Source organism: Vanacampus margaritifer, chromosome 4 (assembly GCF_051991255.1).
Source record: "Vanacampus margaritifer isolate UIUO_Vmar chromosome 4, RoL_Vmar_1.0, whole genome shotgun sequence".
Lineage (NCBI taxonomy): Eukaryota > Metazoa > Chordata > Actinopteri > Syngnathiformes > Syngnathidae > Vanacampus > Vanacampus margaritifer.
In genome coordinates, this window is record NC_135435.1 from 10,462,300 (window position 1) to 10,606,478 (window position 144,179).

The 144,179-nt window shown below is 38.4% G+C and overlaps 4 protein-coding genes across 8 annotated transcripts; 2 read left to right on the forward strand and 2 right to left on the reverse strand.

Annotated features, from left to right (window-relative positions):
- Positions 1-3,625: 3,625 nt before the first annotated feature.
- Positions 3,626-43,439, reverse strand: ddb1 (damage-specific DNA binding protein 1). Its single transcript, XM_077563971.1, has 27 exons — positions 43,255-43,439; positions 42,432-42,580; positions 41,337-41,453; positions 40,369-40,590; positions 38,739-38,853; positions 37,541-37,638; positions 36,255-36,413; positions 34,215-34,298; positions 33,936-34,052; positions 31,338-31,440; positions 28,327-28,402; positions 28,134-28,242; positions 26,654-26,832; positions 25,378-25,541; positions 24,345-24,452; positions 23,057-23,264; positions 22,864-22,959; positions 22,390-22,501; positions 18,483-18,606; positions 14,048-14,212; positions 13,485-13,579; positions 11,828-11,998; positions 9,458-9,567; positions 8,743-8,912; positions 6,252-6,354; positions 5,908-6,031; positions 3,626-4,212 (listed from the first exon to the last, which is right to left on the reverse strand). The coding sequence occupies exons 1-27, from the start codon at positions 43,313-43,315 to the stop codon at positions 4,129-4,131; spliced, it is 3,423 nt and encodes a 1,140-aa protein (XP_077420097.1). The 5' UTR covers positions 43,316-43,439; the 3' UTR covers positions 3,626-4,128.
- A 56-nt stretch (positions 43,440-43,495) lies between these two features.
- cfap70 (cilia and flagella associated protein 70) lies at positions 43,496-64,074 on the forward strand. Of its 3 annotated transcripts, XM_077564219.1 has the most exons (28): positions 43,496-43,599; positions 43,971-44,022; positions 44,653-44,741; positions 45,003-45,189; positions 45,263-45,358; positions 45,621-45,706; positions 47,803-47,994; positions 48,293-48,475; positions 49,681-49,775; positions 50,155-50,245; positions 50,621-50,758; positions 51,315-51,527; positions 51,958-52,029; positions 52,111-52,202; positions 54,710-54,770; positions 56,717-56,899; positions 57,018-57,149; positions 57,236-57,364; positions 57,528-57,661; positions 58,934-59,049; positions 59,114-59,320; positions 61,200-61,306; positions 61,518-61,655; positions 61,788-61,949; positions 62,073-62,162; positions 63,350-63,451; positions 63,602-63,649; positions 63,761-64,074. In XM_077564219.1, the coding sequence occupies exons 3-28, from the start codon at positions 44,667-44,669 to the stop codon at positions 63,857-63,859; spliced, it is 3,228 nt and encodes a 1,075-aa protein (XP_077420345.1). In that variant the 5' UTR covers positions 43,496-43,599; positions 43,971-44,022; positions 44,653-44,666; the 3' UTR covers positions 63,860-64,074. The 3 variants fall into 3 exon arrangements, with proteins under 3 accessions (XP_077420345.1, XP_077420346.1, XP_077420347.1); XM_077564220.1 differs by lacking the exon at positions 43,971-44,022 and having other exon boundaries at positions 43,576-43,599; XM_077564221.1 differs by lacking the exon at positions 43,496-43,599 and having other exon boundaries at positions 43,818-44,022; positions 61,518-61,646.
- Positions 64,075-64,309: 235 nt separating this feature from the next.
- On the reverse strand, positions 64,310-69,804 carry LOC144050701 (transmembrane protein 138-like). 2 transcript variants are annotated; one of them, XM_077564222.1, is made up of 5 exons: positions 69,523-69,804; positions 68,254-68,719; positions 67,970-68,141; positions 67,343-67,418; positions 64,310-66,462 (listed from the first exon to the last, which is right to left on the reverse strand). In XM_077564222.1, exons 3-5 carry the CDS (start codon positions 68,093-68,095, stop codon positions 66,350-66,352), a joined length of 315 nt encoding a protein of 104 aa, XP_077420348.1. In that variant the 5' UTR covers positions 68,096-68,141; positions 68,254-68,719; positions 69,523-69,804; the 3' UTR covers positions 64,310-66,349. The 2 variants fall into 2 exon arrangements, with proteins under 2 accessions (XP_077420348.1, XP_077420349.1); XM_077564223.1 differs by lacking the exon at positions 64,310-66,462 and adding an exon at positions 66,521-67,128.
- Positions 69,805-71,105: 1,301 nt separating this feature from the next.
- On the forward strand, positions 71,106-88,700 carry LOC144050885 (CD151 antigen-like). 2 transcript variants are annotated; one of them, XM_077564548.1, is made up of 8 exons: positions 71,106-71,287; positions 73,325-73,409; positions 74,898-75,089; positions 80,615-80,689; positions 84,803-84,907; positions 87,098-87,256; positions 87,361-87,447; positions 87,527-88,700. In XM_077564548.1, exons 2-8 carry the CDS (start codon positions 73,326-73,328, stop codon positions 87,584-87,586), a joined length of 762 nt encoding a protein of 253 aa, XP_077420674.1. In that variant the 5' UTR covers positions 71,106-71,287; position 73,325; the 3' UTR covers positions 87,587-88,700. The 2 variants fall into 2 exon arrangements, with proteins under 2 accessions (XP_077420674.1, XP_077420675.1); XM_077564549.1 differs by lacking the exon at positions 71,106-71,287 and adding an exon at positions 72,717-72,791.
- The last annotated feature ends 55,479 nt before the right edge of the window (positions 88,701-144,179 follow it).

Below are 144,179 nucleotides of genomic sequence, written 5' to 3' on the forward strand. Positions count from 1 at the left end.
TACTGCATCTTAATCCAAAAACAACAGAAAATTGGTCTTTGCTTCTTTAATCCCGTTTTTTTCATTATTATTTTTTTTATAGTTCATGTGTGTATGTGTGCTAAGATGTATTCGCCTCTGGCCTAAAGTCAGCTGGGAATGCCTCCAGCTCGTCGTGACCCTGAACGGGATGTTGTACAAAATGGATGGACAATAGTATGTTACACATTGATACTGCGCGTTAAGTCAAGCTCTTACCAAAAATTGCTGTAAACCAAAAACAGAGGTTTCCCCATTTAAGGGCAAAGATGCACATGCCTTTTATAAGGCAAAAATTTGGTACAGTAACTTACACTTCAAATTTTAGCCACCCACTTCACCAGAAAATATTTTGCCCCCCCTCCCACCTTTGCATATTAAATTGTTGTAAATAACCTCTGCAGAAGAATCAATACCCTTTGACAATGAGAGTGCCACTGCCCCCTACCATAGTGGCTGTGCAATTACACTTAATACTAATATGGAAAAGACAAACAAAAAACACGCATCCCTTGAGAGCAATCAAAATTTGACTAATATCTGAAGGTCAAGTGGTCGTCAGTGCTCCCTCAAGTGGGCAAAAATTAGCAACAACAGTTCATTTTCGTGAAAAACTGCAAATTGTGTTCTGCCCTCAGGGGCCAGATTGGACCATCTGAAGGGCCGGTTGTGGCCCGCAGGCCGTACGTTTGACACCTCTACAAGGTCATGAATCATAATCAAGTTTGATTGGAATTCCGCCTTTTGCGTGATCCTTACTGCTCCCCGAAAAGTTAAGTATGAGTAATAGAAAAAGTAGATTTGAATCAAGTGAAGATTTGTTTTCAAAGTTTTAGCTGTCTAATAAAGAGCACATATTTCAAAACGTTCTAACCCTATTTTCTTTTAATTTTTCATTTAATAAAAAGGACTCCGAATTTGTTTAGACGTTTCTTCTTTTTTTGGCAAATACAGTACATGCTTTTCATTGAAAAATGGTGACTGACAGTGAGCCTCAGTATATATACTGCAAGGTCACTCATGAAACACAAAAGGGGGGGAAAAAACGTACTGCAATGTATCAAACAAATTTTCTGGGGCCAAAATGAAGTGCTGAATTATTTGAAGACCATTAAAAGTAGACCAGCAAAAACATTCCAACCAAGGTAGTGTCAGTGGGACAATCTTGTAGATGTATTTGTTCAATTTCAAACAGACATTACTGAGGCCTTGCTAGCTCCAAAGCAATTCCATTTTTGTTGTCCTCTTTTCTTAGCTCAACATTCTTGATTTCAGATTTCTTTTTTTATGCAAGTTGTCTGTTAACCGAGGTCAACTCGCTTTACTGGTAGCTCTTTTCCTGAGACTGCACATTGTCACAGACATTCTCATTAATTTGTATTGGAATTATTTGAATTTGCTCATTTCACACTTTGAAGTCAGCCGACACGGTAACTTCAGCATATTTCATCCTTGGAGGAAGTCGAGCAAATCCATTCATTGCGAGCTTGGGTGAAAAGTTGAACAATCTGTAGACGCGAGTCAGAGCTTGAAAACGTTTGAGGAGAGTTAAACATGATAAAACGGAGGCAATAAATGTCCTGCGCTTTTATATATTTTAGACACCTGTGGCTCATAAATGAACAGTTTTAACAACTAGTCTTCAATTATGCAGTTCTATATATATATCTATATATATATATATATATATATATATATATCTATATATATATATCTATATATATATATATATATATATATATATATATATATATATATATATATATATATATATATATATATATATATATATATATATATATATATATATATATATATATATATATATATATATATATATATATATATATATATATATATATATAGAGAGAGAGAGAGAGAGAGAGGCAGCACGGTGGCTGACTGGTTAGCACGGCCGCCTCCCAGTGCAGAGGACGTGAGATCGAGTCCGGGCTTCGGCCTTCCTGGGTGGAGTTTGCATGTTCTCCCTGTGCTTGCGTGGGTTTTCACTGGGTACTCCGGTTTCCTCCCACATTCCAAAGCCATGCATGGCAGGTTAATTGAACACTCCAAATTGTCCATAGGTGTGATTGCGAGTATGGTTGTTCGTCTCTGTGTGCCCTGCGATTGGCTGGCAACCAGTTCAGGGTGTACCCCGCCTACTGCCCGAAGCCAGCTGGGATAGGCTCCAGCACCCCCCCGCGACCCTTGTGAGGAAAAGCGGTCAAGAAAATGGATGGATGGATATATATATATATCAACTCATCTCATTTGCTGTCAGTTACAACTCCACCTGTAAATCTTTGCCCTATTTTTATAGACACGTGATGAGTGAGGTCTGTGGCTTTACACAAGTTTATTTTTTTTTAAATTCCCAGCAGACTTTTCGCTGCGAGGAGAGACGAGGATTCAAAAAGTGTGAACAGGAAATTGGTTGAAGACCCACCAGAGCAAAACAAAGGCATACCATTCCGAGGACAAAAATAGATCAGAACTGGCAGGCAACTTCGACTCTCACTAGCTGCATTTACCAATCATGTTGAAATGCGGCAGAGAAAAATAATGATGCAAGATTATTTTTAGCTTTGGTATCTGCCGATATACACAAATTCAAGAGAAATTAATAAGGAAATACAACCTTTTGCACTATTTATAGATGGCTGGTAATTTTCCTCATTGATCATTTAAATTAACTACATTTAGAAAAGGCAGTGGATATACCAGCACTGAAAAAGGTTACAAATGATTTTACTAATGGAAAAATATGTGGAAAGAAATTTTATACACTATTTCATGTGTATGTTGATTCAAGTAAAAGAAAATCCAATGACAAATAAAATTCACTTTAAAGTGGAAGCCAACATCAAATTTCTTGACAATGTGTTATATGTGACCTCACTAGTCTAAACATGACATTCTGATTAATATTACATCCGTTTTTATCGATCTGAGGGGGCGGCCATTTTGCCACTTGCTGTCAACTAAAGATGGCATCAATGTTGCTCAGGCAATGACCAATCACAGCTCACCTGTCTTCTGAAGCTGAGCTGTGATTGGTTGTTACCGGAGCAACATTGATGACATCTTCAGTCGACATAAAGTGTCAAAATGTGAAGATGACATGCTCAGGTCTCTGGCAACAACCAATCACAGCTCAGCTTCAGAAAACAGAGGAGCTGTGATTGATTGTTGCCTGAGCAAAATTTGTCATCTTCAGTTGACAGAAAGTGGCAAAATGGCCACCCGCTGAGATGGATAAAAACGGATGGATTTTGCTTCATAACTAATATTCCACTAACACAATATTAACCAGAATACCATATTTAGACCAGTGGGGCAGCATAGAACATATTGGGAGTGTTGACTTCCCCTTTAATAACGAATTCAGCCTGGATTCATTATAAACAAAGGCTGAAAAACAATTGAGAGCACCTTGTTAAACAAAGTCAGAAATTACTTACGAAAAGTATGTATTTGGGTGATAAATTCAAATAGTTGAGCTAAATTTCAAACTTTTAGGGGGAAAAAAGAGGAAAATATTGTTTTGGTTACTATTACAAAAAAAAGAATTACTAAAAACAGCAAAGACTCCCGGACACACAGAGGGAACAGTACTAAAGCAAATGTTTATTAGAACAAAGAAAACATCACAAAGACAAAATATCTATAAATCTATTATTTTCTTCTGTTTGTTGTTCAGACTTTAATAATCCCAGATGTGAAAAGCGGTTACATTTCAACGTTGGCATGGAAAGGACTTGCTAACCTGCTTGTGACAAATGTGCTAAAAATAACTTTTTGGTAAGGAAAATGAGTTTGTTTTCCCTATTTCAGTCACACTTTATTCCACACTGACGCAGCTGCACACGTTCAGACCAATACATCATTTTGGTCTTTCTTTCTTTCTTTCTTCACTGGATGCAATGCTTGGCCAGGAGATTATTTTCTAATGAAGAGTTCAACGCAGGTGCACCTTCAAGGACTCGCGCCCTGACAAACATGCACACATTGCTTATTTATAATTATTTACAATTCTGCAAGGACCAAACATCTTTTCCAATTCATTTCTCCAGTGGGGCATCTTTCTGTGTGTCCACCGGGCGTGAAATGCTAGTGGATCCTTGTCAGCTCCTCGACAATCTTAATGACCTCGTCCACAGTGGCTTCACGCTTCATGCCGCTGCCGTCATCGATCTGGAATTGAATCACATCAAACAGCCGGCCGTCATACGTGAGACGAAGCTCGCCAATGCTGGTTATGGCATGAACAAACAAGCGCGCAAAGGGCCAAAGACAGCTTCGCTTCATTGATTTGAGATACAGAACTTGATCCTTTATTGCTTTCAAAATGATATGAAATTCATTGGACAATTTCTCACTTTGGCGGAAGCTGTTTTCCATTCAAACTTCACCACTAGGTGAGGACAAAATATATGGATATATGCGAAATGACTTTTTTTTCCTTCCCTTTTCAATCTGCCCAAAGCAGAGCCGCAACCGATACACATAAGGCCAACCGGGCAGCGGCACACGCTATCCTACTATCTGCTCAGTGACATTCATATTTGAAATGTTACAGGACAAGAAGTAGAAATCTCAAATGCATGTAAATGTTGAAGGATGCCATCACTGAGCACAAAATGCCAAGGAAAGATATTGGGGGTGGGGTAGTTACTATGCAGGTTAACATATCATAGCCTATACACAAAATGGACAGCATGAAGGAGAAAAACCACAGCGGACACAGGAATAATTTGAATTTGACAAAAGCAATAATAAATAATTTAATGAAAATTAACCAATTTAAAGTGGAAGTCAACCGTAAACATATATATACACAATACAATAATATGTTATATGTGACCTCACTAGTCTAAACATGACATTCTGATTAATATTATATTTGTGGAATATGAGTTAATCAGAAAAATCCAGCCGTTTTTATCCATTTTGGAGTGTGGCCATTTTGCCACTTGCTGTCGACTAAAGATGACATCACAGTTGCTCAGGCAACGACCACTCACAGCTAACCTGTTTTCTGAAGCTGAGCTGTGATTGTTTTTTACCTGAGACCTGAGCAACTGTGATGCAATTTCCACTGGACAGCTATTGGCAAAATGGCCGCCTTCTGATATTGATAAAAACAGCTGGATTTTGCTGTTTAACTCATATTCCAATATTAACCAGAATACCACATTTAGACTAATGGGGCTGCATAGAACATATTATTGTCCCAATTTTTTTTTTTTGGGGGGGGGGGGGGGGGGGTTATAATATATATATATATATATATATATATATATCACAAAGCCACTTTCAACCTTTGTTTTTAATCATTAACCAATAATTGTGAAAAAGTAGATTTACAGTTCTAATAAATCAATCCAATTTCATTTGTCTTGTGTGTTAATAAAAGACGTTGCACATGAGCATTTATTGCTATTCAGAATGAAAATGAGAGAGAATGGGTATTTCATTTCTTAATTTACTACATCCTCAATGTCTTCCTCAGTAAGATAGATCATGATTACCTCCTAATCGATTATCCCTTGATTGCTATGTCATCATCATATGATTATAGTTGGCAAAGCAGTGCAATCATTTACACGTAAATTCCCACCCCTATTGGATACAATGCAATATCACATCTCCCCCTCAGGCATGAGCAGTACAATGGTGACTTGACAGCAGTCTGATTGGACATTTAGGATGACAACTGCTTCAACATCACTGCCCCATTATTGCTTTCAATATTTTACGACCGATTCGGGGCGGGGGGAAGCATTCACAAGATGATATCTGTCCTTTCCAAAAGATACTTCAGATGAATATTTGGGTGAGTTGGTGTCCGAATGAATGTCTCCTGAAGATGGAGGCGATTTTGCCTACCTGGAGTGTACTGACGACCTCCTGCATCTTAGCTCGGCCCAGATCCAGGAAACTCTCAATCAGATCGCCGTCGATAAATCCTGTGGCCTGGTCTGTCTTTCGCTCGGTGTGGAAGGACCTCCAGGTGCGAAAGCGTCAAGGGCAATCAATACAAGGCAGCTTCCCTGCCTGAAGAATGGACCTTCCGGTATAAATAAAGCTCGTCTCACCTCAGGTTGACTAAAATCATCCTAATATGTGACAAATAGTACAGTAGATTGATAGTTTTCCAGGAAAGTGGTCACTGGATGATAACTACCATTCTAATCAACTACAATGAATCCCCCGCACAAAAGAAAGGATATAAGCTGTGTTCAATTTTGCCCACACTCTTGATGACTTTGTTGAGGCGGTTCTGAAGGTCCAGGAGCAGGCTGTGCCATCCCTCGGAAAGGGAGGTCACCAGTCCTAATGCACAAATTCAAATTCATGTGTCAGTGAAGCTATCACTTGGCCAAAGTATCAAACAATAAAAAAAACTTTTCATCCAGGGAGAGAAAAACCTTGTCACGCACGGCTGGTCGTGTAATAGAACTCACAACACTTCATATGATAAATAAATTAGAGGATCATTAGATGGACGGCGTTTTTCATAATGCAACTTTCATGCTTGTATGCCAGAACTACTTTGTGTTGAGTGAAAAGTAACATTATTTCATCACATTGAATAATTCATTGTGATTCCCTGTTAAATTTTTACAGTTGCAAGGCTTTGAGAGCGTGTACTCTTTCTGTGCAGTGGAAAATACACAAACTCACTAACATCTGCATTATTCGGATACATGGGGGACCATAATCGGCATTGAAACATATACAGCTACTTAAAAATAACAACAGTGGGGCTGAGTTGGGATATAATCCTCCCGACTGTTTGTGACGCCTCATATCACATATACTGTTCACACTTGTCATATGTTCATCTTTAGAACTGCACATCATACCTTAAGTTGGACAAAGCGACACAGGGCTGCTTTTTCTAGAAGCTTCTTTGCAGTCATATTTGCAACCTGCTTGTATAATAATAATATTCTCGGTTTGTACACGCACGTCCATTGTGAGATTCTGCACACTGACATTCCAATTTAAGCAATCATTCTCCATCCATTTCAGATACTGAAATTTGTTTGTGTCCAAATAAAAGAGATAAACAAATAAGTGATGTTCATGTGCATTTAATTTTTGTAATATTTTAACTAGGGTTGTCAAAATTAGTGCGTTAATCTTGAGTTAATTTAAAGTTACTTAATCGCCACAAATTCTTTTAACATGCGATAAATGACTTGAATTCCAGTTGGAATGCAGCAGACACGTCCATGTCATAATTTACAGGTAACCAATTTAATAATACATACATTTGTGTAGACTGGGGACAAGTTGTATTTTACAATTTTAAAAATGCTAAATTTCACACATTTTGCACTGAGCTGTCACCAATGTCTTACAAATGCATTTATGCCATCTAGTGGCAGAAAAATTACCTCAACACAAATCAATATCACACTCTTTTTCATACAAGGGTATGAAAACTTAGGAAAAAAATATTTTATTGTACATTTTATTGCAAATTTTGAACAGATATAAAATTTGCGATTGGTCGTGATTTAACTATTGAAGTCATGTGATTAATTATGATTAAAAAATTTAATTGTCCGACACCCCAAACTTTAACCCTAAAAAGACAAATGTATCATATTTATAAGACGTTTTGAGTCCTCTATTTCATGAGTATAATATTTTTTCCCCATTAAAACCCTGACGTATATGATGTAACACATGCATTGCATGGATAATCCATTAGAGGGCAGTATCATCCGGCTTTTCCAGCGACCTTGCAAGATCGGCCCAATTGAGAAAGGAGTGACACCTATACATATTAATAGTGGGAATTGTTGTTTCAGATTTTTGGAAATACTAATATGGTTGATATGTCTGTTTATTATTATATTTTTGACAGTTAGAAATGTACAATTTTAAAGCATTGCATCAAATATGACACAATGGAAGTTGATTTAAAAAATATATATACTGTATATATAAAAGTTTGTTCAAAAGGACCAATAATTTTTATATTTGTTTTTACAAAGAATCAGAATATTCTCTCATATATTTTATGGTTCAGGCTTTATGGAGTTAATTAATTGTGTTACTGTTCTATTCAATTCGTTTTATATGGAATTAAGACTAGAACATCATCTTTGCTCTCAAGATAGTAGTCCATCAGTAACGGTCAAAAGAATCCTAGCGGCTCAGCTAAGTGTGACATGAAACGACACTTTTTTGTTCAATCTTGTCTAGATCATGATATCTTCAAGTAAACAATGAAAGTTTACTTCAGTTTACGTGTACTTGTTGCCCTTCGCCCCTTCCGAGGAGCATCAGATACATCACAGTCTCAGCAGTTTCCAGCGCCGATAAGGCTAACAGGGTGATTTTTCTTTTGAACACGTAATGGCAGCATTTTTACTCAAGTGTACAGAGATGGTTCTCATTTCCGGTTAAAGCGTCCTCAGAGACGCAAGGTGAGGAGGAGAAACAAGCTGGTGAAAGGTTCATCTTACATCTGCTAGCCAGCACTCCAGGGGGCTCCTTAACTACATTTACATTTTCAAAGATTTAATTGTCTTTGTTTAGAGGTTCTTTGAGACATTGTGATGAAGATGATAAATGAGACCTTGCACATTATAATACTGTAGGGCATGCTTTGCAACATGGCCGCCATTATTCCTTTGGCTGCAGAATAAGTCAACACAAACAAACAATGACAAGTTGAATTGACATTTGTGTGGCTGTGCCTACCGATCATGCCATTGACTGTGCCAAAAAGAACAGACCCTTGGGTGGGCGTGGAACTTTCCCCCAAGTTCTGCAGCACCAGTGAGCCGTGGCAGAAGACGTTAACAAATTCTCCAAGGTGGAAGAGCCCCACTTCCTGCAGGTGCTGACGCTCCTCGTCTGTGGTCGCCGCACTGGCACAAAGAATAGGTTGTCATAATCTCAGGCGGTGCAGGGCAGACACGTTTAAAACGGGGCGACGGGAAAATGTGAATTCCAATGAAGGATATAGAAAGAGACATCAAAAGCAATAGCGGATATTGTGTTGAGGTGTGTCGAGGTGATTGATTAATCTGAAGGAAAACATGAGGACCAGAGATATGAGAGGCTTTTGTAAAGGTCACAAAATAGCAGAGGAAATGGATAACCAGGTGAGAAGTAGTAGAAAGAGCTTCAGCAAGCGATATGTGATACAAAAATAAAGGTCAATAAGATTGAGTGCCCAACCTGATGTATTGAGCAGATAACAAGCGGCGGCACAAGTCCGATCATTCGTGTAACGTTAAATATGTGACAAATCAATCTTCTCACATGGATTGCTCAACAAAAATCATAGCTACACTGCCATGGAAATATAAAGAAAAATCTTCTGATAAAGAACTAGTACAGTATTATATTTAATTCAAACTGCTGTAAAAAAAATAGTAGACTGATTATTCTTCGTCATTCAGCTTCTCACCTGTCCTTCTGGCAAACAAACAGATTGAAGGCGTTCTCAGCTCCAAGGAAGTTGTCATCGTCCAGGATTTCCACTGCACTCATCCAGTTGGGATTGAAGTCCCGAGCAATCTATGAAAAATGAGGCACCTGTCTAATCATGAAACATTTAGCAATGTGCTCATGCAAAACTCAAGATTACAAAGACAGGATGTTTCAAGCACAAGGCAAATACACTACCATACCTTTTTAAATACGTTTGAAGACAATGCAAGTGGGAAAAGCCCAAACATCTGTCATACCAAGCTGGACAACAATATCTAATGGCTCATGAAGAAGGTACATGCATTTATGTTGTAATAATTTCTTACATGTTCCTTTCCTCATATGTATAGTATATCATTTAGGGGTGTCAGCATTAGTACATTCATTTTGAGTTAATTTAAAGTTCCTTTAATGACACAAATTTTTTTTAACGTGTGATTAATGACCGCCTCTGACCCTGTACTGAGGGATTTCTAGTCGTAACGCAGCAGACAGGTCCACGTCATAATTTAGCAGTAATAAATTTAATAATAATGCATATATTTGTGGAGACTGGGAACAAGTTCTATTTTACAATTTTAAAAATGTGCAGAATTTCACAAGTTACTTAAAGATTAGATAGCTCTTCAGTTGAAAAGAAAAACGCACTGAGCTGTCTCCAACGTCTTACAAATGCAATTATGCCATCAAGTGGCAGAAAAATGACCTCAACACAAATCTATGTCACTCATTTTTTTACAGTACATCTTTTTAATTTTAACTCAATTTTATTATGAAATTCCTGTATCAATGACTAAAAGATGCCATATTTCTATTAGTTAAACAGTTTTTTCCGACTTTTATGTTAACAAGAGAATGAAAACGTATTTATATTTATACTATATTTTATTGTACATTTAGAACAGATATAAAATTTGTGAATAATCTAAAATAATCTAAACTATTGAAGTCATGCGATTAATTATGATTTCAAAATGTTAATTGCCTGACACCCCTAACATCGTTGCTGTCAGGCGGAATCCTTGCATGTTCAGAATTTCTATTTTTCAGGTAATACTAATAAAATAAAATAAAAATTAAAAATGCATTTAAAAAAAAATCACTAATGAATTTATTATGCTAGGCAATCCCCCAGCATTTTATTAGCTCGGCAGCCACCACACTTTCCTTGTTCCCCCACCAGGCAAGTAGGGCCCGATTTCCACCAACTAGTTCAGTTTATTCCTCAAACGTGTACATTTTATCGCCAATTGTAAATAGTCCTAACCTATCTGAATGGCATCATTCAGTTTTTTAATAGCCCTTTATTGAGGAGCTGTTTTCAGTGGTGCGCTCGCTTTTTATCCGTGTTACTGTGAGCACACTGCCTCATACCATGTAGAGGTTATTTTCTTTGTCTAATTAAATCGGCAAATTGCAAATCTTGCTGGGTATGATATGCTACGCCATTTACATTGCTGACAAACATATTGCCATCCCATCTATGCATTCTATAAAAGAAACATCAGCAAGCCCGTTGAGGATTTACAGGGTCTGAAATGTAGTGTACCATGCCAAAGTGAACAGAAGCGCTAATTTCCAATTTGAGTCTTGAGCAACAAATGTTAGGGAAAACTCTTCCTTAGAGACTGAGCAGCTGTCACCCAATTTAAGACATAAAGTAGCATGATGGCCAACGTTGTCTGAGTAGAGACAAACTGTTTTCAGCCACATGTGCTGTGTGGGGTCATTAGCATATACAAAGTATTAGTGCTGCATTCTCAATAGTTACAATTGTTAGTTTTTCTCCAATATGCAAATGTGAAAATAGTTTCACATTTATTTGTTTTGAAAGAAAACAACTTTAAAAAAAACAGGTGTATAATTCTGCACACAAATGATAAAAGGAGCTAAAATTACTAACTAGTATTAAATGTGTCTTACTTCAGTACGCAAGATTAGATCTTATCCAAGTATTAAGGTTTCAGAAGCATAACAACCACAAATCCATCACTTGGAGGAAATTAGGTACATGTTTAATGTATTACATTTTAAATGATGGTTTCTATTTGCATTTTACATACTACTCTGAGCTTAGCCCTTCAGTGTGTTCCATGTGTGGCTCATTGTGAATTCTCTTAATCTTTCCATCTCAAATCGATTTGAGTTTGTGTTGCTTGCCAAAAGGCTGGGAGGCATGCGTGTACTCTGGAAATGTGTGTGCTGGGGAAAAAAAACAAAAAAACAATTTACACTGGCCAAATTAGCAAGCAAAAACAAATCTACCCCCACCCCCCTTCCAAAAAGAGAAGGGAAAAAAATGACTCAGATAAATACAGCATTTTAAAAGTTCATGGTGCTGTAGTACCTCCTCAAAGTTGCCCTCCATGGCCTTGTATGCCAGCAATAAGACCGACCTCATCAGGTCTCCCACTAAGATAAAATCTCCTTTGGTCTTCAGGTAGAGGGCCATGATGTTGTTGTAGTGGTTGCACTCGGTCCGAAGCTCTTTCTCGGCCGTCCACTCATATAGACGCACCTGAAAAGAACACCCCGGGTAAGTAATTGTATGTTCGTTTATGAGCGAGCTCAAATCATTTAGCTGTGCTGGTGTTTAATGTAGTGGCTGAAATTGCAAGGAGAGCAGGCTATTATTTTGGATAAGGAATACCTTAGTGAGCATGAGTAAATTGCTGATTTTACTGATACAGGAATACATATTAAATAGGGATTGCTAATCACTTTCAACATTTCACGTTATTTTGAGGGTGATTACTATACAAGTCCACATGCAGTGGTATTGAGAATGCCATCCTGTAATCAAAGCTAAATAAATATCGGGCTGGATGGATCCACAAATCAATCTGTGAAGGAATCATAGTTAGGTATGACATACTATATGTTCTATGAATTGACTCATATGCATATTTTAGTTTAGTACCTTATGTGGGGGAGTGCAAAGTGAGTTATGTTGAAACTATTTGTTCAGTAGGCAGTTGTACAAAATGAGGCCTTCAGAGTTCCAAAAATTGGCAAACCAGGACTCTTTTTGATTTTTCTGATTTGAAAATGAGGCTCAGTTTAAGGCTTCAATCCTTTCAGTCTATCTATAGCTCAGCATGAATGACTGTGGCATTACAGGGTAGTAGTGTGGGAGTGGTTTCTTTCACACTGTCAGTGGTTCCACAGAACAATCAATACCAGGTAAATCTATTTGGAACTCAAGACTTCCCAATAGCTGAGCAGGCACTTGAGCCAACCCACCCTTCTAGCTGACATGCACTCGCACCAATCAGAGTCTTGTGGCTGCAGGATTTAGGTTTGAAGGACTCAGGACATACGGAACGGGCTTTGGGAGGAATTTCATTACTAGTGAATTGGAGCCGGAAACATGATCACTTTTAACTACAAACTACATTTATGAAATAATTTTAGCCTTAACATTTGTGCAATGTAATGGCGATCTTGATAAGCCTAAAGTCGTTAGCTTTGGGCTAATGTTGGACTCATCTGCTAGTTTCCACTTTCCAGTGCTCATGAGTAAGCACAACGTAACTGAAGGCACCAACAGAAAAATGTCATGTCTCTGTCCTGTTTATTAGTACCTCTTGCCAGATTCAAGTCATTTCTGTGACCGCTGTGAGATTTTTCTTTCATTTACAGAGAGATATTAACAGTTTTGTCCGTGTGTGTATATTTCACTTAAAATTAAGATGGTATGAAGTATTTTAAAGGGCCAGCAAACAACTATTTCTTTGGGTATGCATGAAGCTGAGAAAATTGGGGGTTGTGTTAACAACACTGTGGTTTGTTTGCTGAACTTCTCAAAAAGCAAATGAGGGAAAAAAAGAGAAGCGTTTTTAAAACTACATTGCAGTTTCTTATTCCCCAAGACTGCCAACAAGTCAGTCCATGGTCAAATTTGTGCCAAGAATTTTCAAGCAACAGACAAAACCCATTTTTCTGCAACAAAACAACAAATAAATATCCAAATGTTGTGTCTGAAATACCGAAGCATTGATTACCGTGCTATTGATACTGGCCAAGAGTTTGCCATTGAACTCAACCATCGAGTAGACAGCTCCTTTCACCTCCTTTTCTGCTATCGTTTGTAGCTTTCCTAAAGGGAAAAGAGTATGCAAACGTTTAAAGTGTTGTTGTTCATTTTCACCCTAGTCAAGATCTTAATGAGGCACAGCTCAACTGCGTGAACAGTGACACAGATGTGGTAAAAAAAAGAAATCAAGAAATCAATGAGTTGTGCAGCGGGGATACAAGTGCGCAAAACAGGCAATCCACCTTTGAAAGGACGTGGCAAGAAAGGAAATGAGGGGAAGCTCTAGGGGTTAGGGACACGTCTGATAAGAAGTGATAAGCAATGATTAAGTGAAAAGCGGAACAAGAGCAATGTAGGACAAAGCGTCCCTGAATGAAAAAAACTGACAAAAGTGGATAAGAAGAAAATGAAACCAGCTGTAGTATGACACAAGCAAAGAAAAATGAGATAGATGAGCAGACAAACAGCATATAGTTGAGAAAAACATTTAGTTTAGTTTGCTTGTGCTTGGAAAAGAAAGACTTTACTGACCGTCAGTGTAGTGGAAGACAATTATACGTCCCTGCTTGGGCTCAGCCTCCTCTGGGTAGACCATGGCAGTGCCAACAATGAAGTAGACTGATGGGTCTTTTCCCAGTCGGCAGGACACCATGCTGAGGGCATATTCGCTTGGAAGGAACTGATGGGCATGGAGCACTGATAGAAATGCACCATAAAATTAGTTTACAACAGCATAACCATGAAGTCTTTCACATGTGTATGTGGGGTTTTTGCAGCAAAGTGCATCGTGAATGTTGTACGATTCGATTCCAACATGTTTAGCACCCAAAAGGTTTGCTCCAAAGTGTGTCACTTGAGCTCCTGTTACTGAGCTGATTAGTTTAAAAGGACTGGGATTATGAGCACTACCCATCGGCATGGTCAAGGATTTGTCCAATTTTTGAAAAAAAATAAAAATCCAGTGCCACTGGCTTTGTAGAAATTTTATGCAAATGCATTCAGCAGTTGATAGTGAAGTATATATGTGACACCACTAAAAGTTTCATGCCACTGACATAAAACCCACAAGTAACATCCAGTGTAGAATACTACAGAAAAGTGAAAGCAACTTTGGGCATTTATGCCATCTGGAGGTTTGCTAAATATTTGTTACAAATACTTACATCGGCGTATTTCCACTTTGGTGTGTTCAAGCATGTCAAAAAGTACAAAATTATATCGTGGAAGCAGGTTTATTTCCCCATTGGGTGCCAGAAGCAGAACAAGAATTATATATCCAATAAAACATATTTGACATGACCAATATCAATAATGCAGCAGCTGAGGAATTTGGCCATTCTAAGACGTGTATGTTTAAGTGAGTGGCCAATTTTAGCAGCTCTTCAAAATGACTGTATTGAATGTGATGACGCAATCATAATTGTAAATGAGTACTCAATAAGCATGCACCTGCATTTCTTTTCACATCTGTCAATTTTTGCCAACAGTGCAAATAGCCAGTACTATAGGGCTATGCCACTGACTGATGAAAATGGATTTAAAAAAAAAATAGGCTTGAACAATGCAATTTCCAATCACAAAGGCTGCAATTTGGGAAGAAACTATAGGGTCTCAAGTAGATAAATTGCCTTTCATATTAATTCATGATTTATTTACCTTTATTTTAGCATAAATATGACCTATAAGACCAAAACATTTACGTTTAATACACCTGATACTGTTTATTGTAATACAGATTAATTTGTCCTACAAAAATACTTGGGAAGACGACCTTAACTATTTGACTGCCAGACAAAAAGCGGAGAAAAAGAGCTTTTTGTGAAACGATATTATTTCATGCACTCTAGTGAATTGTACACTTCTTTTTGTCCATGAATGATGCCACAAACACCTAAATAATGCTTTACTTCTGTAAAACACTATCACCAACAATGAAAAAGTGTTTTTAGATTGCAAAATACGTTTATTTCCATTCAACAGTGTAACAATTTGACAAAACAATTTCGCAAATTATTTACAAATGTGTGCAACTGTGGTACAATTTACAATTATGTGGATGTTTCAAATACAGTTTTTCTTTTTGTAACACTCCCCTGCGTGAAAGGAGAGGGAGCAGGATTTGCACAACAGATACGTTTCACTTCGATTGTCCCTTTCGCAGGCAGACGTTACACTTTCTTGACGGCCTTTTTTTCCCGGGAAATAGCAAGTAGCAGACTGTACCCACTCCTCTGATGAATATGCATTTGGACTCGGGGTACTCTTCGTCGTCCGATTGAACGTCCGCCTGTGCAGAAGTGCTCGGTTGTGCTCCGCGTTTTCCGGTGTTAGCATCGCTAGCCGGTGAACCTTTATGACGTCATAGCCGCCGCGTCAACGCTTCCAACTTCGGCGTCAACCTCGGAGTCACCATCATCATCATCATCGATGATGATCATCGTCGTCATCAATGTGCTCTTTAGCGTTGGTCGATGCCTTTCGTCTTTGAAAAAAATTCCCAAGTGTGAGCTGCTTGCAACCGGTCGCCATTGTTCGCTTCTTCAGCCATCTAGCTCCGCCTCACGTCTTCTACTGCCGCGTCAACGCTTCCAACCTCGGAGTCACCATCATCATCCTCGATGATGATCATCGTCGTCATCAATGTGCTCTTTAACGTTGGTCGATGCTTTTCGTCTTTGAAAAAAACTGCTCGAGCGTGAGCTGCTTGCAACCGGTCGCCATTTTCGCTTCCCATCCCCAGCCATTGTCCCCTCTAGCTCCGCCTCACGTCTTCTACTGACGCCTACCCAATCTTGTCAAAAGAGTCATTGCTGCCATCTAGGGGCCAAAAATAGTCATTAGGCTAACTAGATCTGTTTGAAACTTTCACCACAGCTGGCCAAGGCTTTCCTCCACCCGTTTCAAAAAATAAAATAAAAAAATTGGATGAAGTCTTTTAACTCTTTGACTGCCAAAAACGTTAAATGACATTTAGTAAAAACCTACGGAGGGCCGCCAAGGACGTTAAAAGACGTTCTCCAATTTTTTTATTTTTTTATTTTTGAAACGGTTGGAGGAAAGCCTTGGCCAGCTGTGGTGAAAGTTTCAAGCAGATCTAGTTAGCCTAATGACTATTTTTGGCCCCTAGATGGCAGCAATGACTCTCTTTTGACAAGATTGGGTAGGCGTCAGTAGAAGACGTGAGGCGGAGCAAGAGGGGACAATGGCTGGGGAAGGGAAGAGAACATGGCGACCGGTTGCAAGCAGCTCACACTTGGGAATTTTTTTCAAAGACGGAAGGCATCGACCAATGCTAAAGAGCACATTGATGACGACGATGATCATTATCGATGATGATGATGGTGACTCCGAGGTTGACTCTGAGGTTGGAAGCACTGACGCGGCGGCTATGACGACGTCATAAAGGTTCACGGGCTAGCGATGCTAACACCGGAAAACGCGGCGCACAACCGAGCACGCTCAGGCGGACGTTCAATCGGAAGACGAAGAGTACCCCGAGTCCAATGCATATTCATCGGAGGAGTGGGTACAGTCTGCTACTTGCTATTCCCCGGAAAAAAAGGCCGTCAAGAAAGTGTAACGTCTGCACGCGAAACGGACAATCGAAGTGAAACGTATCTGTTGTGCAAATCCTGCTCCCTCTCCTTGCACGCAGGGCAGTGTTACAAAAAGAAAAACTGTATTTGAAACATCCACATAATTGTAAATAGTACCACAGTTGCACACATTTGTAAATAGTTTGCGAAATTGTTTTGTCAAATTGTTACACTGTTGAATGGAAATAAACGTATTTTGCAATCCAAAAACACTTTTTCATTGTTGGTGGTGGTGTATTACAGAAGTAAAGCACTATTTAGGTGTTTGTGGCATCATTCATGGACAAAAAGAAGTGTACAATTCACTAGAGTGCATGAAATAACATCGTTTCACAAAAAGCTTTTTTTCCGCTTTTTGTTTCAAAACAGAGCATTTCGGTGAAACTAACCATTTTCTATTGTTGATTACTGAAGAACGGAATAAGGTAGAAACAAACTGAGATGTTCAATCTTTCATTTGGTAGTATGTGTGTTTCCATAGTCCAAACACAACATTTTCTGTGGACCTTGAAAGATCAGTCAATATGCTTAAATCGGCTGGCACTGGCGACATCCCGTTTCTGAAAACGTCTGGCAGTCAAAGAGTTAACGTCATTGGCGGCCCTCCGTAGGTTTTTACTTGACGTCTTTTAACGTCCATGGCAGTCAAAGAGTTAAAAAAGATATTAAACCGCAATACAGTATTGAGGGGGAAAAAAAAAACAAAAATCGCAAATACCGGTAGTTTATTTTTCTAAATCGTTCAGCCCTAATTGGATATTTAAGAGATGATAAAATGAGCAAACAATGATGAATTGGATTCACATTTGGACACAACCAGATAACCCGGTCTTTTATTTACCATTATTTACATATTGTGTTCTAATTTATGCAGGCTTGTGAGTCCTGGGTCTTTGAAAGCTAGGCAGAGTGCATGGAAATCTGCATTACAAAACAAAACAGGGCGAACGCTATAGTATTTAATTGGGTTCACATTGGACATAGCGAAGTTCAATCAGATGAAGCCAAAATGCTCAAATATCCAATTGTGCTGTGCCCACACTAGCGCCGAGTTATAATGCTACACTGGTTGTGTGTTTAATATATACTGTAATAAATCACATGCAGGTTAGGGAGAGAGTCAATCTTGAAGCGAGTAAATGCAAATTTGTTGATGCACCTGTTTTAATATGTATGAGCAAATAATAGATGATGAATGAGTGTCAAGTCAAGGATGAGGAAAATACATCGCGGACTGACCTGATAAACCTCATTATTATTGTTATCGTTATTCTCTCGGCACAGCGCATTATTTCACCCTCAGAAGCGAGGCACCATATGACGGTGCCAACGCTGAGATCAAAAAAGGATTGTACATCTGGCTGTCTCACCTTCAAAGGTGTGCTGATCCACGACAAGCAGACTGTGAACTTCTACCTCGTCGCCAAAAGATGTCTCATGGGGAGAAGTGCTGCTGGGGAAGAGCTTACTGGAGCTCACGCTGCTGGAGAGGGCCTGCAAGTATGTAGATTGATGAGATAGGACAGCTAGTGAAATTAATACAAAGAGAATTATAATAAGGTCTACACAGCAATTCACATCTCTGTCGGCAAGCGCTCCATAGGAGAGTTGGCACCATCTGCGGAACCAGATGCGCAGCATTCAAATCAGCTAAACCTCTTTGTGGTCAGCGGGCAAAAGGCTTTGGGAACGATTTGCCTCTATGTTGTGCACCCTGGTAGGAAATGCAAATTTATATAAAGCAGACATGTCCCACTTGGTTGGCTGTGATTATTGACAGGAAAAACACAACACCCTGTCACAGTAAATAGCACTGAAAGGATTGTGGAGTCGTTCAACATTTGCACAGTTCTTTCAAAAGCCATGATTTCACAAATGTAATTTTTAAACTTGTGTTCAGAAGTTTACACACACTGATCATAGGCCTGAGTGTGAATCATTTGGAGCAAATTCCTTTTTAATTATATTTGTTAACCATTCTTCTTTTTTCATTATACGGACTGTAAACTCACCTAAAACCGACCCTTTTGCTAGAATAAAAACATTAAAAAAGGAACAGATTAAGGTGTTAATCTACTGATTAGAAGACGTTTCACTCATAAATGGTCAAATAAGGCTATTTTAAAGATATTTTGGGCCACATTTTTTGCAGAGAGCAGCTTTAACATCAGCTCAAATATTTGTAAGCAAATGTTAGCATTTGGATGTACCACCATTTTGTCACGGTCTGAAAGATACAGCTCACCATTATTGGTACCCATGAAGGGTACATAATGCGGTATATCTTTAAAAACAAAAAAATACAAATTAAACCATTTCATTTTTATGGAGAACTTGTGTTTTGTCGGAAAAAACAAATGATTAAAACAATTTAAAACAATAAACAATGGGCGGAAATAATAGAAAACTTCAAATGTGCTCTGCCACTGGTATCGGCACCCTTTTCTGTAAATCAGTACGGAAACACTATTGTGACCCACCTTTGGTAAATCACAAATGAGAATTCCCTGTTTTGAATAGTCTGTGCCCAATTGACATGAATTAACCAATGAATTATGACTGATGTCTTAAAAGGCCACTTTTATCCTCTTTTCCTTTGTCACAATCATGTAAACACAAGAGCTGTCTGAGGACATCAGAAGTGCGATAATTCGCAAACACAAGACCTCCAAAGAGTATAGAGACATCTCCAAAGACTTTGGCAGCCCTGTTTCAGCAGTGCATAATGTTATTAAAGAAGTTTGACGAGCACGGAACTATCAAGAATCTCCATGGACGTGGAGGGGTTGAGAGAAATTGATGACAGAAGTGTTCGACGGTTGGTGCGAATGGTGGAAAAAACACCACGTTAAACATCCAAAGACCTGAAAGCCAAACTGGAACCGATCATGGTTTCAAGAAGTAGCATACGCCGCACACTGAACCAAAAACAGGGCTTCATGGGTGAAGACATAAAAAAAAAAGAATGGCTCACCTTTGCCAAGAAGTACCTGGACAAAGCACAATTCTTTTGGGAAAATGTTCTCTGGACGGATGAAACAAAAATAGAGCTTTTTGGCAATGCACGCCAACAGTTTGTTTACAGACAAGACAATGAAGCTTCCAAGGAAAAGAACACCCTCCCTACAGTTAAGCATAATTATGTGGGGCTGCTTTGCTACATCTGGTACTTGAGGCCTTAATCATATCACAGGAATCATGAAATTAGAGAAATTAAATAAGAGAAAAAAGAGGGCATAGGTGTCAAACTCCGGTCTTCGAGGGCCACAGTCCTGCAGGTTTTGGAGGTTTCCCTCTTCCAACACAAGCTGATTCCAATCTGCAGGATCATGATCAGGCTTATGCAGAGCTTGCTGATCATATATCAGCGGTGTTGGAGAATGGAAACATCCAAAACCTGCAGGACTGCGGCCTTCCAGGACCGGAGTTTGACACCTATGTTTTAGGGGTACATGTCCTACCAAGTGTTAGACAACTTGGTTTGAGTCAAAGGGCATGGGTCCTCCAGCAAGACAAAGACTCAAAGCACACATGCAAAAGCACAAAGGAATGGTTAAAAAGGGGGGAAAAAATACTGTTTTAAAACGGCCAGCAATGACTCCTGATCTAAATCCGCAAATCTTTGATATGAGCTGAAATGTGCCATTGCGAAAAGAAACCTGCAAACATTTAAGAGCTTGAACAACCTGCAAAGAAAATACCAGCAGAGAAGTGCAAGAAGCTTAGGGATGGCTACAAGAAACGTTTGGAAGCTGTCATCACCGCCAAAGGGTGTGCAACCAAATATCAAAGACGGGTGCCATTATTGTTGCACATGCAGTGTTTTCCATTTCTTCTTTGGAATTACATTATGTAAGTTGAAAAACAATTTCCTCTGTTGAATTACTGTGGAAATCCAATTAAAAGGTCCTGATGATATCAATTTGGTACATTTCCATTTATTTCTGAAGATATTGTAGAGCTCATGCAAAAAATGAAGGGGTGCCAATAACAGTGAGCAGGACTGTATCACCCACAGATGAAATTGGTAATCATGTTCAGGAAAAAATTAAGACACCAATTCGCAAGCCTACCATAAACTGGAAACTGCTGGAAATGTGTTACTCTTGACAATGAAGTAACTTTTACATCACCATGAACTGAGAGCATGCTGGCCAAGAAGCAAGGCCCTACTTCGAAATTGACACCTTCAAGATGGACTAAACCTTTATGGTCAGAAAAGGCCAATGTGGTATTTGTCAACACTGGCAATTAAGTATTCTTGAAGGAGTCGAGTCAAGGTAAGGCTTTCTTAAGCACGCTGTACCAGCTGTCAATCACTGTGGTAAGCATCAGGCACTGGAGAAATAATGGAGGCCTACCGACTGGAAGAGGTCAAACTTACACAAAGGAATACTGTATGTAATCAAATATTGGGGAGATGTGTTCTAACCTACTCGCAAATAAACTACAACTGTACATGACAACAGGTGTGTCATGTAATTTACTTCGAGCTGTATTAAAATACATTGAAGTGGTCTTTCATTTAAATTCCAATTAGCTACGTTGTTGATGTGCCACTGAAACAGGCATAATATAATTGAATTTTGTTTTTGAATTATTTTATATACAGTATTATTAATTCTATCAATGTTTAAGTCGAGAAAAAAAAAGTGTTACAGCAAGCACTTAAAGCACAGTGCTGGAAAAGATTGGAGAACGCGACAACACGCCTGAAAATAATTGAATGGCCATAATTGCATACGTCAAAGCCACAGCTCAGTTGCCAGCTCAAGGGCCTGAAAAGATTTAATTAACAATACAATGCTATTTAAATTTTGATAATTTTACATGAAGGTAAAATGTGTTTATTTTGCCCTTAACTGGGCTTTTGATTTTCGAAACTGGGACATAAAGGAGGGAATAGATCAAAAGCTTGGAACTGCTCTGCTACATAATAACTTTCCCATCCTTTGAAATCCTAGTTACAATTCATAACAGCAACATCTAATGTAAGAATAAGTAATAATTAGTCAGAACTACAAGTGTTAAATTTCCCATTCCAACTGACTGACTGATTTATGGGCCTTATTCATAACTAACTTAACTCTAAATGGCAAATATTTAAAAATATATATATTTTGAGATTGTTTGAGAACATAGTTCCAGCTAATGTGTTCAGTTAACCCTAACAAGTTCTCAGTCTCATGTTATACAGTAAATACTGCTCATGGGCAGCATGGATGTGCAGTAGGCCCCTGGGTGCTTATTATCCTAGCACAACGAAAGTTGCAGTACCTGGGTGCTTGCGCTGGGTCGTACAGCAGAGGTGGTACCGCTCACATCCTGAATCTCCACCCGGCTGGATAGAACCCCGAAACACTGTGAAACCTCCTGGTAACAGATCCGCCTGGGGTGTGAAGAAAAGAAGAAAGAGGTGAGAGCGCACACACACACACGCACGCACACAGCAATGGGAGGAAGCCTGTAAACAAGGTGGGAGGGTGTGTGGGAATTGCAAAATAGTAACAAAAATCAGGCAGTCACAACAGAAGCAAGCACTCATGCTCTTGAATTTAATGATTGTCAACATAGAATAACAATTCAATGAGTCATTTCTGTCAACAAAATCAACAAAAGAGTGAAGGAAAGGTACTGTAGCAAATGTGCAACGATGGAGAAAAATAACAGGACAAAAAAAAGTTGATGGCAAAATGAACCAAACGGACAAAAAAAAAAGTTCATTTAATTAAATCTGAGACAAAGACTGACCTGGGCGATTCGTAGAGAGGAACAGTGCGGATGTGAAGTTTCTGAATCTCGTCAATGGTACCAATGGTCAGAGTGCTGTTGTTAGCCAGAGCCAAACTGTAACAAGGGGCAGATTTGGATGAAGATTTTTTCGTAAAAATCCAAAGGACATTTTCAGACTAATAAAGTATCTGCAGTTCTATGAAATGCTGACCTGTCAGGATAGCCTTCAGAGTTGAGTGGGCACATATAGTTGACCTCCTTGAGGTTGACGTTAGAAAAGACCAGCTTGTGGTTGGAAGAATAAATGACAGTGGGCCGGTCAGAACAGGCGAAGACATTGGAGGTGGACAGAGATCGGAAGGTCCTCAGCACCGTGGGCTGCGTGCCCAGGGTGACCTTCTTGCGCTCACTCAGGGCACCTACAGTCAAACAAATACAGTCAAGTCCCCAAGTTACCGTTAGTTTGAAAAGTTGAGTTTAGTTCAAGGAAAACATTGAAACACTTGCAGTAAATGCTGTCACTAGTTTTGTGTGAAGAGATGTTTCCAGTTATTGTATAAACATGCAAGCTACAGTACAGTACAGTTCACAGGGCTTGAGACAAGGCGAGTAAGAATCTCATCTGATCGTTTTTGAGCCAGAGCATACGTTTTAATGCTCCTTCCAACACAAGGACTGTATTAGATATTGTGTTTAAAAGTTGCTCTTTTTCACGCTTCCATTGTTTCCGCATAATGCATATGCAAATCGCTTTGGATCAATGCGCATGGACCTCGGACGAGCATATGGCTCCATTCATGCTGCATTTCAGGATTCACGTCTGTGGTGGCGTGCTCATTGATAAGCCACTTGGTGACTCTGTGATAAAGATGGCTCAAAACTATGCTGTGAACTATTCAACAACCATAGCTATTTGTTTTCACTTCCACGATGCCAGCATTAGGATTATTCATTCAGATGAGCGCAGACCAATGCACATGTATGGAACACATGCTGACCCAAAACACTGTATAATAGGAACCGTATGCGTATTTGTAGTTCAATGCTGACCATGGATGTGCGATGCGGAATGTATCAATAGGCCTTTATACAATATTGGTGGTGATAGATGGAGAGACCTACGTCTCCACAAAAAAAAAAGAAAAAAAAAAAGAGTGTGAGATTGTCTAATGCCTGCAATTAAAGGAATGGAAGATTGTCCAGTATCCTGATACTTATGCAGAATCAAGTGTGTGTTTCCGTATTGATATTGATAATGAAAAATGCTCTGAAAGGTAACAATAGTATTCTTATGTACACATGTAGAAAATATTACGGTATTTGGTTAATGAAAGCACAGTAGTAGAAGTAGTACATTTACCCCCCAAGATATATAAATAAATAAAAAATCCAGATTATTTCTTGATTTATAAAACTGTGTCTACTGGCTGCATCACTTCATGCTAAATTGACTTTCAAATAGGTTTTGGTCTGCTGCCTATTTACTAAAAAGGACATACCCGTCTGCAGATCCAGGCCAAAGTAGAAGAGCGCGCCGTCTCCGAGGGCACACAGTAGGTAGTAGCTGCCTTCAAAAGTGGTCATTAGGATGGAGCGAGGGATGATCTCTAAGGATGATCACAACAAAATGAATTCATGTTATAAGAAGAAATGGGTTCATAGATCAACTCCACGGTGAAATGGTGGCAAAATTGAGACTCGAAAATCTATGACAGTTATCAGCCAGGAGGCAAACATACGCTTAAAGAAACAAAATGTTTAACTAACAAAATTAACATGAAAACTCAGGGGAAATAACATTAGACTGCTTCTGGGAAGCCCACAAATAATTAGAAAACAGAACAATCTTTTATCTGGTTTGAGCAATGATTTTAATTGCACAGCTATTAACACACTCATTGAAAATATTGTGTGTTGCTTTGTATTTACGAGATATTTATCATGGTTGGAACATTAATTGGAAAGAAGAATCTTGTTCACAATAAGGGGATTCAGTCTCCACAGTGTGCTGACTTTTTCCACAAGTTTAACCAAATGAGCCATCTCGGTTAAAACGTGACAATGTTAATTATCCCTCAAATCCTTAAATGATGCACTAAATGTAGAATTGCTGGTATAACCGTTGGGCATCTAGGGAGAAAATCACTGCACCCTCCAGTGGTTCATAAATGTGGATTGCAGGGTATTATTCTTTGACTTGTACTTGAATTTTTATGTCCAAAGAAGGTCCATCACATAAAATGCCAAATGAGGTGCCAAACTGCTCTTGGCCTATATTCAGTGTGCTGTTTGTCACAAAGCAATTTCCCTCGCCTCTGTGATTTTACTTATGTGAAGGTTTTAGGGACGTTTTTGTCTTGCCTTTGAGAGTGCATGAGCTGTAAGAAATTTTCACTTTAGTGGATTTGTAAAGTCTATTAAGGCATTATACTACTTTGACTGGGCGATGCAAATAAACTTCACTTGGCACCCTAAAAGTATACAGGACTCTCCGAGAAGCAAGAAACAACCATCCTCCCCTTTTCCCCTCACCTCCACCCAGCATTTCCTTGTGAAGGGCAGTAAAGCAGGGCAGTTTCAGCACACGAGCGGAGATGTCAGTCCACAGTCCCACAGCGCAGAGCGGTGATTCACCACCACCTTCCCCAAGTGGGGTGATGTCAAGGCAAGCCACCTCATGTTCCATATCTGTGTTGCTGAAGAAGAAACAAAGGTTGACCCCAGTACGGTGAATGGTGTCGATGTGGATAGAGCATAGCAAACTTGTGGTATTCAAAGTGACTCATTGCAGACTGGCAAATACAACTGTCAAAGAACACCCAAGAAGCGCACCTGAGCACCCATAAAAAAACCCAATCCTTATTACAGTTTCATTAATACAATGTTAATATGAAATTATCTTGCATATACAGTAGGGGTGTCAGGCGATTAATTTTTTTTAACCGTAATTAATCCCATGACTTCAATAGTTAACTCACAATTAATAGTACATTTTATATCTGTTCTAAATGTACAATAAAATGTACACTAAAATATGTTTTCACACTCTTAACATAAAAGTGGAAAAAATGTTAAAACTAATAGAATTATGGCTGCATCTTTAAGTCATTGATACAGTAATTTCATAATTCATAAAATTGGGTTAAAATTAAAAAGATGTACTGTAAAAAAAAAAAAAGGTGTGACATTGATTTATGTTGAGGTCATTTTTCTGCAACTAGATGGCATAAATACATTTGTAAGACGGTGACTGCTCAATGCATTTTTCTTTTCATATTAAGAGCTATTTAATCTTTAACATGAAGTAACTTGTGAAAGTCTGCACATTTTTAAAATTGTAAAATACAACTTGAACCCACAAATATATGCATTATTATTAAATGTATTACTGCAAAATTTTGACGCGCAGACTGGAATTCCCCCAGTACAGCCTAGGTTTTACCAGTAAGGGGCAGTCATTAACCGCGTGTAAAAAAAAAAAAAAAAAAGGTGCTAAAGGAACTTTAAATCAACTCAAAATAAACTCACAAATTTTGACAACCCTAATAAACAATATCACAAAATTTAAGATATTTAATTCAATACATTATTATTAATTGGATGTGTTAACTATCAAGGTGTCAAGCAAACCATTGTTAAGTAAAAGCTGCTGTAACGTGTAACGTCACTCAACATGTCATTTACACGATTCCAAATTTTGACCCATCTCTTGTGACGCTACCATCACACTTACAGACATATACTAAGTGACATTGGTAGGCATACAATTTAATTTCTAATTATGTACCAGTATATCAAATTGTCCTACCTAATCTGTTTGAGCTCTCCGGCCAGGATCTGGAGATAGTAAAGGGCACGGCCTACAGCAAGCACCACCTGAGTGTGGTTGCAAGCAGCCACACTGATGTTCCTGCCCTGTGGCTCCTTCCATTCGCTCACTAATGCTTTGCTGTCCTGAAGCACCAAGCGAACAGAGCCGGACGTGATCTGAAAGTACACAAGGTTTTCCCTTTTAAATATTATTCTACACAGCACCTCTGGCAAATGACACAAGGGGTTTAGGGTGAGCGAACATGAAGACACTTCAAAAGAAAACTTCATTGTTTACATTTGGTTGTATGCTATGATTGCTCCTGCCTGGAAAGATTTTTTTCCTAATTACTTCTTCCATAATCTCATAATTTTTGCTTAAAACAGCAAAGATAAAATGTGATACTTTTTCCTATCCCTTAGACCAACTTTTTAAAAATGCTCACAAGTAATTTTCTGCAAGAAACAGCAAGTCTCAAAGTCTTTGTACTGATATCAAAGTCAAGACTTTGTCTCTAAGGGCTCTAAGCATCATCTGCTCAATCTTATCTGGTCTGCCAACAAAACTGAGTAGCACTTCAAAGTATTCGTATTCGGTAGCCACACTTTTGAAAATGTATTTTTCCAGGATATTTCATTCAGCTTTGATGATTATAGTTGACATAGCTAAAAAAATAAATCCGTCCTAGAATATTAAAATTTAATTAGATGCACTATATTTATGTAAGGTTGATTTTACCCTTACATTTTTTTTTTACAAGATAACACCAGACTAGCACTGTCTGCATAGATTTCGGGTGAGTGACAAAATTGTTAGTACCTCTCTGTTAAAGAAATTAATAATAATAAAAAAATATATATTATAGTATTATATCTTTTTGAGACAATTACTGCAATCAAACCATTTTTGTAACTTTCAACAAGACTTCTGCACTTCTCATCAAGTACTTCAGCACACCTTTGATGAGGAAACTGCTCCAGTTGTCTCAGGTTTGAATTGCGCTTTCTCCAAACAGCATGTTTCAGCTCCATTCTTGCGTGTTTTTAGCGGTGTTTTGATTTGTGTTTACCCTTTAAATAATGGCCCATTTCTACCACTACAACATTTACAACGCAATTGGCGTGTTGCTAAACATCCATTGCAATTATCTACCTGCACTTATTGCTCATGATCAACCTGTTGGAGGGATGTGACCTATGATTTTTTTTTGTCAATATCCGTGACTATCAGTGTTACAGGCGTCACAAATTAGCGTTCAGATTTCCATGATAAAATATGGACAAGCCACAATATTATAGAAAAAGCAATTTCTTTAACTTTAAATGTACAAAATTAGACATTTCTGCATCAGCAAACTGTGGGAAAGAAGGCTTTAATATCAAACAAGTGCCAATTTTAGCCAAATGGGGCACAATCTAGTGCAATGGGCAGATGTCTGTTACACGCACCAAATGTGTGAGCGTGTGTGGATACCAACCTGAATGAGCTGCTGGTGTGCTACGTTGCCACAGTAAAACGTCTGCTGATTGTCTACAAAGCCTGGAAGTTCTGTCTCCTCAACCTCCTCGCCACTCAGCATCAGTACGCTAAGAGAACACACACAATTATGGTCAGAAAAGGAATTCAATTGACACCATATGCCACTGACATGCTCCATTGCAATGGCTCACCGCGTTTGACCCACAAAAGACAGCACCAGCATGTCATCTGTCTCTCTTCCTGCCTCTGATCGGAGCGGCCACAAACCTGGAAGGCAATTAAAAAGAAAATTACTAGCACAATCAATTTACTAATGACAGAAATACAACAAGTGTACCAAGAATTTTCTGATTTATCCAAGGTTCACATTTTAAGACAAACATTGCAAATCCCTCTCAGAGTTCCATTGATTCGTTAAGTGGATAACTGTCTAATCTTGAGGCCGGAGGCAGCAGTGAAGACTTTTAGGGCAAAAAGGATCAATAAACATCTGAAACCTTACAAGTGCAAAGAGACCTTATGTGGCTCATTTAAGTTACAGCAATGACCTGACAAAGAACCTACAGTAATTCCCTGCGACTAACATAAATCTGCAATCATTAACACATGACAGGCAAATTGGCACTTGGCATGTAAGCAATTATAATACGTAATGTGCTGTACTAGAAAAGACAACAGCAACAGCACAACAGAAGGCCAAGTGCTTTTGACAGGGAAAACTGATTATATTATAGAGCTGTGAAAGACCCCATACATCAAATGGGAATAGCCATCATCCAATAGAGGAGGTGGTGCAGCTTTCCTGTCATCCATCTCCGGACAACCTCCAGTAACCATTTGAACACTTTCGACATAGCCAGTTAATAGTAGGCATACAAGATATTGGTCCACTGTCGAAAAAGCAGCAAAAGCAAACATTGTGCAAAAGGGAGATCTGAAAGACGGGCTCAAATAAATGATAATAAATAGCATCCTCCAAGCTTAAAATAAATAACTGGAAAGTATTACATTATTATTGGTTCAAGCACAGTGGTTCAATGTTGAGTTAATTCCTAGTAGCATACTGTACATAGGTCTTGATTCCTGGTGATGAAACAATGACAGACGTCGCCTTGAGGCGGGGGATGAGTTAGATTCTACCAACCAATCATGATAACTTTTTGCTTGCTTGTTGATTATTTCATTATATATATCGCTACCTCAGTCTGAAAATGGCTTCAAGCATGTATTAAAATGATGCAGCCACCACTACCGAGCTGGTTTAAAAAAACAAACAAACGGTGCTTCCAAGTCGAAACAGTCACCCCACTCTGACTGCTTCCCCTCTGCTCGGGAATTACTGGGAGAATATTAGGTGCGTGCAAAGTATTGCACCTGAACACTGACCTTCCATGGCTCGTCTAAATCAATAATCCTCGCTTCAATGGCGGTAACTTAAGGTGGACAAGAAGTATCTGCATGGAACACGTCAAGCAAGAAGAAATAATACTGTAGGAATATTGTAGATGGAGTAGCCATGCTAACAGTTAAGCTAAGGTACCTTGCGATCAATATAAATACGATAAAACAGAATATACTCATTAAACACAAAGCAGTGAAACAACTGAAAAAGCTAGACAGTTTGGGGGGGACCAGCCCAGATGTGCAACAATTTCAACCAGGAATGGACCAGCTGTACATGAGTTCTCCAAAACTTCCCGATGACACCTAGTTACAATGTATAAAGTGGTAAATTTAAAACTTGTCATTTGGAACTTGCGGAGGGGAATGATGCATCCTAAACCATTGAAACACTATAAAATAACACTATCCCACAAATGCATGCTCTTCCATCTTATTCAGTATTCAGTATCTTAAGATTATGTTTTTTATTTTTATCTTTATAATAATCATAGTAGTGTTAATTTCGTCAACGAAAACCAAACAAAAATAATTTGGTCAACACACATTTTTCACCGGACTAAAACTAAACTAAAACCCACATTAATAAACAATAAGTGGGACTAAATCAAAATCAGTATGCATTTTAATGAAGACGAGACGAAAATGTAGGCCTACCGGGGTAAAATGATTGTACTGACTAAACTAGACAAACGTTGACAGTTTTTGTTGGCTAAAACTAGATGAATAAAATTGTTTTCTTGGACTAAGATAAAGACTAAAATGCTAGATTTATAGTCGACTAAAAATAGACTAAATAAAAACGGGATGAGGTTGACTATGATAAAAACTAACAAGTCTGATTGAAATTGGACTAAAACTGGGACAAAATTTAAAAATGGCCGATAAAATTAGCACTAGCTCATAGTCATACATGACATCATCACAATAACCAAAGAAAAGCATGCTTATTAGGTCATGTAGAGTAAAATATGTTGATTGATTCAGTTTACTGTCTGTATTGTAAATTAATTAATGAGACGCTCTCTCTAAATTGTGGGCCGGTCTCTTGGTGCGAAAAAATTAATTAAAAATAATAATAGCACCGCATTGACCTCAAAAGATGCCGGTCAAGCGGGAATCTATCTGTCCGATGGCCAGTCCAGCCCAGGGACTTACTTTTGTTAGCCAGGAGTAGTCCTTAAGTTCCACAGTATATAAATATACTGATTAGCAAATAATTATAGCAGCTATATTGTTTGTTTTCGCACCATTGAGTGCCAAGTTTTAATTTTGAGTTTTGCTCTCAAAGTTACATTATATCCGGGTTTTTTTTTTATTACCAATGTATTGTCATTAATGGACTATATAACCCACTCAGAAATACTTAAACATAATTTGTACACACGTGTATATCGCAATATTTTTTGTTATCATTAAGGTGAAGGGATTCAACTGATACCGCCAAGCCCTACCATGAGAACAGGAGGTAGTCCCACAGGCGGGTAAAGATGTCTATCAGTCCAAGCTGATAAAGGATTTTAAATTAGAGGCTAAATGTCAATACCTTATTAGTCGCCCAATTCCTTTCTAGCACTCACCAGGAAATTAACAAAGCAGCAGTGTTAAAGCTTTCAGTTATACAATTGAAATGTTTTCAAATGGCAATTTTTCTAGGCATTTTGATGATACAAAGCCAAGATCAATGTCAACAGAGTCATCTGTAACACTCAGATACAGTGGCTCTCTCCTGTCAAGTAATTGCAAGATTACGTCCTCAATAAACTCAAGGCTTGAGGTGGAGGTGATAAAACACACAAACCTTTGATTCCTGGCAGGTCAATGCTGGCATGCTCATGAATTCCAATGCCGTTGCGGATGATCCGAAGAGAGCCTTCCTTGAATGCTCCTGAACATGTAACTAGCTGAAGGCAGCAAATTAAAACATACAATAAACATGATCTTAGATATGAAGAGCAATGAGATGCTACAAGCATTAGGAAAACAGAAACACAGGAATACAAGTTGGTACCACTTTTTATAAGCTGTGTACTTGCCTCTTATGCCACTGTAGCAAAATTTCTCTTTCCACACAAATTACAACTGATCCAAGACTCTGATGTAATTATTATTATTATTATTTTTAAACTCCCTTTCTCTTTCCATTTGCATTGGAGCATCAGAAGTTGAACATCCTAGTAAGATATAACCAAAACCCATCAATTTCACCCCAAGTGGAAATAAGAAATTTCATCCTACAACCCATCACACAGCTATAGGCATTTTCTTCGTCGTGTAGTCATCATGTTTTTTTTTTTTGTACCTTCAAACACAAATTTATTGTTTTTTTAATATCACAGCTTCGTGCATTTATGGCAGGGCGCTTTCAGCATATAAATGAAGTGCAGTGGAAATTCAATGGAATGTGCAGCCACAAATTATATATCGATTGCACTTATTATTACAGTAGCTCAGGTGACTATCAAAATACTCAATAGCAAACAATAACTAAACACACCAAAGCCATCGTCCTCAGCGTCAGAAGAGAAAACACCCCGAGAACTTCTTTTCAACACCCTTTCTCAGTCTCGGTGCTGTCAGTGTCACTTGGGTCACGAGGCAAATTTGCCAATGATCAGGCAGTAGTTCAGCCATCGAAACCCACTGATAATAATGGATAGTTTATTCAAATGATCAGCTTGTCAGTAAGCTTTGCAGAAGCCTGGTAACGATCATTTGAATCAAGTGTGTTGGAGGAGGGAAACATCCAAAAGAAGCAGGATAGGGGCCCTTAAGGATAATTGTTGGTGACCTCTGCCATAAAACCTAGGACATTAGTCCTTTTTACTCTGCATTTCCTTGCATCTGGCTGATTTCAGCGCAGTGTGATGGCAGGTACTGGCCTATACCAGAGCAGTTTTGTCTGTTAAAAACAGCATTGCTTCAATGCAAATTAAATGCATGGACATTAACTTAGCGTTAAGGGCCATGTCGTGTCTATTCACCTAATCATATCAATGAACTATGACTAGTCTGTTGTTTATTTGGTCGTGTGACACATCTTTTGATATGCTGTACTGTACTCATGATTTTGGTACAACATACAGTTGTTGTTTTTTTTTGTCAAGACTTCTTCTATGGCATCCAATCGTAACAGGTGGAAAGCGCACCAACATGAAAGTGACCAGCTGCAAACTATTATCACCGTTCCAAGCAACTGTAACTCAAATTTAGATCAAATTGATAACATTGCAAACATTTTCAGGCTTTGTTATATTCATTTGCAAGTATTTTGTACTGTAGTGAGCATTTTTAGGCCACAAAAAAAGTATAAAACAGTAATTTTGTACTGTATTAATTGGATGTTTTTATACCACAAAAAAATGTGTTTTAATTTAACGGCTATCAGCTTGACCTACACATGGCCTATAATTCCATTAAATTGAGGTTCCACTATATATTAGGGCCTCTCACAATTGTTTCTTGAACATATCACATGTCATGAAATACATAATGGTCTGCATGTTTGGACAGAAAAAGCTAGAATCAGAACTAGGTGCCACCGATCCATTTAATGTTACAATATAGAAATTTAAATCATATCTATAAAGGCTGGGATGAGAGCAGCATGTTAGTGTGAACTGATGTAAACAGATATGTATGTTAACAAGTGACAATAGGTAACAAAAATGCAGGCCTTGTCATATTAAAATGAAATTTTTGGGGGGATTTTGATGTATTTTATATGTGTATTTTCATGTAGCTTTAGTTAAACATACATCAGCACTCAAAAAGTCAGCTGCTACGGTGCTTTTGGGATCTTGTTTGTTCTCAGAAGATGAATCAAGCTCTAGTACCTTGTGGAAAAGTTTCGACATCATACACTGCAGAGAGTAACTAGAGACTTTGAAGAGCTGTCGCCTTGAATACACATCCAGGAGGATGCCCCAAAACAAGGATTGCATTCTATTACCAGTGTTGTGTGAACTACGGCTATGTTTGTGGACAGTTTTTGTACTGTGATGACATTCCAAATGTGCAATGACAAATGAGTCTGGAATTGAGCTGAAAACAAGGACAGGTCTTACGATGTTGTTACAATTAGCACATACTACAGAATGCAGTACTAATTGCATGCTTACAAAACACAACGGGACCTTGGTTCACACTGTACACTGTAGGTGTAACAACCTATGACATTTTTTGACTTTTTTCCCCCCCTTAATCACAACCAGACCACCCCCAGCCCTCTCCCCATTCACAAGCCAAACGGTCCTCCAGACAACACCCTACTTGAGCACCGTTTTCAGATATTTGTGAGGGGTGGAGCAAGAGACTGATTTCCTGTCGAGTTACACTTTAAGCTATTATTTTAGAAATGTGACGATTTATAGTTTTTCAATAAAAGAAGAGTATTCACCTGGCCTTGGCCTTGCCTCTCCAGGTCCACCACACACATATCCACGATAGGCCCCAGATTAGTGAACGTCTCCATGACAGCCACATATGAGCCCTGGTCATTGCTGTCCACATTGAGCTGTTGATGAAAATTTGCAAGCACAAACAGAATGAAATGGAATATGAGGGGACTTAGACACATTTGCCATTTTAGAGGTGTGACAGTATTATTTGTTCATTATTTTTGGGTTAATATATAACTGATAAGTGTTAATTGGAAAAGAGGTAACCGGTTACATACCTTTACCAGCTGGGAGTCACCCAGTCTGGATCCCACAAAGACCACACCGTTATCCAAGTAGGTCAAACATTCAGCAATGGATGTCTGTAAGTGCACAGAAACACAATATCTCAATGTCTATGTGTATAGGAAATACCAATACAATTAAGACGTAAATTTTAGAACAGTCAGTACAAATCTAGCAGATGTATTTACTTGTCAGTTAACCAAATTAGGGGATTAATAAAATAATTAACATAAACTTAATGGTTTAAAGTGAAGTCATAAAGTATACACATTTGACGAGGAAAGTGCTTGAAATTGAGTTGTTTAAGTGCAGAAATGGCCATAGACTCTGAATCGAGTGAGTTATTTTTCTTATACAGCAAGGCAGAGATGGTGCTGCGCTGCCTGTTGGCTGAGCAGACTGGTCCCAACAATAAAGCCAACAATTTAAAAAGCAATCTGTCTCTAGCTCAGCAGTAGTACTCCCCTTGATGGCTTCCAGCTCCAGCACCACTCAGAGGACTTGCAAAACTGCATTTACTACTCTTTGGCATATCATGAGAGAAAGGCGTTGCAAGCTAGATCTGTCTGCCTTTTCACATGAGATTTGGCTTGAAGCGTTGGTATTGACGTGCAGCCATTGTCTAAATCACTTTAAAATTGATAAGTGACACCAGGCAAGCAGCAAAGAGAGAATGATTTGTCACATCCTCTGTATAAGTGTGGAAAGATCCATTAGGTCCTGTCAAGGCTATAAAACACTAAAAACGCTATAGTAGCCCCTGAGAGGAAAGAGAAGCTGGAGAAAAACCAACAAGCCCGAGAAATAGTTGCCATGTAACTTAAAAGGGATGGGAGAAATTCCAAAGAGACAGGTTAGCTAACAGAAATTCTGTGAACCAGCGCTATATCATGGTTTACCTTTTGCGGCCTTCACTATATTGGAATTTTTTTTACATTGTATTTGTACAGCATGCCAGATATTAGGTCTACTACAAGACATTCAGCTTAATAGAAAAACAGCAAGAGGAAGAGGTAGTACAAATTGGATGTATGATATTTTGTATTAGAAGATGGAATTAAGGTGGTGTTGGTTGGTTGAATGTTCAGGTATTTAAATTAGGGGTGTCAAAATTACCGTAGTGTGTTAATTTTGAGTTAATTTAAAGTTCCCTTTAATGCCACAATTTTTTTTAATGTGCGATTAATAACTGCCCCTTACTTGGAAAGCCTGTACTGGGGGAATTCAAGTCGCAACACAGCACACACGTCCACGTCAAAATTGAACAGTAATAAATTTAATAATGCATGTATTTGTGGAGACTGGGGTCAAGCTGTATTTTACAATTTTAAAATTGGGCAGAATTTCACAAGTTACTTCCTGTTAAAGATTAGATAGCTCTTGATATGAAAGGAAAAATGCACTGATCTTTCACCAATGTCTTACAAATGCAATTGTGCCATCTAGTGGCAGAAAAATTACCTCAACACAAATCAATATCAAGCTTGTTTTTTACAGCACAGTAATTGTTTTTAATTTTAACTAAATGTTTTATTAATTATGGAATTACTGCATTAATGATTAAACGATGCAGCCATATTTGTATTAGTTTAACATTTTTTCCACTTTTTATTTTATTAAGAGAACTGAGAAAAAATATTGTATATTTAGAAGAGATATAAAATTTGAGATTAATAGTGAGTTAAAGTCAGGAGATTAATTAAGTTTTAAAATTGTAATCGCCTGACACCCCTAATTTAAAATACCAGTATATAATGTTTCATTCTCTTTTATTTTTATGTGTCAGTTTTAAAGTTAACTATAACTGGGATTGACAAATAAACAGGTTGAAGTAAAAAAAAGCTTAGCCACATATTTGGAAAACTATGTGAGCGAGAGTCTTCTTATTTTTGCTTGCTCAAAGTGAAGTTATTTGATAGTCTCCCATTTCTTGGCAGTAAGCATTACAACAGCTGCTAAAGGATACTTTAAAAAGTGTGTTTTAGCAACTTTTAATAAACAGGTGCTCACTATAACGTAATAAAATAGAGCACCTCTCCTAACAACTCCACGTGCAAGTCTTTGAGGGCAACTGTTCCATCCATTAGCTCCTCTTTCTCCAGCAGCAACATGAAAAGGCGCCCTTCCATGTCTCCCAACAGGTAGCGTGATCCATTAGGGTCCACTCGGTTGTGGCAGACAATAGTGCTTTGCTGCAGTCAAACACAAAGATGTTATGTCAATAAAGCTACAGGCAAGGTTGATCTAGTAAAATACTGTAATAGAAAGGTTGAACTTGTGTAAGATCTTAAATCATGTGGACCACAATGTATTGGTAAGAGCAAAAAATGTAATCCAGTGGGAAACGAGGAATCAAATCAAACCTTCTGGCTGACAAATAAATGAATACATCCAAAATACTGTATACATAGTGCATCTTCCGCCAGAAGACCTGCACAGCAACTGTTCTAGTGGCCCTCTACCACATATTTTCTAAATGTAATAAAATGTAACCCCAGGTACTGAAGTGAAATTTTATGGCCAATATTAAACATATGAGGAAAAAAGAATGTGTTGTTCTAGGCACATGAAGTAGGGTTTGCGTAAAACTTTTGCCTGCCTCTGGTATGATGAAGACACAGACACAAGATTTTTAAAGCAAGTTATGGTAACATAATATCAATTAGCACAACATTTGCTTGTCAGTGAAATGCTATGCATCAACTAATAGCATCTACTCTGCATGCTTAAATTCTAAAAAATAATTATTCCACTGGCGTTGCAAGTGCCCCTGACTTTCATGACATTTTATTAGAATCAAATTATTTTTGTGACCACTGTGGGTTTTTCTTATATTAACAATTTTATCCATAGGTGTATTTACTTTTTGTTAAGTGTTACTGAAGATTTTATGATGCCTCTAAAGGTGTCTAACCAATTCTGACCCCCCAAAAAAGCTTTTTATAGTTAAATGGATTAATAAGATAGTTAAATTGATTAATAAGATGACAAAAATTTTGTTATTTTCATATGGATCTTAAATAAATACTCACCAAGATAGAAAAACATTTCACAATTCATTACAACCTCGTGTGACAAATTTTACATTGGTTCGTTAGGCATCAACCTCCAATGTTTGTTAGATTTACAAATGTGGTAAAACATATGAAGTTAAAATATTTATAGTGGTAGAAGGGTTGACCATCTTGTTGCTTTCCTCCAAACAGCTATACCATCTATCAGTGATCATGCCATATTAATTATATTTCCAAGATACACAGTAAATACCATTTACATAAAACACAATCATATCAGTTCATTTGACTGTTTATATAATTACCTTGATAGTGGGCGGTGCAATGGCCAAATATTTGTCACCATTGTGGTATGAAATTGACTCCTGTCCTATGATTATAGCACCACCAAAAGGCTCTGGCACTAAAATGCAAGCACAGCAAAGTTATACAGTGTAAGTAGCCAACCACACACACTCTTGGAGTCTTTTTTTTTTTAAAGACTGGTTTGTAAAATTTTCAAATATGATAACTAAGTGAGAGTCCATTGATTGATTGATTGATTGATTGATTATTTGGTGATAACAGAGAAACACAATCAAATTTCCAATCACTCAGTCAGGATAAAAAAAACCTGAATCTTATTTGAATTTATCTATTTTAGGCCTTTTCACACTGCACATAGCATCATCAACCAACCCATTCATTGTGTACGTGCGGCCGTCGCACAACAGCCTCAGCAGGTACGCACATTTTATTTTTATTCAGCGGCCGCATGCTGTTACAGCATCTCGGTTCACCCGATACGAAAGATGGTGGCGGAATGATTTCAAAGTGAAAATAGCAAGTGATTTTAGCGGAATTTTACAGTTAACTCAGCAACGACATAAAATTACCATGATGTGGTAAAAATGGACAACAATGGAGGGACAGCTTCTATTCTCTGGCAGTACAAAAGTGGTTGAAAGGTGGGATTATAGCATTTTTAACAAATATAGAAATTTCTAATTAAAATAAAATAGAGCATAACCAAACACGCTTTATTGGCATCATTTGTCCTCCTTCTCTTTATTACAAAGCCAGGCTTTGTGATGCTAATTGAAAAATATATACCGTCATTACTTGAGAATAATACATAATTTTTTGCTAAAAATTATATAGATATTCATAATAGGTACAACTCACGGAAATTTCTCACATTGTACAGATGTTTCCCACGACCTAGGTATTGTTTAAAAGATGTATGTTTATTCCAATGTGATATTTAATGCCTAATGTTACAAATGGTATATATAATAACATCCCTATTGAATATAATATCAGCGTTGCTGTCCTGTAGCCTACTTTATGTCCAAACCAGCAGGAAAAAGCACCTGGCTACTTCCTGTTCGTTCGCCTAGCATCCACCAAATAAGGGTATGCTTGTATTCTATTGCCGTCATCCCTGCGCCTTACCCAGTGAAAAACACGTGCAGCATGAAAATACCTTTTTGGTCAGTGTGATAATAAAAATGCTTCATGAACCTGGTATGACCATAGACGCTTCAGCCTCAACATTCTCCTGTTTCCAGGGGCCCTTATTGAACTCTTTTTCCCTCAGAGAGACCTCATAGGTCTTGACGTGGCGCCCCTGGGGGTCCTACAGTACATCACAGGTCAACAGAAGACAGATGTTAAGACACACCTTCACACTACTTAACGGTGATTCAAATTATACACTTTAACTTAGATTAAGACTTTAGCAACTGCTAAAGAAAGAACATCATTTGGTCAACTAACACTGTCATTATTATTTTCTTATTAGATCCATAATCTTTCAGTAAAAGTTAAATTACAATTATTACAAATTCTGCAAAAAAAATTACACATAACATTGACAGATTTTAATTCTGTTTAGGAGATTTTAAATCAAAACGGCATATTCCGTACTGTATTGACCTTTTGCACGTGACGTCACAGCCCTTATGGGATCGCCCCCTACGGGACACTGGACAGCAAAAGAGCCACCTGCCTGTATTGTAACCATTGAATCTTATACAGCGTCAAGTCCTTTATCTAATCGATTATCTTATAAAATGGTCATATCTTGCTGTGCGGTCGGTTGTACAAACAGACAAAAGAGTAAACCAAATCTTGCTTTTTATCGCATACCTACTAATGAAGACGAATGACGTCGATGGATAGCAGCAATCAACAGAAGGGACTGGCAGCCCACAAAGTATTTATGGATTTGCACCGATCATTTTTTGCAAGGTGAGTAGATAAATGTTCATACGTTTTATTGGTATACGTACACTCTAACAAAGATTGTAACAGAGGTGTCGAATTGCGTGTTTCAATTCACATTAACGAGCCAGATGGTTAGCGTCCACTCCAACTGCACGAACACACAGCTTAGTTTTATGCACCCTCTTCAAAACTATTAAGTGCATTTGACTGTTTAATAATGGGGGATTTCCTCTTTGTGCTTGGAGTTTTTCACTCTGGAGCCGGAGTCATATTCATGAAATTACTGCATAGCTTGCCACTACGATAGTCATTTGTTCCATGCTAGTAAACATAACATCATCACAACGTTTCAATATAGAATGGACCATGTAAAAATAAGTCAGTTAGCAGGATAAACAAGTTTTACTTTTGCATTACGGGGTATATTGTCCCCCGGTGTGAGCGTAGCATCTCGTCCAAGAGACTCAGCCAGCGACAAGCTTAAAAATCAGCCCCAGTGTAAGGAGAAGAGACGGCATTGACTACATAATGATATAGGTTGTGTGCTGTGAATTCCGACAAAGTCTAACTTTAACTTAACTTTTAAAATTAACTTAACGATTAACTTGGCAAAAACAGCAGGCAACAGAAGGTAAGGGCTGTTTTCAAACTAGCGGTCTCCAACTTAAGTAAACATCGCGCTCTATGAGTCCCGACTAAATGTGCAACTTCGACTGACAGGCGAACTTCGGTTGAAGTAGTAGATTCCATAGCTCTATGGGCAATAATAACTTTTAATTTGTAAAATAGCAGTCGCTAAGTCGCTCCGGGTCACGTCCCCTTCCATTCAACAATCATTTCCTTCCGCCGTCCGTCATAGGGCAGTCACGTGATCACATGACGTTGGTGCAAATGGTCAATACCAACATCCCTCTGCAAAGCATACCTGATAGATGAGGCACACAGTTGGAGCCTGGCAGCCATACAGGAAGTGAACATCAATAACTTGCAGCTCCTCCAGTCTAATGTTAAAGGCCTTGAGTTCACGATTGTCTCGATCCAAAGGGATCACCTTAAACAACCCATCATACAGCCGCAGGCCAATCATACGGCATTCTGGATCAACAATTCCAATGATGCCAGTCTCTGAGGGCCGCCCAATGCGATCCTGGAAACAAAAAAGTCAATTTGCAGGAGTTTATGTGAGCAGTATAAAACCACATTTGAAGTATCACAAGAAGAATTCAAAAATAATTTTACAAGGTGACACAATTAGCTATGCAGCTCAGTATCTCTCAAGCCCCACAGTTGGAATTGCACCAACATATGGAGGAAAATTATTAATAAAATTGTACAACTGCAACATTGAACCACGGTAATGTCACAAAAGATGTCATCATATCACCAAAAAAAAATCTCAGGTCATTGGAACAAAAGTTAACTCTTGGCTGGTATTTGGTGTTTTCATTTGCGTCCTTAATTGACAATTAAATATAATTTCGAGGTGGCGTCATGTTGATGTTGCAAGCCGACAGTTGTATAAGGACGAATCAAGCTGGCTGCCTTAAACTGCGAGCTGTGTGCCAGATACGATGACGTCATCAACATGCGCTACCGGGGTAAGACGGTAGTCAAAATCTCTACCTTTGGCAAAATGTATACTTTATATTGAATATACTGTTTGTCTATCAGCCCTACTGATTAGTATTTTCTAAATTTTAGTTTTCAAAAAAAATCGCAATAATCAATTTATAGATTCGTATCGGGATTAATTGGTATCGAATCGTGACCTATGAATCGTGATACGGATTGAATCGCCAGGTACGAGGCAATTCACACCCCTAGTCAGAGTACATGTTATCCATGTGATTAAATCAAGACAACCTTTTTTTATTATTATCATTGATTACCCACCTGGACGTTCCCATGGGCACGAGTGATGATGTCAATACTTTCACCATTCTGTTTGTATTCAAGGATGCAGGCGTTGTACTTCGATGTGAGAATAAATAGCAGATCCTTGTTCTCACCCTACAGAAAATAAGAAGGTGATGAACCAATAACTACTCTGGGACTTTTCAAGTAAAGGTGAAAACAAGGGTTAATTACTTTAAACTGTTCTAAAATAGAAAAACATGCCCTTCAACTGTTGGTCCTTTCATTTCCTCCACTGCTTTGCTTGTTAAACATGTTCAAAAATACACTATATGCATAAATGTTACGCATGACATCGTAACAACAGAAATGTTTAGTGTCCACTGTGTGGGAATACTTGACTGCCAAGTAGGGATGCACTTAATGCTATTTTCAACAGATACCGATAAACCAATAATTTAAAAAGTGCCGATGTCAATAACTGATAAGTAAGCCGATAATTGTTTGCAAAATTAACTTGAATACAAATATCTTTTCGAGTCTTACTTTAAGTCTAATATGGTGAATACATTTAAACATTGTTAAGCATCATGATGCTGAATTTTATTGATATCTCTGCTTCAAAGACAACCAGTAAACTCATTGTGAGTTTGCCAAAACAAACCATGGATGGATGGAAAACAGTCATGTTTTAAAAATGCAACAAAAAACTGTGAGGGTAACATTTTGGAGAGACACTGTAAAGAAAGCCCACACTGGTGACTGTCTTGTATGTCACCATAAAGCATCTTCTGTGCACACGAGGTCGCGTGCATTATGGCATCACAAATATGCAACACTACCATAGGAGAGGGGAGGGTTTGAGGAGTTGGGCACAACTTGAGACACAACAATAACAGATGGACCAACGTGGCATGTATATTATTATCTGCGGATTTCTTTATTATTTGGTTTATCTGTATGATGTCAAATTGGTCAAATCTGGTAACTATTGGCTGATTCCATAATGGTCGATAATTATCGCCCACTGATATTATTGTGCATTCTTACTAGCTACTACCAAGTAAGGTATATTTTGACAATGAAACAAAATTACTGCAGTGCACAGAAAAAATAGTTTCAATAAAACTGCACCTTAGGCCTAAAGAGCTCCATAACAGCAATCTTGCCATACATGCCCACTTCCTTGACGGGTCTGAGTCCTTCAGCTGTGACAACATAGATCTCCAACCTTGTGTTTTTTGCTATTAGCAAATTGAGGTCCTCTGCGGAGGTGAAGTGGCCTGCAAAATCATCAAGATATAACATCCGGTTTCCACTCTTGTTTATGTTTGTATCAGCAAGAGACCACCAACCAGACAAAGCTAAATATAAAACAAGTGATTGCCAAAAATGTGATGCTTGACCTTTTGGGGCAGCTATTAGATCGAACATGATTCAAAAGTTGGCTCTACAAAATTACTGCTAGTCTAACTGGTATGTTCGATATTGGCAGACCATGCAATCAAATAAGATGACAAATTCCAGAATAAATCTAACTATACTTACAAACGCAGCCCTTAACGTACTGTTGTAAACTTCACTATGAAGTTGAAGATTTCACATTCACTCACATCTCATATTTTATTGACCTAATAAGTAGCTGTGGTGCGATATATTGACGGCTAAGTTTATGAACTTGATGATCTAGTGAGGATTATTTACTTCTAAGTAGGTTGACGCTAAAATACAAACGCCCCAATTAACATCTTCCCCCCGATCGCATGTGAGCTACAGTAAAAAGGCAAAAACATTGCACGTTGAGTGAGAAACAAGACAGTTGGCAGGTAAACAGATCTTAGCCAAAGCAAAGCAAAGCTATCGGCTACAAGAGGCCCGTGTTTTTGGACGTGCAGCGCGGGAGTTCAGCTAGCATGCAAACATGATGCTCCGACAAACAGCAACACGGGACATTTACCTGTGATGCAGGCGTTGACCGCCGTGGGCTTTTGAGCTGTAACCACGTAGTTGTAGGACATCTTGACAATAGTAGCAGATAAACACCAAAATCGTGTTATATCGCTCACGCAAGTGACAAAATCATTGAACTACAACTCCCGGAAGTAGTTAGTCACTAGAGCCCTGGCCATGAGCATTGTGAGCTAACAGCAACTAAAGCCTAGAGCGCCCTCTTTGTCAAGGAAGCGTCATGTAAGAGATGAGGAACCCCTGCAAAAAGAATGTAGGGCTGTATCAAAGAAATGCATAACCTTTTTCTTTTTAGTGCCTGAGCAGCGACCGCTGAATCTATACTTTAACTAAGGTAAAGGAATTGAATTAGCGCTAGATGTTTTTGTTCTTATTTTTCACAAGTCAATCTGGTAGGGTGATTTGGAAAAATATTGTTCGTGAATTAAAAAAAAAGACATGAAGAATGGCAAACATTTATTAAATATTCAAAACTGCCACGATAATGTTTTCTCACTTTACGGCATGTATGTTACGTCACGTCATTTGTTTTGTGTGTGGGGGTGAGGGTGGGTTACTATCGGGAGAGGCGTCAGCGGTAGAAAGCGAACAAGATTGTGGAAAGGAAACACTTGAAATGTCTTTTTAAGGCCGCCACGCAGCCCATAGATGGAAGACACAAACATATATTTATTTTTTTTCATCTATTTGCTGGTTTCTTTTCAGTTCTTGTTTTCAGGGCATTCCAAGTGAACAAGAACGTCAGTTACATTTGACGGTATGTGAAATGCATTTGGTGTGTGATGGTATTCGTGAATAGTGAATCGTGACTGCTTTTAAACGCTTGGCAGAGATACGCAGTGGAAAACAAGAGTGTTTTTATGATAACCAACTCATGGAAAATACTTTATCTCAACACAAGCAAGCTGCAACTTTGTACGCGAATCGTGTTGTCAGTCTGAGCTTGACTGAAAACACTTGTTGCTAAGGGCAACGGCCTAGGGAACGTCTACAAAACGCAGAAACGAAAACATTGGTTGGTGGCAACTGGCAAAGAACAAACAATAACTGTTAGTATCTACGAATATTATTATAAATATTATTACAAGGACATGTCAACATAACATATTAATAATAATGATGATGATGATAATACTACTACTACTAATAATAATAATAATTATTAAGAAGAAACAACATAAACAGTCAAGTCTATATCACTCGCTGTTAATTTTTCTATGTCTGATCTCTAATTGAAGCATTATTTTGGACAGCAAACAGGTGACATCACATTTAAATTAATGACTGATACTTATATCTTAAAAGTTTCATTGAACAGTCAAATAAGTTACACTAAATAACACTGACGGTCACTGGTGACACTAATTTCTATTACTTTCATTCCCAGATTATTTGCCTTGAATGATGGAGTCTTCTGATGAGAGGTCAGAAAATAATTTTGACATCAAAATAACTATTACTCGTGCAACTAACATGGTGAGTAAAGACAGCTTCAGGTTGTATTCCTTAGCTGAGAAGCCATTATGTATCAAATTATCCATTTATTTTTATTACTGTATTAATATTGTTGTTGTTGTTTTAGATTTTTTTTTAAATCAGTTTTACTAACAGACTACTATAGTGTTATGCTTAGTGTCAACACCCTGTTATTGTTTACATTTTTGACAACAATATTAATTCTGTCTTACTGACTTGGCATTTCAGTCCCTAATTTTAAGTGTGCTTTTTTTCTGTAAGCATGGAAAAAAGACAGGAAATGTTCAAAGTTTTCTTCGGATGGAGATCAATAGTACGATGTTGGCAGAGTCTGAAAAGCGTACGGTTGATCCCGCAGCCCCATACATTGAGTATGACTTCACCCACAGTTTCCCTTGCTGCAATGAAGTTTTGTCTCTCAGTGACATACCTCATAAACCAGTCGTAGGTACTGTAAGTTGTGTGAGTAGCGTAGCCCTTAAGTCATATTCCGTTAATGTGAATGATTTTGCTGTTGTCAGTGACGTTGATAGAGGTTGTTCCTGAGAAGAAAAAAGTGGAGGCAAAATCAATAGTGCTGGGCCAGGCAGTGATTGACCTGCTACCTTTGCTGCAAGGTAAATGTGTTGCAATCCACTTTTAAATTAAAGATTTAAAGTGATGCTTTTTTGTTTTATTGATTTATGAACTAGATAACAATCAACCAAAGAATATTGGTGTGACATTTTGACCTGTTAATTCGAATGTTGAAGCACTGTATAACCTTCTGAGCTACGTAAATAAAAGATGGTCTACCATCATGAAATACAAACATTACTTGAGAGTCTCCTGATGCCTGGGGAACCCAAGACTGTGTTTTAAAAAAAATATTGTCGACAGGTCAATGCAGCTTCTCATCCACAGTGGCACTGCATCCAACAAGCCCTTCTCCAGAAAAGGGAGCCATCTCACCCCTCATTAGCAAGGTCAGTTATCTTTGCTAAGAACTGCACTGAATCATTCTGAATGGTGTTTCATTCATTTTGACACTCTTGTTCAGCTAATGTTACCAACATAGTGAAACAGATCTAAGTATAATGGAATACAAATTGTTTTTATTGATTGATCCATCCATTCTCTTGCACCGCTTATACAGTACTCACTTGGGTTGCGGGTATTGCTACAGCATATAGTTGAATTTGGGCAAGAGGCGGGGGGCGGGCTACACCTGGAACGTTGCCAGCCAATAGTGGCAATTGATCATTTTGCCTGAAACAATTTGGTACACAAATGCTGCGTTGAGTTCTATTAAATGCACAGAGTACTTTTGATAAGCGACGCATACTTGATAGTGTCATATTAAAGTGCTGCCTGTATGAGTAAAAATAATTTTATTTATGGGCGCTTACCTTTTTTCCACACGCTTGGCTTCACTCTTGCTTGCCGAGTTACAGCGCCATTTCCTGCTATAATTCTTGCAACATGCAAACTCCACCCAGGAAGGCCGAAGCCCGGACTCGATCTGCTGTGCTAACCAGTCAGCCACCGCGCCGCCTAATTCAATTTAATCATTGGAAAATTACACGAGTGTACATAAATTTAAAGTTTCCGCAACTGTGTTATAATTAAATTGTAGTCAAATATTATGGTTATTCTATTTCAATTATTTGTAGCATATTAGAGCAATAATGACAAAATGAGTGTTGTGTGAGTTGATAATTACATTGTTTTTGTTTAAAAATAGTCTTCTCAAATGACAAAATTAATTATTGATGAAAAATTGGTGATAATTTCTTGGGGGAAAAAACTTGTACACTCTAAGTAAATGGCTCGGTGGTGGAGTGGTGGTTCAGGTTGTGGGTTCACGCCTCATCCCATATGTCTGTACTGCCAAAGACAAGGAGACAGGGTTAAATGTGCTATACAAGTGAAAGGCCCTTTACAATTTTCTTACATTATTAGTAGAACAAGATATGAATGTAAAGAGAGTAAAATTTAATAGATAATTGGAAGTAAATCTTACTTGAGTAATTATTTTTAACGGGCAGTGTGGAAAATTTAGAGCTATCTAGTGGTGAATTAATAATTAAGTCATTTAAAAAAACGATCAATTTCAATATTATGCAAAAAAATAAATGTTCTATCATATCAATGTAATTAAAAAAATATATATAATCGTAATCATGTTACATAGGCCGTGCCCAGCCTTACAGGAGGCTGACATGTTTTGTCGCCATCTTTCTACTACAGATACCCAAAGGAAAATAATTTCGTGAACGAAGCAATTGGTGGCAGGCTGGCGAAGTGCGGTCTCTCTGAGGCACTGTAGTGTACGTGATTCCAAATCATTGCACTCTATTAGTTCGCCACTAGATGGCACTAAAACATACACAGTGTCACTTCAATGGAATTGAATGGACTGCTATGATAAACTAATCATCTATCCATCCATTAGCTGAACCACAGGCATGCTGGAGACTGTCCCAACTGTTTTCAGGCAGTAGCACAACTAAAATTTACTTAAGAACTTCTTGTAAGATGTAATCAGAATTTCTAAGTGAAAGAACTGTACTATAGGATTTTTCAAGTAACAATCACTCTATTTTGTTTTTTCAGTGCAACATTGATTTCAGTTATTATTTCCTGGCAGTAACAGATGGTTGACTTAGATTGCCTATTCCCCAAATGGGGGTGAGTGAAGAAATGCTTTTGTTGTAATTAGACATAAGCCAATACTGTATTCAGGCACAGCGTTTGCTTTGTATTACACATCGAGGTGCCTTCTGTTGCATATCATAAGAAGAAGTTTGCGAAATTACTTCCTTAAATTAATCAACTTTAATTTTGTCAATATCTTACTACCCTACAGCCTGTTTGGAATCTATGGGATTCGGTAAAACACAGATTACTGCAAGGAATACATCACATTATGTTTGTTTAAGTTAATTTCTATCATTACTTTTAGATATGGACTAAAGATAAAATGCTGACCTTAGGGTTTAGGAATGAAATCACCTTTATTTATTCTTTTACAATCTAGTGGTGTTTTCAGACAATAATATAGAACATTTAACCCATGCAGCACCCGATTTTGGACGTATGTGTCAGTGCATCAGCTCCATTGCTGACCGAAGAACAACTTGCAACTTCCAACCTGATGAAGGTATCTTTGGAGACAGCCTACTCGCTCCCTGATACATTTAATCAGAGTTCGGGGCCATCAGCTCCTCCATACATATGCACTGCTGCAATGGAGGTCCCATGTACCGCGGAGGTGAGTTCCACTCTTTGCTTTTTATATAACCTCTTGCACTACAGAATAGCCTGTTATAAACTAGAAGTTGTTCCTTGGCTCATGCATTACCTTTATACAAAGTTTTGTGAAGTTATTAAGTAAACAATTTAACGGAATAGCAATAGAACCATTTTCCTGCACTTTGTTCTTGGCGGCAGAAACAATCCGAATGTTGCATGATCGTAGTGTTCTTGTCATATGAAAAACAGGCATCAATTCATCATACAATTTCCAAATGTGGCCACATTAAAGGTTCCATTGCTCCTCTGACTCCCAGAAAGACCAGCTATTATTGTTTAGTGAAGGACAGCTAAAGGCAGGGGGGCACAGAGAAGACAACGGCCGACAGAGGAAGAGGCCGCATCATGCCCCCCTGGCTCCGGGAAACCACTTCTTGCCAGGAGCGTTTTTCCACACTCAACCCATTGATCAGGAAGATGGCGAGCTTACTGGTTTAGAGGTACTTATACCTACAAATTCAACCAAGTTGCATTGTGGATAGTACTAGTCACTAGAGGATATGCAAGTAATCGTTACTGCTAAGAATGGCCAAAAAATGAAACCACACACTCGGTTCTTCATGTGCATACTGCACGCACTCGTACAAGCACAACTTATTACTGAAGACTTAGTACAAAGAGGCTGGAATCCTCATAACCAATTAGCTACATTTACAGAAGAAAGAAAAGTTTTATACTGCTGTGAAGGCTTTATACGGCTGTGAATGCTCTCGGCGTAGAAGCATTCATAAGGCGACATTTGGCCCAAATGGAACGCTACGAGAACGCGTATGACATCACAGCCGCAGATAGAGGGCGGGAAATTCAAACCCAAATCAAGTCTGAAAACTATTGGCCAGAGGCCTGCAGGAGTGCCCGTTGTGAACGGTTAAGGTGTTATCTGCTAAATGCAAGATGTTTGAGTCATAGATAGCCAAATAAAAAGGCTATTGTAAAGATATTTTTGGGCAGAATCCTACATAGAGCAACTGTAAAAGTATGCATCAAAAGTCTTGGCCTTGGCCAATCAGTATCATGTGTGACATCACACAAGACTTCAGCAAATTAAGCATGTGGACCACAGAAGGGTAATGATGACCATTGAATTAGGAATGTATCTTACTGTGACATAAGGTAGGGGACTGTTTAAGAGAAATATATAAAACCCAATTCAGTAAATAACTCAAGGCTTTAATTCCAACAGTACCTATAAAACCTAAAGGGCAACATTATTAGACTGTAAAAACTTTTGTCTTGTCCCTGTCCTTTGTCTGGCGTCTTCAAATGTTGAATAACTGTATTTATTTTCACTTCCGTATATATTTTTATTAAACAACGGGGAATAATGTTTGATAGATTCTACCATGACACTTAAAACAACTACAGTTATTAAGTCTCTGTAAACTGAAAATAAAGTCACCTATTACTTTATATAAGATGAGGCTTCAAAATGTGCAATATCAAGTCATTCTCTCCATTCTCAATGACTGTAGGCATGTCCACTGAATGTGTGAAAACCCGGCCAAGTTTACCTCTTTCAAATATCATTACCACGTATACAATGTAAACTCTTTGTCTAGCATATTTCTTATGCCTACACATAACTACACATTTGAGCCAACAAAATGCATTTGCACAAAGCTGAAGGTCTGAGTGTCCCCTACAGGACCATGAGTTCCGTAATGAAGCAGAGACCATGCTGAACAGAGTGAGCTGGGACATAGAAATGCCCTGTTTTCTCGATGCAGAAGGAGTTACCAGGTCAGTTTGCATACAACCTATTATTTCCCCATCTGAAGTGGTTGTATAGCTATTGCCAAATTTGTTTAATTTCTCACCAAAAATGTCCCCTTGGGAATTTGTGAATCTCATTGTCACTTTTTGAAATGGTTTTACGTTATTTCACGTTGAAGAGAAATTCACTTAATTTAACTTTACAAGTATTGCACTACAAACACCTTTAACCAGATAGAATCCTGCATGCATAAGAGCGATAACCTATTGCTGGTCCTATTAGCCATAGCATAGGGGGCATAATCCAAATGCAAGATGAACTATCATTTAACTTCATGTGTCTGTAACAACTGTACTGGCATGAAGATGTGAGGTGATGTCTTGCGATGTTGACTTGAGATTTCAGGTTGCGTCAGAAGATAACAGAGAGCAGATTCTGGCCACTTGAGATCATGAAGTCGACTATTGCAAACGAAAAGTCGGGAGCAGCTTCCAAGGTGATGAAACACTGCTAGGATGGAAACATTTTAATATGCCGTGCGGCCAGGATTCAAACAGCCGAACCTTTGGTTACTGATCAAGCAGCTCTACCAACTGAGTCACAGCCTCCCAGTAAGACCTTTATGCTGCTGCTACTATCAGCAGCTACCAGCAGGGCCACAGCAATATGCTGGTCTTGCTAGGCGGCTGCAGCTCAGTGACCAAAGGTAAAACCAGTGAACACTTATGCTGGGCTATGCTTTAAAAAAATAAATAAAATAAAATAAAAATCCGTGCAAAACCGAGCATTGCACCTATCTATGTCCACCAGCAGTACCACCAGTGTGGCTCTTCTCTGATAATGAATAATGAACTGTTTTGTGTGTGTGTAGCAAACAGAGGAGGACCCACATATCCCCAGCCATGGTGTGGTCTTTATTGATATGGGGCGCTTGCTGTATCCCGGAGTAAACCACATTCGAGGAGCATACAGTATTCAACCTTACTCAAGCACTTTATTACTGAGCAAGGTATTGCAAATGCACTCTAAAAAAGTTACATTTCGAATGAAGGTCCTTGATTAGTATTATTAATATTAAGGCACACTTATTTACTCAACTCAACTTTACTATAGAGTATTTAAAAAACAACCATAACTGCATTCAAGTCTTTAAGTAAGTAAGTAAGTAAGTAAGTAAGTAAGTAAGTAAGTAAGTAATTAAGTAAGTAAGTAAGTAAGTAAATAAGTAAGTAAGTAAGTCTATTTCATTCAATATCTGGTTCTGATGCTCAGTTATTTTTGTTAGTCAATCATGTTCATAAAGTTCCAAGTAAAAAATATTGATTTTGACTCAGATGAGCATTCAAGATAGATAGACCGTAACAGCCACAGACTTCATACAATAATGATCAGTTGACTCATTGCTCTCACCACGTCTCCACGTGTCCTTGCCCCTTCCTTTGTGAATGTTACAATAGGATATTCTCTCACATCATAAACACACAGTACCCAGCATACAGTACAGGTACTTAAACTAAACCTCACACTTTTCTGGTGTATTAAAATATATTTTGTGTGTTCCGCAGACCAGGCGAAATGTCAGTTTGTTGAAAGAGCAGTTAAAGCCTGGAAGCAGCAAAGACCGTTCTGGTACAGGTGCAACTACAACCACAGCTACAGCTACAGTGACAGCGACAACTACAACTACAGCTAGCGCTACTGCTACTGCTCCAGCTCCAGCTACAAACGCTGCAAAGACAAATACGGGAAAGGTCAAGGATGCCAAAGGGCATGTGAAGGTTAGTGTGTTTAGAGTACAATAAAGTATACATGCTATGAAATTGTAATAGCATAAGGTCGCACTACGCATTTAATGGCTTATTAGGTCTTCAGATTCATGCAAAGCTAGTTATGTCGCTTAATTCTCTCTGTTCAACATCCATTAATATCTGTTAGAACAAAGGTGGGCATCGAGGGCCGGAGTCCTGCAGGTTTTGCATGTTGCCCTTCTCCAACACAGCTGATATATGATGAACTCATCACCAAGCTCTGCATAAGCCTGATAACGATCTTGTTGATTGGAATCAGCTTGTGTTGGAAGTGAGAAACCTCCAAAACCTGCAGGACTCTGGCCCTCGAGGACCGTGTTTGTCCACCTCTGAGCAACAGGTACATTTTGTGTAGTTTACCACCAATTTATTTTAACTTGTGTGGTTAATATTATGGCAGGCGACTGGTAATCAGAGTGGAGCAAGCGGGACTGATACGAATGGATCTGATCACATCCCTCCAGACAGAAAAGTAATATTGCACGTCTTTTCCTAAATATGATTCTTGAAATGAACCCTGAGCCTGATACAATCTCTTCTTCATTAATTACAGGCATATATGGACTTCAGGTCATACATTATAATTGAAATTACGCTGACAAATCCATTAATACGCAAAACATCTTCAGAAGAGTTGGCAAGAAGGTACTGTAATATACTCCAGATTACAAATGCTGAGTTCTTACCTCAACAATGTGAGTTTCTGGCCCAAATTTGTTGAAAAATATAAGGTGTAAATTCATATTGACGGAATATGATGAATGCTAGCTTCTTCTTCTTGCAATTCTGTGTTCGTCACAGATTATACATAACGAACACCATGTACAAACATAGGGATGTCCATATGTGCACTTGGCACTAGGACACCCTCGGCCGCAGTTCGATGATCGACTTTGTATTCGTGTCATTGGTATTTTGCGGCCGCATGTTTTGGACACTCGGGTGAAGAGAGGGGCGTAGCTGTCAACTGATCACCACCTGGTGATGTGTTGGCTCCATTGGTGGGGTAAGATGCCAGTCAGACCTGGCAGACCCAAACGTATTGTCAGGGTTTGCTAGGAACGTCTGGTGGAATCCCCTGTCAGAAAGAGTTCCAATGCCCACCTACAGCAGAACTTCTCAATTGTCCCGAGGGAGGCAGGGGACATTGAGTCCGAGTGGGCAATGTTCCATGCCTCCATTGTTGAGGTGGCCGATCGGGGCTGTGGCCATAAAGTGGTCGATGCCTGTCGTGTAGGCAATCCTCGAATCCGCTGGTGGGATGCCGTCAAGCTGAAGGAGTCCTATTAGGCCTTTTTGGCCTGTGGGAATTGGAGGCAGCTGACATGTACCGGTTGGCCAAGCAGAACGCAGCTTCAGCGGTCGCTGAGGCAAAAACTCAGACATGGGAGGAGTTCGGTGAAGCCATGGAAAACGACTTCCAGACGGCTTTGAGAAAATTCTGGTCCTCCATCCGGCCTCTCAGAGAGGAAAGCAGTGCACCATCAAACACTGTGGAAAGTGGAGATGGGGTGCTGCTGACCTTGACTCGGGACGTCGTGAGTCGGTGGGGAGAATACTTCGAAGACCTCCTCAATTCCGCCGACACGTTTTCCCTTGAGTAAGCAGAGTCTGGGGACTCTGAGGTGGGCTCTCATATCTCGGGGTTCGAAGTCACTGAGGGGGTTGGAAAGCTCCTCGGTGGAAGGGCCCCGGGGGTGGATGAGATCCACCCAGAGTTTCTAAAGGCTCTGGATAATGTGGGGCTGTCGTGGTTGACACGCCTCTACAACATCGCGTGGACATCGGGCAAAGTGCCTCTGGATTGGCGGACCGGGGTGTGTTCCAACTATGAAGGTATCACACTCCTCAGCATCCTAAGGCCTATTCAGGGGTGCTGGAGAGGAGGGTCCGTTGGGAAGTCAATCTCGGATACAGGAGGAGCAGTGTGGTTTTTGTCCCAGCTGTGGAATAGTGGACCAGCTCTACACCTCTGCAGGGTCCTCGAGGGTGCCTGGGAGTTCGCCCAACCAGTCTACATGTGTTTTGTAGATTTGGAGAAAGCGTTCGAGTACCCTGATATGGTCTGTTCGGTCCCTGTACGACTAATGTCAGAGTTTGGTCCGCATTGCCGGCAGTAAGTCTGAATCGTTTCCAGTGACGTTTGGACTCCGCCAAGGCTGCCCCTTGTCACTGATTCTGTTAATAACTTTTCTGGACAGAATTTTTATGCGCAGCCGAGGTGTTGAGGGGGTCCGGTTTGGTGGCCTTAGCATTGCATCTCTGCTTTTTGCAGATGATGTGGTGCTGTTGGCTTCATCTAGCCGTGATCTCCAACACTCATTCGTGCGGTTCGCAGCGGAGTGTAAAGCGGTTGGGATGAAGATCAGCACCTCCAAATCCGAGACCATGGTCCTCAATTGGAAAAGGGTGGCGTGCCCTCTCCGGCTCAGGGATGAGATCCTGCCCGAAGGGGAGGAGTTTAAGTATCTTAGGGTCTTGTTCACGAGTGAGGGCAGGTTGGAGCGGGAGATTGACAGGCGGATCGGTACAGAGTCTTCAGTGATGCGGACTCTGTATCGGTCCATTGTGGTGAAGAAGGAGCTGAACCGAAAGGTGAAACTCGCGATTTACCAGTTGATCTATGTTCCTACCCTCACCTATGGTTACAAGCTGTGGGCCGTGACCAAAAGAACAAGAGACAGGATACAAGCGGCCGAAATGAGTTTCCTCCGCACGGTGTCCGGTCTCTCCTTTAGAGATAGGGTGAGAAGCTCGGTCATCCGGGAGGGACTCAGAGTCGAGCCGCTGTTCCTCCGTGTTGAGAGGAGCCAGCTGAGGTGGCTTGGGCATCTGGTTTCGGATGCCTCCTGGACACCTCCCTGGAGAGGTGTTCCGGGCATTTCCCACCGACGAGAGGCCCCAGGGACGACCCAGGACATGCTGTAGAGTCTATGTCTCTCGGCTGGCCTCGGAATGCCTTGGGATCCTGTCGGTGGAGTTGTTTGTGGGAGAGGGAAGTCTGCGCTTCCCTCCTAAAGCTACTGCCCCCACGACCCGACCTCGGATAAGCGGTAGTAGATGGATGAATGGATGGATGGATGATGAATGCTAGATTTTTGCAGGTTGGATGCGAGTAACAATATGATGGGATATTTCCATATCTCCTGTAGGGTGAAAGCACTGATCCCTCCGAGACCTCCATGTTCTGTAGGACCTAACAAAGCTGAAAGAGTAAGACATTGACAGGGTATATTTACTGTATATGGACAAAACTTTAAAACTAAATTTGCACTGAATTTGCTAATGTCCTAGTGATTATCATTATTATTATTGTAATTGTCTGCTCTACTTTCAAGTGACCCATTTCTGATATGATTTCCTTCTATTTACTAAACCCACATACAAAACACAAGCTTAAATCACAGGTATGGTAAACATCCAGCTGTACATGCTAGTACATAAACTGAAGTGAGAACATGTGAGCAACAGCTGGGAAGTAAACAATCAATAGATACTGGACATACGGTTGAACAACGGCTCTCTGAAGCATGTAGAATGTCTAGGTTTCGCTGTAGTCACGGCAGATGTGTTGTTGAGCTGTACATATATACATATATACATATATACATACATAACACAGGGTAAACAATTTGAAGAAAAAAAAAGACATACTCGAGTAGATGTGTATACTGATCCAAACTAAAATTGGCATGCTGATTTCAAAATTGCAATCAGTTTTTTTTCTAGCAAGTCAAGTTTGTTTCTCCATTACCACTGAGTAGCTGTCGTAAGACTGTAGTAAGAAGAGCTGATTACGATTGGACTCATTTTACAGCTTACATGCATTGACTTTCTCCAAATTATCTGAACCTTTTGATGATGTTATGGATTGTAGATATGGATTGCAATTGTACATTAAGAATTGGAAGATCGTACTTAAATTGTTCGACTATTTTCTCACACACTTATTCACAAAGTGGTGAACCTCTCCCTTCTTTACTTGTGAATGACTGAGCAATTCTGGGAAGCCCCTTTTATACCCAATCATGGCACCTACCTGTTTACAATTAGCCTTTTCACCTGTGGAATGTTCTAAACAGTTGTTTGATGAGCATTCCTCAACTTTTTCAATCTTTTTTTGCCACCTGACCCGACTTTTTTGGAACGTGTTGCAGCCACAAAATTCTAAGCTAATGATTATTTGCAAAAAAGAATCAAGTTTATCCGTTTGAATATATAGGTACTGTCCGACGTTTTTCCTTTGCTGTTTGTAAACACATCATTCGAAACGGACGCTTGAGGAAGCCGAGTACAGCAGCCAACCAGGAACAAGCGTGATACCAGACCACCAATCAGAAGTGAGGGTTTGCACAGCCAATTTGCATATGCTGACAAGACACAGGAATCAAACTCCTAACACGTCTACGGAAACAGTTAATCAATCAGGAGCGGGGGTTCGGTTCGCACAGCAAAATTCGCATATGCCACTGATAGTAGCTTGTCTGCATGGATTGGCTGGATGAAAAATGTTGAGTCTCCGGCCAGAAGCGTCCCGGACAGGCCAAAATAAATCATTCGGACTATACATTTAAATATCTGGTCTTTGTAGAGTATTCAAATAATATGATTTGCAAATCATTGCATTCTGTTTTTATTTCTGTTTAATACAATGTCCCAACTTCATTGGAATTGGGTTTATAGATATTAAAAGGATTAGTGCTGCTTTTCTCTACACCTTGTAACCATGGGCATACTTTTGTAAGTTCTATTTTGTTTTATGCTGGGCGTTTTTAGTTTTCAAAGCTTGTAACTATTCCATCTGAATTTTTTATTTACAAACACGAATGTATTTCTTTTCTTTTTTTTTTAAGAAAACAGGGATTCTGTATAGCTTGAAAAATTGATAGACGTGATAGAGAAAAACTGAGATCAGCTTTGGATTTCGCACCCAAAAGCTAGTTTAAGACAGTTGTCAGATCTACTCTAACTCAACCAAAATTGTGTTCACCAGGGTTTCCCCAATTGATTACTGCACTATACTGTATATTAACAAAGAAAAACACCACCTTCAGTTCAACCCAAAATATGAATGTATTTATGAACTTTTGTTCATTGAATTAATACTTTGCCTCAACTCTGAACTAAATAAAAGTTTTTTTAATTTTTCTTTCATACAGGCAGTACAAAACTTTCACAGACAGGTGGGTAATGTGGTAAGGCATATTTTGGAGCAATATGAGGAATTGTTTGGAGCAAGACTCAAACTGCCCAATGACTGCAATCGGGAGCAAATGATGGCTCAGCTCATGGGAGCTCTCAATGTGTCTGGGAGATATTTTTCCTTCAAAGAGCAAATAAAGGTCTGGGTAATTGCCTATGTCACCATTTTACTTTCACAACATAGATGTGTTGGACAGGTGTGCAGAAGTTTGCATGTTTTTTGCAGTAATTGACTGTGTGTGTGCTTGTTGTGTGTAGCCCTCTGTGGTGAAGTTTGTGCGTGACAAGATGCAGCAGACTGACACATTTACTGAGCAACAGGATCTGCATGAATTTGTCAGCAAGCTCTATGTGGACCTGGTGGATGAGATGCATGTTGCTCTCAACAAAGTAAATGCAAAAACACCCTTCCAACCATATGCACATCCACACACATACACGTTTTTGTGTAACCATTTTGATCCAAACTCCACTAGATTTATTCAAATGGAATTGAGGATGACTCTCCTGATGAGATCCATTTGAGTACCTCTCATCTTCGACATTTTGCACGCGAGGCTCAGCTCATTGGGGATTATCAACTGGCTGTTCGCTACTACCAAGAGGTACAACTGCACTTCAAATAAAACTAAACTCTCATTCAATTCTCAGTCACTCAAATAGCCACTCCAGAATCCAAAGTATTTTGGCCTTCTGCATGAACAAGTGTTGATGACTGAAGCAACCCGAAAATCAAAGCCTATCAGTCTTGTGGTTGATTTCCTGCAGCTGGTTGTCAGGCATCCCCGTGAGCCCTCTTACAAGTTTGAGTGGGGAAACCTCTACATGCAGACTGGAGATTATATGAAGGCTAAAATGTGTTTCCATGACGCTGTTGCTGTCCAGCAGTCTCACCAGCCCAGGTCAGAGCGAGGCTGTCAATGTAGTTCCATGCAGTAAATGCTGTAGAGTCTATGTGGTCCATGTATGAACAAGTCAAATTTACACTTGGAAGAGAGTAAAAAGAAAGAAAAAAAGTCAATGGTTGAGGAACAAAACCACAAATCCAGGTTAAGAGACAGCCAATCTACTCCCTGAGCCACAAAGCTCCTACTGTGTGTTAGTATACCGCTCGTGTCAGCTGGAATCTTTGTAACTCCGAGAACAAAAATGATGCTTTTGTCCTCCTTTTGGATATAAACAAACATTAGGAGTATCATAGCTCGGATGGTAGAGTTGCACTTTCCCAAGCTAAAAGTTTTGAGTTTGTTCCTCAACCCTTGTGTAACTTTAAAAAAAAATAAAAATAAATCAGCAAAATTTTGTCAAAATCTCTCCTTGCAAAATGTACTTTATTTACAGTAAACATTCACTGATGTGTCATCCCAGGTGTTCGGTGCATGCATTTCCTGTTTCACAAAGGTTTTTAACTCATTCGTTCCCAGCCATTTTCACTGAAGCAACCCCCTTCGCTCGTTTGACTGGATTTTGACTGATATTGCAAGGCCCACAGACTATTGTGTTCTATTGCTATACAAACATGGAACCTACCAAAAGAAAGATTAGAATCTCTTCTTTCATCAGGAAAAAAAAGTATATTTGTATCTGTTTCCGTTTTACAGCAATTAGCATTAGAAAATAGTTAAGTTTCATCATTCACAAACTTGTTGAAAACACTTGGGGAAAGAGCTTTTTTGCAACATGGCCCTAGTTGATCTATTATACTCTGCTGCCTCCTGCTGGCCATTTTTTTTGTAATAACTACCATTGCTTTAAGCGACCTCTTCAGGTCAGAGGCTACATCAAGCCTTCTGTATGCTCTGGCATAATAAAAAAAAAAAAAAAAACATAAAAATTGTATACATGCGTTTTTGAGACCATGGCAATATTTAAAATAGAATGTTTTTATATGTTTTGGGGAGCAGATGAGTTTTTTTTCATGAGATAAGCAAATTCTCTCATACACAATAAAAATACTTATTAATATAATTTACTTTGACTATTTTACTCTCTTCCAAGTGTAAATGTTACTCTGTTTGGAGTCGGACCAAATGGACTCTGTTTAGAGTCAAATTTACTCTACAGAATTTACTGTATACTGGTTCCAAAAATTGATGGATGGATGTTATTCAAAGTGACATTCTAAAGAGAAGAATGCTGACTCAAAACCTTTCTGTTTTATATCATCGTTTTAGTGTGATGATGTGTGGTGTGCTGGCAGCCATGTTTAATGATTTTGAGCAGGCTGAGACTTTCTTGGAACGAGCAACGAGCATTGAGCCTCCAAGTTTGGTGGCCTGGACTTTGCTGGGTAAGCCCTACAACTGTGGAGATGCATGCAGAAAGAAGCCTCATTCTGTTTCTGCATTTGCCAGGGTTGGTCCAGGACAGCCAGGACAAAGCCATCCTTGGTGAAAGGGCTTTCCTGGAGGCCAAAAGCCTCCTGAGAGCAAGGGAAGCAAGCAATCAGACACACAAGGCAGAAGAGTCAGATGGGGATGAGGAAAGCGACAAGCAGAAGGGCCAGGAAGAAGACAAGACCAATCCACCTACAAGCCACTCTCCTATTATGAAGGCTAGTGGTAAGAATCCTCTCTTTTTATTTTAATCTCATGGCAAGTAATAATCGAGAATACAGGTGTCAAACTCGAGGCCCGCCACATGATTTTTTGTGACCTGTTAACGCAAATTAACATGTCAACTCCCATAATGCTTGCGAAAATAAATAAATAAATAAATATATATATATATATATATATATATATATATATATATATATATATATATATATATATATATATATATATATATATATATATATATATATATATATATATATATATATATATATATATTTATATATATATATATATATTTATATATATATATATATATATTAGATGACAGGTCAAAAGTTTAAACCAAGAAAATGTATCATTTTAAGGGAAAAATATGTTGATTGTAAATTTCATGGTGCCCAAAAAGTTGGGACAGGTAGCTTTAAGAGGCTGGAAAAGTCAATTGCACAAAAAAAAAAAAACAGCTGGAAGACCAGTTACCACTAATGAGGTCCATTGGCAACTTGATTGGAGTATAAAAAGAGCTTCTCGGAGTGGCAGTGTCTCTCAGAAGTGAAGATGGATAGAGAATCAACAATTCCGCCAATGTTGCGCAGAAAGATAGTGGAGAAATATCAGAAAGGTGTTTACCAGAAAAAAATTGCAAAAAGGTTGAAGTAATCATCATTTAAAGTGCATATCATCATCCAAAGATTCAGAGAATCTGGAACAATTTCTGTGTGTAAGGGTCAAGGGCGAAAAGTCATACTGGATGCCCATGATCTTCGGGCCCTTAAACGGCACTGCACCACAAACAGGAATGCTTACTGTAAGGGAAATCACAGAAAGGGCTCAGCAATACTTCCAGAAAACATTGTGGGTGAACACAATCCACCGTGCCAGCCGCCGTTGCCAGATGAAACTCGACAGTACAAAGAAGAAGCCATTTCTAAGCAGGCCAGGGGTCATATAAAATGGAGTGTGGCAAAGTGGAAACCTGTTTTGTGGTCAGACGAATCACGATTGGAAGTTCCTTGTGGAAAACTGGGGCGCTATATCATACTATATCATATCATACTGACTAAAGAGGACAAGGACAACCCAAGTTGTTATCAGCACTCAGTTTATAAGCCTGCATCTGTGATGGTATAGGGTTGCATGAGTGCGTGTGGCATGGGCAGCTTCCACAAATGGAAAGGCATCATCAATGCAGAAAGATATATTCCGATTTGAGAACAACATATGCTCCCATCCAGACATTATCACTTTCAGAGAAGATCTTGCATTTCTCAACACGATAATGCCAGACCAAATGCAGCACCAATTACAACATCGTGGCTGCGTAGGAAAAGGATCCAGGTATTGAAATGGCCAGCCTTGCAGTCCACTTCTTCCCCTTCTAGAGCACATTTGGCACATCATAAAGGGGAAGGTGCAACAAAGAAAAAGCCCAGGACAGTTGAACAGATAGAGAGATGCGTGTTAGACAAGAATGGGACAGCATTCCTATTTCTAAACTTGAGAAACTTGTCTCCTCGATCCCCAGACGTTTGCAGACTGTTGTAAGAGGAAGAGGGGATGCCTGATAGTGGTGAAATTGGCCTTGTCCCAACTTTTTTTTAGATTTGTTGACACCATGGAAGTTAAAATCAACATAGTTTTCCCTTAGAATGATACATTATCTCAGTTTAAACTTTTGAACTGTCATCTATGTTCTTTTCTGAATAAAATATTGAAATTTGACACTTCCACATAATTGCATTCAGTTTCTATTCACAACTTGTATAGTGTCTCAACTTTTTTGGAATTGGGTTTGTACAACAAAAGTCGCTAATATAGGGCTACTAAATAGTCAGCTGTCTTTTCCTGCTTTCTGTCCACTGTTATGGTCTTTTTCTCCCAGACACTGAGAATGGTGACACCGTGCATAGTGAGCCTAGAGAAAAAGTCATTTCCAAATCCATTTTCACCGAGACCCTTGAGTTTCTGTTGCACAACCATGCCCTGGAGGTAAAGAAGCACACAGCAGCTTGTTTGTCAACACTCACACTGATTAAATAAAACAAATAGAAAATCCACTTCTGTTCTAATGTTGTAACCCTGTGGGAAAAGTGTTAAGTAATCTTTCTCAAACATTATACAATCATATAAAAACAAGAAGAAACCCACAGATCCATTAGTAGTATGTACAGTTAGTCTGGCATCTTCTTTCTCTTGTCAGATGGCAGAGCGCGCTCTTTCCAAGGAACTGACTTCAAAGGGCAATCACAGCTTTCATCTGGCTTTAGTGCAGTTGCTCAGAGCAGAGTACTGCAGCGCAATTGTCACCCTCAGGGATGCGCTACTTCAGGTAGAGCCGGTAGGGACTGTCTGCTGGTGGCAGAAAATTCATTCAAGCAAACCTTTTGGAATTATAATGGACCTTGGTTATATCAGACTAGATCGCATTTTCCCACTGTGTTGACTGAAGCATTTTTCTCACTGTGAGCAGGTTGCAGATATGTGGGCTCTGGATGGCCACTGTCACTTCTTGTGTGGCTCATTTGCCGAGGCCCAGGGGAGTTATGAACGGAGTCTAGACTTCCCAGAGCAGCCATCAGACACTCACCTTGTGCTTCTCCGCCTGGGATCCATTTATCTTCAGGAGGAGAAGGTTAGGCATAATACACGGCGTTACATTACATGACTCATTGCTGAATGAGTGTACGTAATTGTGACAGCTGGTTTGATGTCAAAGATTCAAATAGTCATTGCCCATTTCTGTTGTTCTCTTTAGTTTGAGCAAGCCAAAATGTCTTACCTGCAAGCTTGTGAACAATCTCCCTCCTGCCTCACCTGGTTGGGCCTGGGTATTGCCTGTTACCGGGTAAAAAGCCATCTACACTATTACTAATATTTGGAGATGCTGAAAATGATCTGTTACAAAATATATTCTGAGCTCTCTGACTATTAACATACAGGGTTAACGGTATACTAATTATGTATAAAAGTTATTTTTTTAATGTATTGCTACATATACTGTAACATATAATAGGCTATAATTTCAAAGTAGTTTGGGTATGAGTTAGGAGTAAGATGAATTGGTTTCTTCAGAGCTAATGATTAAAATAACTAAACATTAAGTAGCCTATTTGTGACCCGAGTGAGGATAAATACAGATACAGAGAACGGATGGATATATAAAAATTAAAGCATAGGTGTCAAACTCCGGTCCTTGAGGGCTGAAGTCCTGCAGGTTTTGGAGGTTTCCCTCTTCCAACACAAGCTGATTCTAATCAACAGGATCATTATCAGGCTTATGCAGTGCTTGCTGATGAGCTGATCATATATCAGCTGTGTTGGAGAAGGGAAACATCCAAAACCTGCAGAACTGCGGCCCTTGAGGACCGGAGTTTGACACCTATGGGTTAAAGGATCAACAATACATACTGGCAAACCTGTTTTAAAATTTTCTGCTTTCTTGTGAATAGTCTTATGGAATATGGAAAAGTAATGAATTCAGATTTATTTCTTTGGTATACAGTTACTGTATATTTTTTAAACTTTGATTTAAAAAAATGAATTAATTGATGAATTTTCATGGTCAAGTTGTAATGAAGTTATTATTATTATTATTAATAGTAGTAGTAGTAGTGTTTTATTTAATCTATTTATTTATTTATTTTTACTGTTTTACTTTGATGTTTATGAGGAAACCAGGATAAGTTAAAGGGGAAGTCAAAACGAGACTTAATATAAATAAACAAAAAAAATTCCTTTGCAACGATATGTTCTTGCCCCCACTATCCATCTCAGAGGCGGCCATTTTTTCACCTGCTGTCAACTGTGACAGCCCTGAGCAACTGTCATTTTCAATCGACAGCAAGCGGCAAAATGGCCTCCCCCACAGATGGTTAATAACAGGTGGATTTTTCTGCTTAATTCATGTTCCACAAACGCAATATTAATCAGAATGCTGTGTTCAGATTAGTGGGGCCACATAAAAGAATTTGTAAAGACAATTTTGGACTTGACTTCCCCTTTAAATGTGTCTTCATGTGTTTGAGTTTGTAGCTGGAGGAACTTTGGATAGCTGAAGAAGCTTTGACGGAGGCCAACCATTTGAACAACCAGAACGCCGAGGTGTGGGCCTACTTGGCGCTAATTTGCCTCAGGGTGAGTGAAAATGATGTTATTACTTCTGTTTGTTTTCCTGTTAAAAGGCCTCAGCTTTACCCTCAGATCAGAGAGACCTTGTGCACTTCAATTAATCCCCTGAACAGGGGAAATTCCTTTTTCACAACCACAATCTTCTTGTAATTTCAGTTTGACAGGCAAGAGGAAGCAACATTGTTTTACAAATATGCTAACAGGGTGAGTTCGACTTGTCGGTTTCTTTTCTTGAAAGATGTGTATGTGCATTTATTTCATACAGATCTAACCTGACAATTTTCTTGGTGCGCTTGATATTTTCTCGGTTTACAGTTCAACCTGGAGAACACATCACTTCACATGGAGGTGAAAGAGCTGCAAGATCAGGCCCGAACCCGTCCTCTGGCATCATGCTTTGAACCACACTCTTAACACAGTGGTGAAAATTCTTGGGAGCAAACACAAAACAAGCCCAGTGTCTATATGATATGGCATTTAAAATGTTTTCTACTGCGGTGAACTGATTTTCTTAAAGGGATACCTTACTAAGTTTTTTCAATTTTCAGCAGTAAAAAGTTAATAATTTGTCTATCATGAATTTGATGTCATTTTTCAATTTTCATGTACAATAAACACTTTTAAAAACACATTTTGCCACTTGCTGTCGACTGAAAATGACATCATGTGTTGACGGCTCAGGTAACAACGAATAACGGCTAACCTAAAGTTTACAAGTTGTGCTGTCAACACTGAAAAAAAAAAGATTTAATTACGACTTGCAATTTTATTGGAGTGGAGCTGTGGAACTCATGTTACTGCATGGAACACAATCCAGTTTGAGCTTTTTGTGATAAAACAGTTGATGAATGTTCAATAAATGGCTACCATCAAAAAGCTGTTTAATATCATATTACAAACTCACAGCAATTTACAGTCAGATTTGTATATAAAACAATGGTAATACACGTAGTCTAAAAATCTTTAAAAAAAATAATGATAAAAAAATTATGTGGTGACTAAACTTGAAAAAAAATCTATTAATCCCAAAATGACATTCAAACTTTACAACAATTTAAGATTTAACATAAATATACACATTTTGGCACATGGAAATACATTTTTTCACTACCATACTTCCTATGTCATGGATGGTAGCAGCTTTTGAGAATGTATGCAAATACATTATGCACAGAAGTATGTGAAATGTGCCTGAAAGCAAACCAATTCTTATAGTTGCACTATCCATTTGCCACATGCTTCTGGTCTTGTGGATTTGACCGGCAGATAATTTCATGTTAACCTGGGTGAAGGCTCCTCTTCAGAAAGACACAACATGGTCTGTAGTGTTCCCCAGGGCTCAATTTTAGGCCCATTACTTTTTAATTTGTATATGCTGCCATTAGGAAACGTCATCAGGAGTCACAGAATTAGTTTTCATAGTTGAAGACACTCGCAGCTTTATATCTCTGTGTCTCAAGATGACCCAGGATCACTTGATGTCCTCTTTAACTGTATTTTAGACATTAAATCATGGATGGCAGCAAATTTCTTACTGCTCAACCAGGAAAAAAATGAGGTTTTAGTAATCGGTCCTGAAGCTCAGAGAGAGAAACTTCTACCTAAACTAAAAACATGTCTTAACCACTCTCAACAAGTTAAAAACCTGGGTGTTATTTTCGACTCTGAGCATGTTTTTATTTTATTCCACATATTAAAAATGTTATAAACACTGGATGTTACCACTTAAAGAATATAGCCAGAGTCCATCCGTTCCTCTTTCGAGAAAACACAGAGAAGCTAACGCATGCTTTTATTTCTAGTCGTATCGATTACTGTAATGCTATCCTTTCTGGTCTTCCTAAGAAAACAGTTGCTACTCTCCAACTACTACATAATTCAGCAGCCCGTGTGCTGACGAAGACCAGAAAGAGGGAGCATATTACACCTATTTTAAAGTCGCTATATTGGCTCCCTGTGTCTTTTAGGATTTTAAGGTTCTCTTATTGATTTATAAAGCTCTTAATGGTCTGGGTTCCTTATATTTATTGGATCTGCTCTTACCATATCAGCCATCGCGGACTCTTAGGTCCTCTGGCACTCGCCTTTTAACAATTCCAAAAGTTAGAACTAAAACCCATTTCAATTCTATGGCTCACATAAATGGAATGCCTGCCAGAGGACCTCAGGCAGTGAATGTTGATATTTTTAAAAGGAGGCTCAAGACCCACCTTTTTAGTTTAGCGTTTGGCTGATTTTATTTTATTAATTTTTATGTATCTCTTACTTGTTCTTTTTTCCCCACTTATTTATTGATTGACCTTTATTTTATCCTGATTTTGATTTGATATTTTTATGTCTTTTACCTGTTAATTTTACTTCACTCATTTATTGTTTTATATTTATTTTCATGCTGATTTTATTTATTAGTATGCATTTCTTACTTGTTACTTTTATTTTACTCATTTATTTATTTTGATCTATTCTATTATGTTCCATACTGGTAACTGTTCACGCTGGGGGCTGTGTTCGGCTCTGGCTGTGGGGTTGCCACCATGTTGCGGGGGGGGGGGGGGGGTGTGGGGCGGGGGGATCCTGGCTCGGCAGATGATGGTTTCCTCTGTTTGCCTGGACTGGGGTCCTCCCTGAGGTGGCGTCCTTGCGGCTGGGGGCTGGGCATAGGTCCTGGTGTGGACGTCCCCCAAGGATGGCGTATACGCCCTTGTGTGGCAATTAGTCCATTTGTTAAACTTATGTGTGGGAGAATGATGTTATTGGATTGTGTGTCGAGAGGGTGGGTGGGTGGTGGAGGGAGTGTTTTTTTTTTCTTAATGTGTAAAGCACTTTGAAATGTTTCTTTCCATAAGGTGCTATATAAATGAAGTTGACTTTTACAGCATCTCCAGTCTTTTGGGGGAGGAGGTGTCACTGCCTGACCTGTGCAAAGAGCTCACGCAGCCACGGTGAATCCTCATAGAGGCGAGGGTCACCCAGATACTCTGAGGTCCTCTTGTAGAAGTAATAGTACAACACAGACGCTGTTAACACATTTGAAAATATAAAATAGGGAAAATGAACTTCTTAAACACAAAAATGTAACATGCAGTATTTAATTTGGTCTTAAATGCAGGTGTTGTGTTATTATAGTACCTTTTGTTTAATCAATGCTTTGCTACAAATCCGATGGCACTTTTTACCATGACTACTAGAGGTAATTAAATATTCTGCAATATTGTTCATATTCTTTTTCCGTGATTGTTTAACAAAACAGCAATGCAAAATTACGAGTTTTGCGTCATTAAATGACTTTTATTAGGGGGGGAAAGTTGTGTGTTTATTTTGACAAATGTCATTTGTAATCCATGGCCCACATAAAAAAAAAATTCAGGACAGTTTTGATTCTGAAAAAGTTTTCAAACTAATTTAATTTGGCTGGTAATAACCTGCCCTTATATACAGTACTTTAACTTGCTCTCAGCCCACAGAACACAGACAAAATCTAGAAAGGCCTACAAAAACACTCAACTGAAGAGAACAATGACTAGATGATACTGTACTTTGTTTGCTGTTCCCCTATTAGATTATTGTTTATGCATGTAAATCCAAACAATGTGACAATTGGGGTCTCTACATCCTGGTCATAAAAAGAAAAGCTGTGCACAATTGGCATTGGTGAGGCTCAAGTTTTCGATCCCTGGCCTTCACTGAAAATGAAAACAAGATAAATAATGCAGAAAAATACGCAAGTCTAACGTCAGGAAATAAAATTGGTTCTGTAACCTTGAAATAACAGCTGTACTCAATTCACTTTAACATTTAAAATCACTATACGTACTGAACAAACAGCTATGGAAGGTTTCTTTAATGTGATTAGGTGTCTCACTTGGGTTGAAATATAAGGGACATTGGCTTTCTTACCAGCTCTTTGGAACACAAACAACACCTGAAGGCCATCTGTCCAAATAAATCGCGTGGTGTTTAGCCATCGCAGATTCTGCAAATATAGAGAAAGCATCACTCTTGACTTTGCTTTTAATCACACAATACAAAGAACAGATGTGCAATGAAAAGATATTCGGAGTCTGTGAAACATACTGAATGCTAATGTTGTTTTGCATTCAAAAACAAGACTGATTGAAAGGCTTGATGAATATAACAATGAGGTATAAGAAACAACATTTAGCTAGTCAAATGCTGATCCAATCGAATGCTTATATGCAAGGTTTGGAGCGTGTTACATATAAATAGGTGATTGCTGTTGAGGTCAAACGACTGTTTTTAGGTTTACACACAACAATGCATTAGTGTGACTAAATCTCAGAGAAGTCCTGATTGTCTGGTCTCCAATGGTAACTGTATCAATACAATAAAGTGGAGAACTCCTTTGAACAAAAATCCAATAATTCGCATACCATTTGGTACAATCCTTTCAGTCCACTTTGAGCATAGAGCATGAATGCATTTTTAATTGTTAAGACTTACTGGTTTGAAAGCATCATGTATCACATTTTTGCAAAAAATAAAATAAAATCTGCTCCCACTCACCATGAGCCACGAATGTAGTATTACACTGAAGGTCAAATAGAGTGCAGAGAGCATTAGCAAAGCTCTAAATCTCTGCAACAATATGGCTACCAGACCGACCTGGAACACGTAGGTGTTAAACAGCATCAAGAGAATGATGATGAGGTTGAACAAAATGCCAATGTCCTGGATGCTATAATAAAAGACAAGAAAAAAGCGGAAAGGATATTTTAAACACAAAAATCATTACCAGAGGGTAAAACAATTTGCTTTCTTGATTCATTTCACTGCATTGTTGGACTTACATGAAAAGTACTAGTTGGACTGCTTGTTCATCTCTAAGCAGTTCGCTGAATGAGTTGACGAACAGGTCGAAGGAGAGCAGGCTTAGCTGAATAAGCAACACAAGTGAGTAGTTGTTGGGTTGGAGTTTCTCCGTCCCATAGGCTGGAAGCCCGGGCGGATTCTGGTTCCACAGTGGATCCAAGGCTGCACCGATCTCTATATACAAACTTCAATCTGCAGTCGGAACCTTTGGTGGTTTGAGAGGCACATCGAGAACTTCCGTTGCTTGGTAATGGGGTCACTCTGTTGGATGAACTGTCTGGAATTGATCGCTGTCAACATGTCAAGCCTGACATGGGAAGTATTGCATCAGTTCACGCGGTGTGCTGGTAGAACCTCCAATAATGGCAAATGTCTCCTATTTTGATTTATTTGATTGATTCTTCATTTTGAAACTGGAGCGATATCTGCACCCAAATCCAGATGCTGTAGAAAATGACAGAGAGGAGACATTTGTTTTCTAGTGTAGCTGCAAGTCATATTTACTGCATAGTGCAAATTTGATCGGAAAATGTACACATGTTCACACAGATTGGCTATATGTCCTTCCAAACTGTCACACAGGAAAGAAGGTGAGGTGAATGTTTCTATTTACGCCAGGCTATGTAATCTGGGCTGCAATAATGCAACCAATACTGGGTGAAAAATGTGTCTGTTGGATGACATTTCATGTCAGCTGTCAATACAATCCGAATACATTAACTGCTAAATCAGATGTGGTTGGTTGACAGTTCAGTCGTGTGAAGGACCCAATATTTTTTGAGAGTTCTTCTGATCTACTATGTTCTGTTGAATGCTTTGCAACGTAAGTAGTAGTAGCTCGCATAACCTTACATCTTGACCATAATACACAGCAGTTTAAATACAATAATGTTAAATTGTTTAAATAAACCAAAACATCATGCAAATGTGCAAAGGGTTTAAAAAAAAAAGCGGGTCAACATTTTGAAAATGCTTAAAAATACCTGTTTTCCATTTTCCTTTTGTCTGCAATTGACTTCTATAATTGCTTTGACAGCTCAAACTATGCTCATGCTTAAATGGTACAAAGAGGTCATAAATATACAAGGGAAATAGGCCGCAGGTGCTTTCTAAATAAAATACCGTTCCATAAAAATCTCCATTGTTGATTAAACTGTATGACATGCGCACCTGCATGCATTGAGCGATGATGTTAAATATTCCATAAAGAAGAAAATAAAGCATGAATATCATTTCATCTTACTTACATCCATTACAAGAACAACAAAGTCCAATTCATCTCCAGCTGCCATCTGGAAAAGCAGGTCCACTTTTCATTGCTGCTGCCTCTGGGACCATTAGTTGAGGTTTTGTAAATATTTTTTCAGATCGCGCTGCATCCTACGAGCCGGGATGAACGCACGGCAGTCTCCCAAGTGACACCTCTTTTCCACACATAAGGCCCATCCAGGAGATGTATTAATAGCTCTGCACAGCCATGACAGGTGTGCGGGAGATTAGGACTCCTCTTCAGCACAGACCAACAACCTAGAGACCAAATAGTGACTAATACATGGAGATTAGCTGAGGGTAGCGCTGCTCTTGTCCGTAAAGAATATGATGAAAAGTGTGACTACAGGAAGTGAGGAATGTGTACATTTACCTGTGAAATAGCATGCATTAGTTAGTAGTTTAAAACAAAACAGATGGACGTCTTCTGAATGTTTTAACCCCCCGCCATTTTGCATTGATTAACATGCACACGATTTTGTAAGTTGTCACTTTAATGCTGATACACCTCAGTAATGAGTATTTGCTCATTATTAATTAATATTAAACCATAAAAATATTTTTAAATAAGTTTATATTATTATTATTTTTAAGTTTCAATGTGATTTTGTAAGTATTATATTCAAAGTGCATAGCAAATAATCATACTAGATACTATTTAATGAGGATCGCCACCCTTTTTGGAATTGAGAGCTATTTTATGGGTACCGGTACTGATTAATGCGAAGGGCTACTGATTTGATGAATGATATTATGTATCTATTTATGTGAAGATGTGTTGATGTCAATTATGTCTCACAAAAATTGTCAATGATTTAACAAGGTGGGTAAACTGATAGCTGTTATTGAAAACTTTGTTTGTATAAATCTCTGCAAAATTGTTTATATTTTCAAATGATCACTTCTATTTTATAATTTTTTTCCTAGGAAATCACAATGCTGGTCTACTTATGCGGTCCTTAGGGCCTACCTGCTTTTCTTTCTTTCTTTTTTCTTTCTTTCGTTCTTTCACCACTGGTTGCCGGAATTCAAAATGCTCCTGGGAGGGTATGGGGAGAACAGCTTGAAGAAAACCATTGCCATCCAGTGGTGAATAAGGATGATTACACAATTCTGCATGGCCGGGTTCGTTTGATAAATACAACTTATTTTATGACAATGTCATTGGTGTCATATTAATTAGTACACAATCATGATGCGGTGCAATTCTACTCCACAAAATTAAATATGGCTAAACAAGAAATGTAAGTCTGTGCCCAAACAACTATGATGATGTACAGTAGCCTATCGACATATCCTTGCAAACATCTTCTGGGCTCCAGTGAAGCACAATTAAAAGTTTAGTTATAGTTCATGAAAGTTAAAGTGTATTAATAAACTGCTACTTATCGTGTGTTTTGAAAATAGGCCTACAAGGATCTTCCTGAATCTCGTGAACATGTACCAATAGTTCTGAACTTTATTTATACTTCAAATGTTACTTTTTTAATATTTGTGTTGGGTTTGAGGCCCCTGGTCTAGGGCAAGGATAACTGTGGCCTTGATCAGGACAGGAAAAAGACGCGCTGTCCCGGAAGATGTCCTGGGGTGGAGCTTGTGTGGGTACTGGCTCGCAACCGTGGGATAGTTTTCGTTCGCACGACAGTCTTGTGAACTAAAGGACTCAGAGGGGGGAAAACCCCAAAAAGCAACATCTAGACTTCGTGTGTACATTTTTGTCAAGACTTTAATCACAGATAACAGGTAAGTGAAAGCGCGACTTAGTCGGTTTACCTTACACGGGCCACTTCCATTCCCAACCTTTACAGTGATGACATCTTTTCGCCCTCTAAATGACACATGCAATGTCTGTTAGCCTTTATAACACCACGTACCTGTGCTACACAGGTAAATTATACTTCAAACATGAAAACATACTGTTTAGCCCTAAGTATCGTAACACAACTAGTGTTAGCTTAGTGATGTGCCCCTGTTAGCATTTTAGCTCAGCTTCCTTATCGCTTAGAATTTAAAACCCAATTAGTCAATATTCAGTGTTCAAGACAAAATACGTTTATTACCATTTCAAACGATTTTTAAGACTCGATGAGACGTATAGTGAAGTGAAGTAAAGGCAGTACCATTGAACAAGGGTGGGGGGTGTTCAGGTGAGGCTCAACCATGTGATTTGAAGTAAATTTAACAAATCTATTTACAAATCCTTTAAAAGGAAATAACCTGTATGCTCCCCGAGCATCACATAGGATAGATTCTAAAAGATACACGCAGTCATCACAATCTAATAATGTCAATGCGGGTGCAAGAACTGCATCAAAAGATTCTGATGTGGATGCTCAGTAGGAGGCAGTGCAATTCTACACCACAGCAAATATTTACAACCACACTGATAAACATATTTTGATCACAGTATTTTACAGTGTTCTAGCAAAGTTGAGCATTGTTAATGAATGGATGGATGGATCTTTGCTCAGTTTGATGTACAGTACTTCTTGGGTCTTATATTGTTCAGGTACACCTCATGCTGGATGCTGAACAAAAACATGAAATTGATGTAGAAGCAGTGACATTATTGCATGTTGTCATGTGAGATTAACTAACTCCAATGTTTAATTTTATTTACTTATTATACAACTTTTCAGATTTGCAGCCTGTTTAAAGTTTTTTTTTCTTTTTAGGTTTTGAAGATTTATTTTTTATTTTTTTAAGAATGGCCAATGCCGATAAGTGTCAAAATGCCTTATTTATTTATATTTATTTACTTATATTTATTTTAAAATGTCTTATTTTTTTATTATATTTGGTCTCTTACCATTAGTTCACTTGAAATGTTTGTTCAAACATTAGTCTACTACAGTATTAGATTCAGTCATTCATTAAATCATGTTTTTTTTTTTTTTTTAAACATATCACTATACTACAGGTATAGTATATTAAGACCGCTCTGAAACAAAACACATTGCTGTCTTTACCCAACTGTATATTCTTTGGCACTAAATAACTGCAAAGAAAGCAACAAGAAAACATTAGCTCTCATTTGCATTTAATTTCCAGGCAAATGCTAAGTGTCAAGCATCCACCAGCAGATGGTCTACAGATTCACTCATGTGCTCTCTCTAAATTGATTGCACCATTTGTAGGGAGAGGGAGGGGGAGAGAGTCAATAAGAGGCAGCTGGAGCGGGACAAGTCTGAGCTTGACTAGCAAATTGACAAATACAAGGTGGAGTTGAAAGGGGTGCCAGCAAATGGTGAGAATTCTTCCATGATGGGCTTTCAGATGGGCGATTCTAGGGCCTCCTGTATTATAGGTTTTGGCAATATCATACAACGACACGATCAAGATGATCATATATTGTGGAACAGTATTCGAATACTATTCAAACTAAGGTTGTAAAATCAATGGAAAAGCTCCATGACTTTCAGTTTGTACCTAGTGCTTACTCATCTCTATGTAGTGTACACATGGAATAAATGGCTATAACGTGTCACTACAAATCTGCTATTCTTCCCACACAAACTCATATCATTATTCTAAATATATCAATACTGTTTTCTGTTTTGTTCCTTTTTTAAACACTATTGTAAATGTAAAATTGGAAAAAGTTACACTGCATTAAAATACACTAACGCACAATGTATATACAATACATGTAAATGGAAATTACATTCCGGTAGATTTGTTAGTCGTTCTTTTCCTCAGGTAGCACTTCAAATGTCTTTTTGTCACAAAACAAAACGAAATGCATAAGATTCAATTTATTGTGTTTGGTTCATTGTTCAGCATGGCCGCACGTGAAGAGAAGAAAGAAACATGTGGAACCATCTGCCTGAAATACCTACTGATCACATTCAACGTCCTCTTTTGGGTAAGTCTCTGTGTAATAAGAATTTTACATGTCTTCACAATTACATTTTAATAATTTCTTTTATTTTCCCCAATGATGAACTTTCTAGCCCATTTTCCATGTGTTAACCTAAACATATAGTAATAATTAAGGATAGGCAAGTGATCGCCTTTGATGACCGCAAAGATTTATTTACATAGCTCTTAATCGCAAAAGAGTCTCAAAGGACTTCAATGGCCCACAGTTGACAAATATTGATTATCCTCCGAGCCAAATCCACCATGAAGGCAAGGGAAAACTACCGGGCCACAGGCTACTTTGTCCCGGGCCCCACAGAGAGAAACCTGTGTAAAAAAATCATTGCCATATATATATATATATATATATATATATATGGACTAGCCGCTTGGTCCATAATTATGTGATTGAGGACTGTGATATTATGGTGGTCAGGTGTGAGCATTATCGAGCAGACATGACGGAAATGTATGTGACAGGATAATAAGAGTCCAGCTTTTCCCTCCATACTTTGATTTGTAAGTTGAATAGAGTACAAAATTGGCATTAATTTCCATTCAATTTTAAGGGAAAATGCAATATTGGGATATATAGGCCTTTCATTTTTTCTTTTTTCTTTTTTTAAATTTTATGTATCATAAGTAAGTACTAGTGGTATCGGTGCCTGGTATAGTTGACGACAAGAGTTGAGTGTTCGTATTGGTCGGGAAAAAAAGTGATATCAAACATCCCTCAGTGTTCCCTCACTTTTTGCTGGTGATATGTTCAACGCCCACCTGTGATAGGTGAATTTCTGCAAAGTAGAGGTCGTTTAAAAAAATAATAGTTTAAATAATAAGGTTAAAAATATTTCATTTTCATTAAAAAGGTTTACTAATTGTTTGGATGGTTTAAACGAACGTGCGCCCTCACGGAGCAGTATAGAAATGCAATCGAAGTTGAATTATCAAGCAGGAATGCTGTACGTTTCATTTTATTATACTTTATGCATATGATTATGAATATTAATGCTTATTTTTATCAACATATTTTTATAAAGAATTCGATGCACTTTTGTCTACAATGGTGCTACAGTGTATGTAGCGATTGACTTATTATGTTATGGGCCCAAATAAAAATCCCCGATTGAGTCCACGCGACGGACCACTGTACTTCTTATAACTGCTGTAGTAGCACAGACAATGAGAATGCTGGATTTGACTGTTGCATAGTACTGCATCATATTTGTCTGTTTTGTTCCTTTCCCACAGCACCTTTTGTCAGTATTTCCTTATTTTTGGAACCATATACGCACAGAGTCAATTGTTAATGGTAATAATAGATGCAAGTGTCATAAACCATCTCACAACCACTTCAATAACTCCAATTCCACAGCACAAGTGTTGACATGAAACCCGCGTATCTCGGTCCACACTCATTAATTTGTTGACTGTCAGAGGGGCGGACGCCTCCTCCTCTCGAGATCTGACTCCTGTTGTGTTCTTCTCTCAGCTTGCTGGGGGCGTTGTGATGGCTGTGGGTGTTTGGACTTTGTTCGAAAAGAGCGACTACATCAGCCTTCTCCCCTCAATGACATATGCTGCCTCTGCCTACATACTGGTCCTCGCTGGAGCCATCGTCATGGTAACAGGCGTTCTGGGATGCTGTGCCACCTTCAAGGAGAAGAGGAGGCTACTGCAAGTGGTAAGAGACTATGCGCTGGTATTGAACATCCACACCATAGCTGCATATGAAACACCAAATAGAAAACAGTGTGTGTGTATCGCGCAGGCAACTTCAACCTCAAGTCTTATCACAGTACATCTTATCATTAATTTAAAGGGGAAGTCAACCCCGCCAACAATTCTTTACATTCACATGTTCTTGCAGCCCTAGTCTAAATATGGTATTCTGGTTAATATTGCATTAGTGGAATATGAGTTAAGCAGCAAAATCCAGCAGTTTTTATCAACATCAGAAGGCAGCCATTGTGCCACTTGCTTTCGAGTAAAAATGACATCACAGATGCGCAGGTCTCGGGCAACAACCAATCACAGCTCAGCTTCAGAAAACAGGTGAGCTGTGATTGGTCGTTGCTTGAGCCCTGAGCAACTGTGATGCCATCTGTGCTGCCTGATGGATCAAAGGTCACAGGTATTCATGGTTGGTTTTCAGTCTTGCCGCTTAGGTGCAAAGATTTTTTCCAGATTCTCTGAATTTTTTGATATTATGGCCTGTAGATGACGAAATCCCTAAATTCCTTGCAATAGTACACTGGGAAAAGTTTGGACTTGGATTTGCCCACGCAGTTGTTCACAACGTGGTGAACCTCACTCCGTCCTTGCTTGTGAACAACTGAGCCTTTCGGCGGATGCTCCTTTTTCAGCCAGTCATGACACTCGCACTCAGGGATGTGATTTTTCCGCTAATTCGCGGAATTCCGCTTTTTTTATCTCCCCCCCCCCCCCCCAAAAAAAAAGATAACATCTTCTGCTATAACAAAGACATTTGTGGTATGCTCTAATATGAGTTACTTTTCATTTGGTCATGATACAATTATTTGTTCATGAAATTTGAACTCTTCAACATTATTTATGTGTTAACTTAGTAATCACATTAGTTAGATATGATGATATTCTCAGTGATAGTTTTTAAAAGCAAAGACAGTCCAATGTTTTTGAATGTGACTGATTTTGAGTTGACTAAAACTGCCATTTTATATGGGATAGTTCAATATACATTGAAAATTTATGCTGTTGTTTTGTCTATTTCTTTGTCATGTGAGTGCATTGAAAGTACTTAAAAACACGGAAAACCCATGAGCTCCGGGGGGCTTCTCCCCCCGTGTCCCCCCACCAGGGCACTGCCCTGGACCTAGCTGGGTGCCAGCGGCCCCCAGACCCCCGGCTAAATTTTCAGATAATTTCACTTTGGTCAAATCACATCCCTGCACACTCTAATTAACCTGTGTTCCAAACAGTTTATTTATTTATTTAGCATTCCTCAACTTTCCCTGCGTTTTTGCCCATGTACTAGTTTAAAAAAATATATGTGGCATCAAATTTAAACTGAGAGAACATTTACAAAAAAAAATAAAAAATACCGCTCATCTGTTTGAACATGAAATATCTTGTCTTTGCACTTCAATACAAGTGGGAAAGGATTTACAATTTTAAATTGTTTTCATGCCAAGTAAGCTTGATAATAAAGTGAGATTTAAGTGCATTTCAGAAACTTTAAAAAGTCTCTGCATCATCAAATTTGCTGTGCAGACCATGGTGTTTTTCTCTGTCATGACAGAATCACTTTTGATCATTTTTGACTTTGAACACCATACTTTTTGCATGATGCCTTTGCAAAGGAGTTAGTATATGACTGATGCAGTGACTTTTTTTTTTCTTTCTTTTTTTTTTAACACAGCACACCAAAATGTTACAAAAAGTGTTATCTGTAAAATGTGTGCAAATTCCCCATTTTCTCTGGGCTTTTTTTTTTTTTTCAAACAGCGAATCCCAGTTCGCTGAAATGGAATTTGAGTTAGGGGAAAACGTCACTGACGTTATTGTGTAAACAGTAGAATAAATTCATATAATAAGCTGTTCTGATTCTGTGATTTAAGACAACTGTTGGGTTGTGTGAGCGTGTGTGTGTATTTTCAAATGGCCCACGCTTCCTGAAGAGTTAAGATTAGGCCGATGAATCACAATGATAGAATGAACTTGTCAGCAAGGAGAGATTCTATCGAAATTGTTAAAGAGGGCAAACATAAGGGACGAAAGAGACTGATTCATGAGGCTCCTGTGTTTGCTTGGAGTCTGAGCAGCCTTACCTTAGAAGTACTTGAGCAGTGTGATTGAGGATATACGATTCTTATCTAAATGTCACAGGTTTGAATCGTAACCAGCTGACTCTTTGTCACTCTAGTGCACAACTGTAAAGCTTTGAAAAGATGTACTGTAGTTTCTTTTTTTTAATTAAAGAATATGAACAAATACTAATGTATTCTCCTGACTCACAGGAAGAAGGGTGTGCTGTGTGTCAACAAATTCACTAATGATTATGGGAGAGGAGGAACTATTGTGTCTACGTGCTCCCATTAGAGGCTACGAACTCTTGTTAGAGCACCTTCATTTATTCCGGGTTGATCAATAGGCAACATATACAAATAATTTAGTTGTCTTGGTTGTTGTTGCTGTTTTTTTCCCAGCTCTTGTGGAGGTGGCAAGAGCTCATCTGTAAGGATTTGGAGGCTTTTGGAAACTGAGCAGGCAAAACATTGCAACTAGTTGTTGGGAGAAATGCTAGACTGCACTGCATCCTGATCATGAATCATGATGGCTCTGTGTGTGTGTTCTCCGTGTGCACTGTGCAACATTTTTGTCATACAGCAGAGTATAAATTGAATTTCCTCTTGAGTGATTATAATCAGCATAATACTTTTTTTTTTTTTTAAGGGAGCGAGAGCTCCATACTGTAGTTCGCGGTTCATGTATGTCAGGCTGCTCAGTTTGCAAGCTAATTTTCTATTCTTTTTGCCTTAATTTATGTTATGGGTGAGTTGGGCATCCGAGCTGACTTTGGACGAGAGGCTGAATACATCCTACGATCGTTGCCAGTCATACACAGGCCATATATATAGACACAGGCACACGACCATTCACACCAATAGACAATTTAGAGTCTTAAATGACTTCACATTTTTGGAATGTGGGAGGAAACTGTAGTAGGCCACTCAGAGAAACCCCCCCACGGAACAGGGGCTGCCTGGGTGAAAACATGTCTACTACAAAATATTAACCAGTGATGACCAAAGCCGCTCAGTATACCATAGTTTCTGTCAGAGATTTTGTACTCCGTTTAACTGTAACATGTTGGCTTATGAACATCAGATATATATTTTTCAGAACAATAATTCTAGCTGGCATACAGTTTGGAATGCACTATGACAATTATTCATATTTAAATGGGAGTCAAAACTTGGTAGACGTTCAGGTGCTGTCGGGCCTTGTTTTCAATCTGTATGGATGCAACACAATTGTTGCATATTTCCACCCATCGTGTTACAAATGTGCTTGTAATAAGGTGAAGGAGCAATAGTCAATGCAATTATTTTTTTTTGCTGTTTCAGTCTCATCAAGATGAGGAGGCAAAGTCAGACACAGACGGTAGGGAAGTCGAAATGCAGCCCTGTGAATCAGCCTGCTGAGTCATGTTGGCAGTAATTACACTGTAACCTTAAGATGCCTGCTAGATGATCATGAGTCCACTGGTGTAGGCGCCTCTGCAGCCAACTACAATTTCTGTCACACTTACTCACTCGGTCAAGGTTTTAGTGTGTGATAGTGTCTTTTCTTGCCTTGTAATTCGAACCATCCTACTTTAAACGGCACTGTTCACCAATCACATAGCCGCTCTTACCCTGAAGCAGCCGGGTTCCTCAATGTGTGCTCGTTTTTCCATTACACATTTTCGGGGCTGTGCGATTAAAATGGAACCATTCCTCAGAACCTTTTGAAACCTGATTTTAGACGTAGGCCCGAGGACGGTCATGACGTCACTGTTTGGCCGACTGATGTAGGCGTTTTCTCATGTGGCAAGTAACTCCACTGCACATGCTCATTTGCTGGTCTTAAGTGAGCAAGACAGTGTCAGCCGCCGTCAAGTCTTATTTTATCCACAGATACATGTGAAATTAAAATTTGTTGTAAAACACAATATGGTTCTACTCTATAATAGGGCCGACTGATATGCATTTTTTTAGGCTGATGCAGATACCGATTTTTGGCAGAAAAAAATACAGTTTACCGATTAATCTGGCCATTATTAAAAAATAGATATATATTTAATGCATAAAATTGTGTTCCCACAGCATTTTTGTGTCAATATTCGTTGTTTGAAGGAAAAACACTCCCGAAGCCGATGCTAACTTCCTGTTGGCATTTGAATGGGATCTTCCCTTCACTTTTAGCATTAGCGCTAGGCTATCGATGTATTAAAAACGAAGCATGTTTTGTATTTAAATATACAGTAGATTAATTCTTATTGTTGTGTGTTTAGTTTTACAGTTAACTCCAACTGGGGCGTCATTAAACATCTTAAAGTACGCTTCGGAACAACAGAATAACCACAATAACATACGCTACAGACTTGCTAATGCTACACAAGCAAAATGGTGCATTCAGGGTATTCATTTCACATTGTCGGAAACTTCGCTTTTCTTCAATGATAACGTTTTAAGAGGAAAATAATCGGCCATTTGAGCCAATGTTTGAAGGGCAATAATCGGCCGATCATAATCGGTGGCCGATTAATCGTATACTGTATTTTTTATCCTCTGACGGATGGCTATGTTTCTATTGCTTAAACCTGGAAATTCATTTTTAATCTTTTTTTGCATTTGATGGGATGTAATTTACTACATATTTTGAATCATGGCAAAACCAGTGAAACTTGTGACACAATTTGAGTGTGCAAGTGTCTTGAAGAGTTCAGTTGACCTCATCCCAGTTGATTGGTGCCTGTTGTAATGAAGCAGTGGAAGCCAGGCTAAGCAAAGCCAGTTCATAGCGGGGCCAGGATGTTCTGGAGCCTAAAATGGAAAAGCGGAAAATTCTTGTTAAAGTATTTTAATTCTGCAAGATGAAGATCTCTTTTGCGAGACTTTTAATACCATATCCTTTGTAGCCTACCTATACTAATGCTATTTTTTCCTCCCCGTAAGGGTTCGTTCAAGGCTGAAAAAGGTTGCAAAGACGTTCGCAAACAGGTTTTGTTGTCACAAGGAAATTTTGAACATGTTTGACAAGAAAACGTATTTGTTTGTAAGTATTAAGTAACCACAAAAACTGTTTGTGAACATCTGTCAAACGTCTTTGCAACCTTTTGCAATCTCGAACGAACCCTGGCGAAAAACAACACGTGACGCACGTGCGCACACCCTCACAAGCCTTCGCCGCTCAGTGCGATACGGGCTTTACTGACTAATCTATAAGGTCTTTTTCACTTCTCTTCAGTACCCACATTGAGTGTGGTATTGTATGTTCAATGCATAACTAAATACATATTTAAACGCACACAAACACACATTTTCTAAGTCTTTCCAAAACCTTACCTTACTGTACTGAATATTCCTTATGTGCTAAACTGAGTTAAAGCATTTATTTATTATTAGCAATATATCTCTGAATATCTATTGCTATAATTTATTTATTTTTGTTTTCTGCCTCCAGTATTTTGTCCTGCTGCTGTTTATTTTCCTGTTGGAGGTCATCGCTGGTGTCCTGGCTATTATCTACTATCGGCAGGTAAGTGAAAACTGGTTAAAGTAAGCACCCCGAGCCTTATTATCTTATTACAAATGGGTTTTTTTGCATCCTTGGGGGTTTGCAGTACCGTCATTTCTCAGATTTGATTAAAATCAGCCCACCTTGAGCAATATGATTTCCCTTGCTAATCTTGACATACGCTTGATATGTAATGCTGTAATTGGAGCAGCCACTGCATTATTTGAAAATGAGGAGCCAGCCTTTTTTAAAAGACTTGATGATACTGAAAGCAACGTGTTAAAATCAGGTATTTACAGTATTCACTATTTTGCAAAACGAATAAGTAAACCAACCAACAAAAAACTGAAGAAAATACATTACTACTGCTCCCACTGGGTTTTGAACAAACTGCTGTGCTTATTTGCTGTATTAAATGTGAAACATAACTGGATCTGACAGCCTTCTTCAGCACAGTTTAACATTAGGCTCGCTGCACATTTTCCCACCCATTCATGTTGCATTAAGTTACACAATATTTTTCCACCAGTATCCCAGCCTAACAAATCACTTTTTGTCTGTTTAAAAGTGTACTGATTATTATAAATCAATGATAATTTCGTCGCCGAAAAATTTCCGTCATATTTTTTTCTCACGGCAAAAAAATTTCAGACGAAAATGAAACGAAAATTAAAATAGAAGCCAGTCATTGAGACAATACCAATCAGAAGGAATGAAACGCCAACCTCGCCAGCGAGATTAGTGATTGTGATTCACTCGAGGGAGTTCTTCACATTATCAATCTGATACTTCACTAGGCATACTCGTTTGGGAAAGGCGAGACTTGCTGTACAATACCATGACCTGATTGGACAATGTGGCATCTTTTGTACATTTGTTTTGACCAATCAAGGATAAAAATCTCATCTGCCGTCTCATTTTGGGGAGGCGGTGTGGGGAGGGGGGCACAAACATCTTTACCAGATAAAAATGAGCAAAACGCCTTTCGCTGTGCAAATTCAACAAGGAAATGGTGAGTAAATCCTGCGAGAACATAATTAATTGCAGCATCCATTCGTCTCTTAGGTTTGTTTGTTCCCCCCGCCATCGGCGCTTATTGGTTTCGTCCCGCCTAAACAATGCCTAAACAATGCCTAAACAATGCCTAAACAATGCCTAAACTGTTTGGTCCGACCTAAAAAAGGTTGTCTGTAAACGTATCAGTGGGAGCGGTACAAGATGTATTCTCCGGAGTTTGTGAACTCATAAATACCGCGAGAATTCATCTCGCTGGCAAGGTTAATGAAACGCGGGTGGGAGAAAAGAACCACTCAGAAACTGTTCAGTGTTCAGTGCACTTTATTTAATGTTTAAACATGTTTACATTCATTATGCAGCTGTAAAATTAATCGCAATTATGCACTTTTTTTTGTGTGGTGAAAACTAAGTTATAATATTGTCAGTTCAACATGTTTCATTGAAACAATTAATAAAGACACCGTTCTGTATAAAAGTTTAAATATCGACTAGTGTCAATTTAATCAACTAAAATTGCTCTTTTTTCACTGACTAAAATTGGATTGAAATACAATCAGATGACTAAATTATGACTAAAAATAATTTTTTGTCAAAAGACTAACTAAAACTGAACTAAAATTTCTTGTCAAAATGAACACTGTTGTAAATTCCTTGTTTATGATACGCAAGTTGTCTGCGCACAATCGCTGAGGTCTGACTTTGACTTTGTATGACTCTTATGTGAGCCAAGTCAATTCTCACGTATGAAAACTAGTGAGGATGAGAAAACATCTCTTGAAAAAGCTTTCCTAAATCACTGTCAGTAAGGCTCATGTTAAACTATACAGAACATTTGCTCAGTCATTTTGCCTTGCTCTTGTTTACTCCATTTTATTGTTATGATTATTTGTAGAAAATAAGGTGGATTTTACTGAGTAAAAAAAAGGTCATATATGATGACGTCCTAAAACCGCAACAAAATTCTAGTATAAATTAAACTCACAGTTAGTTTTATGTTCCAAAAACACTGCTTTGCTTTCAGTGAAAATTATTATTCATAGTTTTTAAATGAAATTTCAAATGAGACCTGCTCTTCGATGCTGCTTGACATTCGTCATTGTGCCGTCTCCAGACACATAATATCTTTTAGCGCTTCATCATATTGGAAAAGTTGCCGCTTTGCATAAACCACACATGCCTGCACACAGGCGCTGTTTTACTCCCTACCATCCATCATTGTCACTGTAGCCATCGTGCTCCTATACAAAAGCATGAAACAATGTGGGTGATGTTTCTACATTTATTTTTTTTCTCTTTTGCACCTGATAGCTATACTCAGCCCTTGATTCTATAATTCTGCTTTACATTATTCGCTTTTCACCTAGAACAAAACCTGTAAAACATAATCAAAATTGATGTAATGCATGCAGATGTCATGAGATCATATTAAAGATAAACACATGTTCTATTATGCTCACAAAAATGCACAGAAGCTATTTGTTGCTCTGCGTTGCAGTGCACAGCATTCAACACCAGAGGTCAGCACATACTATTGGAAGAAGCAATTTGAGAAAGATGGCACCTGGCGTGTGCTGGACAGAAAGTTATTTGGGACTATTCTGGCATTGCCATCTAGCAAGGACAAAGTTGATTTCTACAGGGGACACATATAACAGCTTGAAGCGCATATTCTTGTCTTACATTTGGATTGAATGGTGGGCCGCAGGTGTTAGGAGAGGCAAAGTTAAACTAGACGCGCATCTCACATGTAGACACATTATTACAAAGGTAATCACTGTCTGGTCAGTTGCTCAGTAAGAGAGAGAGAAAGAGGTAGAGAAGGAAAGTTGGACTTTGCATAGAACACAGTTCCTGTGTTTTGCACATTTTGAATAAGAACTTAATAGAGTAATTGTTAACATTGCATTCTAAAAACAATTGGGTCAAAAGTATAACCCAGTTATGGATCAAAAATGGACCGATACACTTTATGGGTCAATTTGACCCAATTTTCTCTGTTGTGTTTAGACAAAAGATCTGATTTTTGACCCAAAGGTGGGTGAAATTAACCCAAGTAGAGGATCTAACCCAACTTTACGGGTTGGTTTATACAAAATTGCTCAGTTTTTGACACAAAGTTTGTTCAAATTGACCCAAGTGGAGGATTTGACCCAAATTTATGGGTTGTTTTATACAAAATGGCTCGATTTTTGACCCAAAGCTGGATAAAATTAACTCGAGTAGAGTATCTGACCCAATTTTCTAGGTTGATTTGTACTAAAAATAAAAGCTGTGTCAAATTGACCCAAGTAGACGATCTGACACAGTTTTCTGGGTTGTTTTATACAAAATGGCCCACGTTTTGACTCAAAAGTTGGGTCAAATTGACCCAGCTAGAGGATGTCTATTTTTGACCCATAATTTGGTCATTTTTGACCCAATTGTTTTTAGAGTGTGTGTCCAGCTGTAATAAATTAGTCCATGTGTCAATGACTTGCTTGCTGCATCTTAGGGGAAAGAATTCAAATAAATGTCACATTGTCACTTCTTTCTACTTCTTGTTTCACTTTGGTAATTTATTCTACAATCCCAATAAACTTGAATTACACCCTGCTAAAATGCCAACACGACAGAGATAAACAATCAAGGCAAGCCAAATGAGGTGCGTCGACTCTTGAATTGCTGTCTTCACTTGACTTCCTCAAGTGTAAACAGGTGCTGAACCTTTGGCACCTTCCTTTTTCTCTTCTCTCTCCCCTCCCTCTCTAATCTCACTCTGTCCTCTATATTTCCTCCCATCATTCATTCCCTTGATATTTCTGTCATGCTTTGATTTACAGTGGTTTCCCCACTGGCTTGTTGCCATAGAAACTGAGCCCCTCCAGACCTCCCTGCTCCGCCACTGAGCATTCTTGAGAACAAAACATACATAAACCGCCACACATTCGCACTTACTTCCTCTCCGTGTATTGGAACCTTTGTCCACAATGTGTATCATAAAGACAGCATATTAATCTCATGTGCTGCAAAATTAAAAGTTGCAACTCATTTATTACCAGCCGTGGTCTGTGCTGGACTGTGATGAATTGCGTGGCTACCTTGTGAGTTGTGTGTGCATTTGTCTGTGTCTGTGGCCAGCTAAATGAGGAGCTGAGGCAGAACCTAAGGGAGACCATGATCCAGAAGTATGAACAGAAGACTCATGAGCATGTTACCAGTGCTGTGGATAAACTGCAACAGGAGGTAAGTATTTGCATTACATGTTACCCAACGCAAATGTTAGGCTCATTTTGGGTTGCAAGAGGGGGAAAAAAAGTGTCGACCCTTTGGAATTACTGGTACTGTACCTACTGTAGATTTCTGTTTAAATTGATCATAAAATGTGATCACTCTGAAAAATAGTGCTTTAGATTATTGATATATACAACATAGTTATTATTTTTATTTTTTTATTTTTTTTATAATATTTTCGTCTGGAGTGATGAAAACTTCCAGTAATTCAAATACTCATTAGTAAAATTTGTTGATTTTTCAAAAGGAAATTCAGGGGGGCATCAAATTATTTGAAAATGCCTACACTGAACAAAAATAAAAACGCAACACTTTAGGTTTTGCCCCAATTTTTTCGAGAGCAAGACTCAAAGATCTAAAACTTTTTCTACATACACAAAAGGCCATTTCCTTCAAATATTGTTCACAAATCTGTCTGATGCTGCATTCAAGGAAGGTCGGAAGTCAGAATTATCCCAGTTGGATTTTCCCAGTTCCGACCCGAACGTGTTCGAGGCGAAAGTAAACAACCAAAATTGCGGCTAGTGATACATTGGGTTGTTGTTTTTTTAGTCCTCAAAACACATTTTGACTCCAGCAAACTTGCCGTCACACAATTTTGCTTCATTTATGTACGTATCATATTTCACAAGCATTCCATACAGTTCAGTAGTTCACCATAGAATTTCATGCAGGGAGATAGCGGCATAGAGTCACGTACGTTGTTTTACGTGAATATGTCAAATATTTATTTATTTTATACTCGAGTAAATTCTGGTTTACCATTGAAGGTCTGCGTTTCCATAGGGGTCACCTTTGTAGTGACGTCACAGTGAAGTCGGTCGGTGAAGTCGGGCTCGCTTTTTTTTCTGACTTCGCAAGTGGGATTTCCGAGTTTAACACGATCGCGGTATGGAGTCGGAAAAGTCAGACTTCTCACTTTGCTCGAATGCTGCATAAAACTGTAGTTTTGTCAGATACTGACACCCCCCTCACCCCCCAGACCACCACAATAAAGCAAAATTGCACATTTTAGAGTGGCCTTTTATTGTGGCCAGCCTAAAGAACACATGTGCAATAATCATGCTGTCTAATCAGCATCTTGATATGCCACACCTGTGAGGTGCAGTGTTTGAATTTTTTTTTCTAAATTTTAGTCCAGTTTCAGTCACGCTTATTTATCATAGTTAATGAACTTATTTTTAGTCAACTAAATCTATTTTAGTCCAAGAAGAAAATCATTTTATTCATCGTGATCATTGTGAGGACTAAGCGGTTAAGAAAATGGATGGATGCATGGATAGATAGTTTTAGTCAACAAAAATTGTCAAGGTTTTAGTCTAGTTTTAGTCAGGACAAGCATTTTATCCTTGTATATATTTTTTTGTCTGCAGATTATGTTGAACATTTTGAATCTGAAACAATTTCACATAAAAAATTCTCATCCTTTTGATGAAAAACAACTTCACACAATTACAGTATATCAACAAATGGCTACTATGGATACATGCTTTGAGCTACTAAATTAGCCAGCATTAGTTAGCGGTTGCTTTAACATTATGGTTGGAACGCTATAGAGTTGGATTAATGTTACGTTCTAACTATAATGTACTTCCTTTTTTTGTGTATCATGTAATTTTTGTTTCGTCTTTGCTTTTGAACTAAAATGTCCATAGATTTTAGTCCAGTTATTATTGAGTGAAGCACATTTTCGTCTCGTCTTCATTAGTCGACGAAAATGCATACTGGTTTAGTCACAGTTATTGTTTATTCATGAGGGTTTTAGTCCGGTTAAAAATGTGTGTTGACAAAATTTTTTTTTAGTTTTCATTGACAAAATTAACACTAATGAGGCGGGAGGATTATCTTGACAAAGGAGAAATGCTCAACACCACAGGTTTAGACAGATTTGTGATCAATATCTGAAGGAAATGGCCTTTTGTGCATGTAGAATAAGTTTTTCTTGGAAAATGGGATGTGGCTGTTTTTGAATTTAGTACTGGTTTTGAGGCAAACCATTCATACATCATTTGAATGTTTTTATCATAGCAGTTCACTCTTTTATGTGGTTTACGGAGCATTATTTCTGAAGTTTTTTTTAAATTTTTATTTTCTCTCCTTTTATAAGATTTATGTATTCGGTGTCTCTCTCCCCCCCATCAGTTCAAGTGCTGTGGGAGCAACAATTCATCCGACTGGGAGAAGAGTGTCTGGATCCGCTCCAACGATGGAGACGGCAGGGTGGTGCCTGACAGCTGCTGCAAGACTCCATCCGAGCTGTGTGGACGTGGGGGGCACCCCTCTAACATCTACAAGGTGGAGGTGAGTCTGTGCCAGGTGCTTGTGGTCCCGGCGCTATTAATAACCCAAATTATAAACATAGCACATCACTGGTTGCAGCATGAGGACTTAAGTTTTCCATTTAGGGTGGGTGTATCTCAAAACTGGAGAAATTTATCCAGGACCACCTCAAGATCATCGGAGCGGTGGGTGTCGGGATTGCTTGTGTACAGGTGAGCAAATCTTCACTTTTTGAAAACTGGCAAATGAGCGTGCATGTATGTTTACTGTCCATCTCTGTGCAACTTGCAGATAATAGGGATGGTGTTAACATGCTGCCTATACCATCGTCTCAAGTCGGAGCCATACTAAAGAAGAAAATAAGACGGAGGAAGTCGGCTCGTTGAAGTACTCAAATCATCTCATCGCTATTTTTCTTGTGGAGAGAGGTGAGGGATGAAATGATACATCCGAGTTTCTTAAAATGGTTGGGTGGAAAAACAATTAAGGTTGTAATAAGTAATTAAAAATTCAAATTAGAGTCTCTCGATTACAGCACTGCGGGAAAAAAAAAGCTATGAGATAAAACTGTGGGGATTACTGCCTTTTGCATATTTAATTTAATGAGGGGTCCCCTCTGTGGAAATTCAAGGTACAAGACAATGATGTGAATGTTTTGTAATGTTAGCATGGTGGCCCAATTTGCGGACTAAAACCCGCCGAGCGAATGTCTTTTTCCCAGCAGCACCAGCTACAAGTTTTAACAAGCCCACTTCACCTGCTGTAGCATCCTCTTTCCATGTTAACGAAGCACTCATGCATTTGAAACATGTATTCCATGGTGACCTTTTACATTTTCAACACCAATTTGTACCACTGTTTTTATACTTTGTACACGTCTATTTTCTGTAACGCTTGAAGTTCTCACCTGTGAGCTATTGCTATAGTTGAGCCTTTATTGCCAAATGTGTCGTCACATAGCAACGTGCCACTGTTAGATCGGGTTCTTATCCCCAGTGTGTTGGCAGGGACACTTTATCTGCCAGACTGACGGTACCATGGCTGCACCTTCCTCACCAGCATACTGCACCTTCACTGTAATAACACAATAGTGCCAACATTTATATCTAGTCTAATGTGCAAGGCTAATGTGATATAATGTGTATTGCCTGCCAGCACTGCTGAAAGGAAAGTGCCGATTTTTTTTATTTTACTGTAATTTTTTTTTTGTTCTACCACTGATGCCAAAAATAGACACTGACTGACCTCTGTGCACGTCTACTGTGGCTTTACCAAACACCCTGACAAATAAATGATGATTATAGATCCTCTTTTTAAGTTAAGATTTTATTTTCGTATGATCAATATAGTTTTACAGCATTCAGTACCAAGTATTGACATTCTTTTGTATCAATAAGTTTGTTCCTCAAAAGCGATGCCTTAGGCAAGAATACATATTCATTTAATAAATACTCAAAATCACAAACTGGTTCTGCTTCTTTTTTTATAGTTGAAGTCAGAAAGTAGCAACAGTTTATTAGAAAGAAGGTCAATGTCATCCATAAAAAAAAACCCAATGATTTATCAGTGGGGATAAACCGATTATCGGTGCCGATATTTGGCATGTTGACAAATTTATAGCTGGTATCTCACTGCTTGCGAACGTAATGAATTTTGGGTTTTCATCATGATTTGTAAGATCTTCACAGACAGTTTTTATTTATCAAAAAAGACATTTTGAACATGTTTATACAATTTTTCACTGTCTGCCAATATCTTTTGAAGCCTTTCACGAACCCTGACGAAAACCCCAAATTTGCATGCATTTGTCGCTCAGTGAGATACAGGTAACTTTCCCCATTTATGTATTTATTTAAATTACCACTTTATAAAAGACTGCTGACACTGGAAACTCCCTACACTTTTTATTAAAAGAATAAGAATTATGTTGAATTTTTTTAAATTTACAGTAGAAAACTTAGGCGGCTATTTACATGCTTAGTTTTTAATTTAGCTTAACACTGCAATTTTTGTAATAATGTTTGTGTTGAAAATTTGAAAAGTTGTTTTAACCAACATGCCCAATGGCATTTCAACAAAGTTATTTATTTATTTATTGTAATTTTGACACAAATATTTGCTCTTTTACTGCGAATGAATCTGCTTGAAATATCGGTTATTGGCCTCCTTGACTACTAATAATTGGCATCGTATTGGCCCTGAAAAAAAACATATCGGTCTATCACTACAGTGTCCTTCACTTGTCAGTCGCCAGGTCAGGCCACCCCCTTTTAACTTATTTGCTCCCAGAAACGTATAAATACGTTCTATTTTTAAAACCACCATGTTCCCAAAGATGTTTTTATACGTTAATGTTTTGTTTGTTTGTTTTTTATGCTAGAGCAAGGCTTTGATGCAGCCTCTGAACTGAAAAGAATGCTTGAAGCAATGATAGTTATTACAAAACGGCAAGCAGGTGGCAGCAGAGTATAAAAGATTAACCAGGACCATGTTTCCAAAAACAGGATTGTGAATAATGATGAAACTTATCGATATTCTAATGCTAATTGCTGCAAAACGGAAACATAGAAATATGCTCTTTTTTTCCTGATGAAAGAAGAGCCTCTAATCTTTCTTTTGGGTAGGTTCCATGTTTTAATAGCATTAGAACACAATATTTTGTGGGTCTTGCAAAATCAGTCAGAATCCAGTAAAACAGCCGGAAGCGAAGTGGGTTGCTTCAGTGAAAATGGCTGGGAGTAAATGAGTTTAAAAATAAACAACTCCAAAATGTCTTTAGACCCTCTTGCCTGTAAGCAGTTGCCACTCTTTATGACTGGCACAGGCTTACAGGTACATTAGTGTATTAATCAATTCCCTAATGTCACTGTGCTGCCGGGCTGTCGGTTTGTATGGTGAGTCATTTTCCCAAAGGTTGCTGTTCCTCCGCTGGATTACCTATATATTGTCCCATGGCATCTACTATGGCTTGATGTTCACGCTTTGTATTGTTGTGACCTCCTGTAATGCTGACTGTGTGTCAGCAATGTTACTGCGGCTGCAGCAGTGCTTGAGAGCAAACACGGGGAGGCGGCACCCTCCACCCTTCCATCAAACTCAACAGCTGGTGAATGTGTGCAAAAACACCCAGCGGCTATTCAGGATTACCTCCTTTGCAAAAGCTCCATTTCCTAATATAAGCAGGCAAGAAATTGGCCCTTAAACATTTAAAATGTTTCAAGCGTAATGACAAATGGATCTTTATTGATTTGAATATTTGTGTAGTGTTCGTGTGTCTGAAATTCAGCTTGTGTGAGTGCTTTATTGCTACCCTGTAGGAAATCAAATTACACCCCTGTGCCTACAGTGGAATAATTGGTTTCTGCTGGGATGTTTGAAAAATAAAAAAATGAAAATGATGTCAAATCACAGTTCCTGAAAGATTTCTCCCTGGAAACATGGGGGAATTAAAAAAAAAAAAACACACACACACAAATCTCAATTCATGCAGGTTACATTGAGCACACCCCGTGAAACCGGCGTCCTCTTCCACAAAATGAGCAGGTGTTGTTCTATTCATGGCGGGAGGTAGCAGTTAATGTGCTCATCGCAGTGGAAGTACTTCAACACATGGTAATTTCATCGAAGCGCTTCCAACAAGAAGACAACTGTGAAACCCAGGTTGTCTGCCCTCCCTTTGACTTCACTTGTTGTCTAATTCTGACTTGCAATGCATGTCGGACGCCTTTGGACAACAAGTGTTCCCCAAGTAACGTTCCCTGCTGATGGAAGTCATAACTCTCCCGCATCTTCCTCACTCGGCAGGCGTGCAGGACGCCGCCTGTTTGCTGTGACAGCTAACACAAGTGCTATGTTAATAATGGCGGTCTATGACCTCTCTAAAGTATCTTTCCAGTACTGCCTATGCAGTTGTCTGTTCGCCGCGCGTCATCTACTGTATAAGAGGTATGCTATTTTCGGATAGGAGACCCTTTTACACCCCTCACCTCCCCTTCGCACTTTATTTTCCTGGAAGCTGATTGGATTTCTGCATGCCTGTATGACAAATGTGCAGCAGGAATCTTTGTGTGTGTTTGTTTGTTTATAGCTGCTGACAGGGTGCAGGTATTTGTTCCTCATCTGACCTATGGTCAAGGAAAAGTCGAAATGCATAAGCCGATGTGCTATTACCGCCATGAGATTTAGCTTTAAACCAGACTGTGTTAGATTAAGATCATTGTTTGTTTTCGATTTCATATCAGTTCCATTTGTTATGCGTATTAGGGCCACATATAAATATATATTTTTAAGAGGGCAATATTACAAGAAAAAAAACTCGCAAGTTTATAAAGTGGCAAATTTGCGAGAATAAAACTCAAACTTATGACAAATACACATAGCGTGGTTAATGGGACACTGTTTAGAAAATGAAAAGGCAGGATGGAGACGGATTCATTTTTAATTTAAACTTTACTCATCGTACACGGCATCTAGAGCAACAACACTTCCTGATCCCCTATCAGCTGACTAACACTAACCAATCAGAAGCTAGCATACTTGTCAATACAAGTGAATGATGGAGAGCAGCAGATTGGACACATCAATTTAGATACTTGCACACACAAAAATACTAAAATGTATCAATGTGTAATAATTCTGGAAACAACAATGTACAAGTAAATGTACATTTTAACTAACTTAGATGCTTGATCCTCAGAGTGTGGACTTTGTCTTTGTCGCTGGCCAGTGGCCGTACACAACGCTTCAAAGAGCGAAAGCATTATTGCTTAATGTTTCATCTCTGCTGAAGCAATTACTATCACCGAAAAGTATTGGCACAATATTATGCTATGTGTATTTCTCGTAAGTTCTCTGTAAGTTTTTTTCTCGCATATCTGCCACTTTATAAACTCGCAAATTTGCAAGTTTTGTTTTCGCGCATATTTGGCAAACTTGAGAGTTTTCTTCTCAGAATATTGCCCCCGCCCTCCCTATATATTTATACGTGGCCCTAATACGGCGTTGTACGTTAGAACATTTTCTGTATAAACAACAGCATAGGAAAATTGGAACATGTTGGCAGTTTCTAACTAGGAATAGTTTAGTTCATGTTGTACACAGCTATTGTCAATTTAGAATTTTAATTTAACTTAACATGCATACAACCGAGGTAAACGTGCAAACTCCACACGGGAGCAGAGATTTGAACCTAGAACCTGTAGACCAGGGGTGGGCCAACTCGGTTTTGGAGGTTTCCCTCGTCCAACACAAGCTGATTCCAATCAACAGGATCGTTATCAGGTTTATGCAGATCTTGCTGATGAGCTGATCAGGGGCGTAGCCAGAACTTTTTTTATTGGGGCGGCCAGGGGGAAACCATGACTCATGTAGGGGTGGCCATAAGGTCATAACTGAAATGTCTAAATAAGTGGTTCTTAACTCATTCATTGCCATTGACGGCTATAGACGTCAAAAATTTCTATTGGTTTAACATTTTTTTCACTTGGAAAAAAAAATTGTACATTTAGAACAGATATAAAATGTGTGATTAATCGTGTTAACTAGTGAAGTCTTGCGATTAATTATGATTACAATTTTTAATTGCCTAATGCCCCTAATTTTTAATAATCTTTTCTTTAAAAAAAATATATATATTTTTTCATTTTTAATAATATTTTTTAATCTGTTCTAATACAATTTAAAAAAAATCTAGATTTTCATACTCTTGTTAACAAAAGTTGGGGGAAAAAATGGTAAACTCATCGAAATAGTTAAAAAGAATTTTTGACGTCTATAGCCGTCAATGGCGGTGAATGAGTTAACCATTTTCATTCCATCAACCCAGTGGCGACATTACAGTTGAAAGCAACATAACAAGTCTTGTGCATGCTCAGCTTTATTCTCTCTATCATCTCTACTCTAAGTGCAGACGTCTCATTTTGATCCACCGCCTTGGCTGTGTGACGGCATGTATAGCTGAGCAGACGACCAACAAATTGTAATCATGTGTCTGTAGATGGCAGCAAGTCTCTTGGTCTATCTGTCTCAATAAAAAATGGGAAAAAAGGGCTCTTCTGTCTCGGCTGTCAAGGGTCACCGATAAAATTGAAATTAATATGATAATCCTGCATGAAGAAGAAATGAATTCCTTTGCTCTCAATGAGCTTCTCACCATCTGCGAAACATGGCTGCACACCTGTGCACATATTAAATCATAATTAATGTCTAAATACACATTTTGTCCCCACTCATATTTTTTTCTCAATATTTTTTAATCTACGAAGTAAATTTCACTTTTTCTTCATATTTGAATGTTCATTCCTCCCGTGTGAGCCAGTTGCTGAGGGAAATAAGAAAACGTTGAAGCTGTGTATTAAAACCTGTCCCTGAGCTGCCTCTTGGCTTTAAGCCCTGCACGTCAGTGGATATGCATGCGCTGAGGAGGAGCAACTTTATTGCTGTATACAGCTCCAGTGTGTTGACAGGAGGCTCTTATCCTTCTGCATGCAAATCCACACCACATCGCTCGCTTTGTCACTCACTTGTTCAGTCAGACTCACTTCAGCACTCGCCAGCTCCCTGAAGCGTAGCGCCCAACATCTGGCCCTCCGTCGCCTTTCGGGTCATATCCAATTCAGGAGGATGCACGGGTCCAGAGGTGTCTCGGACTTTCGAAAGATGGACTGAGCAGATGGTCCTTCTTCAGGGTGAAGGTGTGTATCATATTTGGGGAAGTTAGTTATACAATAATGACACATTTCAAAATAGGATAATAGTGGTGCACGAGCACGGTAATTGACAGGTGTGACTGTCAATGGTTGTTTGTAGATGTGTGACAAAAAACGGTTTGAACCGGAAAATTTTTTGGGATTTAAAAGATGCGAGTGCATCAAAATGAACCGTTCCACCTTGAAATATATCAAAATACGTATTGAATTGTCTTTTATTGGAGCGATATATCTGACGCCCAATGCACACTGACTGCGGAACCGACGCGGCGCGTTTTTCCGTACGGCATCCGCACGGACTGCAATTTACACCGCGTACATCGCGTGAGCTCTCCAGCGTAAACGACAGACCACAAAGTCACGGTCGTTTACGCTGGAGAGTTGAGTTCACGCGAATAAAAAACGTGTATATAGAGTCCTCTAGGTAAACAATAGCTACACTTGCCTGTTGTCACATCGATATGCTTTTGGGCATTATTTCTGGGACTTCTACCATGGGTAAGTACGTTTTCTGTTCAAATAGTTATCAACTCATAACTCATTCAATGCCATTGACGCCTTCAAACGTCAAAAAATCATTTGAACTATTTCTATTTAACATCCCCCCCCCCCCACACTTTTGTTAACAAGAGTATGAAATCTTCGACTTTTTTAAAATCTTTTTTTAATTTTTTTAAGAAAAGACTATTAAATATTAGGGGCGTTAGGCGATAACAATTTTTTTATTGTAATTAATTGCATGACTTCAATAGTTAACTCACGATTAATCACAAATGCTAAATCTGTTCTAAATGTACACAATTTTTTTTCTAGGTTTTCATACTCTTGTTAACAAAAGTAGAAAAAAAATGTTAAACTAATAAAAATAGTTCAAATTAATTTTTGACATCTATAGCCGTCAATGGCAGTGAATTTAATCAGAGCTTGTTTTTTGTCTCAAATGTCCGACTCATGTGATGCTATGTAGTTAGCTAGTCGTTCCACTTTCAAATCGCACCATCCTTGAATCATTTTGCACGCCACGTTATCAAAAACTGGCCCCGATATTGCATTAGAACACAGACATCGGTATCGGTGAGTACTAACAAATAACGGGACAATACCATTTACCGATTTGAAAAATTTGAACACAGCAAGCATTCACTGATGTGTCATCACAGGTGTTCGGTGCATGCATTTCCTGTTTGACAAAGCTTTTTAACTCATTCATTCCCAGCCATTTTCACTGAAGCAACCCCCTTCGCTCCCGGCTGTTTTACTGTTTTTTTTGACCGAATTTACAAGGCCTACAAATATTATGTTCTATTGCTATAAAAACATGAAACTACCAAATTAAAGATTAGAGTCTCTTCTTTTATCAGGAAAAAATATATATAGTTGCATCTGTTTCCGTTTTGTAGCAATTAGCATTAGAATATAGTTAAGTTTCATCATTATTCACAAACCTGTTGAAAACACTGGGGATAAGAGCTTGTTGCAACACGGCCCTAGTTGATCTCTTATACTCTGCTGCCACCTGCTGGCCGTTTTTTGTAATAACTACCATTGCTTTAAACGACCTTCAGGTCAGAGGCTGCATCAAAGCCTTCTGTATGCTCTAGCATAAAACAAACAAACATAAAAATACGTTTTTGGGACCATGGTAGTATTTAAAATAGAACGTGTTTATATGTTTTTGGGAGCAAATGAGTTAAGAAGTGTCTGCCCAAGATAGTAATGATTTTACATCCAAATGAGTATGCAGTTTTTGAGAATGAAAAAACAAAACTGTTTTTTCAAACTGCGTGGTATCGGTATGGTATTGGCATCGACCGATACGGAACAGCCGGAAATCGGTATCGGAAGCCAAAAAGTGGTATCGGAACAACACTAGTATACATGCCCTGACCCAGTCCAGGTTGTACCTTGCGGGCTCGCCCAAATTCAGCTGATATCGATTCCACCTCACCTGTGAGCCTAATGAGGATTAGCAAGCAGTGTAGAAAATGGACAAATAATAGTGGTGCAAAATCCAGTGTTCAAGTGGTGCCATCACCGAAGTCAACAGTCATAATTTTTAATTTATTAAGTATTTAACACACATAGAAAGGAATAGATCAAGCCTGAGAAAATGAGTTTTTTTGTTTTTTTTTGCTTTGATCAGGATCGTTATCAGGCTCCTGCGGAGCTTGCTGATGAGCTGATCATTTGAAATAGGTGTGCTGGAGTAGGGAACCATCTAAGATATGCAAGAGACCTGTGTTTCGGTCACCAACCTTTTTTGAAACAGAGAGCTAAGTCTTAGGTACTGCTTAATGCAAAGGACTGCCAGTTTGATAAGGACTTGAACTTGAACTTGAACTACTGAAATAATACTGTACATTTGACCAAGTTACTTTTCATAATGCTACCAGTGTGTGTCATTAATAATATATGATATTCATTTATGTGAAGACAAACATCATTATACAATAATACTGAATCAAATCTTAGTGTTCATATTTTCAAATGACCACCTCTGCAACAGTCCTAGAAAATCACAATGTCCCATCACTGGTGAGTACATTTTATACCAATCCCGCGTGGTATTCAATGTGGTCCTTGGATACTACCTGATGCCTGTGGGCCACGTTGGTGACCCCTGTCCTAGATGGTCCTACTGTATCTGAGTCTTGGACAACAAGGACGTTTCGGACACAAATCCAGAGTATCAAAGCAGTGTATATTGTGCGAAGAATCAAAGGTAATCTTGAGGCTAACATCTTGAATCTAATTAGCACCCTCGGCAAGCTGAATAAGGTCACTTCTTTGTACTTATGAAAAGAATGCTTCACTGTCATTTGTCTTTATTTTAGAACTGATGTTGTGTCCATTTGTACTTGGTTTTCCCAGTTTTAAATGACTGCACACGGTGTCTGATGCTAGCAGTCAATCTGATCAAGTGCGGCACCGGTCTGGAAATGTCTTGCCTGTTGATTGAACTGAGGGACAGCTACACCTGTAAAAAAAGTTATTTATTCTGTCGAATGTCTCTTCTTCCTCAGTCACCATAACTCACTCAAACGGGGCTTTATTATAGATTTTACGATGCCAAAGTCCCTTCTACTACTTGACAAAGCCATTGGTTATTTTTACAGGTTTTTATTTCTCTATATTCCAGCACGGGTGTGTCAAATGTATCTTTATTGTGGGTCTCACTATCATGATTGTTTTCCTCTAAAGCCCCACTGAGCAAGCCACTATAGAAACGTCTTTGAAAAGACGTCACATTTGGGTGCAGATTGCAACGTCAGATTACATAATTTCGTCAGCGTCATTTCAATGTAGATTAGCGACATCTATAAAACGTCTCTGCAAAGTTGAAATCGGGTTCAAAATAGTTCATGTGGACGTCCTTTTGGCACATAACAGGGAGTCCTCAAGTTCCGTTCCAACGCTGGCGATGTAACCCAAATTTCGATTTAAGTCGGATTTCCCGTTAAAGTCAACATTTACATCAAAATACTTTGTACTGTAATTTTAAAAAAACATATTTGCGCAACCCGGTAGAGCTGGAACCAATATTTGGTGTTTCCGCACGGACATTCATTGCTGACGGACGGCAGAGCACAGCTAATTCAAACTTAAAAATGGAAACGTGACACGCTTGCTGGCGAGTCGACCTCCTGATGGACGTCCGTTGCTGGAGGTAACAACAACACAACTTTAAATAACTTTAAAATGGCGTGATTACTGTGGGAAATTAACGGGGGGAAAAAGGTGCTACGGACGAGGCACGGGCGCCGTAAAGTTGAAACGACGTAGGTCACTTATCCCCTAACCCCTCATTCACTACATAGCCCCTCACTATATAGTGGTCTAATATGTAGTGCCCTCATTCTGTTAAGCGATTCAGACAGCCAGCTCACTACTTTCTCCTCGTCGCATATAACGTGACTACCGTAACTGTAATGACGCACCGGCGCATAAATCTCAAACAATTTATTGTGAATGAAAATGTTTTAAAACTGCACTGTATTTCTTTTGTTGTAAATATTTTCAACTAAATCAAATTCATTATTTCCGTAGTATTTTTAATGTATATTTAATGCATCGCTTTGATTCCCGCACTCACTACATGTTTTTTTTTTCATACTCTCAATGCATTGTGGTCTATATCAACCCATTTGAGTGAACATCGATGTTCACTAATTTTCAGAGTGCATTGTCGGTATTTTTGGGTGCCCTACATTTTCGCTCCCTCGACATTCAGACGCCACTACAAAATGGCGTGACCCCTAAGTAAGGCACTATATAGGGAGCAGGGTGCACATTCGGACACAGCCCCTGTATATAGACTAAATTTAAACAATTGTATAGGCCTATATACTTCATCATTTAAAATGACTAAAATAATGGTGTGAAATCATGCTTGAAAATGCTCAATAAAGAAATAAAAATATAGTGTACTACTGTAATTCAGTTTGTTACAATAGGTTTGTTGTTTTTAAGTCATATGTGTGCTTTGCTACGTGGCCATCGGATGATTCGGTCGAGATGAATGGCACCGTGCCCACCACTTATTTGCCCTCCTCCTCCCACACTGCTTTAGCATACATCTGAAAAGGAGAACATATGAAGAGGTGAATAATTATTTGACCGAAGTATCTGGAAACATGTCAACAGTGGCACCGAACGACGGCGGTGGCGTCGATGCGTGGCTAGCTATTGCTCCTAGCACCGAGTACATTTGTGTTTTTTGTTTTTAGTTCATTTTTCCTTTCGGACAATCATTGAGACAATTTACAACATTCACTTTTCACATACAATTCTACCCAAAAAGAAAAAGGGCTGACGGGATGAAGCCGAAGCTTAAATATGCTAGGTGCTAGGAGCACCATATAGTGTACCATGTTTCAGCCGGATGGCAAAAAAAAAAAACGGAGCTCATCAGGTCCTCCTGCTATATAATGCTAGTGACAGATCACAATACAGCATTGAAGCGAAAAGTATAAATGTCGCTATAAGATATATAATAAAAGAAGCAGTTTAATGCAACATACCTTGAGCAGATCAGCAGGACCGCTTCCTCTGAGAATGCACATATGGGAGAGTCTAGAGTGGTGGAGCCTATATATACCACGCGCAAGATAGAATGAGTTTCCACGTATGCGTACAAATGCGAGTACAAAAAAATAACAATAAAATACAAATTCGGATATAATTTTAATTAACAAATACAAAATAAAAACACCCAAAAATGTTATACAGTAAAAAAAAAAAAAAAAAAGGTAAAATAATTGTGTTAAGCGTACATGATACTTTTGTGCTCATGTACAAAGTACAAACATAGCAAGTATGGGACGTCATATCAACGTCCATATTAAGGCCATGGTTAGACGTCATATGTCATATGGGAGAGAGGTGGAGCCTAAATACCACGTGCAGGATAGAGTGAGTTTACACATATCCGTTGAAACCTACACTTTGAGTCCAAAAAATAACAATAAAATACAAATTTGTATATATATATATATATATATATATATATATAATTTTTCATTAATTAAAAAATAAATAAGATCAAAACACAAAAAATGCATACACAGTTTTAAAAGAGGTTTAAAAAATATGTTCTAATGTTTTGTGCTCATGTGCAAAGTACAAATATGGTGAGTACGGGACGGCATATCAACGTCCATATTAAGGCCATAGTTAGACGTCATATGTCAACCTATTTTGGCGGTCATATGGACGTAAAAATACGGTCCACGACCGGCCGACAGGAGACAGACATGATCTGGAAGTCTACTGGACGTCGGATGATTAATCATTTATGTCATTTCGCTTGTATTCTATTTCTATTTTATACGTGTATATTTTATGGAATTTGAAATGTAAAAGTGATTAAATGTTTTTGTTTTCTCAGTGTGATGTCTGTAAAAAAGTTTTTTTTTTTTAAAGTGAAGAAGATAGCAATTTTGGTGCTTATTTTCTGCCAAAATAAACAGAACAGTTTAACAAAAAACATGAAGAAGACAAACTCTATTTGGGTGGACCAGATCTGGCCCCCGAGCCTTAGCTTTGTATCCTTATCCAGTGGTCCACTCTTCTATAAATCTGAGCTGACATTGAGTGTGATTCTGTGTACACTCTGGACTTGTCCCCACCTTATCCCGCAGTGGGTATCTTTCTTGGTTGTGTAGTGTACAAACTACAGCAAAGCAATATAATCAACATACAATGACTGTTCTATTAAAACGAAATGTTTCTTTGCAGAAAACAGCAGCAAATTTGCATGCTTCATCAGCCGGTCTAATTACACCTGTGGGTTGTTTAAATCACATACAGTATAATGATAGTGGCAGGGCTTTGTAAACAGCTTCTTTGTGCCTACTCAATATCTTTAAAGCCTTAATTATCACAAGTGCATGTGATTTAGCTGATGGGGAAAAAACTGCAAAGGTCGATATTTCTGACACATTTGATCAGAGCCCCCGATGGTCATTAACTCTGTATCGAAAGATTATAGAATGCCATCAATTCAAAGTTTTTGGCCGGTGTTTGATTCAGCAAAGGTGTGTTTTTTACCGAGTGAAGTATCACATGCCTGACAGTTTACTGTCACGTATTATGATGGGAAAGTTGAGCAGCAGCATTTATCACCAGCAAAAAAAGCACTGCCGGTATTTATGTATAATATAAAGGTCCAGTGACAGCCTGCTCTTTTGTGTATGTACTGTTCGCATACAGACAGAGCACAGATGTTTACCTTCCTAAATGACTTTTCAAAAAGTATAGCAATAACACAGAGAAACCCCTCAGGGTGTGTGAATGTACCACAATATTGACACCATAATAATATTGTCGTTTTTCTATTTTTAAGCTTATAATTGCATTGGGATTAGTATGACATTTATCTGTTTTATACTGGGCGAGACCCAAAGGCATAAGTATGTCTAATTCCCACTCATTCACACTGTCTGATTCAATTGCACTAATTGCCAGTCATTCAAATCTACAAATTAAGTAACTGTCACATAGTGAAACACTTTAGAATTGGAGATACTGTTGACACCACACGTCCCTTTGGATGTGTTTTTCCTTCAAATAGACAGTGTCTAATAAGACATTGACATTGCTTTAGAGTTTTTTTTTAAATATATATATATATTTTTTTAAAGTTGACCACCCAGAGCTGTTAAGGGGTGTGTATGTGTGAGGGTAGGAATTCTAAGATACAGTATTTGGATGTCGGGGTTGTGTGCATCAGAGACATGGTTCGGTATAAGTTAGTAGCGTGCAAGCCAACTAGTGTTTGTCATGCGGGCTTCAAGTTGCTGTCAATGGCACCCGCAATCGCATGTTGAAGCAATGGCCTCTGGAAGCCTTACTGTCCTATAGCGTGCATCTTGTGAGTCTGTTTTCTCACGCATTTGACACTGGGAGGGTCAACAAGCTTCATACTTGTAGTCATCCACTTGGGTCAGCGAAATGCACCCAAACGCACTATAGCATGTGCACGCACGCCTTCACATCTGAAGGGATGATGTAATTAGATGGGGGGGGGGTCTTCTATTTGGATGAACAGATTTGAACGATGTGGCCACATCTACTTTCAATATGACTTTTTAATACCATGCAATTCTTCCTATTCTCCTCCATGTAGTAACGACCAATTAAAATGGTTTTCCGATGTCATGGTTTTTTTTTTTTAAGAATTGACGTCTCCGCTGCTTGCTGTCCCATGTTTTTATTTTTAGTTACTTATTTTTATTAAAACTGAGCAAATGAAGACTGTGGTCCTTGCTTGACAATGGCAGACATCAGCCTAATTTCACAATCATGGAAGGAGAAACTCTTGGCGGATCGCAATTACTGTAAACAGTATCACTAGGGTGACCAGATGTCTCGTTTAAAGCAACACTAAGGAACTTTCAGTTTACGTCGATTATGGTGACGCCATATGGACAAAAGCGGTATTGGAAGGAAGACCACATTTCCTATGAGGACAAGCGCATTGCGTCATTTTTTTAGTTAGTGAAATCCGGGCCAATGTTCATCCTTGACTGTCCTATCATCCGGTTAGCTTTTGACAGTCAGCACATTTATGTTTGTTTTTTTGTGGCAGTGTTCCTACCATCCTCCTCAAAGTTGCTTAGTGCCAGTAAAAATGATACAGACCCCCTCAGGCCATGGCAAATGTACCAGTCAACTAGTTTTAAGTCGATGTTTCATCAGAAGAGTTATGAAAATATTTTACTAAGGTTAAAAAGTTCCTTAGTGCTACTTTAAGTGGGACAGTACTGTTTAAAAAATAAAAAATAAATTCAATACTAAACACACAAACAAGAAGCATGAAACCATAAAAACATACAAAAATGAACAAACAAACGAACAAAAGTAAATAAAAAACCAGCCACGTGTCCCGAGTCTCGCAGCCCTATTATTTATTTAGTTAGTAAGTTAGTCCAGTCAGCAAGCCAATTTTTGGGGCCATTTGTCATGTCAATCACACAGTTGTCGTAGCTATTCATATGTTAAAACAAATAAAAATGGAATTTAACTGTTAAATCACCAGCTGGTGTGTTTTCGTCATACATGAGCTAGACCTACTTCCTACTTCCATGTTCCATGTTCCAAGAATCATGGGAAATGTCGTCCTACTAGCCTAATGCTGTGGTTGCTGGTTAGACCCAACGCCAGCTGAGCTGAGCTGAGCTTTCTGATGGCATATTTCCAAAGTTACAGTGTGAGGTCGTCACGAGGTAAACAGCACAGCTTCTAATCGCTGCCTGCACCGGGCAAAATAGGTTGGATAATTGTGAGTGTTTTGACGTATTTACAGCTGTTGAATCAAGGTATTTAGTATTTGCTAAAATTGACTAGTGATTACATTTGTTATTAATAGCCTACTGTAGTTCCTGGAGAGAACTTATTATTCTATATTTAATTTTCAGTGGAATTGTATTATGTCTCGTTTTTTAATTTTGAAAATCTGGTCAATTAAGTAACTTAACACTAATGGAATGATGATGACGACATTATTGCTTGGTACCAAAATATAGTAATAAATATTTGTATCACAAGTTTCTCATTCCCACCTCTATCACACATCCTTCCCTCTACCAGTGCTTCATGATTCATTTCTCTTGACACATAATTCGTCAGCTCAACATGCTAATGAATGAATGAAATCATCAGCCCGCTGAAACTACAATTACAAGATGTGCCAAAGATGCCTTAGTCAAGCTGTCTCTTGCATTTAGTTTGTACAATTGACAATGTGTGTACTGCATTCTTTTCATTCACAACTGAATTCTGACTTAGCTCTTTTGACAACAATGGAGCTGAAGGTGACACATAGCTTCAAGCGTATCGTTTTCAAAGGTCAATATGAGTTTGAATTGCTTGTCCTTTGGGGGAAAATAAACCCTTCCCAAACCCTGCTGAACTATACACGTGGACAAAATTGTTTTATGAGCTGAAACTCATAAAACTGTAATTTTGCTGAAGTACGAAGATATTGACAAGCCACAGTCCTTCTGGTACAATATTCCTGTGATGACTGTGTGTCTTTATTTAGCAAAACAGTTTTGCCCGTGCCGACTGTGCAACGAAAAGAGCATTGCACCTATTGTTAAACATGGCTCCGTTATGTTTTGGGGCTGCTTTGTTAAATCTGACATGGGTTGTCTAGAACGTGCTGGGTGCAAAGAAATCTTAGGACTTATCAAATCATTCTGGAGCAAAATGTGGTGCTCAGTATCGGAAAGATGCTGCGAGTCATTGGTCTTGCATCATGATGATGGCCGAAACACACAGCTGATTAAAAAAACAAAACAAAAACAAGAATAGCCAAGATTATTCTGAAAGAGTCCTTTTAGAAATACTCTTAGGATATAGGTTAAAAAGGATTTACAAATTATTGTATTATTTTTTTAACTCTTTGACTGCCAGACGTTTTCAGAAACGGGATGTCGCCAGTGCCAGCCGATTTAAGCATTTTGACTGATCTTTCAAGGTCCACAGAAAATGTTGTGTTTGGACTATGGAAACACACATACTACCAAATGAAAGATTGAACACTCATCTTTCATCAGAAAAAAAAGTTTGTTTCTACGTTATTCCGTTCTTCAGTAATCAACAATAGAAAATGGTTAGTTTCACCGAAATGCTCTGTTTTGAAACAAAAAGCGGAGAAAAAGAGCTTTTGGTGAAACGATGTTATTTCATGCACTCTAGTGAATTCTACACTTCTTTTTGTCCCTGAATGATGCCACAAACACCTAAATAGTGCTTTACATCTGTAAAACGCTATCACCTGATAGATATTATAATATTTTTAATACTCCATTTCATATATCAACCATTGTTACACACTATTAACATTTTAATTCTTTATATTAACCTTGTCGAAATGTTTTGTGTCCTGTGCAGAGCAGATGGTGTTGATCTCGGTATAATCTGACCTCAAACTGGGACATACTATTTAGTCTAAAAAAGTTCCTTCTCAGCGTTTTGTGCGAAAACACATTTGGTCCTTGAGAACAGAATCTGTTTTGAAATAACACACACACACACTCTTTATTTGCAACTTGTTTGTGAGATTTTGCTATGGGGAAAATCCTTCAACTATATAACACATTCAGTCCCAAAAACACACCCACACCTGACCTTGTTTACGCCATCTGCTCACGGAAAAGTACCAGAGAGTATGTTTTGTCTACAAATGAAAGAGAGGAGGTCTTTTTAACTATAAGAAGCTATTGTACACGTAGAAGAGTACATTTGACGCTCTGAATCCCACCTTGTTTAAGTGATGAATTAGAGGCAGTTATTTGTCCAGAGATCTCTGACCTTTTTCTTACATTAAATCATTTTTGCAAAGGTGTATTTTTCTTACATTAAGTCTATCTTCATTTTTGGAACACGCAAAGAGGACAAAATAATAAAATTCCTTTTTCACACCAACAATGAAAAAGTGTTTTTTGGTTGCAAAATACGTTTATTTCCATTCAACAGTGTAACAATTTGACAAAACAATTTCGCAAAATATTTACAAATGTGTGCAACTGTGGTACTATTTACAATTATGTGGATGTTTCAAATACAGTTTTTCTTTTTGTAACGCTCCCATGCGTGCAAGGAGACGCAGCAGGATTTGCACAACAGATTAGTTTCACTTGCGATGGCTCCTTTCGCGTGCAGACGTTACACTTTCTTGACGGCCTTTTTTTCCGGGGAATAGCAAGTAGCAGACTGTACCCACTCCTCCGATGAATATGCATTGGACTCGGGGCACTCTTCGTCGTCCGATTGAACGTCCGCCTGAGTGTGCTCGGTTGTGCTCCGCGTTTTCCGGTGTCAGCATCGCTAGCCGGTGAACCTTTATGACGTCGTCATAGCCGCCGCGTCAACGCTTGCAACTTCAGCGTCAACCTCGGAGTCACCATCATCATCATCGATGATGACCATCGTCGTCATCAATGTGCTCTTTAGCGTTGGTCGATACCTTTCGTCTTTGAAAAAAATTCCCAAGTGTGAGCTGCTTGCAACCGGTCGCCATTGTTCGCTTTTTCAGCCATCTAGCTCCGCTTCACGTCTTCTACTGCCGCGTCAATGCTTCCAACCTCGGAGTCACCATCATCATCATCGATGATGATCATCGTCGTCATCAATGTGCTCTTTAGCGTTGGTCGATGTTTTTCGTCTTTGAAAAAAACTGCTCGACCGTGAGCTGCTTGCAACCGGTCGCCATGTTTTCTTCCCTTCCCCAGCCATTGTCCCCTCTAGCTCCGCCTCACGTCTTCTACTGACGCCTACCCAATCTTGTCAAAAGAGAGTCATTGCTGCCATCTAGCGGCCAAAAATAGTCATTAGGCTAACTAGATCTGCTTGAAACTTTCACCACAGCTGGCGAAGGCTTTCCTCCACCCGTTTCAAAAAAAATAATAAAAAAATTGGATGACGTCTTTTAACGTCATTGGCGGCCCTCTGTAGGTTTTTACTTGACATCTTTTAACGTCCATAGCAGTCAAAGAGTTAATTTACGTTTTTACACAATGCCCCAACTTCATTGGTAAAGTTAAAATGGAAAATAAAATCAATTAAAATGAATAAAATAATTTTTGGACAGTACACATGGTGATGGTGGAGACGCCCAAAAAACATGTAATTTTTTTTGTAATTGGTACATTTCTGGTAATAATTTGCTTAGATTTTTTTTTTTTATTGCCACATGAGCTCAAGAGCACTTAAAAAACCCTTTGTCAATTAAAGTGAAAGTTAACCTTAAACATTTCTTGATAATAATATGTTATATGTGACTTCTCAAGTCAAAACATGCATTCTGATTAGTAATACATTTGTGGGATATGAGTTGTGCATCTCAGGGGCAGCCATCTTGCCTCTTGCAGTCGACTGAAGATGACATCACAGTTTCTCAGGGCTCATGCAACGACCAATCACAGCTCACCTGTTTTTTTTGAAGGTGCAAGTATGTCAACAAGACATAGTAGAAAAGCTGCCGGGCTCTCTGTGCTCAAACTCATCTGAGATGGAGTGATGCAAAGTGGAAAAGTGTGCTGTGGTCTGACGAGTCCTCTGGACTAAAGACGAAAAGAGCTATCTGGACTGTCATTAGCCCAAACATCTTTTTCAATGCTGTCTGCTTATTTCAGCAAGTTCTGCAACAGCAAGGCTTTGTAATAAAAGAGTACTTAACTGACTTGCCAGCAGTCCAGACCTGTCTCTGATTGAAAATGTGTGCCAAAATATGAAATGCAAAATATGACAATGGAGGCCCCAGACTGTTGAGCAACTGAAGTTGCATCACACGCAAAAATGGGAAAGAATTCCACCTACAAAAATTGTCTACCCACAACATGGCCCACATTTGAAGTTGTTGGATTCAAAATGAGTGATTATAGGTCAAAAAGGATGTGCAAATAAATGTAATTGTAAATTCTGTAGTGTTTTTATTATCCAGCTTCATTGGAATTGGGGTTTGTACATTATGCGGCATAATAGGCCCTACTGGTGAGTACAGCCTGCTCCCTACATTGAGCCAGAAAATGACTTTCTAGGAGCGCACATTATGGAGGATCATTCAGTCAATGGTAACTTGGACTCACACGAAGACGTGCACTGTGTGTGCACACGGCGCCTGGGGGTCGTTTGCTACAGCATGTTTGACATACATACACATCAACAACCACGGTCGGCTCATTATGATAATTCATTGGTCCTGAAATGAGAATGTGCTGCTCAGATCCTGCGGGTGAAGCTTAGCGTGCTTTCCTTAATGGTCTAAGATGGAAAACAATATGAACTGACAACCAACAAGTCAAGTGATGCGTTTTTGTTTTGTTTTGCTAGCCAACTAGTTCTTGGGATGCTTTTAAATCTCCGGAAGAGTGATTGTGTCTTGTATAATGTTACATTTGCTTTATTTGATATTTGGGTTGAAACTGTTGTTGCAGGCTAATATGAAGAACAATGAATTCACACAATATCCTATTTAGCCTGCAATTTGCTGGCAACCTGTCCATGCAAAGTCAGCTGGAATAGGATCCAGCTCAAGTGAGGATAAGCTCTAGTGAAAAAGGATGGATGGTTTCTGGTTAGCTTCATACACTGTATTATTATTATTATTTTTTTTTAAATAAACGTTTAAAAAAAAAACTGTAATTTTCCAGCAGCTGGGGCGCCAGAAAAATACAGTGAAATAACAGAAACTTACCTTCTCGTAAAAACATTTTTTCTATAAAATTAAAGTACAGTTTTTTAACTGTAATTTTAACAAGATTGTATGTAATATAACAGTATATGACAAAAAATAATGTGATTAATCTTTTAAAATATGGCTTATAACAGTTGAAAAATTAGATATTGGGTTTAGAAATGCAACAGTTTACCATTAGGATAATTCATTTATATAGCATTTAAAATTATAAATTTTCACTGTTAATTTCTCAGTAAATATAAATGTTTCATTATAATTTTTAGATTTAAAGTTGAGTTTACATTTTATTTCATTAAATAACACAAATATTAGTGAAATTACGATATATTTGTGAATTTTAACAATCAATATATGTACTGCTAATGGAGTTTTTGTATGAAAGAACAGAAATATTGTGTGTTTTTACAGTTACAGTGATTTCATGTTATTTTACATTTATTTACATTACATTACATTTATTTTATATTATTGTATCAACATAAAACGAATAAGGGGTAGGAGTAGATACGTTTTTAACTTCCTCCTACGCCTTTTGAACATATAAACTCTTCTTTCTTCCTATTCTTTTTTTTTTTAACTTCAACTTATATTTTATACTTGCAATGTGTTTTGTGTTTTCTTCATATTTATATGTTCAATAAAAAAAAACATAACCATAAGCATACATTTGACTTTTTTTGATTTTTAAAATACAGGAAAAAAATGTAAAATAGAAAGTACAATTCTATTACATTACAGTTGTTGTTTTGTTTTTGTTTTTTACAGTGTATATCAACATAAACTGAAATACATTTTCAAATAAATGTTAGTGTCATGGAATATTTGATATATTTCATCATATATGGGCTGTGTAGTACACTGCACTGGTAATTTGTCTTGAGAGCTTTACTTGGGGTTTCCTCTGTGTGAGAAGTATTTTTCTTTCACAAGAATAGAAGGACGGACTTACGGATGCATGGACGGACAGATAGATAAAAGTCAGCGGTTCAATAAATCATAGAAGGAGATGGCATCGTATCAAAAGACATCCATCTGATTTGTCTCTGCCAGGTCACGTAGATGTAGGCCACTGGGTGATTCATCGCACCGTCATCATTATAAAAACAAATGACAACATAGCGTAAAAAACGTGCGATGCTTCCATCCATCTTGGTCTCTCTTTGTGCGTCTCCTTCTGTCTCTCTGGGTCATTTTCATTCTGTTTGCGACTCAGCACCCTCACTATTTGTCCCCGCTACTGTGCAGCCATCCTATCTGCCTTGACAAGGAGGGTCTTGCCAGACGCTCGTTTGGAAATGGGTTATCGGGAAGATGCATCAATTGAGATGCATCTGAGGATGTTAGTATCGTCTGGCTGCTGCACTCATTGCTGATGTAGATATAGCTTCGATCAGACTGGAGCTGGTTGTCTGTTTGCCCGGGCGGGTTTATTAATGTCAACCCAACGACAATGACAATTGCAGTGATTTTTTTTTTTTATATATATACACTTTATATACGAGTTCTGTTGCTATCAAACGTACTGTAGATGTGGCAGCCAAACTTTTGTAAGAGTGATTTGAGGAGTGAACGGTGGTATCAAGCTCCCAAAATATCGGCGATCTGACGCTGCTTTGAAGTGTAAAACCTCTCTTTGTGTGTCGTCACATGATCTGAATGTGCGCACATTCGCAGTCAACTGGACCAATTTCCTCCCGGGGCAGATTTATCAGGTTGAGTGCCATGCAGTGATGTAACTGGGCGCTGACCTCATTAACTCCTAGTGGCAGCGCCCCCAGTCACAGTCACAATGCGGCATGGGTCTCCACTTTGTTGAAACAACCAGTCAAAATGACCCAACTCCCCAAAAATCTGCAATATCAATGACGTGAACATGAGTTGTTTTTTTTTAAACAATCTTTTGTTAATCTCTGAAAAAGAGAGTAACCAATGCCATGTCTAACATAAAAGAGTGCTTTGGCACCATCTTGATGCCAGTGAACTATGTTGAAGTGTGGGGAGGAGCTTCTGTTTTCCGCTGGGGTTAGGTTAGAAAAAATACCTGCAATAAATGAAATCCACGAAGTAGCTAGTTTTATCTTTTGCATTTATTATAAATGTTTTAAGGCTAAAAAAAAACCTCACCACACAGTTTATATTTTTTTTTCATTGAGGCATTTAATTTGTTCTCACATTTCTCTCTTGTTTAAACATTGTCACTGTTCAAACCTTCATAAATTCTATAAAATGCGTACATTACTGTAAAAACAATACATGCAAAATTGCACCCCAAAAAAATCAGTGATACAGCGAGACCGCGAAAAGTGAACCGCATTACAGCGAGGGAACACTGTACACCAAAAAAGCCATACAGTGACTCAGTAACTCTTGTAATCCATTAGCTTCTATTGAAACCAATTAAATTTAATATGTTAATTAAAATTTAGCTTGCAGCACCAAACAATTTGATTAAAAACAAGCACAATTTGTGCAATCTTACTTCTTGAAGGCAGCTACATTAATCTGACTACATTTATTCAGTGTACAGAAGCCGCAATATTTCAACATAATCAAGTTTTTATAAGCAGGATTTAATAAATAAACCATGGATAACATAAAGGATAAATGAGGGATTATGACAAAGTGACAATGTGGATAATGAGCACCTATTCAGCGTAAGGAAAGAGGATGTAGCTGTTGAAATCGAGCAAATTTATGTTATTCTATTTATGTTATTCTAGCAAAACTGAGTCATACCTATTCGGAGACGAGAAGAAAAGTTGTCTGAAACTGAAATCTAGGATATAATTTCTTAAATGTCACCAAAATTGGCTTATTTTGCTCTGACAAGTTATTTGTACTTAAAATAAGATTGTCAGACAAGATCATTCTGCTTGTTTTAAGATACGTATTACTTAATTATCTTATTTGATCAAGCAGTCTTGACATTGAGTGTTAACAGCCAGTTTTAAGTACTGTGAAGATTAAAACTAGCATTTCCCACATTTTAAGATGACAACTAACCAACATCAAAGGCCCTGAACTGGGGTTTCATAAGTTGAATTTCTTATTTTAAAATGTTGCACAATCAAGTAATAAGATAAATGGGGGAAAAAATATGTGTGAAAATAATTAGACAAAAGTTCAATATAGCACTTTATTGTAAGCATTTTTTTCTTGTTAAATCAGTTTGTTCCTTATATATACATACATTAAGCAAATTTTCTTCTTTCCAGCCAGTATAGTACTTGCTCAATGGTCTAGTGGTAGAGTGCCTACCCTCAGATTGGGAGGTTGTGGGTTCAATCGCTGGTTGGGTCATGCCAAATATTAAAAGAATGGGGTATTTTTACCTCCATGCTTGACACTGAGGCCATGTTGGGCAAATGAATGTGAATATATTTTAATCAATATTATTATTATTTATTTAGTCAACATTACTTGTTTTTAGTCTAAAAATACTATTTTCAAGTCCGCTGTGGTTGATAAGGGCCTAGTATTTTCTTATTTTTCATAATTTTACAGGCAAGTAAAATTTTCTTGTTGTGTCGGCAGATAATTTTGCTTATTTGAAGTAATAATTTTCTTATTTTACAATATTTTTTTCTTAAAATTTTTACCTTCCTTTTTGCAGCGTTCTTTCGTTTGTCCCACCAATGGGCTCTCCAATCTCTCTCTCCTTCCTCTTTTTGATACCAGATTTGCTTTTTAGTTCCTAAATTGAAATTACTCATTATCCCCAAAATGTTACGGTGACTGTTATCAGCAAACTCCAACACCAAATCATTTACGACATACAGTCCGGGTTGATATCATAATTAAGAATCAATATGATATGAGACATTTAACCATATAATAGTGTGTGAAAATTGTGTGTTTTTTCTAGGTTCATACTCTACCCCCTTTTAAAGGGCGGAGCTTGAGCCTTTTTTCCCCCTTCGACCGTCCTTATGTTTTTCTTTCTGATTTTAGGTTCTGGCCATTAGCATTTTTTTTTTCTTTGGGGCAAGCAATTGGGATTATAAGAAAATGAGATTGTACCTGAGTTTTGCTGCCTCTTTGTATTTTCTATTAAACACAGTGTAATCAAGTCGCCTTTATATAGCATGAATTCACAAACATCTCAAGGCACTTTACATAAGGCGCATTGCTACGAATCACGTTCCTCATACATTTTAGGATGAACCCTTTAATTGTGATTCATTGTGGGTCAGCCATCTGCTTCGACTGGTTGGGGGTGTCGGCTGTGCCTGAAGTGAACTGCCAAACAGTGGCTACAGGGCAAATGAATGAAAAAAAGAACATGAAACAGGTTCATAACATAGTACATCGACTGGATGAAAGGGACCCTCATTTTCAAAACATATTGTTGCAATAAAGATTGATAATTGTTTTGGTCCAAAAAAAAGATTACAGGGGTGGATGGACAGATGCATTTTTGACCATTAAATGTGTCATTACGCTTAGTTGGCATGTGAGAACATCTGCTGCCCAGGCGGATATAACTTTTATAATGCCCACCAATATAATAAACTAGACACAAATAATGAACATCAGCCTGCAGGAAAATGGTCCCGCATGAAAACATATTATCCTACCTTTTGTCAGAACAGAATGTGAAAAGTAAAAATCATTATCTACTTTTTTGACAAGTGCAAGTAAAACTGGTGTGGCAGACCCTGACTGTAGGCCTGGTTGTGAAATGAAGCCAACATTGTCAGTAGTGTGTGAAATCAGGGCAACGTTGGTACAATTGAGTATTTATTATTAAAGTAACGCATGTTGATCTTGTATTACACATACCAGATGGACATTTTTACTGCCTATAGAGTACTTTATAGGAGACATTGCCTCTCACATTTCTCAAACTGTTTGTTTTAAACCCATAATCTTTAAAAGCTGATGACAGAATGGAACGTTTTACTTTATGTGGTTTATAGTGTGCACCCCTATCTTGAGAAAGCCCCCCTTATAATCCATGGTGGTTTAGGAACATCCTCCAAGAAAAATTTAAAGGAGTACATTTTTTAAATACATTCCTGTGAGCATCGCGCAATAGGCTTTTAAGACATGAAGTGAGATTGAATGTTCTCAAGAAGAACATTTTGAACATGCAGGAGGAAATGAGAACATTTGCAATCATTTGAGAAGCTGTGTGATGATGACAGTTTCCTGCCTCATGTCATCGCATTGTTTTACCTCCACCTATTTTTGTAGATCATTATGTCAATCCCGTCCCACAGCTATATTACATCCTGATTGACCCCCCCCCCCCCCTATAGTGATCAAATTAATATTTGCTGCTCTGAAACAATGACCGATGACATAACAACATTGGTGCAGGCCATTTGACGTTCCAAATATCAATTGATATTTGACTTGATAGCTTCACAGAAAACCAAACAGGATCTAACAACAGATCAAGAGATTATTGAGGCCGCTTCACACAGGAGTTTCTTCAAGCTATTTCTCTTCACTATTGCTGTAAATTGCACTTATCTCAGCATTATTGCACAAAAGATCAGTGATTATTCAACATATGGTTGATGATGAAGACGCTTCTCAGAACAATTCTTATGGTTTTGATTTTGGGTTGTTTATTGAACGGATAGCTGTGGGAACCTAGTCTAGAATGTTCCCAGCAGCTTCTCTTCCAGTTTGTTCTTTCTAAGCACTCTCGAATGACGTGGTCCTTTCCCACACAGTCCCTGTTTAAGTGGCGCAGGACGGGTTTGTTCTCTCCTTCCTGATGTCCAGAATGATCTTGCTAGTTTTTGTGGTATTCTGTGGGAGTGAACAGTGAGCACCACACTGTCAATCTGTTAATTTAATCTCTATAGTCAGACACGGCAACTTTAGAGACGAGGGTGACCCACTGTGATGTCATCCACAAACTTAATAATGGAGTCAGATTGCAGTTATTTGGGTATAGCAAGAAGAGGAGGGGGCTCAATACAAAATCTTGTGGAGAGGCGGTATTCATTGTAAAGGTGGAGGAGAGATGGGGGCGAGCTAGTCCGACAGATTTATGGCCGAGGTGCAGATTTTTTTTGCACCAGGATTTTAGGGATGATGTGGTTGAAAGTCGAGTTGAAGTCCAGGAGCAGAAGCCTCGCGTAGCTCCCTGGTGATTCAATGTAGCATTATGCTAATAGCGTCCTCTGCGTCCTCAATGTAGCATTATGCTAATAGCGTCCTCTGTTGGTCAGTTTGCCCTTTTAGGAAAACTGGTAGGGGTCCAGAATAAGTAGTATATTTACATTACTTCTGCTTTATTTTCCTTTTTTCTTAGCAGAAAATAACAAGATCGAGAGCATCTTGGTGAGCATGAGAGGCCAACAGAAGGAAGATCAAAGCTAGCATCAATACTACTGCAGTGATCCTCAGATTCCTCATGTCTGTATTTTTAACAGATCCTTAGCTTGCGTTACTTTTTCGCATACACATCATTCCGTTGCTTTTAGAGTATCACTACTATATCACCACCGCATACAGCGCTCTTGGAATAATATTTCAAAAGCTGCATTACTGCAAAAGGTAGGTTTGTCCAGTCCATATTAAAGAATATTGTCACGTTTCTTTGATTTTAACATTGTATGTAGCCTTTGGAGTCCACAGACTGCTGACATGATTATTTTCACAGAAGGAAAACAATTTGAATTGCACATTAGTGCTGCCAACTGGACTTAATTTCATTTTTCTGGAGTCAACTTTAAACTGGGACCCAGCTGAACAGCCCAGATGGGGTCCAAACACCAGCCCATTCCATACCCATGTGGGTTTTAGCTTGGGCCCAAATGAGGCCCACCTTTAAACCAATGTAGGTTTTAACTAGGGCCCATATGAAGCCCACCTTGAGCACCATGAAATCCCTGGCCAAAATTAACTGGGACCCAGCTGGGAAGCCCATATCCAACCCACATGGGCCCCACATGGGTGTGTTGACAGAGCCGTGCTCTCGTCATTCACCAGACACATTCAGAGTTTTGATGGTCCCATTAGGAACGTTACGAGGCTTACCTTGCTTTCACATTGCTCGGCAGAGAGCCTACCACCATTCTACGTCACTACGCACTGAATGCGTTGCGACGTAAATAACAATGGCGGCGCAAGTCCAAATAAAGTTTCAACAAAATGTATTAAAGTGGAAATGATTTTTGAAAAATGAATCTCATAGTTATGTTAGTAACAAGCAACTAAATAATATAGAGAAAACTTGTCATTACAGTCGGGGTTCCTTTCAAGGTATTAGTTACAAGAATTTTTACGTTGCATTCAATTTATTATCTACATCAGTCGAGTATGAGGTGTGACAATTCTTTTTTTTCCAAGTTCATCCAATATTACATTTTTTTCTTCAGCATGTTTTGAAATTCATATATTTATCAGGGCTTCAAGGTGGACTATGCTAATCTAGATGTCATTAAACATTGAGCTGCACTTTGGGCTCTCACATGCGTTTTTTTCCTCATTCATTGCAGTTAATGGACCGTGTGGAGATTAGCTGTCAGCTCCCTGATGGTTATTTCATTTTTCACCACTCATTTTAAATGTTTAAACAAATGGATTGCTTTTGAAAATGTGAGACCGTACTCGAGGGCAAAATGGAGGAAACCTCGCAGCTTGGTCAAATGATGGAAGACACTTATCCATCAGCAATTGCTTTAACTTGAATTTAACATTTAATCATCATCATAATCATCGTTTGATAAACACATTGACTTATATTATCATTGTCTAAAAACTCCAAATTACAATTGGATCATTTGTGAGTAAATTAGACATACAACATAAAAAAAAAAAGACTAAATAAAAAGCAATGTTTTTTTTTGTAGGCAATTCCCCATGTGACAGAGATTCTGTCAACACACATCTTTGGGATGTTTACGAGCAGGGTCTGTGGCAATTGTTATTTTAAGCACATCAGCTCGCTGTGTCACACACACAGTGTCCTAGAGCCAAAAAACAAAAACAAACATTATACATAAGGACACCCACCCAAAGGTGATTCCACAGTGTCGCTTTGACTATAGTGCACATTCTCTTCTTTCATTATTTGCAACATGCTGTTATCATAGTCATTTATTGTATTTATGTTTTTTTTTTTTAAAGCAACCCTGAGCTAGGTTTTTATTCTTTGTTAATCTGTATGGCAAGTTTCTCGTTTGTATAGTGTGCCTGGTCTGTGTCGATTGTATTCGGGAAAGGAGTCTAGCCAGCATCCTACTGAGCGAGAAGGGCTGCTCCATTCATCAGCGACTGTTCACAGCAGATGATACATTGGCAGCTGACACGTGTTAGTCACTTTAATGGGCCACAATGATAATCGCTGAGTACAATATTGCAGGAAGGTGTTTTGTTTTTTTGTGTCTGGCAATTCTCGATTGGGGCTTATTTAGCTCTTGTGTGCTTTTCTCTATTTAACCATAAGGAGTGTATGCGAGTACAATGTTGACATCTAATAATTACAGGAAAATGTGGATTGCGCACATGGTGGATTTACTAACTATCTAACTTCTCTCTAGAGGAAAAAAAAGAAGAGAGCAAGAATGAAAGCAGCGGACAAAATGTGAATGTATCATTGAATGAAGCTGATTGGACTTGAGATTTGTGTTGACTCTATCTTCAGGCTGTGTTCTCTTTGGAGCAAACCAGTAAGTGCACTCGCAAATGTTTTTGGGTCCCCAAATGCAACATTTGAATCAGTCTGTGTTGTTGGATTGAACAAGGCTAGCTCAACAGTTTAAAGCCTTCAGATGTATTCTTGTCAGGGAAAGCCTAAGGTTGTTTTTTTTGGGGAGAGAGTTTATGAGTGTGTGTGATGTTTTTGTGTTAAAATACAGTCCCTGGCCAAAGGAAAAACTGCCAATCATGCTTAAGATCTTATAACGATGATGCCTCAAGTCATCCTAACACATCATTGGGGTTGGTCCCATGCCATCAGGGGCAAATGCATCCATCGAATTACTCCTCATGCTCTAATGGACGGAATTATGTCAGTGGAGGGAAAGCCAGCCAGCGGTGAGAAAATATTATTTACTTTCCAACACAAACTCAAAGACTATTAATCATCTTGGCTTTTCTCCATTGTCAAGTTTTGTCACTGTTAAGGGTTGATAATGTATGTTTTATGAGATGTCAAAGTACGCAAAGCATATGAAATTCACTGATGATAACTAATACCATGAATGCCACCAAATGGGATCTTGTTGAATGATGTGATACTAAAAATTGAACAATATTTTCGTTCCTCTTGGACAGGAAGATTTTTTGTCTTATATCTAGATATTGAGTTGTTGTTGTTTTGGTGTCTAGCTAGCTAGAGCCAAAAGCACAATACATGTAACACAATACGTGTACGGGGTGTTTGGATTGGTGGGATGGAAAAGTCTGCTCATACACCTTTTCACCCATGTTAGAAAAATTGAAGTTCTATCACGCAGCCAATCGGCCGCGGAAACATATTACGCCACACTTTTTTTTTTCTTATTTACTATCACATTGTTGAATATGGAAGCATATTGCACGCGGGAAAGTGTCCGCCATTAGCGAGTCTGCAACAAATCACTTAATGTTCAGAGGTAAAAAAAAATAATAATAATAATACTCCGAAAAACAGAAGCTGGTGCTGTTTTTCATAATAATTTTTTTCTTAATCTTTTAAAAATAATTATTTTCCCTGTTTTTATAAATATATTTTTTTCCGTTTTTCTGAGTAATGTTTCCTCCTGTTTTTATTAATCATTTTATTTTTGTTTTTCTGAATATTTTTTTTATGATGGAAAACATCAGTTAAACAGAAAAAAAATTAAGAAAAACAGAAAATCATTTGTCAGAAAAACAGGAGTTGTTTTCCCCCCCAAAGTGAATGCAATACACTTCCATAGCTGAACAATGTGGAATTGATTAAAACATAATTAAAAGACTTGAAAAAAAATATTCAAAAATTCTGTTTTGAACTTATGTAAACCATACGTTTCGATGAAGGTCAAAATTTAAACAAAGACTATAATCTTCTATTTTAGATTCATATTTTAATATCTGACTCAGTCAGCAGTCATTTAATAATAATGTAATCTTTGAAAATATGCATTAAATTCAACTGGACTAACTCTAGATGCCATTAGACGCCTCAATGCATTCCCGTCCAGAGCGTCAGTGGACACAAGGAAGCGTCCCACCTATCTGTCCCTTCTATTAATCAACAGCTGTAGACAGAAGACAGCTGGAAACTGTCGTCTTCAGACTATTACAGTGTGCCAGCTCGTTTTGGTTTGTGCTTCTGGCCTTTGCTAAATCCAATTCATCATTACTCAAATAAGATGTCAGCTAACAATCCTGGGCCAGCAACCACAAAATTGAAGACATTTTGGATGCGCACAGACACACACACACTCCATGGTGAGAAAAGTGGAACACTATTTGCATATTGTGTGGTGCACTCCAGGCTATACTGTAATAACAAAAAAAAAAATGTTTACAAGTGTCTTGCATATTAATAAGGAATGAACAAAATAGATATACACTATCTGAATCTTTACTGTTGAATATTGATTTACACTTTAGTACATTTCATTAATCATTTCTACACTTGTTTTATGTCACCCAAGTTTAGTCTCCACAGACTTCGATTGGAGAGATTAAAAGGTGTGCTGCTTCATTTACATTTTGTTAACAAAACAGCCAGAGTAAAAACCTCATTGCTTTTTAAAATCATGAAAATAAAAATACATCTTGCCGATAGCGTCAAAATGGAAGAGACAAAACGGGAATGCCCATTTGTGGCTGCAGTTGGATGATATTGGAGTGATATGCGATGTGGCTGGTTAAAAATGAGCAGATCGAGTAGCATTTTGCGATGTAAAGACTTGATTGCGTATTTGGGGGAAAAGCACAGTTTTAACCTAGATTTGAAAGTATTTGCATTTGTGGCTGACTCAGCTTATTCCATTTACGTGTAGCATAACAGCTAAATGCTGCTTCACCCTGTTTGCTTTGAACTCTGGCTCCACTAATTGACCTAAATCTGCAGACAAGCACTGTAGAAAATGGATGCGTGTACTAATGCGATAATAGCGGAAGTCAAGCGCAAAGGGTATCTCAGAGTATCAACACAGAGCTCAGGAGATGACTTTGCAGTGGTTGTTGTCACCGTTTCTTTGTTCCACGCTGCACAGTAAGTGCCCTTTAAGTTACTCATTGTTTTGCCCTTGTGCGCAGATTCATAAAAGATAATATGAAATTTTATTGATCCCTGTGGGGAAGTTCTCGCACAGCAGTAGCAAAGAAATTGGTTTCAGTGGGAAAAAAATGAATACCACAAACAAAAACAGAATACTAAGTGTGCAAATATAGTAGTATGAAAAATATAAAACATAGTAGGCCAAACATTATGTGGGATGCATCACACCGGATAAAAATGGGGCAGCATACAACTTTTTAATTACATTTACAGCTTGTAAGTCCCAATGAAGTTGGATATTAAAAAATAATACCTTATATGTTTGACAGTGCAGAACTCATCTCATGGTTTTGTCAAGATGAATCATGTTTCAGATCCGCTCATGCAGAAGAATACTATGTGAGATTGGGGGGCCTGTGAACTGATGGAGCTTTTGCCTATAGTTGACTTCATTACCATTCATTAAACCACAAGCTGAACATGTTTTTATCAATTCCTCATTCATTTAATATGAAAATGCTAAAGAGCACAAAGACTGAGTGATCGGGATCACAAAAAGAGGCCTATCAATTTAAAAGAGTTGTCGTGCAAAAAAATTGTAGAGCAGTTTCATGGCGATATGCTTTTGTTGACACTGGGCACATATAAGATTTCACACATTTTAGTTCAATTAATTGAATAAAACTTTCTTTTATACGTGTTTCTGTATTTTCATTGTCGTTATATTGTGTTTGTTAAGATGAACGACGGTGAAAGCAGATGCAGGTGTGCTGTTTCTATGAGTATTAATTTGGTTTATTTTCATAAAAGATTGTGATTTGGCTCCTTTTTATTAAATTCATACTACTGCACTAGATACATGTAGCATTTTGTTCAATTGACGCACTGTCCAACATCTTCCCTTACATCCAAGTATTTTCTTAGCCCTAAAATATGGAGGCTCTGAAATATTCATATTCATAAACAATCTACCATGTACTGATTGAATTGATCATGCAGACAGCAGAGATTGCTTGTGTGAATTATGTGAATGCTCACAGGGTATTGCGAGTAAAAGCCAATCTCATTTACTGCGTTTAGAAGTAGCAATTATAATTTGATAGATCCAAAATAGTTATTAATTTGTATATCCAATATTTTTGATAGCGATTAAGACCAGGGGTTACCTTGAAGGTCGAGAACCCGTCATGTGACATGTCCGAACTTTGACTTGGTCCTCTTGTAGAACAACCATTCCCATTCAGATCAATTATGTTTTCAGTAATTGGTCTGTCATCATCATAAAAACGTTACTGAACGGACAATAATGTACGATACGGTGGATAATGTACCGTAACATTTTAACTACACCACATAATTGTCACAAGTACTAGCAAAACTTAACCAGTCAGATATTTATCCAATAAAAAAAAAAAAAACTTTCTGAACTTGAAAGGTTTATGCATTGTCTTGATGTCACACATCATATTTGTCAAACAAATATAAAATGAAATCAACAACTATGTAATAGTTATAAAAGAAACACACCACTCTTCTGAACAGGGGTGGCAATTATGGAACAGTTAACTAATGGACAGCCAGCTAGCTAGCTAGCGGAAGGCACTAACGTAGCGGTTTACATCTCACTCAGTAGTTATAAAAAGCTGAGTGTCTAGGAAATGGTTACAGAACAGGAAAATGTGACTTACCAAAAACAAAGCCACCAACAGCATTAAACATAAACACATCCGCTCGGACACATGTACAATAACTTTTATCCAGTGTTATCAAGCATTTCACTGTAGGCTGTAGCATTACTGTAGCCTTTTTTTTCTTTTTTCTGCCTTCAATGTGAGTCGACTTACTTCATGGTAATGTCTGGTACATATTCTTAACTGGCTAACTTTGAATGTCACCACAGTTGAGACCAAATGGTAGCTGAGGGGGGAAAAAAAGCTAGAAGCGTTGCTTCACTGCAGCAAGAAAAGTCATTTTTGTCATTTGTACTCTCAAAGTCACTACCCACTCTCTCTTATTGTAAGCATTCACCCAGCATCAACAAGTGTGCAACATAATGGAAAATGTCCTTTTTAATCAGTCCACTATCATACAGAGAGTGCAAAAAAAAAAGAAAGAAGAAGCAGAAGGTCACTTTTTTGTTTGTTTAGAAACAGCATCTGTGGAAGCCAGAGGTCACGAGTCTTATGTAGCCAAACATGTGGTGAAAAACAGCCATGGGCTGAGTTTCTAACATCACATATCATTAGAGCTTAATTAGTAAAGTGGGCTTCAGGGACAGCTAGCGCTTTCCATCTGCCTTAGTTTGACATACCTCGTCCTTCACATTTCATCCAGAAGGAAGCTCGGGTTGCAGCCTGTGTTGCTACATCACCTGAAGATGACGTTATGGAATAAATATGTGCATACAGGTCTTTAAAAATAAATAAATAAATACAAGCAAAGAACCATCATTTGTTTGATGTTGTTGTTTTGCAGACAAGAAAAAGCTCAAACATGATCATATGTACACCTTCATATTCACTTCTGGCATGAAAATATCTTTAAAAAAGTGAGACAGATAAATAAATAAATAAATAGAGTATCTAAATTTCTATCACACCCAAAGTGAATTGAAGTGAAGTCCACTTTCAAATGTTCATACAAAACTACAGTGACTTTGACAAATATGTGACGGCGTCATAAATGCAATGTTTCTTCTTGTCCTGGTTTGCTCCTCCACTGTGTACACAAGTGTGCGTTATTGACCGATGTGGCTTCTTCTGACCTGCTGATGCACCTGCATCTGATATCAAGTCATCATCACTAATCCCAGATTAACACCTGCCTTCCATCAAGGCTTGCGCCTTCAGCGTATCCAGTGAAGATCGCATCAACTGATTGTTGTCTCGTGCCTTTGCGACACTAAAACTCGAGGATTTAGTTCCATGATTGGATAAAGATTGTCTTGTTTTTAACTTGCGCTCCAGGGTTACCGCTCACCCGCCCGCCTATATCTGTTCACTTCTTTTTTAAAGACCTTTTTTTTTAAGATCACCTCTTTTTATGAATTTAAGAGAGAGACTAAATGCTTCTATCAAACCATGTCAAAAGTGTTTAATTTTTTCCCGACAGCTTGTTATTTCTGTGATCAAAAAGATCTTCAATACCCATATCCACATGAAAAATGCATTTGTTTGACTAATTTAGCCAGCGTCACAATACCCAGAACTCTTTTTAGCTCTGTTCCCCCCTCATCCAATCTTGCCATGCCTTGATGATCATTTTGCTCGGGGAGAAAACGATGTGATTGTGTGCAGCCCCTCAGTCAGCACTCCACCTTATCCTCACGTCTCTGGATGTTTGTGTTTGAGCACAGAAGAAGCTAAACGACATTTCGCAGAGGTCATTGCTTCCTGTTCATAAGATGAATAGACACTCACAATAGGTTTCCCTCGTGCCCATCAAGAGTGCATCGAATGAATCAACTCTGGCTTGTAATAACTCAGCAAAGTAGATTGTGGAGAAGAAATGTCTGCAGTGTATAAGAAAGTAAAGTAATTTTTTGGGGTCTTGCAAACACACATTTTGACAGGGATTTCAAACATCATGCTTCAGTGAGCATGTCTTGCCTCCAGATGTAGCGAGGGACAAAATGATTGAATATCCCGCAAAAATGAAACATTGCTATTCTTTTTTAAATGACAGTTATTTGAAAAACAAATGCATTAGAGTGACTTGATGATGATTTTGTCAACACCTTTTATTTTCATTACATTTGTTTAGTGACTAAAGGCTCATTTATGCTCGATGTTGTATGCACGTTGATGTCTTCCATTCATACTCTGTGTTCATAAATCTGTATTTCTGTCCAATGTGCTGGACATTTGCAGATACTGATCAAACACCTGTTACACCTGAACCGTGACTAGTGAAAATCAATGCAAATTATTAACAGATTTGCCAGCTACCAACTACAAACAAATTCACAAGGCTTTGAGACGTCTCCAACATTACCATGTTTGCTGCATAGTGTGTATATGTATTTTATTCTTTTTTGTTATGGATTTTTTCCCCCTGTGATTTCATTTCAACTTGCAAAACACATTCATCTATTTTGTACAAATCCCAATTCCTTAGAAGCTAGGATGTTGTGTAAAACGTAAATAAATAAAATAACACAATTTGAAAATCTTTTTCAACCTATATTCATATGAATGAACTACAATGACATGGCAGTAAATTTTCAAGCTGATTAACTTTATTATTATTATTTGCAAATATGCACAAATTTTGCAGCCTTCAACACCTTCCCCAAAAAGATGGGACAGGGTCACGTTTGTGTTACATCACCTTTCAAGAACACGACTTATTATGCATTTGGGAAGTGAGGACACTAATTGTAGATGCAGTCCTTTCCCATTCTTAAGTTGCTCAACACTTCGTTGTCGACAGGTCTGGACTGCTGGCAGGCAAGTCTAATACTAGCACTGTTATACTATGAAACCGCAATCTTGTAGCATGTGCAGAATGTGAAATATTCTCTAAAACCTGCATGTACCGTTCAGCATTAATGGTTCCTTACACAAATGTGCAAGTTACCCAGGCCATGGGCAATAGCGTGGCTTTTGATCTTTGTGCTGATCGGAATCCGGATGGTCCTTTAGACAAGATGTCCATGATTTTCAAAAACAATTTGAAATGTGGACTCGTCAGACCGCAGCAAACTTTTCCCATCAGCCCATTTGAGATGAGCTTGGATCCAGAGAAGCAAGCAGCATTTTGAAGGTCTCAGACACCCAATGATGGTTTTAGGCCTTACTGTTTATGTGCAGAGATTTCTCCAGATTCTTTGACTCTTTCCATGATATTATGGACTGTATATTATAAAGACCCTAAATGTTGTTCTTCAACAGACTATTTGCTCACGCAGTTGTTCACAAAGTGGTGAACCTCTACCCAGGTGAATACCTGAGCCATTTAGGGATGCTCCTGTTATCTGCTAAAAACTGGCACATCTTCATTTTCATTCTGAAGCAATTATAGTTTACCATATTTGGGAATTTGGCAGGCCCCAGTATGCCTCACAATGCACCCCGACGGACTGAGGGCATTTTCTATCACAGGCCCCCGGTGCACCTGACAATTTGGTGACAGAAAAGTAGGCTATACTTTAGACCAACTGATACAAGGTCTAAGTTGAGGCGCAGGTGGTGTAAGGGATTTTGGTGGAATTGAGCCAGGCACTGGCAGACAAATTCTACACATTGCTGATTGTGTGGTAGATCTCATCGTATTTCATTCAATATGATTACCCCATAAACAAGGCTAAAAGATTGGAAAAAAAATTATATATAGTATATATATATATATATATATATATATATATATATATATATATATATAAAAGTAACACCTACAGTAAATTCATCCTCTCTTCTCTATTCAGGGTTTAAAGAAAGCAATGTTTGAAGGTTGGCGGTGCATGTGCATTTGCTTATACATACTATACATTTGTCAGAATCCCAGTGCCCGCCCACCAGCCTTGTCAAAGGCTGAGGCCCCCGCTGTTCATGTTTGCCGCTTTACTGCAAAAAAAATCATTAGAGGAGGGCGGCTGAAGGGAAATAAATGTCTTTTTCTGCCTCATCAGTAAGATTCAAACTGAGCGTGAGTTATGTAAGTGCTGCTAAATTTATCAATGCTCATTTTATGCAAAGCCGGAGCTCCTGGGCGCAGACTGTGTAACGTTGTGTGAGTAAGAGCAAGGCTGTTGTTTCCCTACCAGACCTTTCTTACTTAGTATTAAAATACAAAAGGTAAGACAAATGTTTTTAGCAACATTTTCCTGAAGAAAAGTCAGATGTTTACGCTCAAGCTTGCAGAGACAATCAAAGTGAACATCAGTCAGTTTACAGCTGCACTAACACAGGGGATTAGAGTCAAGTGGGACTGGCAGGCATTTGCTACATCAGCAATATGGTGCATTTCTTCAGTCACTCCTGTACTTTTCTTGTGAATGAAGCCCAGTAGACTGTAAGAGGGATCTATTCAAATAAATAAAAGGAAAATCGCAGTACACAGTTGTGTCTGTCTGTGCACTTCGGACAACCTCCACCAACCAAATCCATTCCGGAACACATCACCTACTGTCTATTCCTAATTCCCCACTTTAATCCTCACACAAAACTTAATCCTAATTCTGTCAGTTGGCAGGTTGTTTTCCATCAGCTCTAAACCTCTAGACTTAATTTTTTTTTGTTATCACTTGTGAGCAGTTGTATTTTTTTAACCTATTGTTTGTTTCGCTTAAAACTGTTAAGGGTCATCATTCTATCCTGCATCCAAATTAATGGTCAAACGACTTTTATGGTTTTATTGTGCATATGGAAACATTTCATATTCCACCTTCCTGGACAAAAGTTTTGTACGTACAGGTCATTTAAAAAGGTAATTTTGCAACAGATTACAATCAACTCGTTATTTATAAAACTCTTTAAAACAACTATTGCTGGCTACAAGGTGCTGTACATGGAGTAAAAATCAGTCATACAACAAATTCATTAAAAACACAAAAACAGCATAAGACACTAAAACGATGACTAGTCAAAAGCCACAAAATACAAATGGGTTTTGAGACAAGTTCTAAAAATGGACAGAGAGAGGGATTGTCTATCACTTAATGGAAGCCGTTCCAAAGGGAGGGACCAGCAATGAAAAAAGGCTCGATCCCCTGAGCCATAGTCTTCGGTTCCTTATTCAATGCCTGGTCTGCTGGCTTGAGTCACCGGGCAGGTGCGTAGGGGTGGAGGAGACCAGAGAGGAAAAGTGGGTTGACACCATTTAAACATTTAAAAACAAATAAAATAATCTTAAAATGAACTCTAAAGTGTAAACAGGCTGCCAGTGAAGGGAGGCCAGAATTGGAGTAACAGTCGTATGAAAAAGTTTGGCCACTCCTGATATTTTTCAAGATTTTCCTTGATAAAACATTGGTTATTTGGACCAGCAATTTCAGTTAAATATATCATATAGCAGATGAACACAGTGATATTTGAAAAGTGAAATTAATTTTATTGCATTTACAGAACATGTGCAATAATTGTTTAAACAAAAGTAGGCAGGTGCATAAATCTGGGCACCCCGAAAGAAACAGTACATCAGTATTTAGTAGATGATCCTTTTCCAAAAAGAACAGCCTTTAAATGCTTCCTATAGCTGCTAATCAGGATCTGGATTCTGGTTGAAGGCATTTTGGACCAATCTTCTTTACAAAACATCTCCAGTTCAGTCAGGTTTGGTGGTTTCTGAGCATGGACAGCCTGCTTTAAATCACACCACAGATGTTCAATAATATTGAGGTCTGGGGACTGAGATGGCCAAGAGACAGTCCTCCAATAAATACAACCTGCCGAATTACGACCAAGTGTTGCATATTTTAGTTTAGCGACCTTAAATAGCACAAAGATACAAAAGCGAGACTCAAACCCGGTCCGTTTGGTTGAAAGACGAGTTATTTGCCCAGTGTTAGATATTATTAACATTTAAATTCTTTATTTTCATATATTAACCATTGTTATACATTATTAACATCTTAATTCTTTATATTAACCATGTTGAAAGGTTTTGTGGACGTGCAAAGCAAGTAGTGCTGAACTCAGTATAATTTGACCTTAAGCTGGGACATATTATTTGGTCTAGAAGTTCCTTCTCTGTGGGAAAACACATTTGGTCCTTGAGAACAGAATCTGTTTCGAACACGCACCCCTGACTCTGTTTTCGCCATTGCTCATGGAAAAGTACCCAGAGAGTATGTTTTGTCTACAAATGAAAGAGAGGCGGTCGGTTTTAACTATAAGAAGCCATTTTACACGCGGAAGAGGCACATTCGGTGCTCTGAATTCCACCTGTTAAGTGATGAATTGGAGTCTGTTACGATGTCCAGATATCTCTGTTAGATTAAAATCATTTTTGCAAAGGTGTTTTTTCTTACATTAAATCTGTCTTCAAGTTTTGGAATACGCAAAGAGGCAAAGAATTTTATTCCTCTTCACCAGTGATTGATTTAGTGTTGACTACAAGTTTTCTAGCGGTCTACAGCCGCACTGTTCCTTTTCATAACCTCAACCATTAGTGTCCAATGTAAAGACGTAAAGTGTATTGTACAACCTCACTGAAAGCCTCATCCTAACTCCAACCATTAGTTCGACGGCGAACTAACATACAAGTGAACACTAAAAAAAAACACTAAGATTATTATCGATTTGTTAGCTCAGTAAGATAAAAGCTTGTCTTCTGACCAGACGACCTGGGTTCGATTCTCATTGCTATTTAACATGGCTGATAGAACATGGCCGATGTTGCAAAACTACATTATGTAACACTTGGTCGTATTTTGGTGCATGGTAAAACGACCAATATGGTCGTTATTGTTGGAGGACTTGTTGTTCCAGAACATTGTACTGAATGAATGGCTTAGTAGAATTTGGGTCATTGTTGTATTGAAGTATTTCACTGTTTTCACCATCCTTCGCGTTTGCTTACCTGAGATTTTTCTTGGGCTGCCACTGTGGGCCTTAACTAGAACTGTGGTTTTCTATTTCTTTACTATATTCCTCACAATGGAAACTGACAGCTAAAATATCTGAGCTAGCTTTTTGTATCCTTCTTAAAAATCACAATGCCACTCTTCACAGAAGATGCAAAGTGGATGAACACTTGCAATTGGTCACTTGAAAGAAACAAAGTTTTTCTTTTTTTTAAACTAACCATCTATTCTGTGAAATGGTTTCAAATCATCAATTTAAGTTGAGCGATTCTGATTTTTTATAAACTCCAGGGTCATATCAACAACACCCAAAAATGCTTCTCATGCTTATCTGAGACGGACTGATGCAAAATGGAAAAGTGCCTGTGGTCTGACGAGTCTACATTTAGATTTGTTTTTCAAAATCATGGACCTCGTGTCCTCTGGAATATCCAGATTGTTATCAGCACACAGTTTATAAATCATCATCTGTGATGCAAGGGGAACTTGCACATACATTGCTGAAACATGCATACAGGATTTAGAGCAACATACGCTGCCATCCAATCAACGTCTTTTTTTTATGGATGTCTATCTTAATTCAGCAAGACAATGCCAGTTCACATTCTGCAGCTGTTAAAACAGTCGTTTTAGAAAAAAAGTGTGAGTACTAGACTAGAATGCCAGCAGTCCAGACCTGTCTCCCGTAGAAATTATGTGATGCATTATGAAGCGCAAAATACATTAAGCAAGAGTAAAAAGACAATTCCACCTGCAAAGCATCAACAAATAGCAATTAATTAGCCAGTTCCCAAGTGGTTGAGTGTTGTCAGAAGGAAAAAGTGATGCAACACAGTGGTAAGCATTATAGGTTGATAAAGATTGGTAAATAGTTGTATTCAGTTTTCATTTACGTATGTCTTACACAACATCATCTCATACTCATTGGAATTAAGGTTTGTAAATTGTACTGAGAAGAGATTAAATTTATACTGTGATCTAAAATGTAGGTCATATCGCCCATTGTGATTATAGTTTGCAATGGTGGACAACTGTGATGTGCCCCGGCAGCTGTTTCTAGCATTTTAGGGTGCCAGTTTACATTTCTTTTACAAACAGTAGTAACCTAGTAGTTATTTGTTTCAGTTAATTTTTTTAAATGATATAAAGTGAACTTCATATGCCAACTCAGTAATTCACTGTTGCAAATCTTACTTTTGCACTAAATAAGAAAGGTCAGCCGGAACAAATATAAAACACACATTCACACATTCTACACTGAAAAAAATTGATTGGTGTGTTGTGTTTTGCTCAATTGTATTTCATTAAGTGGTTGCACACAATCAAATAAGCTGGATCAAGAAACATATTTTACGTAAATAAAAAATAAAATAAAATAAAATAATAATGCATCAGATTTCTACAGCACTTTTCTGGACACTCAAAGACGCTTTACAATGGAACTCTGGTGGCGATATGCCCGGGGGCAGGCTGACGGAAGTGTGGCTGCCAGTGTGCGCCTACGGCCCCTCCGACCACCACCAGATCTATAGTTTACTTTAAAAATGTAGAGATTTTATTGTGTGCAACCACGATACGAAATAAAATTGAGTAGTTTTTTTTTTTTTTGCAGTGTACATTGCAGTGTATTCACTATATTGTAATCACAAATATACCAAGCTATGTGTGCTTAAAATGTAATTTAGTTTGGTTAGGATCACTTTTTCAAGCTGTTTAAGTCCATACTTATGAGCTTGTGAACCATTAACATACAATTTGTTCAGGTGGCATTCATATGTTTGTAGGCCATAACTGTATGCAGTATGTAGGAAAAAATGAATAAAGCGCCATGGTTAACAAGAAACCAGTTTTAAAAGTTTGTTTGTTTGTTTTTTACAACAAATCTTGCTGCCGTTGACATTTTTTCCTCTCTGAGCTTTACACTAAAATCCCACAAGACAAAACAAAATCATCTTCCACACAATCACCACAATTCAGCCGCGCTTCACACACTCGGTGTCCTCCTTCAGCTCCCTCGGCTGATCTGTGTGTGTTTTATGTAGTTGCGATCGTAACGCGCCATTACACATTTGCACCACAACCAGTGTTCCCACGTCCAAAATGGAGGAGGGGAGCAGTGGCGTGCCGAGCTTCTGGATCCTCATCAAGCCTCTTTGCAAGGGATGTGTTTTTGCCACGGCCCACACTGCCTGTTACCATGACAACAAACAGAAATTGCCCTTCTATACGATTTACCCACGTGCTGTTCAACACCGAATCCATTCTCTTCCCTCCTCACTGTGTCAAGAGACAACACGTCTCTGTGTCCGCAGCATCCTCGAGAGTCGGGGGAATACGCTCCAATTGATCTGCTGCTGACAAGTCGAGCGAAACGAATCACATGACTAATTTAGATGTCACTCCGATCACGGCCTTCTTTCGACTCGCCTTCAAGTGCTTTTCATTTGTGAAGGAGCGGAAGGATGAACCGGGGGGCTTTTCGTACACACGTCGCCACCAAGGTACTCATTCCGCTGGATGGCACACATCGCTGTCTGGGGTTCGAACACACAGTCTGGCCCGCGGGGGAGAAAGAGCGAGGTGGAAAGGACACGCTCACCTGTTTGTTTCTACTCATTTTTAATACAGTATCAGATCACAACAATAAAAACTTCAGTAAACTGTGATATCTTCTTGCTTTGTGTGCAGGAAGATTTGCAAGCTAACAAGACGCTTAAGCTTCCAAACTTGTCCCGAGCCGCTGTTGGGCTTTGAGATAAATCCGCTGGAAATGGCTGGTTGTTTGATGTAATGTTGCTTTGATTGCGGATTCCTCTACTTGTCCTTGTGCCTCCCTGCAGCTCAAAAATGGATTGAACACTGTCATGTGTGTCAAGATGTTTTATTGATTGCTTGCTGCTACATTTATGAGCTCCAAGAAAGCCAACTATTGAATTCAATCGATTGAAGCCAGACTAAAACACGTTGACACATCTGAACTTGTTTGACTATTTAAAAGTTGGATGATCACGCCCAGGCTACAGTATTTGATTGGAAAACAAATTTCTCTGCCATGTCTATATATATATACACAGTACATCGATTGAAAATCAAAGCTGCTTTTCTCTGCTCCATCATCTGTGGCAATTGACTTGTATGAGGAGAAGGGAAAGCAAGGTGAGGTGGATAGCATGTTTGGAGAGACAGTTCATCCTAAATCATCTTAAAGAAGTCAATATTTTTAAGTACAGGTTGTTGATGGAAAAAAACATATCTGTTTAAAAAGCGACAGAACATTTTAACGTTTTAAAATTGGCGCAATGACTGAGCCAAACTGCATACTTGTAATATAGGAATTTTAACTCCTTGGGCTCTATTTTCATTCCAACTGTGCACAAGGGCGGAGTTTTTTGTGTGTGCTATTTTTGTAGACTTTTCGCCGGTATGATGATATTGGTGAAAAATGCGGTTTGCTATGGAATGATATGAAATGGTACAGTATTGTGAAATGGCATTGCGTGATGTGGAATAATACTGGAGGAAATGTGCAATATGTTAATGAAAAATGTGGAATGATATTGATATGGATCCATAGTTTGTTTTACTTTAAACTAATTCCATCAAAGCTGCCCGAGCAAGTCACTCACATGGGTTATTTAGCACAGTTTATATACACAGTTTAAACAGTATATAAACAGCAAATCGATCTGTGTTAAATTTCCATGCAGTGTTCGATCAAATATGCAGTAAGCGGCGTTATATTAACACTGTTAAGATTAAAAGTTTCACTGTCAGAATAAATTTCCTTGAATGTTGGGATGGATGTTGGGTGTAGCACTACCTTGAGTGCTAAATTGACCACACCCTCATTTCCGGTGAAGGAGAAACTTTCCAATGTTCCAACGCACTGTCAACATTTCAATAGCGATATATCCCATTGTTGCTGTCAGGAGGGTGTGGCTCAGTGGTAGAGTGGTTGTCTTGCATCCCTGACAGCGTGAGTTCAATCCCAGTCCAGTGTGACTATGTCAAAGTATCATTGAGCAAGATACTGAATCCCCAGTTCCTCCTGATGACATCAGTAGTCAAAATGTAAAACATCTTGAGGTCCTTGTACTGAGAAAAAATGCTATACAAATAAATTACAATTAATCAGAGTAAAGTGTAGTTACATTTAACTTTTTAACACTGACACTAGTGTAAACTCTACATTGACACAAATGTAGAGTACTTTCAACACTACTTAGTGTTTACCAGTGTATATTTTTAGCACTATACAGTGTTGGAGTAACACTGGTTAGGTGTAAAAAAAAAAAAAAGGTGTCAGATTTACACTCAAGTGTTTATATTTATCCACACCAATGAGTGTAAATCTGACACTTTTCAAAGTGTTACTTTTTCACACTTAACCAGTGTTACTCCAACACTGTATAGTGCTAAAAAGCTACACTGTTAAACACTGAGTAGTGTTGAAAGTATTTTATATTTGTGTCAATGTAGAGTTAATTCTGCCAAACTACACGTAACTCTGGTGTTTAAACACTTATAAGTGTATTCCACTCGTGTCAGTGTTAAAAATTTGACTCAAACTACATTTTACTCTAGTAGATGGTACTTCATCTATAAAGCATATTTCTCCTTACAGAGCCCTCAAAGCGCTTTATGTTTTGACTACTGACGACACAGCATCAGGAGCAACTGGAGGTTCCGTATCTTGCTCATGGATACTTCAGCATAGTCACACTGGCCTGAGGTTGAGCCCACGCTCTCAGAGTTGCAAGACTGAACCAAGCCGCCCCAACAAACAACTGCATGTATCGCTATGGAAATGTCTACAACGCGCTGGAAAATGTCACCAGAAATGAGGGTGTCGCTTCTCCAATTTAACAGTCAAGGTAGTGCTATTCTGTCTGACAGTGTGACTTTTTATCCTAACAGTGTTAAAATAACACTGCTTACTGCATATTTGATCGAACACTGGAAATTTAACATTGACGGATTTGCTGTGTATACTGCTTAGGGATATGGCCGAGCTGGAGCAAGTGGCAGTCACCAGCCAATCACAGGGCACGTTGGAGCAACCATTCTTGCTCACATTTACACCTATGGACAATTTAAATGATTAAATTAAGCTAACATTCATGTTGAACATCGAGCCAAGATACAGTACTTAAGTACAGAGATGACTTCACTATTTTATTTATACTCTCCTGATTAACATTTTAACACTGGCGAAGATTTGTGCTCTCTGAGTGGTCCTGTTTACCCTTTCCTTGTTCTGTACAGAGAAGAAGAACATGTTGGAGAGAGCAAAATGATGACAAGTTGTTAATTGACTCAGAGGTTATTATTTTTACACACACAGTTTCATGGGTCCTCTTCAATCTTGCTGGTGCACATATTTAGATGAACATGATTGCTTGGGTTATTTTTTCTGTTTTTTAGTGCATCAGCACAAACATTGGAATGTGCCTTGAAGGCCCACTATGCTATTTAAATGACAAAGTCGTGGTGGAAGGGACTGTGCCCCCCGGGCGGCAGTCCTACAGTAACAGCAAGTCAGACACAGTTGAGAAACAAGCACTGTAATTATTGTTGACATGTTTATTTATACGCATGGAATGCACAATAAAATCACTCCTGTGTGAAATATAAGTAGACGGTGGTACCGTGATTTATGAGTTTATTTCATTCCATGACCAAGCTCTTAACTCAATTTAGGATTATAGTAAATCAATATTCCTTTTTGAAATGAATTGACAACATTTAATCAGTTTCATCATTCCCCCAAAATAACAATATTTGTGTTGGCCAAATGCAGCTCTCAGAGACTGTTGTCATTTTATATTTGTGATCCAGCATAGCAAATGAGTCGCAGTGACCCGTATTTCAGAAATGAAGTTTGGGCATAATAAAAAAGAGCTCAGCTTTCCAATGATATATCAGCTATTCCGCTAGTCATAACATCATTTTTACTCATGACATTATTACAACAGATGAGCTACGTGCCTACAGGTAGGAGGGGACAGAGTCAGCGGCAAGAAAAGCGAAAGACCAAGGATACATACATGCCGGTACATTGTGCTGCACAAGATTGCGTACAACACTAGGGCACTAGGAGTACCCTTTCCCAGGAAAAAATAAAAAATATTTCTGAGGGCTTAATTTCAAATAATATATTTTGTTTACGTTGATGAGATTGGCAAAAAAAAATCTCAAGAAAATCAGTTGAGAAATAAGCAAGTATTGACTTATTATCAATGTCACAAATGGGAAAGTTGCCCCTGCCAACATGGCCACCACATAGGCATGGCAGTTAGCTTGTTATAATCACACTTGTTCTAATAACTGCTTATTTTCATACATTTCTATTAGAATTTTTGCTTTTGTTCTGCTGGGAAATAGGGACCTCAAGGAGGCTATTTTTGGGAGGAATCTCAAAATCGACATTTTCGTCCAAACCATCTATCTATCAACTCAAAACTAATGTTACCGACATTCTGGCTCTTTTGTCGGAACGGATAACATATTAAGGCTTGTTTATGGAAAATCCTGTGGATTCCCGGCCTAATCGTAGCTCATATTTACCAATTTTTTTTTTATATGTACAAAATTAGCAAAAGGCAATTGTCGGTTTTACACTAATACACTGGGGATTCCCCATTTGGATGTCTAAGTTTGACCTCTTGAACCATTATTGCCTCATGTCAGAATCTACCTGTATGACTTCCAACTCGTTTTACTATGATGAGCCACATTTATGCGTTTGTCTTATTCAATAAACTGAAAATTCATTGCAGACTGTGGGTTAACTCCATTGCATCATCTCCATTGATACACACAGATTACAATCCATCTTTCTCATTAGTGAATAATGTATTGAATTGTTTGGACTTAATTCAATATAGACCTATGAGTCTTGAGCAACAGCAAGAGGTTATAAGTGTGAAGTCATCGATCCACTGATTGTCAGTTAATTGAATGTGAACAGTCGGAGTCGGCCAATCCAAGGCCATACAACGAGTAAACATTTCCCCGGGGAAGGTCATGGGCTGTATTCATATAACAGAAGGCCAACTGACATTTGTCTGGATGTAAAAGAAGATTTTACTGCATGTGGAGCAGCAAACACAATTCTTGCTAACGATGCTTCTATTCAGTGTCAGGCATGAGGAGGAGTTGAGCAGGTTTACCTTTTGGGATTTGGCTGATTGGGTTTCAGCGCCTGGCATTGTTCTGTACTGAAGCATTGGGTTTCCATGAAGGAAAATGGTGGACAGCAAGTTAGTTCACTGGCATGGCTCCATCCATGTGACTAGATATTGTTCCATGTCAGGTGTCATTTTACACCTGTGAGTGATGCACTCCTGTTTTGGAAGGCCGAAGTAGACGCTGACTGGAGTAACTGGAGATGAAAGCACACCACTATGTTTTCTCCACTTTTAATATTTACCTTTAAACCAAGACTGATACCAGTTTCTCACAATTGGAATTGTTGGGTGAACAGATGTTTCCTTCTAATTCATTTGTGGTATTTAGGTGAAGAGGTTCACTCTTAATGCAAATGAGTATCAATAAATGATCAAAATGTTCAATTTGTCACAGTGGTACATGATGGGAGGTGTGACAACATAATTTATATCATAAATATACCACCACAAGCACTTTATTTTTGATCCAAATTCACATTCAACTAAGAATGAATGATTTTAGAAAAAACATTATTCTACAGCAAAACAAACAGCCGCTGGTAGTTACTGTTATTATTCCCATGTCAAACATGAGTGATGATTATATGTACTACATATACTAAGATGTCTTTCCCATGGCCTTTGGGTGAAGGTAAGAACTTAAAGTTGCCCAGCTCCACGATGTCTGTCATCTGGCTTGATGGATGAACTGGTGTTTGTCCAAGAGTCAAGTAATTGCACCACGGAAGACCCATTTAAAATATTTAAATGGTGTTCACTGAGGCCTCGGGTTTCAAAAACAAGCGCCGTAAAAGGCCACGGTACAAGAAAACGCTTGGTCACTGAGATAGACGTTCATAAACATGAATCAGCATTTCAACCACAAATGAAAACACTGATTCATGGTAGAAATTAAGATTTGGCTAATTTTGCTAACTAGGAATAGCCTACCTGTTAGGACTCTTTGTATTATTTGGGCGTCAAAGTGTATTGCTACTCTATTTGTGTGTGCTTAACCTGTGTGTGATGGTGCTTGCCTGAGAGTCCTCAAGTGCTCCTCCCTGGTTGGTGGCACGCTTCACTGACTCGACCCTCCAATTGGTGCCAAGGAACAAGATCGGATCATCAAGTGGATTCCGGGAATGTCACCGGTTGCACTGATTATCAGCATTGTGTTAAAAGTGACACCATAGCTTTTTTTTTTCTTTTCTTTTTTTTTCTTTTTGTTTTAATTAAAAGAATACTTGTGTTCACTTTTAACTGCTATTCTAATGTTAGACACTTTGTCTGTAGCAAAACATTTGAATCGGGTCGTAATAATACCTTTTAACTAGGGTCTGGACTTGGTCCTAAAATGCCAATTCGCTGATCGTGCCTACATCAACAAACAAATTCCCGTTGGGTCTGTAACTTAATATTAGTGTTTACGAGGGAAAAAAAAGTTTCCCAGAATTTTTTTTTTTTTTGCCTAAATAGTAGACAAAGACTTATAAAGAGCTTTATCTACACCATACAAAGCATTTCACAAAGCCCTACATTCAATTATTTTAAAAATTATTCAGACACATACTACGTACACATACTAACTACGAAAAAAGTTTTCTCTTAAGTTTCAAATGGCTTACCTTAAGTAGAATCTCGTGTTGCGTTGTGGCCAACGGTAGAATCTGGGTCGGTTATTGCACACTTTGTGTTGTAAAACCGTAGTAAATAATCCTGATGGCAAACATCCTGAAATGCTGGATGGGTTAGTCAGCATGCTACTTGCTAAACTTGCTCGCTTCGGTGACCATAGAGTGTATTAGCATTAGAGCAAGCCTTAGCTTCCTAAAGACCGTACATTTAGTTGCCATCTTGCATGTGTTAGCTCCAGTAAGTTCATTGGAGCTCATGAGTTTTGATGCGGATTGGTTTGTTACAAATATCCAACAATGTCGCTATGATACAAGCCACATGTGTCATTTTATAATCATGGATTTACAGTAAGACCATTCGAGACTTGCTCAACATGGCAGCCACTCAGAGGGAAGGATCTATGTATTGATATATAGGCAGACGTCCGCTTGCTTGAAAATGTATATGGTTTGCTTCCTTATTCTAAAAGTCAGCGTAGACACTTGTTGCGCGGTTGCTGTTGGAACTCAAAAGAGCATCAGGTATGATTTCACGTGTATGGACTCCATACATATTCTATTTTAAGATGCACCAACTGACGTTCCCAGTCTGTAACTGTCAAACCGTCAAAAGTGCACTTGTGCTAATCAGTCAGTTAGCATGTAAAGAAAATGCCGGTTCCGGTGACGTCACACAAGTTGTTACGAATCTGCAAATTATATTTTGGTTATTAATTTGCCACGCTCACTCGGACAAAGTCAGTTTATATTATTAAAATACTAAATAACAAATTATGTATTACGGCTTTTCCCTAACAGAATCAGGACCGACATGGTTGTGTTTGTATGGGATCGTCAGACATGTAATGTAAGCTATTAAATGATCAATAAGCAGGCACACATTTTCTGTTTTAATAAATTAGCGACAGTTGTTTTCTTTTGCATTATTTTTTATGAATTCATGATATTGTTTATTTTGTAAGTTTCAGGAACAGCCATAGATTAAATTTATGTTTTGAGCTTAAACTGCACAGGAAACCCCCAATTGATGATGTGATCATCTGTGCCGTGATACCCAAATTTGACTTCATCACTCTTGATTTTGCTGGAAGTAACATTGAGTTATGAATTTTGTTTTTTACTTCCCATTATTAAAATAACTCGTGTCCAAAATGTATATGACACAAATATGTTTTGGGCCCCCCAAAAAATGTAAGTTGTAGTTAACCATGTCAAATGTGCAAAAAATGTACACCATAAAATAGTTTTAAGAATTTTTATTGAATATATTATATTTTTCTTTGTTCAACATTGCACATAGTCCATTTTCAATCACATCTCATATTGCTGCCTATAAAATGTTGTCAATGTATAAAATCCAGAAGTTAGTGGTCTTAACAAAAAATAGGATAAAGACACAAACTCCAAAGATACAGAAAGAGAGAGAGAGTGTGATAGAGAAGAAGAGTAACTCAAACATACTTCGTTTAAGGATGCATTATTCTTAAAACAAAGCGTCATGCAGATTAAAAGCAAGGCTGGCCAAAACTCACATGGATATTTCTTACACCTCATCTGTAGAAATATTTTACATGTTCATCAATAGTCAGTCGTTCCTTCATGGAGAGTGACGAGACAATGGAATGGACGTTGGCGTATGTGAAGCGGTTACATAATAGCAGCTACAGCTCCAAACACAACCTTGAACCTCAACAAAACACTGACTGACATTGTCACCATAACTGGACAACTTTTCACACGGCCACTGCAAAGTACGGAAGCTTTGCAGCATGCATGCAAACAGCATCTTTGCCGACTGCGTCTGCAGATGATTTGATGATGACCGATGGAGATAACCTGAAAAACGTCAACATGACCCTTTGATGTCCAAACTGTTTATATATGAATACACTTCACTCTTTTTTTTAATACGGTGGCCATCCTTTATCTGATGATTCATGACAAAATCCGCCTCGGCTAACAAAAGCAATTCTAACGTGGCGAAAATGGCGTTGACATGGAAATTCTATTCCCGTCCCGTGTCTTTAATTTCACCTTAAGCTTCGACTCGAATGTGTCAGTGCCGGATGGATGAGTGATGGCTGGTGCCAAGCGTGCTCGCACACAGAGAGCAGCAGCGAGCGGCACCTGCGTTGCTTTGCTCAGGGGCACTCTGACAGCCACGCATTCATTTGCTCCTCACTCTCAGCTAACACACCATGCTGCATGAATGAACATAATCACTCTGACAACCTGCCCTGTGACTGCGTGTGTGTATGTGCGTACGTGTATTTTTTTTCCAACCGCCACACTATATTAACGCTGAGTTATGTTTTTAACATGCCCTTCACCTTTTTGTTTACCATAACAATGTCCTGAAACAAAAAGGCCAATGTGGGAAGTTTTAATTTGATAGGCTGAGAATTTGTTTTGCTGTCGACAATTTCCAAACAATATTTTGCATTCAGTTCATTAGTACACATTTCATTATTTATTGATTATGCTAATAGACATTTTGGCAATGCTGCATTTATTTAGTTAGAGGATCGGAAATTATATTTTTAGTGCAACCTATATAAATAGATTTTACATCATTTTATTTTATTGCCTGTCTGTTGGCATTTGGACATATTAGTGAAGTAAGAGTGCTCAGCAATGTAAAAATAAAAAACGTGATGATTTCTCAAGTCTTAAGCCACCATTAGATGTGTACAAAATGTCACTGGTTCTTGCTTTTTTTCATGTGACGTAAACCAAAATTTATTTGTCAAACTTTGTCAATTTATTTTATTTTTAACTTTTTTTGTAATCCTGATGGATGTATAAGCCCTAATATTTAATTTTAAGTCAACATGACTCCTGTGAAAAATGCCATCATAAAAGCAACGCTAGTGGAAGACTTTTGCTCAGCTCTGTATATACAAGTGCATCTAAATAAATTTGAATATTCAGCAAAAGCTCATTTATTTCAGTTGCTCAATTACAAAAGTTAAAATCATATATTATACAGATCCATTAAACAATGCTTTTCAGAAGGCCAATTACAACCTAATTTCTGCTTTAAAAAGAAAGCATTTTTCAGTTAGTTATTATTTAGTAAATTTGTGTTTTTGCTTAGCTACCATATAAGTTTACTAGGTACCCAATATATGAGTTTGACTTTTTGAATCCAACTCCTGAAAAGAGGTTCAAATTTAGTGATATGCCTTGTATTTATGCATAATAGATTTGAACATGACTGGGAAAAACACAACAAATAGATCATAGAATATTAAAAAACTATGACGGCGTATTAGGGCCACGTATAAATATATTTATTTTTAGAGGGTGGGGACAATATTCAGAGATTTTTTTTTTGTAAATTTGCGACTGTATAAAGTGGCAAATTTGCGACTTCATTAAGTGGCAGATTTGCGAGAGAAAAACTCAGAAACTTACGAGAAATACATGTAGCTTAGCTATAGTCTACAGTAGTGTGAGGGTTCGTTGGTGGTTAATGGGACACTGTTTATAAAATAAAAAGGCAGGATGGAGACGGATTCATTCTTAATTCAAACTTTACTCGTCATACACGGCAGTAACCAATCAGAAGCTAGCATACTTTAGCTAAATGCAAGTGAATGACAGAGAGCAGCAGATTCGACACATCAACTTAGCTACTTGTACAAAAAAATACCAAAAATGTATGAATGTGTAAATAATAATTCTGGAAACATAACTGTACAAGGAAATATTTATTTTAACAAATTAACTTAAATGCTTGATCCTCAGGATGTGGACCTTCGCAAAGCGAGGCGTCTTTGTGCTTAACATGATATATCCTTATTTGAAAACCCGACCGAAAAGTCAGGCACAAACATCCGAGTAGTACGCTACGTGTATTTAAAAGTTTTTTCTTGCAAATCTGCCACTTTAGAAAGTGGCAAATTTATGTTTTTCCTCGCAAATTTGCCACTTTCTAAACTTCATAAACCCAAGTTTTTTTTCTCGAAGTATTGCCCCCGCCCTCTAAAAATATATATATTTATACGTGGCCTTAATATGCTGTCGTACAAAACATATGTTGGTAAAGATTAAAAATAAATAAACAAACAAATAATGAATACATTTTTTTGCATCCTCTAAAACAGGTATGTCAAACTCAATTTTGTCACAGGTCACTTTGTTGTTACGGCTTACGGTTACGTTATGACGGGTGAAACAGAAATAAACGTTTAATCTTCTGATTGTATTATTACACATACACAACAAATTGACGTATTATTATTATTATCATTATTATTACTAACACATGACATTTTGAAATTTTGATACAGATTTTAGCAAGGATCATGGAACTTGGTGCACATGGTTTGCTTTTAATGGCAACATAAAATGATGTGGTGGCCCCTAGGCCTTGAGTTTGATACCTGTAAAACTCCAAAACAATAACTGTACCACCCCTTGATATGTGATATCTCATGAGCTATTCTGCAACCAGGAAAGTATGCGAGTGAAGTGATGGACTCGTGAATCTTTCAAGTCAGATGGATTCATACACCGCAGCAACATACCAGCAGCAGTGTATGATTGCACATCGCAGGTCTTGCCACCGGGTCCAACCGACCACCGTACCGTAATTGTAGAAGTCATGTCTCAGAATAACCGTAAACTGTGTGTGATGAGCATGGCCTCATTGTCCTCCTGTGGCCGGTGGCTATGACACCTCTGTTATATGTGAACATAGCCTCCGTGTGTTTTCTTGCTGGCGGCCGCCCTCATTAGAAATTCACTTTTATCCTCTCACCTTGTTGCGAGTGTTGTCTGATGGGCCCCACCAGCGTTAGTGTTAACGTGGGAGCCGGCGGCTACCGCGCTCCCATGTGAGGTAGTCATGCATCTGTAGGGGTCGCTAAATATTCTCCGTTATTTCAATTACAAATTGAGGAATTTGCATTCATGGGATGCAATGAATGCAAAATGAGAGGACCAGCCTCTGAAAATGTCTCATTGTGTATTTACTGCTGTTTTGGCCACAGACCTGTCAAACTACAGTACTAGTATTCATGACTACAACCTACTAAACCAATAGTTTATCTTTTATCCAATTTCTGTACTGCTTATTAGAGTAGGGGTTTCCAAACTATGGCCCAGGGGCCATTTGCGACCCGCCAGCGAATTTTCAGCGGCCGACAGCTGTTGGACAACAGGAGGTGAATCATTCATGTTTGTCAAAGGGGAAGGGAGGGGGGCGCCGACATCCAGCGATTGCTATTCGTTGTTCATTGATGAGACAAGGCGCCTGGCAACATGCACTGATTACAACACAGTCAATTTAGGTAAATGGTAACAAGTAACTGAAAGTAGAGTAAAATAGAGTCAAATTCACACTTGGAAGAGAGAAAAATAAGAAATTTTAAAAACACACACACTCAAGGTTAGTGTTAATTTTGTCATCGCACATTTTTTCACCAGACTAAAACTAGACTAGACAATAATAAAACCCTCATTAAAAAAAATGACAACTCGGACTAAATCAGTATGCATTTTCATTGACCAATGAAGATGAGATGAAAATGTACTTAAAAACTGGACTAAAATCTATGGACATTTGAGTTCATGAACAAAAACGAGATGAAAATGTAATGATTTTGTAAAATCTTGTCTCTGCTTATCTGTCACTGTGACGCTGTCATGTGACACACACCCTTTCAAATCTGCAGCTAGCTAGCACAACCCCATGGGACAGACAGGAAGTGGATTCACGGTGAAAGGTAAAAAACAAACCAAAAAAAACTAAATTGTAGTTATAACATAACATTAATCCAACGGCTATAACGCTCCAACAATAATGTTAATCCGATCACTTGTAAGTAATGCTGGCTCATTAACTAGCTCATAGCATGTAGCCATAGTAGCCACTTGTTGATATACTGTAATTGTGTGTGAAGTTGTTTTTCATCAAAACATAGAGAACATTTTATGTGAACATTTAGATCTGAAATGTTCAACCTAACCTGCTGACAAAAAAATATACAGGGGTAAAATTATGTTCCTGACTAAAACGTTGACGGTTTCTGTTGACTAAAGCTAGATGAATACAATTGTTTTCTTGGACTAAAATAGAGACTAGAATGCTAGATTTATAGTTGACTAAAAACGGACTAAATAAAAACGGGATGAGGTTGACTAACTATGATCAAAACTAACAAGCGTAATTGAAACTGGACTAAAACTGAGACTAAATTTAAAAATGGTGGATAAAATTAACATTACTTAAGGGTTGAGGAAAAAACTCACAACTTCAACTCCTGCTGTGTGTTAGTATATCGCTCGTGTCAGCTGGAATCTTTGTAACGCCAAGAGGCCGAAAACAACGTTTTTGGTCTCCTCTTGGATGTAAGCAAGCAGTAGGAGTGGCATAGCTCAGGTGGTAGAGTGGCAGTCTTCCAACCTGAAGGTCAAGCCTTGTGTAACTTTTTATTTCACTCTCTTCCAAGTGTAAATTTTACTCTAGTTAGAGTGTGACCTAATAGACTCAATTTAGAGTAAAAATTACTCAGAATTTACTGTGTAGTCATCAACAGGGGGGGCTGGTGGTTCATTTTCATGTTGCATCTGTTGTATGACTAATAAAATGACTCTTTAAATTACAATTGCGAGTAAATATGATTTAATTTTAGAAGCAGAAATAGTTTTTGTCCACATTTTGCTGTCAATGTTTCATTTTTGAACATACCACATTAATTATCCACAAGTATCTTTTTAAAAATTAATCATCTTACTACAGTTTGCTCTTGTTTAAGTTTTGAATGTTGAGATGTGATTCAGGTGCTGTTCAGTGCAGGGGTGGATCTAGTCTACCCCACACATAATCTTGAAAAATTCCTGATTATTTGCCTTATCACCATTAACAGAAAGCTACTATTGTAGCAGTTTAGCAAATTCACCAAGAATTACAAACAATTTACAGTATAATAGCTTACTTGATTGATTTTAGTGTGTTGAAGAGTCGAAAATTTTTAAAGTGGCTCATGTCATTCCATTTTTCTGTATGCGACCCTCAAACCAAAAAGTTTGGACACCCCTGATTTTGCATCTTCACTGAACCTACCCTGCATGTTTTTGGAATGTTGAGAACATCCACACAAGCACTGGATTCCAAAGCATGGATTTAAACCCCCAAACTGAGAACTATGAGTCAGTGGTGCTAACCGCTGCCCCACCATGCTGCTGCCTTTTTATTTTTGGATTCATAAAACTTTAATTATCTATTATTTTTTCTGCAGCAATAGTTTTTTTTTTTTTTTTTTTAACTCAGTGAATTTGTAGAGTATTTAATTTTGAATTTAAGGGCCGGTGTCTTCTCACTTTTTTTCCAGCAACCTTTATACATGTGTGCAAACCCTTACAGACAACCACAACACACTCCACAAATACTATTTTAGATATGTCATATACTCTACAATACTATCCCTGAAAAATATGACTTTTAATATTTGGTTGAATATTCTACTGCTCAAAGACGATTGTAACATTATTCCTGTAATGTATTTAGTGTTTGGGTAACACGACCCAATACCATAAACAAGCTTTGAAACATCCACGGTTAGTACAAACTATGATTTTTTTTTCTGTCATCACTCTTCTTTTTTTTATTCTGGATGACATTTCCACATGCATAATGTGCTGTTATTGCGGGTTAGGACCTTTTCTAATTAGTTACGCAAGTCTTTCAATCGGCTGTAAAATGTTGATTAATGTTGTAGTTCTCTAATGTGCCGACAAAAGCAGATTTAAGGGACCGTGTCATGGCTAGTTGACATAACCGTAGCCTCGAACCACGTTCATTATTTTAATTAATAGCCTGCTTAAGGAAGTGGGTCAGAGACGGTCCAGTTAAACGGATTCCTTTCCTTCTCCTCTGGTGCTGTTTGATGCGAGGTGACTGGAGGTGTTGACTTCAACACTATCAAGGCTCACTCTCATTTGCCAGGAATACACAAGCAGTTGTTTTTTTTAATCCAGCCAGAAAGACTTTACTATTTGGTGCAAACATTTGCCTTATGCTGAAATGCTTGCTTGG

What these genes read in the sequence shown, in the direction of transcription:
- LOC144050701 (XM_077564222.1), bottom strand. Translation starts at nt 68,095, where the DNA reads ATGCTGTTTAACACCTACGTGTTCCAGGTCGGTCTGGTAGCCATATTG. An exon ending in TACTACATTCGTGGCTCATG is followed by an intron (nt 67,419 to 67,969) that starts GTGAGTGGGAGC and finishes CTATATTTGCAG; the next exon opens with AATCTGCGATGGCTAAACAC. An exon ending in GTTTGTGTTCCAAAGAGCTG is followed by an intron (nt 66,463 to 67,342) that starts GTAAGAAAGCCA and finishes ATGTGTTAACAG; the next exon opens with CGTCTGTGTTGTACTATTAC.
- ddb1 (XM_077563971.1), bottom strand. Translation starts at nt 43,315, where the DNA reads ATGTCCTACAACTACGTGGTTACAGCTCAAAAGCCCACGGCGGTCAAC. An exon ending in GTGACTCCCAGCTGGTAAAG is followed by an intron (nt 34,053 to 34,214) that starts GTATGTAACCGG and finishes TTTCATCAACAG; the next exon opens with CTCAATGTGGACAGCAATGA. An exon ending in TGGCCAGTATCAATAGCACG is followed by an intron (nt 11,999 to 13,484) that starts GTAATCAATGCT and finishes TGTTCTTTTCAG; the next exon opens with GTGCGTCTATATGAGTGGAC.
- cfap70 (XM_077564219.1), top strand. Translation starts at nt 44,667, where the DNA reads ATGATGGAGTCTTCTGATGAGAGGTCAGAAAATAATTTTGACATCAAA. An exon ending in GATGCAGAAGGAGTTACCAG is followed by an intron (nt 49,776 to 50,154) that starts GTCAGTTTGCAT and finishes TTGAGATTTCAG; the next exon opens with GTTGCGTCAGAAGATAACAG. An exon ending in TTTACAAATATGCTAACAGG is followed by an intron (nt 63,650 to 63,760) that starts GTGAGTTCGACT and finishes CTCGGTTTACAG; the next exon opens with TTCAACCTGGAGAACACATC.
- LOC144050885 (XM_077564548.1), top strand. Translation starts at nt 73,326, where the DNA reads ATGGCCGCACGTGAAGAGAAGAAAGAAACATGTGGAACCATCTGCCTG. An exon ending in AGAGGAGGCTACTGCAAGTG is followed by an intron (nt 75,090 to 80,614) that starts GTAAGAGACTAT and finishes TTCTGCCTCCAG; the next exon opens with TATTTTGTCCTGCTGCTGTT. An exon ending in TCGGGATTGCTTGTGTACAG is followed by an intron (nt 87,448 to 87,526) that starts GTGAGCAAATCT and finishes TGCAACTTGCAG; the next exon opens with ATAATAGGGATGGTGTTAAC.